General features: G+C 45.9%; 1 protein-coding gene across 1 annotated transcript; it reads left to right on the forward strand.

Annotated features, from left to right (window-relative positions):
- Positions 1 to 36172: 36172 nt before the first annotated feature.
- RYBP (RING1 and YY1 binding protein) lies at positions 36173 to 77725 on the forward strand. The gene is made up of 5 exons (XM_065642733.1): positions 36173 to 36384; positions 37301 to 37426; positions 72545 to 72721; positions 72836 to 72934; positions 77160 to 77725. The coding sequence occupies exons 1-5, from the start codon at positions 36353 to 36355 to the stop codon at positions 77410 to 77412; spliced, it is 687 nt and encodes a 228-aa protein (XP_065498805.1). The 5' UTR covers positions 36173 to 36352; the 3' UTR covers positions 77413 to 77725.
- Positions 77726 to 143336: the final 65611 nt, after the last annotated feature.

Genomic DNA, 143336 nt, shown 5'->3' on the forward strand with positions numbered 1-143336 from the left:
GCCGGCCAGCTGATGGAGGCAGGCCGGCCGTGCCGCGTTTGAACCGGGAGGGAGGTGGGACTGGGATGGAGCTTCAAAGGCTCTGGACTGGTTGCCAAGAAGTTCAAAGTGGCAGCACAAGTCTGAAGCGATCCAGATTTGGATTTTATTTCCAGCCTCATAAGAGTCTTGATATCTTATTTTCAGAGCTGTTGGGATGTTGTAACGGGTTTTGGGGGGGTGTCCCAGCCTGGCTGGCTGCTCAGCTTTGAAACAGGTCGCGTGTTTGCTGCAAACCCCCTCCAGCCAGCAACTGCGAGGAGCTGATGGCTGACCTGGTTCAGCAGCCCCGGGTCCCCCTCGCAGGCCTGGAGGAGAGGGAGGGATGCCATTGCGTGTCAAGTGAAACCATCTGGCAAGAGACGGGCATCCCACGTGGGGCTGTGCGAGCCCGGCCCTGGGCGGTGGGGGCTCCCTGGGGTGGAGGGCAGGGAGAGGAGGACACGAGAGCTGGGCTGTGCTGCATTTCCCAGCCGAGCTGTGCTGCAAGGGGATTGTCTGTTATTTGACTGGCTAGACTGGGCACGCTGTCCTGCCTGGGTTTCCTGTGGCAGGGCCACCACGGAGGGTGATACCTGCCCTAGGCTGAGGTCTGCACCCCTGCCACCCCACCTGTGCAATGGGGTCTGCTGGAAGGGCTTTCCTCTGTTCAGTATTGGTTATCTTTGTCTCATTCTACATTTTACTTTTTTATTTTCTCAGATCCTCTGCATCTTTAAACCAACATCCATTCGGGTGTGGGCAAAGGTTAAGCTACAAAAGCTGCATGTGGCTATCCCAGGTTTCCATCTCCCTGAAACAAAGAGCAAAGGAGATTTCCTGCGTGCACTGGGCCTGGTATAAAGTCCATTGAAGCTGATGATTTTTTTCATTTAACTTAGTGGACTTTGGACCCTGCCCTTTGACACGCATGTCTGAGTGCTGTAGGAAGAGATTGGTGCCCCGTGTGTAAGAGAGGGTTATGCTGGGAAGCCCCTTGCATTTTCCCATCCACAGCATTTATTATTATTTTTTTTATACTGGGCACTTTGTTGTATTAACGTGTACTTATTGGGTAAGTCAGATAAAAGCACATGCAAAATCACTTTCCATATTTCTGAAGTGGAATTGCTCATAGGATCTTTCACAGCATTTGAAAAGGTGTGCTGGCCTGAGTCTGCCCAAGGCATGCGCTTGTGCCGGGCATGATTTTGATCTGTTTGGGTAATTTGTGCCAAGCCAGAAAAGGAGCAAGATCATCATGCACCTTCTGCAGGCTGAATGGTCTTTGGGAGGCTTTAGTTCCCCTGGGACTTCTGTTAATGAAAATTGGCTGCTGGTGGGCAGCACTTTTGAATTTGGCAATTCCTGCACTAAATGCACAAGAAGGTAAAATCTACTGTCAGACCTTCCCCCAGAAATGCTCTCAAGTCCTCAGCTTAAATTCATTTCTCATCAACCAGGTGCTAGAGTGCACATTTCAGTCCTGTTTGTGAGACTTACACCAACTCTTCCAGGTGAGCCCCTGCACACGTACAGAGGAAGATGTCCGAGCACCTGCTCAAGTGCTCTGCTGAGTCACATCTTTACAGCACTTGTGGCTGTAGTACAATATAGTATTTTATTCATTATTTTGTGCAAGACCTGTATGCACCTTGTTGCTCAGTGGTGTTTTGTTTTTGTTTTTGTTTTTGTTTTTTAATCTTTCCAGGCAAACTGTAAATCAATTTCTTTGCCACACTTGTCCTGCAGCCATTTGCTACAACAAACTTCTGTGGTTGAAGGTTTTGTTTGGACACACCATCTTATAAAGAAATCAATTGTGTTTTTGTTTGAAATTGTGCAGAAAGCAACTAGTTGTCCATAGTTCCTAATTTTTGGTTAAGTGGCCATCACCTCCTAATTATAGTTTCTCTTTTTTTTTTTTACTACTGTACCAAATTTACAGCCTAATTACCCTTACCTTGTTTGTTTAATGAAGCTTTTATAATGACTCCTGTGATCGTCATGAAACATTACACCGGGATTTTATTTTTCACTTTATAAACTGTGATTTTATATTAATGTTTCATAACCTCAGGTTTCTAATCATAAAGTCATAAGGAGTTTAATTGATTTGAAACTAGCCATGCCCTGAAGTGTGTACATGTCAGATTGATTCAAATTGATCCAATGTGTTTAAATAAAACTCATGCCAAAATCACATAGCACCTTATGCTACCAGATATTTGCCCAAAGCCCTCCGGTAACTTAATTATGCTGCCATCTCAGTATAATAAATTATTGACTAAGACACGTTTTTATATTATGTGTGTTTGTTGTAGTTTCAGAAGCCAGAGGAATCCCCCAGTCCCACGGGACAGCACAGTCACATCGTGTCAGAGGCAACCGGTGCAAATCTGGCTCCAGTCCCTGCTCCCTGCAGCACTTCCCACGTGTCTGGTGGCATCCTTGTGTTTTCTCACAGCTCACCTTTTTTTTTTTTTTTGGCACTCTGCGGAGCTACTTTTACCATTTAAAGAAAGGAATGGGAGATCAGAGAAGAGAGTATGATGTTGAGGGGCCAAGCTGAAGCTGACACAGCAATGGTGTTGGATATCAAACCGATAGGTCAGCCTGGAAATCCTCTATGTCTAATCTGCCCCGCATGACTTTTGCACGCGGACCTGCAAATTTCTTCAGATCTAATGGGCCCAAGTGGTATCAGATCACAAACATTCAGATCTATCGTGCAGAGAGGCAAAGAGGCTCCGCTAAGGCTGCAGTCCCCAGGTGAGTCCTGCGAGCTATAACCAGAGCTGCCTCCCACGAGATGCTAAATTTGGTATGAGAGATGCAGCAGCTATTCCTGCTGTTGAAAACATCCAAGGAATATCCAAAATCATTGCTGGATCAACCCTCGTGGTGAAAACCCTGCTGAATGGTACGAAACAAAAGGGTAAGGTCCTCAGCAGCTGTGCGAAATGCCTCTGGAAAGTAACATGGGATCCATACAACCCAAGATGCAACTGGCAAAACCAAATGCTTCTTTACCTGAATCTGCCTTAGCAGCTTGGCTTGTATCACCCGGGGGTGTCTCAGTGGGGCCTCCATCCCTCTCAGAGTCATTTATGTACCTAACGAGCCTGATTTACCTGGGTATAACTTTGTGAAGTAAAATGAAGACAGTTTAATCTGGAAAGACGGCAACAAGTTTTTGTCTTTAATTAGACCTCCGTATTACTATTGGATTTTTATTTATTCTGTAGTTGCATTAGATTTTAATAAAATAGTCACATATGTTAGCACAGACATGAGCAGAGACAAAACTGCTGAACAGGCTAACGCACAGCAAAGTTGATTACGGTGACTTGTACCGTGCCTGCTAGAACTAGCAAAGTTGTTATGTTCAGCAGGTTTTTTTCCTTAGAGGCTTGTCCTGATCCTTTTTTCTCACGACATTGCTGGCTGGGTGCCTCTGTCCCACCGAAGCGAAGCCGCCAGGGTTGGTGCCGGGCTGATGAGAGCGCAACTGCTGCAGTAGGTGTGTGTGACGCACTTGCAATGCACAGCTTAGACACGCTGACTTTACTGGCCTCCTCCCCAAGCCCGTGAAACTCCTCATGACTGAAGGGAATAGTTATCTGTTCTTGGGATGGAAGAACTAAAAACTTCAGGTTTTTGTTTTTAACTATCTTGGAATGTTTTATTATATGTTTATGAAAAAAAATTAGCTGAGCTGTGACATGAGTTAATGCAAAGATGCATAAATTAAAAAATAATCAGGTGAATGTTGAGGCCCAGTAAATATTTCCTGACACAACCCTCCCCTTGCAGCTTTCACTGTATGAAGAGCAGAGTGATTTGTCTGCTTCCTAATCGCAGGGGTGAGAGGATCTGCCTGCAGACCTCTTTGTGCCCGAGGTGAAGAGCTTGAGCTTGGCTGTTCCTGCTGCGGTGAGTGATGAGGTGAATCACGCAGAAAAGCATCCTTGGAGTCGTGGGCCTCTGTGGTTTGCCTGAGTCAGCAGAGCAGGGGCAGGCAGCACGGGTGTCGTAGAATGCAAAAACGCTGTTGCCATTTATGCACCTGATTTCCAAGTTTCTGGGTTATTTTCCTGTGCCGCTTCAGGTTTTGTTTTGAATGGTCTTTTTCTATGTAAATGACACTAATTAGCTGAATGAGCCCTCTGCCACACAGACAGGACTTGTGAATTCAAACAAATCAGAAACTGTACCTGGCAGGTGACCTCAGAAAGCCGATGTTCATTTTCTTTTATTTAAATTTTCAGTCTCCTGAGAGCACAGAAGTAAGGGAGGGCTTTGTGCACACAGCAAGTGCCCTGGAGGTGCTGCAGAGCAGTGACCATGTCTTTTGTCTGCACAAGCATCACTTGTGATCTCTGCACACCACTTTGGTCCATGACAGGCAGAGCCAGAATCTTCTCAGCTGAGATTTTTACCCCTGAACTCCGTGAGACCAAAATAGAGAATGTAATTCTCATTTTAAACAGCTCAAATCCCATCTGTTTTCCATAAGCCAATCCAGACTGCTGAGCTAAGGGGCATCTAAACCAGCATCCTATGTCCCATGAGGAACCTTTGTGATTGCTTTCCATGAGAGCTGCAGCCAGATCAGGGCAAGGAGCTGGCACTTCACTGCTAGTTAGAAAGCGCTTTGAGATCCTCAGGTGTCATGAACCTCGAATGTGACTGTCCTCACATCCAACGTGGATCGGCTCGCCATGGCTCTGCTCTGTGCGAGGACAGACATCACAGTTAGCAAACAGAACTGGCCTTATCGGAGCAGTTTGTTTCCTGCAAGAATCTGACCCTGTGCCACACATCTGGAAAGAAGAAACAGATGAATATATTTAATCTGATTTTCATGTTCAGTTTTGCGAACACGCAGAGAGCTGGAGGAAATTGCTCTGCTCTGCCAAAGGTGTTTAAGACAATAGTAAGAAAAGATGCAGGACTGCTGTGGATTTTATTTTTTCATCGCACTGGATTTTGTCTTGCTTTGGAATGTTGCTGTTAAAAGTGTCTGATACTTTTCTAACAGGAGACATCCACGTAAATCTTTGTGTAGATTGTCATCTCTCTGCAGGCCAAACAGAGATATTGTGCATCAATTTCGGGGAGAATCCCCCATGCTTGTGCTACCCATGTCAAGGTAGCCCGCTGTGTTTGTTGTGTAAATCACACACCTCTGCACTGACTTGCTAGTAAAATACTGGAGCTCTAGAAATAATGTGCATTGCTCTCATGAGAATATTTTTTATCAATTGGCCCATAAAAGTTCACCAAAGAATTATGCGAGTACCAATATATCTCTAACATCCTCCCACGGATGATAGCATCTATTTGGTATAGATGAAATTGAATTTTAATTTGTTCTCTTTCACACACAGAGTTTTATTTTCTGGGTGTATATATGATGCTTACATCAAACAATGAGTCTTCTGGGATGTTGGTTATATGCATCACTACTTTTCATTATTTGGTGGCATTGGCCGACAGCAAATATCACGGGCCTTACACTTTATATCTGTGCCCAGCCAGCTCTGTTTGCAGCCTCTTGAATATAGCGTGTCTCGTAATCATTGCTGAATCAATTGGAAAGGACAGATTTCCCTGGGTCGCTGTGGCAGCTGTAAGTCCCCTTAGCACCATCCTCTGCCCGCGCTCTGGACTTACAAGCGCTGCAGGCAGCGGCTGTCTCTCTCTTTATGCACACCACGCAACTTGCACCAACTTCTCCTACCTGAGGACATCTCTGTGCTGCCTTCACGGCTGTGACGGCCCCCGAGCGCTAGCAGTGAAGTCGCCCACGTGAAGCCTGGGCTGCTCTGACAGCAGCCGGGCCGGTTGGCCGATGTGCTGCATCCCTGCAGACGGCAATCCCAACTCTGCCTGCAGCACTGACATGCTGCATCCCTGCGGGCTGCAACCTCAAACCTGCCAGCAACCCTTATGTGCTTTGGGTTGTAGCAAACCCTCTTTGCAGTAGCAATAGGGCAGACCTGGGCTTCGGCCCATGTGGTTTTCTGCATCCCACAGAGGATCCGAGGCTGTTGGAGGTCTTGGGGGGAAATGCCTGTCATTGAGCCAGCTGTTTCTTGGGGTTTGTGTCCCATGGGGCAGCAGCATGTGCTGCCTCCCGTGGGACTTGACAAGTGGATGGGGTTGAAGGCACAAAGGGATGGTGACACCTGTGAGGCTGGCGAGGGTTATCTGCAGAAAAAGGGGTATCGCCCAGCTGGTGCCTGGTCCCCACCGCCCCTCAGCCTCCAGCCATGGGATCCAACCTAAAACCCAGCTGGATCCAAACGCTGGTTTTCCTGCGTGTATATTTAAGCTGCAGTCTCGATAGGCTGTCTATAACAGGGCATTTATAGCTGAACAGTAAATTAAGGCCTCCCTTCTTTCCCACACTGCAGGGAGAGCATCAGGACGCTTGAAAAGGACCCAGCCGTGCTCCTTCGTCCCGGCTCTTGCAGCTGACTCGTGTGAGGACTGGAAGGGGCCAAGCAGGGGTTAGGCGTAATAGCAGCGCGAGGACAGGATGATTTATCCCAAGTCACTGCCAGGCAGAGGGATATCTTTATCTCCGCTGAGCCCCACAGCTGGCTGATAGAGCACAGCTCTTTCTCCCTTGATAAGCATGCAAGCAGCATATATAATTCTTGCAGAGGTTTCCCGCTAACCTAAACAGAGATTCTGCAAACTTTATGTGCTCAGAAGATAAAAGGTAATGAGACTCCATACATTTCCTGGCTGAGCTCCTTTACCAACCTTTCAATTGCTTCCAAAATGCCCTCTTGTAACCTCTCCATTAGAAATAGATTGGAGGTCTTAATTCTCCTCTTATCACAGACAGCACCCAGGGGAAAGAGTCATGTCCTTCCCCTCCTGCTCTGCGGGAGGGATTTGCTTCCCGGTTGGGTTGTAACCCAGAGCAGGTCCTGTGCTTCAGGCTGTAATGCACGCAGATGGGGAGGTGGCAGGGATTTGTGGCAGTTCATATATCTGCACTGATGGAGAAGATTTAAAGAAACCAGAGTGCATTGAAAGCAGACGATTGTACTCCTGAGGTCGGGCTATTACATTTTATTTATCATTTAAAACTAATATGTCTGCTGCCCTTTGAAACCTGCTGAAATCCAGCCCTGCTGGTACTGTCCTTAATTCACAGAAAAGCGCCATTTCTGCTCTTCATTAAACAAAAATGCCATCAGCTTTTTTTTTTGTGGTTCAAAGTTGCTCAGATCTATTTTAAGCTTCCTGATGGTTTTAAACAGTAGCTGGTGCCTGGCGTGCCCACCTTTCATTGCTCCCTGGCTCCCTGGTCAAACTGGTGAACAGAAACACATTGCTTTAGCCTGGTCCTCTGCCGACTCAGAAATCCAGGGTCGGTTCCCAGCCCTGAAGCAGCGATCCCATTTCTAGCACTGAATTCTGTAATTCTTGTTCCCTCTGTTTCTGTAGGTTTCTGCCCGCTCCCCTGCCACAGATGCTCAAAGTATCCACACTGCACATTGCGGCCAGCTGGAGGTCCATGTTGCTGGTGTAGGCTGGGATGTGTTTCGTATAAATGTGACATATTAACCTATCAGGGCTCTAGCGAGGTTGATGTGAGGTGTGCACCCCATTTTGCGGGACTTTCAGCATTAGCAGGCGATCAGCAGTGAGGATGCAGCTGCGCTGCCGTGGGAACGCAAGGGATGTTTCCAGCTTCCTCCCGGGGCTGGGGCTGTCCCTGGGATGGGCATAAAATGAAGCTCCTGAAGTTTCATACGGATTTATCAGGCTGTGCTGCTCAAATGGCCTGAGATTATCTGCCCAAGGCCAGTCTGAGCCTTACTGGTTTTTGCTTACTCAGGAGACTGGCAAATTGGAGCTGCTCCTCCCAAGGCATTGCAGTGCAGCGAGCCAAGTACCAGAATCTCACCAAATGACTATGGATTTTCTAGCAGGGCTTCTGAGTTGTAGGCAAGAGAACCGCTCTTTAGCATGGCCGCATGTTGTGAAGAAGAGAAAATCATCAAAGTGTAATTTAAAGACCCCAGTGTGCCTTACTGACCCCCTGCGTGCTGGGTACTAAGAGATCTTTACTTCTGCAGGCAGCAGCAGGCGTTCGTGTTTTTTCTGCATAACATTGATGGAACACTTTGAGGGCTGTGCAAGCAGAGGAGGCACATGGGGCTTGCTGCTTTATGGGTTTGTGCCACAGGTGATGGTGCACAGGTGGCTGTGGCTGGTGAGCTCCCAGGGCACCAAGGCAGGTGTGTTGCAGCAAGAGGCTTGTGCTGTGCCTGAGAGCCGCCCTCTTTACCTGTGCCTGTGGGTTTTCGGTCACCACTGCTGCTCAGATGCTTTGTGCAGTGAGTTTCACTTTTCAAGGTGCAGCTGATAGTTGCATAACTGCTGCTGCTAAATGACAGAGCCTGTTGCTATAACTACAGTGCTCAAAATTTCAGCCTGTGCTTCCACACGCGCATCTTGCAGGCAGCGCTCCCAGCATGGCAAGATGCAGAAGGGTTTGCTTGGTTTAATATTTATTATATCACTTATGATGAAATTGTATCTTGAAACCAAATTCTGCCAGGTTTGTATCTGTGATTTGGAGACCTCCAGAGAGACTGGATCTCCAATGTTTGGGCTGCCAGGTGTCAGAACCTGGAGGGTGTCCCACAGCCACCATGCTGGCAACCCCAGGGCCTGGCGAGGTGCCTCCTGAGCCGCAGGGCTGTCCTCCAGCAACAGGGCACCAAAGCAATGATCCTCTGGCACTTTGAGAGACGTTTGTGTTGCACCAAGTGCTGCCTCAGTTTCCCCTCTAGCTCTCCAATAAGCTCACGCTTATCCATGGTACAAATACAGCCCTTCTCCCTGAATGGTAAGAGCAGACCTGGCCTTAGTGGACAGTTCTTTCTCTGCTTCTGCCTCCCTTCTGCCTTAGAGTGCAGCCCAAACACGCTGTAAACCCCTGCGCATCCCTGCCACGGCTGCTCCTGCTTGGAGACGTGAGCAATGGGGTCAGACTCCTGTCCGTGCAGCTCCCTCGGGTAGGAGGTGGTTTCCCTTGGCAGGAACATTCCCAGCGATGTCTGATCGTGATGCTCTGGCAGAGGTCCTGTCCGGCATCTTTTGTAGGGCCTGCTCTGGCCCCTCGATCCCAGGTGTAGTCCGGGGGATGTTTTCCAACAGAAAGACACCAGCAGCAGAAGGAAGAAGTCAGTTCTCCCCTGGTGAGTGCTTCAACAGGAGAAATGGCCAAAAGCCACTGTTTCTTCCCACTGGCTTTCTAAGTCGCAACAGTCTGGGGCGAGAGGAGGGGAGCAGCCTGCAAAGTTGCTCCCAGGGCTGCTGCACCCCAAAGCAAGGTCAATGGGCTGCGAGAGGGATCAAAAACCCTCTGCAAAACATGGTCAGGCCAGGTCAGGGCATTTTGGAGCAAGTTTTAGCTGCTTAGCATCGGCTCCTCCTCGCTGCTCCAGCAGGCCCAAGGTGGCTGCTCTGCAGGGCTGGTGGTTTGCAGCTGTTGGTTTGGGAGACTGAAGGTTTCCTGGGCTAAATAAAGCCTCCAAATTAGCCAGCTCTGTAGCTTGAGGAGATCTGCATCCTCTCACTGCCTTGCAGTGAAGATCTGAAGCTAGTAATGACTCTGGCTAATTTAGCTACTGCCCAATTCTAAATAATTACAAGCCCTTTTAGCTTTGTTCCTGCAAAAGCCTTTAAGTGTTTCCTTTGGAAAAGGCTTTGCTCACACTAAATGCAGAGCCTGTGAGCTTCTCGGAGCCTTTCCAGGATAGCATCAAAAGCAGGCTGCCAATAAACCAGGCTGCAACACGTGTGGAAGAGCTGCAGGGTCTGGCGCGGCAGTGCCCAGGGCAGGGAAGGTGCTGGTGGCAGCCAACAACTCCATTTTCCTCCTCTCCTTTACAAGGAGGGAGGGAGGAGGAGGAAAGCACAACATCTTTTGACTGCACCTTGAACTGAGTAATAAAACTGTTCTGAGGGATTCATTTTTGGTGCCTTGGGGCACTGCTCACTGTGGAGTTGAGGGACATAAATTCCTCTCTTTGTAGGCAGGCGAGGCGGCAGCCTGGGGCAGGCTGCTGCCCCGGGCCACCGCTCCGGTCCCGCTCCCGCGTCTGCAGGGTGACCTTCTGCATGCAGGGGCTGTACATCACAGGACTGGGCTGGGGTGTGACCCACCCCTGGAAGAGGCTTTTTATCCTATAGCTGTGCTCGTGGAGGGCCGCTCTTGCGTGCAAAGGTAGGCACTGCGGGTGTACACCCATGCGTTGGGTGCTGTTTGATGTTGTGGAGGTCATGTGGATGCATTTGATAGCTGCACTGCCCCGGAGATGGCAGCAGGAAAGGGTCTCCCTGGGGTGAGGTTTCCTGTGTGGAGCAGAACCTTTCTGGGGCTCCCTGGCGATGGAGATCTGTGTTGCCTCTCTCCTGGCACCAATCCACGCGTTGGGGCAGCTCACACCCACATCAGTCCCGATTTGGCCGGCTGGGGAGGCAAAAAGTCAGCACAGAGCTGGCAATCCCCTCTGGCTCATGCTGGGCATCTCAAGGCTGTGAGCCCTTGTGCAGCCTGGGAAACCAATGGGCAGTGATGCTATTAAAATAAAGACAATTTGTGTGGTGTGGACGAAGGTGGTTTATGGTGACAAGCAGCTACCAGAGCTATGAAATGGGCCCGGCATTGACTTGGTACTGTGCTGCAAGCTGGAGGAAAGTGTGGCAGGGTTATCCAGGGATCAGAAACCCCTTCACAATTTATTAATGGCAAATGTTTGGTATTTATGTCTTAATTGTCTGGTAGACACAATGTTGTGGACAAGAAATGACTTATTTTCTCTCCTTGGCTCTAAAACATGGATGATGACCCCTCCCTCACCTCAAGAAGGGGTATAGCACTGTCAGAAACTGCTGGGGTGCTTTCAAATGCCAGCGTCCAGCCTGGTAAGACGGGGGAGGACCTGCGTATGTTTTCAACATCACAACTTCTGCTACACCACCACTGGCGAGCTGGCAGCTCCGCAGAAGCGGGGAGGTGTGTGCAAGTGCGGCTGTGACACGGAGATGTGTTTGTGAATGTAAAATAGTTATTTAGCAAACCGCCAGAACGGGAGGCTAACTGATGTTAAATGGAGCAGCTGTTGGCTTCTATTTTCCTCCAGCAGCTTATCAGAGATCATTTCTTCAATCAAAGGCACTTAAAAAATCTCTGACAATCAATTCATATTCTACTCTGTGCCAGGGAGAGAAGAAATACTAATAAAAGACCTCCCATGATTGCCTCTGTAATTTCCTTTGTACAAGATAAGTTTAGGTCCCAGTTCGTAAAGTACAACGTAGGACATTAAGTTGTTGTTTTATTCAGAAAAATGCTGCCAGCCCCTAAAAAATTCAATTTTGTGATTCATTAAACCTTTATTCCACGTCTCTATATCACGTTCTTTGAATATATAATCCCAGACAGACTTGATTGGTAAAAAGATAATCCTATTTTTAGCTTGCAAAAACATCTATACAACAGCAAGGAAAACTTTCATAGCAGAATAAGGAAAAGATATAAGATCCTGTGACATTAGGGTAACAAGAAAACACTCATTAAAATGGATGGCTTTATAGAAGCTAACTGGAGCCAAGGAAAAGACTGTACATAAATACACGAATGGCATTTTGTTGTGTTGTTATCCCATATTATTAATGTCCTTGACGTATTTCTTGCAGAAAAAAAAAGTGCATGTTGGGATCTCACAGGGATGAGTGCGGCTGGTGATGTGGTGCAGGAGGAGCGGGGTCCATTCGGGAGGGCAGCTGGAACGTCCGACTGGGCTGTGGGAGGAGAGGCGATGGTCTGTGATGGTCTGCTGCTTGTCTGGGAGTGTGAGGAAGCTCTTCTGCCGGAAGAAATGTAGCGGGGGGACATCCCGAGGGCTTTCGAGGTTAAGACATGACTCTGCAGTGCTGCAGCCCATTTTACCCTTTGGACCACAGTGAGACAGGTTTGTAGTCTTTCTTCTCCTCAAATCTGGGCCCTTCTCTTGAAGAATGAACCAGGGTTTGTAGTTTTATTGCCTTTTCATCTTGGGTAATGTCTTAACAAGAAGGCTGGTTTGTAGCTGACAGCCCCAGAGAGCTGGCAGCAGGCTGCTCAGGATGCTTCAGAGGGCATCTCCCCTCGCTGGTGAAAAAAGCCTATTGGGAAAATGCAAATTCACCAGAGAGCAGGTATCAGGTGAGAGATGGATCTCTGTCCGGGTGTTTGTGCTTATAATACTGTCAATTCGATGCGCTGGCTTGGATTTTGCTCTTTCTCCTAATTGTAAGTAATGGGAAAGCAGATGTTTAGGGCCATATTCATCAAGGCATTTAGGTATCTAACTACCACTGTAGGGTTTAGAAGCCCCAAATGCACATCTTCAACTCCCTCCCTGCAAAATCTCTACAAGGAGGACTTTTTTTTTTTTTTCACACGATGCTACTTCATCAATTAGAGATCAAGCAGATGAGCAGGGAGCCAGGTGTCTGTTGGCAAAACTGCGCCCACAAAGCCTCTGCTGCAGGCAGGCTGCTCTCAGTCCCTGCCCCAGCCACCCCTGGACCTGGCTCCCAAAACCTCCCCAGCTCCTCAGGGCAGGTTTGGGTTTTTACTCTATGATTTGAATTTTTAAACTGAGCAGCATCAGGTGCATGGGCACGAACTCCAGGAGTATATATAGATATGCACATATATAGCTTGGGATCTGCTGGGCTTGTTTGCACTTCTTCAGATTAAATGTGAGAGGTTTAAACAAGACCTGAGGCAGCAGGGACTCCATGGCCACAGCCATTGCCCCCCCAGCTCCCTTCCCGGGTGTCGAGAGAGGCTGGACAGGTAATAAGGGAGATGCTACTGCATCCCCAGTGCTGCAATGCTTTACACTGTGGGGGCACAGGGCCCGGGGGTGCCGCGGTGCCCAGCTTTCCCACCCTGGCTGGGACCTCCCAATAAACCCACAGGATCCCCGTGCACCTATTTCTGCCTCGCTTCTGCCAGTCCTGCTGGGAACAGAGCTGTTTGTGTCTCCTGATTGATGGTGGGCATAAAACTCTCCTACTGAGATGAGTGTGGTTTATTGCTCCGTAATTCATCCCCCGGGAGGAGGTGACTGCCCTGTGCGCTGACCGTGATACCTGGTTGTGGTGATATACAGCTCGAAGGCCACCACATGCCCTGTGGTCCCCAGCTGTGCTCCACAGTGGGATGGGGCTGGTGGCAGGGGGAGAAACCCCTGGGTCTGCAGAAGGGGTTTGGTTCAAGCTGCTCTGTCTGGAGCTCCTCCATGCGCAGTGCCAGCATGTGTATATACACACACATATATATATTTCTGCATCCGAAGACCCTCTCCCCAGTATGCCACTCGAGGTGGGGGCATCCAGAATCCCCATATTAGCTGAAAATTGGCCTCTGGGCCCTGCAAAGGGCAGCAGCCTGTAGGCATCTGCAGTTGTCTCAGGGCAACAGGTAGCAGAGCCAGCTGCCATGCAGCGAGCATCGCATCACCCGCCTCATGCCTGACCTTTATCTGCACAAGGAAGGAGAGCAATAACTCACCAGCGGCATTGCCACCACAGACTTAATTGGTCTCATCTCACGAGCAAAGATAAAGGTCGCTTCATAGCTGAGTTCAGCCAATATGTTCTCCATATGGACAAGAAATGTTGCTTTTGTGTTAGCCATGTGCTGAAGTAGGGCTTTTTTTTTTTTTTCCATGGGGTTTTAAACTTCAATGTAGCTAAGCACCAGTCATTAAAAAATAGCTCCAGCTATGCGAAGAAGTTATGGTATTTATAGGCAGTTAAAAGAACTCACTGCTTCCCATTTAATGCTCCAGTTCAGCAAATCACTTAAGTGCTCCGGTAAATTGCAGCATGTGATGAATCCTCCCCACGTTCAGCAAAGCATTGCAGCACGTGTGCACCTTCCCTTGCTGTGGGAGGGACTTAAGCATGCTCTTAAGAAGTGAAAAGCAATATTTATGGGCTTTGCTCGGGGCTGGGCTGAATCAAGGCCATTTTATTAGTAGAAAATGTAGCGATATTACATCAAAGCAAATGTTATTTATAAAGAGCCATATTCCGTTTTCTGATGACAGGACAATTGTGGGAAGTGATCAAAGAAGGTTTGAAAGTTAAGGCGAAGGCGTTACTTGGGCGGCACATGGGAGAGGACATTCTCTCCCGCTCCAGCTTATCCACTGACTGCTGCTCACAAGCTAATATTGACATGGGCTCTCAAACACCATGCTCGAGGGCACTGCTTGTTTAAATAGTGGTATTTAACATAACAAACACGGTAATCATTGTATCAACACTCATGGCTGGGAGATCTTGCATATCTGAGGAGGGTTTCAGCCCCTGGGAGCTGGCTGCAGGGAGGGCCACTGGTCTTGGCATGGCGATGCTTCGTCACAGGCAAAATGGGTGGCAGGGACAGGGAGAGCATCCTCTGCTGACCCTGCTCTCACAGATCAAGGAGGGGTTGGGGATGGAGGTGCCCAGCAAATCTCCATCCTCCACCACGCTTCTTCAGCAAGCCCTGGCTGAGCAGCTGCAGAGTTATCTAGGGGGGCACGGTGTTTTGGAGCTGGTGGCCGACCCTTGCCCGACGCTGGGCACCAGCAGCACCCTGCCTGTGTGAGGAACACGTCTCCTCTGAGCTGGCCCTGGTGGGAGGGGGCTGGGGGAGTCCTGTGATGCTCACACCCAGTGCAAGCAGCTGTGGGCCATGTCCCCAGATCCTGCTGCCTCTGGGCAAAGCTGAAGCCTGGATTAAAAATCTAAAGTGTGAATTCAAAAGCCAGTCCCAGAGCGAGGAGGGAAGGGACAGGGTGAGGCATGGAGGTGGCACAGGGACGTGGTCCCAGAGCCCTCCATGGAAGGGACATTGCCCAGGGAGCCTCCACCACATGGAACAAGTCCCCAGGCCCAGGTAAGTGGCTCATTTACCTCCCAGGAGGAGGATGGGGAATGCTGGCTAAGAGTTCTCTAAATGCTGCACATTAATAGTATTTGCTCTGCTAATTACCTGTCAAGGTGCCAGGGTCGGGTGGGACAGCATGTGGGAAGGGCTGGGAGAAGGTGAGGAGAGATGCCAGCATGTCTGTGCTGAGGAGCTCCCCTTCAGTGTCCCTGCATGTACATCCAGGGATGGCAAAGCATATTTCTGAAGTCTGAGTGTTGCAAGACCACCCTTGTCTGGCTCTGTCAATCCTTTGCAGCAGCATTTCCTCTGCAAGGTAACTGCTGGTGAGCGCCGGCTTTCATCAAAATGTAAATGCTTGAATAATCTCAGCTGATCTTTTTGCACTCCCCTCTCAGTCTTCCTCCTTCCTGAAAACACAGCTTATCCAAAGAAATTCTGTTGTTATCTAAAGAAATCCTGTTGTTATCCAAAGAAATCCTGTTGTTCTCGAAAGGAGGGATGTCCATGGGAACTCGGCACTGAGGATCAGAGCTGGTGCCAGCGCCGGCCGGCCTGGGGAGGTGAGGCCATGGCAACTGCCTTCCTGCCACGGCGGGCAGCCCGCGGGGACGGCCACCAGTGCCAGCCTGGGATTTACCGGGGTTGAGGTGACATTTGATTGCTTCCTTTGCAGATGGCGGTGAGGCTGTGACCCAAAGGCTCAGGAACATCTCCGGTTCCTGAATTTGCTTCCCTTTGAATGCTCAATGCCAAAAAAAAAAAAAAAGAAGAAAAAAAAAAGTAAGATCCCGAGATGTTTTCGTTTTGCGATGCTGGTGTCACTGCTGCCTGACAGCTCGTAATCATTTGTGTTGGAGGTGGTGGGGGCAGCCCTGCCCAAAACGGATGGCTGGTTGGGCAGACTTGCTTTGGGCTGCCTGGGAGGGGATGTCTACATCCAGGGCCACTCCTCCTTCAGACATCTGTTAAGGCTTTGAGCCCTTGAAATCCATTATTAAAAACTCTCTTTGACTTCAGCAGGAACAAGATTTCATCTTTAGGCTGGGTTTTGAGCAGGGAAGGGATTTCGGCTTGGGGAAGCTGGGTTGGATTAGTCTTTTGTGTATGTGCTTCAAACATCTTTCACATTCACTGTAGCTTTACCTGTGTTGAACCAGGAAATAAATAATGTATATGGGAAGTAGGGTAATGCATTGTGGCACCGACACCCTGGAGATGGCTGAATAATAAATAAAAGCCTCTCTCCTTTTATCAGTGGCTTATGTCCTTGCTGGCTGAGTATCAAGCTGGGCAGCCAGAAGAGCAGTGTAAGGGTGAAGGGAGAGGAGAGAGAAAGGCAGAGGGAGCACAACGGCTCTGCAGAAAAGCCCTTGGGACCCCCTAAGAGCAGCAGGGAGTTGCCAGTGGCACTGCTGGTCTGGATCTAGCCCCTGGGAGCCATGGTGAGCTGCCACCCTCGTCCCCAAACCCTGCTGCCCAGCACCCTTTTGGGGTGCATCCAGAGTGAGCAGTGCCTTACCTGAACGGTGTTTTTGTATAAGGGTTGCTTGTCGTTTTATGTGGCTGTACCACACGCAGGCTCAGCGCACTTGTGTTGGTTCTGGTGAGGATGGGATTTTGTCCTACAAAGCAGCATCCCCCTTGTAGGGGGCTGTGACCTGTTTCCAGGAAAGCGCTGAAACAGGATTTGAGGGGTTTTGTTCATTGCCTGGCATGGCATTCTCACCAAGCCACATCAGAGGCATGCCAGCACCTCCAAAATTTAGAGGGAAGTTCAGCTCAGAGTGACCAGTTCAGAGAAAAGTGTTAAATCCTGACTTCCATCAAGCATGGAGGCACAAACCACAGGAAATGCTGGGAGGGGCTGTGGGGAAGGGGGGAATCTGGGCCTGAGCTGAACCCTGGGAGGAGAATGTGAGTGTGAAGACCCCCAGACCAAGACCCATTTCCACAAAAGCAGGACCCAGCCCGCAGTCCTGGACCATGACTGTGGGAGCTGTGTGCGCATCCCAGCAGCTGCTCAGCTGCTTCAAACAGAGGATGCTTTGGAGCTGAAGTGTTGGCAGCTACAGGCAGCGATTGCTTCTCTCTCTGCTCACCTGTCTCCAAACCTTGTAACTGCAGTGTTCATATTTAGGTTTGTGGCAAAGAAACATGTTTTATACTTAACGTTTATCTCCTCTGAGCAGTGATTGTGGCGGTGGGGGCTGGCAGGGGTCTGGGTCCTCTTGCACCCCTGTGTTCTCTTGGAGGGTTTGGCCTCAGTCGTCTGAGAGATGAAGCAAACAGGACCTTACCCCATGGCTGTCCTTGTGGAAGAAGGTACAGGGGGATGTCAAACCATATCCCAAAGGGGAGAAACATGTGGAGTTTGTCTTCATGAGACCTGCTGAAACCCAGATCAGTCCTGCAAGTCTCTGTGGCCACCGGAGTTAATCAATGCAATTTGTTTGCCTTTGGGGCAGAGGGTATCGATCCCCTTTGTCTCCCTCCCTCCTTGTGTGATGCCAGGTGTCTGAAACATGTCCAAGTTGTGCCGGCGCCAGGCCGAGTGGCAGCTGAATTATAACCTGGGTCAGCTGGTTGCTGTTGGAAATACACAATACACTCCCACCTAAAAGAGGGAGGAAAAAAAAAAAGCCAAACAAAACCCTCCAAGCAGCTGCTCAGCAGCCCAGGCAGCCAGGCCCTCTCTTTGCAGGCTGGCCAGCAAAAAGCGTGGCAGGAACAAAGCCCAGACACCTTTTCTTTGGCACAGGGACCCCCCTCCACAGCGGCTGTTTGCAGGGGCTGTCCCCATGGGGTGCTGTGCCCATGGGAGGTGGCTGTGGCTCCTGGCTGCCGGGCTGCGAGCCATGTCTCTGGGGCAGCTTTCCCTGCTCAGTGGGTGGTGGGGGCTGCAGCACGGCTCTCCTCCTCCTGGCAGCTTTGGTCTGGTCATTAAACAGCTTAATGCAATTCCCCTTCCAGCCTCTCTCTGCAACAGGTACCAGCTCTAAGGAGGAAAACTCAAAAGGCCATGCTCGGTGGCTTGTGAGCTGACTGAGCCTTCACATTCCACCAGCTCCGGCATGACGGATTCCCTGGGATGGGTTGTGCAGTGACCTGGTTTGCTGCTGGCAGGAGAAGGGGTCCGTGGCCCACCTTGTACACATATATTCTCACCAGTGGTCTTCCACCCTGTCCAGCCAGAGGGGGGAGCAGGATGAGGCCACTGGTGCTGGCTCTGTTCGTGTGGGTGCCCTGAGTGCCTGTCTGCAATTTGTGTGGCCAGCCATGTACATATGTATATATGTACATATATATGTACTGTATACTGTGCACGTGCCTGCTGAGGGCACGGAGCTGCAACCGCCTCCCCTCTCTCAGGCTGTCGGATCCAGCATGGCCTGTTTTCCTCTGACAGTTATGATCACGCCAAGTGCTTAAAACATACAGTGCGTGCTAGAAATAATGATCTAAGAACTGGGATTCTAAAATAATAATTATTTGTTGCTTTATTTCTTTTGCACTGAGGTCATTGGGGCTATGGATGGACCAGGCTTTTTGGGGCCATTTCGAGAAGTAAGAGAGGACTCTGTACGTAACACTGACAGTCACACGACTGCTGGAGTTGGAGGTTTTGTACAAGTCAATTACCATTAATTTCCCAATCAGATAATGAGAGATAACGATGTTGGTGCCCTTTCAATGCTAGCAGCATTGATAAGAGCCAGGTCTGGTTGTCCCTCTGGTGCCAGCCAAGCCTGAGTGACCAGAAGGGCTCAGCCTACGTAACTGCAGCTGGAGTTTCCTTTCTGTTTGAGCACAAGGTTGATTTGGCAGCAACCCAAAGCACCCAGAATTTGGGTGTTCTGCATCTCTCAAAACTGGCCAAGGCACCTGCAAAGAGCTTGGAAACTCATCCCTTGAACAGACCAGGTTCAATGGGAGTTGATTGCACACCTCCAGGAGCACAAATGAGCATCGAAGTAGCAAAGCATATTATTCTAGCACAGCCAAAACTGTCAGGAGTGCCCCTGCTAAGGCTGGAGAGGCAGGTTTAATGCCTCTTTTGATACACAGCAGAGGCACTCATGGAAAGCAAGGAACATTCATCAAACACCTGAAGAACACACCTCTGTGTGGCTGATGGGAGCCAGCTGCAAATGGTTATATTTGTGCCCTTGCTGGAGGAGCAGAGAGGGGTTTTCTCTGCTGTAAGTGCTGTATGAGCTGCAAGTAAGTCTGTTTGGATTGGGAGTGCTGGGCTCTGGCCTGTGTCACTTGGGCTGAGCAGCGTGATGGGGTGTTGTGGTGAGTCACTGCTGGATCATGAATAAATGGCCAGAGGAAACTCCATGCTGGCTGGTTCCTGAGCTCCTGCAGGTGGAGAGCAGCTCTCCACAGGCTTTACACCAGGCTGACTCCATCAGTCTGAGTAGCAAGAGAAATCCCAAACCAAGAATGAATTTTCTCTGTAGCAGCTGGGCTGCTTGGGCACATGGCTGTACCCCACACTTACATGCCTCGATGGCTCCTTTTCATTTTCCTGTGGGAAATGGCAGAAAAAGCCCTTCTCCTGTGCCATGAGTCACCGGGGAGCTTATGATTTCCCTGTGCAGCTGGGAACTTCTCTGAGCGGTGCCAGGCATCTCACTCTCAAAGTGTGGCCCTCGGGTACCCGTGCTGTGGTAGACAGGAGATGCACGGCCCTTGGGAGAAGCCTCTCGCAGATGTAGCGATACCAGCCTGATCTGTGCTGCTGGCTGCATTGTCTCTCCAGATGCCTTTGCTGTAAGAGGGTGCGGGGGGACGAGCGCCACAGGACCAGCAGCACCCACGAGTGCTGGGGCCAGTCACCACATTTGTCGTCTTGCTGCTGGGCCAGGCATTGTGTTCCACAGCCGCTCTCTAGATGTGATTTAAAATCCTGCACACATGTTATTGCCATTCACCAAAAGGTATTTCGACAGGGCTCTGTGATCTGCTAATTAGAAACAGTTGCTTAAAATCCACATCTGAAACATGTTGTGGAGTTGAGGTTCAAGGAGTGCAGGTTTGCTGCAGACACTGGATTCCTAAAGAACAATTTCCCACACCTAAATAATGATGTTTTCCATCATGTTACATCCATTAGCTATAGCTTGGCAGTTGCATCCATCATAATATGCTATTTCAGGGAAATAAATGAGTGTATTTCTCTCTGTGAGAACCAAGGCAAGAATATCTCAATGCTGAAATATTGAGCAGGTTTATATAGCTAGACCAAGTGCAGATTATTGCTCTAATATGTTGATTCCACCATTAACATACAGCACAGACTAGTCTGCTCTCTTATAATCCTGTAACTTCACAACTAACATTTTAATAGTTACTACTTATTAAGTTCGCTTTTAAACTATGCAATCAGCCTTCCAGCAATGTTATTAAATAATATAATGAATCTGCCAGAACCAGACTGGCTGTATTTATAGCTGTTCCCAATAGCTGAGGCACTTTTTAGTCTCCTTGTCTTGGGACGGTGTCTGCTTTCCCTTTTGCTTTTTAAAAGCATTTCAATTGAATTTCCTAAGTTCTTCCTCACCCTACGTATTTTGCCAGCAGGTCCCTGATTTTCTGTTTCCAGAACGAGGACTCGGGAAGTGCATTTCAGAAAGAAGAGTGACACAGCTCCAGACACATATGCCTTCCCTGGTTTCCATGTGCCATTGACGGGAAGAACACTGACATTCCCGTCGTACTCTGTCAGTGTCATTTCTGCGTTGCATTGGAGCGGGATGTGCAGCTCCAGTGGGATGAGCCAAGGAGCGGGAGCGGAGGAGCATTTCACGGTACCCTGAGCAGCACCCTCATGTGTGGTCCCTGGGTGCCCATCCTCTCTCATTTTTCCATCTGTAAACTGGAAATGAATGCAGTTCATCGTCCATCTTGTGAGGATTACCAAGCAAGTTGCAGGGCTCGCAGCACGCAGGACACCAGGTAAAAGCTGCATCTTGCCAGTCTGAGGGGCTTCACCCATTGGGGATTGTGGTGGGGTGTCACTCTGCCGTGCTCTGGGACTGACACCCAAAAATGGGTTTACTGGGGGGTGGAGAACCCTGGGGTGATTGATAAACATCATGCAAACTGCAGAGAGTTTGGAAAATGTGCCCGTTAGAGATTTTCAGTGATATAATCACAGGATATTTAAAAAACTTGATTCTCAACAAGCCAAATCAAAGGGAAGTTCCTGAACCTCAGCTACAAAGTGAGACCCCATGCTGTAACAACATGAGCGCTAATCTCAGAGGCTTTAATAGCATACAAGAGCAAAAATGCTCCTGGGACAGCAATAGCAGACACTGCACAAAGCAAGTGAGCAGCAGAGAGAAGTCGGCTCTCGAATCTCTTGCACACCAGGTGCTGATGCAGGAGATGGGAAACACCAACAGCATCTTCTGCTCCCAACTGTGCTTCTCCTATTGATTTCTAAAGCAATAAAATTGGCCTTTATTCAACCACTGCAAAGTTGCAGAAAGCATATTTGATGGATTACACCTATCAAAACTTTTAGTGAGAGGAACAGGTACAATTAATAGGCTGCGTACAGGATCTTCTCTGCAATTTTTTCCTTGACATCATCAGTAATTACATGCACTAAACATGCTGCTGCTGTGCATGGGCTTGTCAATCAAGAGGCAGCTCAGACCTAGAGCATCATAAATTCACTGTCATAAATTTTGCTGCCAGACTGAGGGGGAAGCACTGTCAAAAGGGTATTGAGCGTCTGCAGAGCTTTGCACCCCTCCCCGTGCCCTTGCAGTTGAGGCCGGGGAGACAAATTACCATGGAGCTGTGCCGTACATACTGGCTGAAAACGCCGGCACTTCCAGCTCTCCAGAAGAGCCATCCCACAATTACCATATGTGAGCCTGGCAGTTCCCTCCACTGGAGAGATACAAGGTTATTAAGCAAATATGATTAATGAATAAAAGAACCTCTGGCACGCTGGAACGAGGCTCTGAGGCCCATCGGGCTCCGGGAGGATTCGTCAGCTCGCACTTTGGGAACCGCGTCAGATTTCTGCAGTAATATGATTAACACACAGCATAATGGGCTAAATCCATCCCAAGCGTCCCTTTGGTTAAGCCTGTGCACGGACACCTGGGATGAATTTGACCCTTTTACAGTGGATCCACTTGACAGAGCTATACTGCTGAACTGGAAGAAAGGAGGGTACCAGGTTACTGCTCCAGCTGTGGACGGGTTAGCAAAAAGGATAGAGAGGAGGGATGGATCTGGAAGGGAACAGAGGGATCCAGGGAGGGCTGTGGGGCTGGAGCAGAGGAGTGCTGAGCCTGTGTGCCTGCACTGCTATGCTGTGCCGTGCCCTCCGTCCCCATGGCAGTTGCCCCACCACGGCACCTGTCAGCCAAAGCCATGGGACTCAGCCACACACCCAGCTGTCACAAGCTCCAGAAAACATGGAGCTGCCAGACCTCACCAGCTGGAGGAACAGGAAGGATGGGGAGCGCTGCCTTCCTTATCTGTGGGGCCAGATTGTGAGCAGCTGTAGGCAGATAAAGAGCAATGGAGATTGGCTGGAGGAAGGTGTTTGCTTCCTCTGCAAAGCAAAGTCTCTCTCTTCCTTCCTAGTGTACTCTGGCAGTGGCCGGGCTGCCTTCTGCTCAGGGAATCTTCTCTGCTGCAGGGGTAAAAGCAAGAGGATGGATGATGCAAGAGCAGGAACTTGAGTGACGGACATCAGTCTATTTCAGTTTATTTGTAGACTCCTGTTTTATCTCACCCTGTCGGGGCTGCTGCTGCTTCCTACCTCCCCCTGCCTGGGATGGGCATCCCTGGTTGAATAGCAGCGTTGCCGGGAGCAGCCCAGTACAGGCTGCACAGCGGCAGCCAGGATTAGCCATGGGTTTTGCTCTCGTATTGCAATGCTCTTTCATGGGTAGGCTCCATTTTGCTGTAGTGTCCTGTATGGCATTAATTGCAATACAATATTTCTTACCCATTTCAATAAGCCTTCAACTTCAGGTAAGTTTCATGGTTTTCTGCCATTTTATTAATTCCTAGCAAGTAACTTTGTTTTTCAGCCCTGGACAGTTTCATGTGCGTGTTCATTGTGGTCTCTTACAGTTTGCTTTAGTCTTGTAATTACTGAGTGATCGCAAGGAATCGAGTCATTTAGAGGAACTGCCTAGAGAGGGATTAATCACAACCAGACCTTGTTAAAATCCCGTTGCCACACCAATTCCCCATACTTACAGAACCTGACCACAGTGTGAAAATTGATATTTATGCTGAGGAGTGTCAATGCGCTGCCTGTGCACCATTCCCTGATTTACTGTCCTCTGGTGTTTGGACTCTGGGGCTGCAATGAGACGCACTGCTTGATTTCCAAGCCCTGAAAATGAAAAAACTGCCCACCCGGGCCCTTTGGTGCTGAATATGATCAGCATGTTAACACTGCTAGATTCTGCAGATGATCAGCCTTCAGGCTGAAGTTGCCTGATTTCCTGCAGACCAATTTCTGCAAACTTGTTGAACTGGATGAAAACAGTGGTCTAACAGCCAGATTTTGCGATAAGGATTAAAAGCCTGTTGCTGGGCATGACTTAAATTCACTCCTCTTGGCCCGTGGTGTCCCTCCATCCTGCTGGCTAATGGGAGACAGCCTCGGCACACTGGTGACAGATTTTCAGGAAGGCCAAAATTATTGGGGGAAGTTCTTCTGGAGGCGAGGTGACTTTTCAGGGCTGCTGTGGACTGGTCTTTTCCTCCCCGGGCAGTGCGTGCTGCGGCTGGTTGAAGAGAGCTCCCTTCCTGAGGCCTGGGACAGGTTTCAGAGTTTGTTGAAAATGATAGAAATCTCTCTTAGTTACCAGTATTATGGCACAACAAAATAGAAGTTTTTCGTGATATTCCCTACAGTGGAAAAACTCTGCGAAAAAGTGTCTGTTGGCTTTGAAAGTCACTTGCTTCAATACTCTTAACAGATGCACGGCTGCTCGCATCGCTGTGGCTGGTCTGCGCTTGCAACCCTTTAGCTCCCATGGAGACATACACGTTTTGTTAGGAAGGAGCAAGTTGTCCCGGCTGTGGCCTCTGGGGCACGGGGGGGTGGCAGGTCGTGGAGCGGGAGTCCGATGCCCCACACCTGGACGGGCACAGCCTGCCCAGCCCCACACGGTACGCGAGGCATCGGTGTGACGTTTACACTCTGCAGTGTGCTGTCCTGCAGCTCTGCCGTGCGACGCAGCTGAGGCCTGGGTGGAGCATCTTGCTGAAAATGATGCCAAGGCACGCTCACCAGAGCAGGGGCAATGGGTGCTTAGAATTTTAATGGTTCTGGTTTGACCAATATCAGATCTGTTAACATTGTCTCTGCAATTAGGAAAGACAGGTTTATTTCTGTACCTCGCAGGAGACAAGCTGGAGCTATTATAAAGTTATTAAGATATTATTATAGACAGGTATTAAGTCCCAATGAAGAAGTCGAGTGTTATGAGGGCATATGAAAGAGAAACCTCAGATGTGCACAGGAGAAGTTAGGGGAAGCAATGGTGAGGCATTTGTAGCGGGAAGGGGCTGGTTTAGCTGTGGGACCAACCCAAGCTAGTGAACATAAACCATAAGTCACCTTTGAGCTCTTGACAAGGCGTGTAAACCATTTTCTTCTGCCTGAGAGCTGATTTGTGAGGATTGCTGCAGGGAGATGAGCAAGAGAGCTGGCCCTGCACTGAGGATGTCCTGCTCACCAGATCTCTAAATGCTGTTATGCTCTGTGGCCAAGCTCCGAAACGGGGAAGAACCCACCTGTGATTGCACTTATTATGGGCCTCTGCAGAAATTATGTTGTAGTCTGCAAAGCTGCTGTGTGAACAAGTGTGCAATGCCTGTAAGGTCCAAATTCAACTGGGTGGCTGGAGGAGGGAAGCTCGGCGAGAAGGGAGGACACTAAGTGCAGCTGGCACGTGGAAAGGATGCCTCAAAACCCAGTGTGGGTAGCGTCTTGGATCTACTCAGAGCTTAGAAGCTCTAAACCCAGTGGGATACAGCAGCTGGATCTTTTTCCAGTAATCTGAACATCCACCACAGGGAACAGGGCCAGAGTTGTGACACACGAGCTTGAAACATTAGTCAGAAAGGACAAATGGAATGTGAAAAACCACCAGAAACTCCCAAAGTGGGTCAAATTCCTTGATGCATCTAACAATAGATGTCAGACGGGAAGGGCAGGGTTGGTCTGGTTGCATGCCCTCCTGCGCCTCCTGAAATCTGGGCTCCCCTGAGGGACTGACTCCGTCGTGGTGAAATTCAAAGCAGGCTGCTGAAATTGTGGAAGCCAGAGGCTCCAGCTGTGCCTCCTCCACCCGGGCCTGCCTGGCATAATATTAGCTTCACGCCTGAGTGAGGAGGACTTGGCTTATTAAGCTTGCAAACCTGCCTTGCGCTAGCCCTTGGGTATTTAGGACTGCCGGGTCTCTGGGGCAGGATGCTCTAATGCTACTTTTACACCATGTCTACCGCAACGAGGCCTCCTTAATCGGCTGGTGGTTCCCACCAGCACTGCAAGCAAAGAACAAGCGATGGAGAAAAATCTGCCAGGACCACAGCTACCGTTCAGTGTTGGGACATCGTTAATTCATGTATCGTCTCTCTCCCCAAAGACAAACAAGCCAGGTAGCAAGAACAGGTCTGTGGGGAGGATGCGCAGTAAAATCCAAGCACAAGAAGTGGGGGGACACAGGCAGTCCTGGTCTGCAAGGCATCCCCCCACCAGTCTAGTTTCTCCCCTCTGCTGAGTCCTGAGTTTTCAGTAGCATAAGGGTAACTTGCAGTGATTTTCCCCGCCCCCCCCCCCACCTCTATTTTAAAAATATAGCCCCCCCTTCTTCCCTGCTTTGCTTTAATCACTTTAGAACAACCCTGGAGGAGTGAGACTAAGGTAAATAAATGTGGGAACCAGGGGAGTTCTTGAGCTGTTAAAGTAATCAATATAAATCACAGAGTAACCTTGCCCTGATATCTTCCTTATCACCTCTGAGGCTCTACCTGCCTTTGTCTAACAACAATTTCAGTTAATTAGATAATTAATCTAATTATCTAATTAGGTGGAATTGCTGATAGCTATTCCACCTAATTAGGCCAGTGGCTGTATCTCAGCAGCAGCAGTTCTCTCTTTCTGGCTAACCCTCCACCTTCTGCCATGCCTGAAACCAGGCACTGACACAATTCATGGCTCTTTGTTTGCTTTAACCAAAACCACCTGGAAATGATTTTACATTTTTTACTTGGGCTTCCCTTGAATGAAAGCAGGATGGCCAGTTGGAAAGTAGAAAAGGAAGCTCTCAGCACAAGACTAATTTTTTTAGCAATGAATGCAGTAAGTGCTTCAGTTTTTTATTCCATTTTCCTGGTGTAAGATTAATTTTAGCTCTGAACACAGCAACATGTAATGTTTGAATTGATCCTAGGGAAACGTATTGCTCTGAGGCTGGGGAAACAACGTAAGTAACTTTTTTCCCCCCCTTTATTTGGACAAGTTTAGCTAACTCATGGCTTTGGTGCCAAACACGGTCTCTTCTCCTGCAGAAACGTGGGTTGTTCTCTCACTGCAGCTTTCCCAACCCTTCCTTTGTGCGACGGCACAAGGGAGCTGGCCAGAATTAAAACCAGCCTAAGGCCATCGGTCCCCCTGGCAGCACAGTCCCACTGATTGTCTCTGCAGGGATGCTGTAGCTGGCAGCACCTCAACATTAATTTTTGGACTGCTGTCCCCTCAGGCACTGTAGACACCTTCGGGGCTGCAAAGCTACCATATGGCACTCCTGTTTTGTTTTTTGATTTTTGGTGTTTTTTTTCCCTTAATGCCTAAATGGGATTTAAGGGCATTTTTGTACATTCCAAAACAAATTGGTAGATGTCTGCAAAGCAGGCAGCCAGGCTTGGCCCCTGAGAAAAGGTTGTTGTGCTCACACTTCACACCCAGAGCTCTGCTTTCTCGGGATCCCACCTGATGCATCAGCCTAAGTGCAAGAAAAGTGATTCAACATCTGAGCAGTCAAGAATTGAGACTCTTCCAGTCCAAGGAATGTCTCACGCCATCACTATCTATTGTTGGAGAAACTTTCTGGAGCCCTTCTGACACCTACAGCTATGGAAGGAGGTGCTGGGCTTGGAAATTAGTGATATGTGTTGCGAAGTTCACAGGAATGCTGGCTGGAGTCTAGGGAAGATAAAATAGCCAGGTAGGTTCTACAAGAGCATTTCTGTGATAGACCACCTCTCTCTCCTGGAAACTCTTTCTTCCCATAGTGTTCTCAGGTTAATCTGCTGCAATAGCATCCAGACCTGTGATCTGGTTCTGGGGAGAGTCCTGCTCCTGCCTACATCCTCCGGCATGACTGGGATGATTGGCAACAGATGGATCCATGGCTCTTCGTTTTGCTTTTTTCTCTATTTATAAATATATAACTGAAGCACTATAAAATGTCTCCCTGGGGTGGTTTGATTTTTTTTTTTTTTTTGAAAGTTATATATCATATATATTTTTTTGAACTGCTTGGAGTGAAGTTGTAGCAGCATTCTTATTTTGAAACCCCTGTATTGAGGTGTTTATTACAGCATCGTGAAAATTTACATTTAGCTGAAACTTGGCAAAAGTTCTTTGGCTTGAAGAAAGTTTTCTTTTGAAGGAGTTTACTATTAAGTGTTTAAGGACTTTTTCCCGTTCTCTGTATTTTTCTTTTCAAAAAGCAACACCTTCCAGAACTGGGTTCAGAAACACTGGGCCAGCAAGCACAGAGCTGCAGCCATTCATGCTTTTTTCTGACATCTGTTAAGGGAATGGGAGGAAGGGAATTCAGCTGTACTCTATATGAAAAGAGGCTTTTTTGTTGTTGTTGTTTTCGTGAGACCTGCGAAGCCACACTCCCATCAGATGCTGGTGATCCTAATGCCAGCTGCACAGACCACAGCGTCTCTGATTGCCTGGAACTGGTCCCTTCACACCACCCACAGCCAGCGAAATTTGCTGTACCTGTAAGAAAACTGAGTCTGTGGCAGGCTCGTTGCTGTTCTATGACTATGCTGCGTACTGACTAATGGTATCTCTGGCAGGGGCTGGGATCATGTTGTTACAGGTCCAGTGGTGTAAATGCAGTTACCGATGGTATGGTTTGTGCAAATGGCCTCAATATCAATGACACAGTCTATACTTTGCTTTACATTCACATGCTTTTCTTCTTTTTCAGGTGTGCAGACCCATCTTTTTCAATGTGAGGATGTGCAGATAGACATCTGGTTTATATAACCTGTGCTAGCAAGCTGCACATCCCACAGGACCAGGAGCAAGAGTCACCTACGTGTCTTTTGATGGGCGGAAAGCTGCACTTCATCCCTGCCCTGCATAGAGGACTTGCTACGAGGCAGCAGGAATGTGTGCTCAGAGCACTTGTGGGGAGACTCTTCCACATCCCATATTTCTCCATGCTGGGATGGGTGTGTGAGGAACAGCCTGGGAACTGGTGTCTGGCACTGCTGGGAGATGGCTATTGCTGACCAGTGTTGGGTGCCTGCCTGCCCCGGGGAGCCCAGAGGCATGGCCAACCTCCTCTGCCCCTCTTCAGCCCACAAGCTGTGAGATGGGTCAAGATGAAGATGGGCAGAGCAGACAGACAGATCTCAGGCAGCACATCAGTAGGGCTGGCCCTAATGGCCTGGTGTCTCCGTATGGAGGTGGGCAGACATCCCCAGAGAGAGCCAGGACCCCTCTGCCACCTGAGATGGTTCCTAACCCTGAACCCAAATGGGATTTCTTCTGAGAATCTGGAATACGGTAGACAGGTTGGTGGGTTGGGTTTTTTTTTCCACTTCCAGTTTCGATCAGCAGCCAGAAGTGGAATTACCAAAGTCTTGAGAATGAGCCTGTTTTCTCTGGCTCTATCTTGCAAACTCAGAAAGATTGAAGAGATCTGATAATCACTCTTACCCTTGCTTATTTACCAGTTCAGTATTTCCCTGAGGGGCTTCCCAGTGCCCTACCTGAGACGGCTCTGCTCACCGGACTGTGCCGACTGGCTGTCACCTCCATGCTCGCTAGTATAGATGAAAATAGCATGAGTAATTTTGGTCAAGTCCTTCTGGTGCTTTTTCTATTTTTGCTCTTGCCTTGAAGTTTCCACAACAGAATTGTTCCTGTGCTGTGAAGATACCAACTTATTACCACCATTTGGTATCACAGATATGACAACTTCACTGCAAAATTTAAGATATCTTGCTGGGATACCTGTGGTTGGACAAGTGTGAATTTGGCTCTATCTGTACTGGGGCTTTTCAGTCCCTTCCACCACACATTATTTAGGTGACTGAATTGTAATGACTTGTTGGTTTCCCTTCCTCTTTAGCCCCCTTTGTTAACCTATTTTTTTTCTGGTATTTTATTAGATATTATTTTTTGCTCCCACGTATCATTGCAATGCAGATGTTACACAGATCTACTTACCATTTTCCACTTGCCGTGTTTCATTAGTCTTTTCAGCAGCTTTGTGTCTTTCCTTGTCAGAGGCTTCAGTGTTCTACAAATTGTGTGGAGCTAGAAGATCAAGGTGCTTTTTCTTGGTTGCCAGCATCTAGCACAAAGGAGGAGGCGGCAGATTTGGAGACGTTGCTTGTTTCTATGGATAATAATCAATAAGACCCATTAGGGAGACAACTACATACATCACTAAACTTTGACCTCTGCTCTCCAGAGCAGTCCCAAGATGCCTATTCATATGCTGGTGACATCCAGATTGTGCTATTGCAAAAGCCTCTTTGCTTGGGAAGGGATTACAGTTTTAAATTGCACAGCCTTTGCTATCTGTAGAATACAGTGTGCAGGATGTTCAGCTAGAGCCTCTAGTTTTTGTTGGCTTGCTTATCTACTCAGCTGAGTTTTATATTTAACGCTGTTGCATGCGGAGTTTTTTACGCCTCTCTACCTTTTCAGCCTGTTCTCTACTCCTGTCTGTCTGGCATTGTAAGGGTTTGCAGACCCTGGAGATTCTTGGCACTGACTGTTGCTTGCATATTGCTCCTCATCTTTCAGATCCCTTTTCTACTACGCCGTTCTTCGACAGGCTGTTTCTGATAGAAAGTTTTTGGCTTGTCGTTTGGAGTTCCTGATAGTCGGCATTTGATCACTTGCTAATTCCGTTCTAAAACTATTTTCTAAAGAGCCCATGGAAGAGTATTTATAAATAGTTTATATTAAAAAATAAAACTTTTAAAATACCCCTATTTTGCTGAATAGAGGAAGTTTTAAGTTTCCTCAGATGAAAAACACACATACCAAATGTAGAAGCAAACTGGAAATCCCTGGGTGTTTGAGAAATCTGTTTCCAGGCACAAAAGCTGGATGAAGAATTTTCTCCTTGTACCTCTCCCCTTCCCTTGAGAGAGCATCTACTGAGATCTCTTGGCTGGAAACAAGTCAGACCAGCTTATCTGGTGTGGGTGGGTGAGGAGGGAGAGACAGGACCCTGATGACAGCAGCAGGGTCTGACCTCGGTGGGATCACAGGGGCAGGAGGGACCATGTGAGCTGCGTGATTCCTTCTGTAAGTGATCAAGGTCCATCTTTACGTTGACTGCCTTTGCTCCTCCCATGGTGAGGCTGTTTCTGGTCCTTGCTCCTCTGAAGGTTAGAAACAGATGTCCAGTTTCTAGCCCACATGTCCAGCATAGATCAGTTGTGCTCTTCTTTCTTGTCTGCTAGTTCTTTTATTGCTGCAATGTGCTGCCTCCTTCCCCAGCATATTTTTTAAAGAGTGGTCATATCCCCTCCCAACCTTTGTTGCCCTAGACTGAGCAAGTTGAGTTTGTAGAGACTTCTCTCACAAAATATGCTTTGCATTCCTCTGGCCATCCTGGAAACTCTTCTCCAATGCTTCATATGCTTGTCCCTGCTTGAATGCATTTTTTTTTCTTCAACTGGAGAATGGTAATTCCAACAAGATCTTGCCTGTGCACCCTACAAAGTCATTATGTTTCCCCTTATCTACTTCTTGGTACTTCTTCTGATACTCTCTGCTTGATATTGGCCTTTTCAGAAGCTAAGTCATGCCAGTGGCACACAAACACCTGAGACAGGTCTTCTCCCTCCTGTATGCCATACCAATGAGCTTCTGCTCTGAGTCAGAAACTTCTATTATGAGCACCCAGCTGCCTAAGCCAGTAACACTGTATTTCATCCCATTTCCACTTCGCTCTCTCTCAAAGTTATGCTCTTCTTCCAATGTGACATTCTGCTTCTCATCTTCAGGTTATTAACGCAATCCTTCCTTTTCCTAATGGGGTCACTGAGGAAAATATCAAGTAATGTTCAGCCCAAGGCATTTTTTTGAGGAGCTCTACCAACGATCTCCCAGCTCCGTGGTTCTCCTTGCTTCATCCCTTGCCTACTTTGCCATGCCAGTGCTCCCAGCGCAGCTAAAAATATCGCATCTGACTGTACATCCGAGTCTTTACTGAAGTCTCGAAAATGGCATGCTGTGTGGTAACTGTACCCTATCATTTGTTCCTCTCCCACAATTATCAGTAAAGTCTCTTCGTGTCCCTGTATTCATCCGAGACACTTGTCCATTCAATACCTTTTGCCAGAGCATGCATAAATCTCTGTGGTGCACCAGGGCCATCAATCAGTCAGTTCTGTGTTTACACAATCCCTAGCACAACGCTTTTCCCCAAAAGCTTATGAACTCAGTCTGAGCCCTGTTTTCAAAGATACTGTCAAGTGCTGAGACTTCCAAGAGTAGTTTCCTCCTGACTTCTCACTGGCATCGGCACCTGAAGCTGATGGCAGCTCATGCTGTGCTTTGAAAGCAAGAGGGAGTGCGGTTGGATGGCCACCAGTGTCTCTGGTCAACACATGCTTTCTGGTTTGGTATTCTGGTTTGTGGTGAAGACGTCAAGGTTTCTGAGCATAGGCTCCTGCTTCCCTTGCCAAGGATGTTCTTATGGTATGGCAAACGTTATGCTACTTTGTGTGAAGTCTGCTGGCTTTCACACAGCCTCTTTTTCTTCCACTCCTTGATGTCTTCTCCTCATCCTGGAAAACTAGGGAGGCCAAACACATTTAATTCCCTCAGCACAGCACAGCGAAATGAATCCTGGCTGTTAAGGTGCTCCAGTGTAGCTGGTTCACCATTTCTACCCTCAATTGCTAATTTCCCTTTCCACCCACTTCTACTAAAAGGTGCTAATTGTGTGGTGACACGCAAATTCCCTGCCCCAGAGAGCAGCCGCATCACTTCTGATCCTTTCAGCTCTGGCTAAACTAATAGAGAGACCTGTGTCCTGAGCCTGATTCCAACTCCTGTGTAACAAATTCCTTATTAAATCCACAGAAAAGTCATTTACTAGTGGTTAGACTTCGGGCTGTTCAGGGCAGCAGTCACTTCTGAGAAGTTACGCACATCTGATGCAAAATTACAAAAATGTATATTTACCGCAGTGACCAGCGGGGCTGAGAAGCTCAAGTTAATATTTATATTTGGCATTGAACCCTATGCACAAATACTGACTTTGGCTGTGTGTGCAGAATCCAAATTTATTTTTAAATCCATTTATACCGATGCTCCAGGTGCAGGGAATTATCCCTGTGCTCCTAGCACCCCAGGTTTTGGAGGTCTCACCGTGCTGAAGAGGCTGTTACCAGGGTGCGTAGCTCGGGAGTTGCCTCTGAGCAGCTGCTCCGTGGCAGGTCCTGACTGATGGCTGCTTTTGGGGCTGAAGCAAAGAAGCTGGAGCAGCTGCGGTGCTGCTGGGGTGCAGGACAATTTGGGCAAGGGAGAAGGGGAATGGAGATGCTGAGCTGGTGCAGAGGAGTTACCATGTTCCATCTGTCTCATCCCAACATCTCCATACCTGACGTGAAGGATGTACTGAGGCACAGCCAAAGCTTTGCTGGGCAAAACCATTTGAGCCTGAGCTGCCAGCACAGGCTGTGGCAGCCAGGTTGGCCCAAGAGGTTCATGTCCTGTTCTCCCAGGTGCTGTGAGCGTGCCCATCCTGGTGCCATGTCTCTTGTCATGCCCTGGAAACATCTGCAACCAGTGTCTCTTCACAAGGTTTTTTGTCATTTAAAATGCACATGGTAGGGGAAGGCAAGAGGTGGAAAGCAACGGGTTAACAAGGATCCTCTCGCAGTTGACAGTACTCTCAAGCAAGGAGTTGCACACAGGTGGCACCACCAAGAAAGTGGCATCTTCTGGAGACAAGGGTGGGAATTTCTTCTGCTGAATTTACCACCAACTGAACAGCACCCTGGAGTCTAAAACATCTAGCTGGAATAACTTTGGTTTGAAAACAGGTGCCATAGATTCACATGTGAGCCTAGAAATTTATTCCTTTCACTTTGCAAGTCAAGAGTGCTGGAGTTAATGAGAAGAAGTGCTAAATGACTTGTCTGTGGCTGCCTTGCAAGCATGTGAGAACCCAAACTCCATCAAAAATCCCTACATGCTCAGTGGGGTGCACTGCCCACATCACCTTGGTGAATTTTGAGGCCGGTGGGATAACTCACTTTGCTAACACCACTGTGTGAAAGAAATATGCCACCAAGGCAGTTGTAATTGAGTCTGACTGTATTTTCAGCCCTGATTTCTGCCAATGGCAGAAATTCCTGTCTTGGTGTGTCTGTGTCTGGAAGGATGAACAGGGAAGTGTTGCCTGCAGGATGCAGCATCCCCAAAACTCCAGCCAGATCAACACATGAGCCCACCGGCGGCCACCTCACTTCTCCAGGAACCATCCGTGAAGGTAGAGACACCCAACTGTGGCCTGAAGAGTGTTTAACAAGCTGGAATGATCATCTCCCATTGCATATACGTGACTGAATGAAGTCACGCTGTACTTGGGTTGCCAAGCTTCTAACATGTGACTTTAAAAGTGTTATTTGCTGAGGAAGGAAGGTTTCCAGGGGATGTTTTTGGAAAGAAAACAACTTTTGCTATGAAAAGAAAACAGAAACTCTGAAACTATTTTTTGAGGAGATAAATTGCTTTCTAAAAATGGGCCATAGCTCCTTGGTATTTCCACAATAACTTTGTGCCTGTGGTTGCCGTCGCTCTGTTCAGCATGGTGGTGGGGAGCTAAGGGAGGCAGCTGCAGCAGAAAACAGGACTCAGACCATGCCCGTATCTTCTCCTGAGTTAAAATTTCAGCACTTTCTGCCTTTTTGTACTTCTTCCCATGTTCTCCACTGACCTCGTCCTCAAACGTGGTGTTCTTGTTGTCCCCATAAGCATCATTGCCATGAAGTTCTGGTAGCGATTGCACACCAGGACTCTGTGCTTACTAGTCCCTGTGAGCACTGCTGAGTTATTGTTCCCACACAGATTCCCGAAGCAAACGTTACTGCTGTAATCTAAAAGAGCAAAAATGTTTGGAAAACAGCAGATGCGATGGGAAAATGGCACTTCCTACATGTGATAATTGTGCGACCTTAACTCTGCCCTTGGAGTATGTCTGCTTCTCGCCGTATTGTTCGGGAACTTGTGTGGTGCAGAAAAAAAGTAATTGGAAGTCTTCGTCTGTGCAAATCATGGTTAAAATGGATGGTGGAGGTGTTGGCAAGGGTTAAATTACCTGTGTGGGGGTGGTGGACCTGGGTAAGGTAAGCAGATTAATGCAGCTATTAAGTACACGCAGGTGACTCTGCAAGCACGATTTGACTGTTAAAATGGGCATTGATGGAAGAGAAAAAAACCTCTGTGGCTCATGAGTACAGATGACTTAGGCTTTAAAGTGCTGGAAACGGTTATGCTTTGCTCCTGCCGTGGTAAGAGTGGATCCTGCCTTAAGCCACTTACATTGGCTTGCTTTTTAGGTAGCAAATTTCTCTTTTTATTTTTTTAAATTTTTTTCCCCCCTTGTGTTCAGCCATAGATTAACTTTGACCAGACTGTCTTCACCCTCACCCTGCGGCCCCACTGCCCAGGCAGCCCACAGACATCCCTCCTGCCCTTGCCTGGGCGTGAAGTTTGCTCTTCACTGGGAGCTTGGCTTAGTCGCCACTAAAAGCTGGGAAAGCACAGTGGAAGAATGTCTGCTTTGCAAGGCTTGCGCTTGTGCTCCCAGGAGCAGTTGAACCAACTCCTGTCTTTATCCATTGCTCTTTGCCCCTGTCCATCCCCAGCTGCTCATCGCTCCCATCTCCTCCTGCAGCCGACGCTGAGGAACTGCCCCTGCGTGAAAAGTGGCTCAGCAAAGAGGGCAAGGGCTTCTCCTCTGCACATCGCCGTCCAGCCTGCAACACCAGCATTTCCACAGGCTTGAAGAGGCAGCAGGGAGCAAGGTCGACCTTGGGGCACGACTGCAACTTTTTGGGCAATGTCACTTTTTGTCACCTTGGGAGTTCTGCAGAACCACAGCTTGTGCTTTCAGTGGAGTTGACAGGTCACTGAGGGATTGATGGGAACGTTTCTGGAAGACTAAGGCAGCGCTGCTGAAACACCTTCAGCTCTGAAGGCTAGTGACCTGATCCGGGGCGAAAGGAAAATCACAACGGCGGCAGCCGAGGTATCGGTGAAGGCACAGGGAGCCCGTGCCCGGGGAAAAGGCACGGAGCAAGAGTTTGCTCCCGGCTGCTCAACCCTACGAGGTAACTTCCAGCGCAGCCGCGGCGGGGCGAGGCGCGACCGGCCGAGCGGGCCTACGCGACCCCCTCCCCCGCCGACCGCCGCCGGTACCGACTGCCCCGCCGCCGCCCGGAGCCCGCTCCCGCCCCACGGGCAGCACGGGGCCGCACGGCCGCGCTCTCCCCTGTCGGGCTCCCGCCCGCAGCAGGCCCCGGCGGGGCCGCCGCCTCAGCCCCGCTCCCCCGGGGACGGGCAGGCGACGAGCCCTCTGAGGGGGAAGGGACGGGAAAGGAAGGGGCCACCCGCCACCGCCGGCCGAGAGGAGCCCGCCCCTCGTGGCGGGGTCCCGGCGCGGGGGGGGGGGGCAGCGCCCGCGGCGCTGAGGGGAGGGAGGGAGCCGGCCCGGAGGAGCTCCCGGCCGGGGGCGGGGGCGGGACCCGCCGGGAGGCGGCGCGGCGCGGGGGGCGCTCCCCGCTCTCCTCCCCGCCAGGGCTGACGGCGGGGCCGCCCCCATTGGCCGCGGCGCGGCGGCGAGCTCCGCCCGCCGGAGCGGCGCGGGGAGGGAGAGGAGGAGGAGGAGGAGGAGGAGGAGGGAGGGCGCCGGGCTGCGCTGCTAGTCTGGAGCGGAGCCTGGCAGCGGCAGGAGCGGCAGCGCGGGGGTGAGGAGCAGCCGGAGCCTGCTGGACGGAGGCAGCCCCGTCCCCCTCCCCTCCCCCTCGCCTCTTTCTTTGTGCGCAGGGCAGGGGCGGCCCCGATCCATGGTCATGGGCGACAAGAAGAGCCCGACCAGGTGAGCGGGGGCGCGGGGGGCGCGGGGGCGGGCGGGGAGAGGCACCTAAGATGGAGGGAGCGCGGCAGGGGCCGCCCCTGCCTGCCCCGGCGGGCCCGGCTCGGCGCTGGCGCGGCGGGAGGGGATGGCGGTGGGTAGGCCCCTGGCTGGTAGTTGCTGCGTGTGCTCCGCCGCGGGGGAAGGGGGGGGCGCGGCGGCGAGGGGCTCCTAAGATGGAGGGAGAGCGCGGGGAGGGGGGCGGCGTGCTCGCACCGCCCCGCCAGGTACGCGGGGGGCCGGGGTGGGGGGGGCGCTGCGGGAGGGGAGGGATGGAGGGAGGCTGTTAAGATGGAGGGAGCGTGTAAGGGCACGGGAGGAGGAGTGCCGGTGTCTCCCTGCCTGCCGCCGGTGCCAGGGCTGGTCTGGTGTGAGAGCAGCCATGGCGGCTCCGCTCGCTCGCACTCCCGCTCCGCGCACTCGCTGCTCCCAGACAAAGGGAGGTTTAACAAGGTGGAGGAGGGAACGCGCCTCCCAGCCTTCGAACTCTCCCACCCACCCTCCCACCCTCTCTCCGAGGGAGGGGGGCGGCCCCCGCCGCGGTGCGGGGGGCGCCGGGGGAGGTGGCCGGCTCGGCCCGGCCGGGCTCGGCTCGGCCCGGCTGGGCCCTCCCGCGGCGCGGGGCCGGGGGCGGAGCGCGGCCTCGCCCCGCACCTCTCCGGGCGCCGGACCCGGTAGGTGTTTGTCGGCTGTTCCTGGGCGCGGGAGGAGAGCGGCGGTGAGAGCAGCCGCTTGGTTTCGGGGCTCTGTAACATGGTTTCTTATGTGTGTGTTTTCTTTCTCTCCTCCTCCTCTCCCTCCGCCTTCTCCCGCCGCCTCTCTCCTCCTCCCCAAACACACACGTACACACACGCTTCCCCTCTCCCTCCCCCTCCTCAAGGCCGAAAAGGCAAGCCAAACCTGCAGCCGACGAAGGCTTTTGGGATTGTAGTGTGTGCACCTTCAGGAACAGCGCCGAAGCCTTCAAGTGCAGCATCTGCGATGTCAGGAAAGGCACCTCCACAAGGTACGTCCGCACCTTTCGGCACGGCTTCTGCTTCGTGCTGGGCTGCACCGACTTGTTGATTTTTTTTTTTGTTTGGTTTGTTTTGTTTTGTTTTGTTCTTGCTGGGATATTAGCTGGTTGTACCCTGTTCCCTTCCGTGGAGTCCCTTCTGTTTCTATTCAAAAGCTTGTGGATTTTATAAATTCTATTTTAAGGGCTTAATCAGAGCTGGAAGACACGTTTCTTTTTGTTGTGCTGTGCTTTTTTTGTCGCTGATGTATGAAGGGCCTCTGGAGATCCATAAGTAGCCAGAAATGTTTTGACTATGGTTTGGAGCAGATGATTTTTCTGTGTTTTAGGTGGAGATTTACCTGTGCTTTCTACAGGAAGAGAAATGATTGAGAATTAGGGAGCGAGGAAGGAAATGGCTGAAACTAAAGATGCCAGAACAACAGCTCCATTCCTGAGATGTTGATCTCTCTGTGTCTGTTGTCATCCGAAAGGAATCGGCTTTGTGCTCAGTGTGGGAATGGTGCAGCTTGCTGAAAGCTGTCAGATCTCTCTGATTGCCTTGTGCTGAGTAACTGTGGAAGTCCTTGAGATGGTGAAGCTGACATACAGTAGTTAATTTGATCTCAAAAAAAACCCCTAAAAACTTGTGCTCTCCCAGTTAATGGATTCAGAAAGTTTATCCTGGAAATATAAGCTGTCGCTAAAGCAAGCATGTGGTGCTTTGCCTTTTCTGTCTTTTTCTGATGTTCTACCATGTTGACTTCTGATTTTGTTCGTATTGTACCTCCTAATTTGAGTTGCTCTGCTCTGCCAAGGAACTAGTCCGTAAGATTGCCATTGTGAAAGGCATCTTTTTCCTCCTTTGAATGAAGCAGTGCATTGCGATGCTCTCATCAGCAGGCTGTTTGCATGACTTGGCTGTCTTGACTTGATTGACAAAGGAGGTGAAAGCGTGTTCGGTTGGTTATTGTTCACGCTGTGCTTTAGACAATGTGAAGTGCCTACATTTTTAATGGGGAGCATGCTTTTGGGCCATTGAAACTGAGTTACAGCAGCAGGGTGCTGTGATACTTCACTGTGTGTTCCACAATGCACGTTGGTTACAAGTATCTCTGTGCTTTTAACAAAACATACAGAGGTCTTGAACTTAAAACAATTTTAAATAGCATAGTTATAGCATTGAGTGAGCTCGAGCTTTCGGGACAGTCATGTTCTGTATGCACATAGAGTTTTCACTGGTTTTATTCGATCTTGTTTTCTTGTGCAACTAAACTTCCAGAGTACACTTGATTTCTGTGCTTTTCTGTTTCCTTGGCTTCCCCATTGGCTCAGGTGAAACACGTTGATCCTGCAGTTGCCTGGTGTTTAGCTGTGCTACTACAGTGCGTAGCCTTGTAGTCACCGCCAATTCTCACAGTGTCACATCAAGCATGTGCACGGGTGTTTGCAGGAGCGTCTTAATGGGATGCAGGAGCTCATATGGGTTGGATCTTGTGTCAGACTTGATCATTTTCGTTTGGCCGCCATCCTGATGTTCATTTTGAGAGCAGCAGCTTTTTCTCACATGCCCTTACTTTTATTTGTAAAGATAATTTTCAAACTGTTGGTTGAGGTAGCAGGATGTTTTGCCTTTTAAGGGACCCTTAAGAGGGATAGCACTTGATATTTCAGGTTAAGAGCTGTAGCCTTACTTGCAGATCTGATCCTCGGGTCTGGAATATTGTACTTCTGTTTAGCTTTTAATGGACTCTTATGAATGGCTTCTAATTTTAATTCATTTAATTCATCAGCTTTCTATTCATTTTTGCTGCTTTTTAAATTGCTTTTGTTTGTAGAATTTGAGAAAGTATTTAAAATATTCAATGAACCATTATGTCTTCTTGCATATTTATATCATTTATGAATAAATATTACCGAAAGCAGGAGTGATTGAATGCCATGAGTGAGCGTCGTATGTTGAGAAGACCTGGAAGGTCAGAGTTCTTTGTTGTGGTATTGCTTTGAGTGTTACAGTATGTGACGTATGAGTCAACGCTGGGGAAATTCTGAAGAATGTTTAAAATAAATGACTGATGTAACAAGACTTAATGAGTTATGATTGATAATTTATGACTTGAAATATAAGGTGTCTGATGAGCTTGACTTTTAAGTTGCAATTTGACAAGTTGATGACACTTTTCCACATTTAAAACTGCCTTGCTTCATTAAGGCTTACTTCAATAACACTTATTGGAAATTTATCAAACTCACTTTTTAAAAAAACAAAGTAGTGAAAGGCAGACATCGCATACGTGGTGAGGTAGCTGGCTTTCATGAAATTATGATGTGCAATTACAGTATGCCCAGTTTTTTTTATTAGATTTGGTATGACCTATTGCCTGCCCCCCCCTCCACTGTGAAGCCAGTTATTTGCTGTAGAATTTACTTTGGCTGATAACTATACTCTGATTTGAGAACTAGTTAGGATGTTAGCTAATTCTCACTGTGTGTATGTTTTTTTCAGACTCCATATAACCTGTTGGTGTGTGGGAGGGGTGGCTGGCAGCAGTCAGAAGTTTTACTTTCTCAGATCCAACTATCCCCTTTCCCTAGGATCTCATAAAAGGAGTTTCACACACAGTGAGTTTTAGAGTTGATGTGGCAAATCAAAATATCTGTAGATGCTAAACAGTTAAATTACACCTGAATGCTTTTGCAAGGGGCCGTTTACAAATATTTCAGTTGCACTTTTAAATAAAAATGAGGTCAAATCCACCTCAAGAGAATTGGGAGTTGTCATGCAAAGATCACATTAAACCTGTAGTTCTTACTTGAATACTGGATTTGTTATAGTATGCCACTAATTCCTTTTCCTCAAGTTTGTTCTTGCTATTTTATGGTTAAGCTTTATTATGCTCTATTTAGGCAAGTATGTTGAGTTTTTCTACTGTTTTTCTTCTGTGAGGATCATGGCAAAGATATAAACTATGTTCGACGCAACATTCAGTTGGGCGAGACAGTGATTTAACTGGCTAGCCTGGAAGTGAGCAACGGTAATGTGTTTGCTGGGGTGTACGATACTTTTTTTCTTTTCGGAGGTTTTCGTATTGGTGTAACGTTGCAGGGAGCTGGTGCTGGCCACCACCTCCACCTGTGTCCTGTGGTTCTTGTGGTTTGCTCTGGTGTAGCCCCACCAGCACCTGCACACAGGAGAAGCCTTGAATTAAAACTTTTGCTTGGAAGTTTGCTCCACAGACACGTGTTCCCTTCCAATATCCATTACTTCTTCAAACATGGAAAGAAAGTTTACTTTGGATTTCCTAGGAATGTGAGGGTAGAATTTGGCCTTGTATTTCCCGTTACGGGGGCTGTGCGTTCCTGTTTGAGGGTAGGCAATGGCTCCCTGTTTCCATTTGTTTTTCTTAGTGGTATTCTTGCTCCTCTTCACCTTTGTTTGTCTGATGCTTTACATATGTTGTGTTCCTGTACACCTCTTCTTGTAGCTTCCTCTCTCCTCCCAGGCATGGCCATGCGGTGTTTCTGTGTGGGATTGCTATCAGACATCATTGTGAAGGAGAATATTTCCCTCCCCACACTCTGATTTCCCAGAGGTAGTTACTATTTTCTGTAGCTTTCCTTTTGGATAAACAAACAAGTGGTGCAATATGGTAGAGCTTCTCTGTTGATAATTTTTCTCTAACTTTAGGATTGGTGCTTTTCTTGTCTGAACTTCGCGTCCTCTGTCATGAATGCACCTTGATTACAGAGAAGTGCACTAAAAAAGCCAGTGGAAGATGTGAGAGCAACAACTGGATGTCTGACATGAAAATTAACAAAGCAATGGGACTTCTTAGTACAAAATGAACAAGTTGTAGTCTATATAAGCATTTCTGTTGTATTCGTTGCTAATACCTGCATGCCTGAAGTGCATGGTTTGGAGTTTGCATCAGGTCATTTGAACTTACGTTTCATTGTGGAGTGCTCAAGGAGTCCATGTCAGTAGTACTTTGCTCTTGCCATCCTTATTTTTGTAGGGGAGGCCGAGCTGAAACTATTAATAGTAATTTCAATATGAATTTTCTCTTGTGTGGAACAGGTGTCTCGGATAGATACTGGCCTTTGTTCCCTTTCAGTTCTCCAGAAATTCCTTTGCATGTTCACAGGATCTAAGCTAGCACCTTGTAGGATGTAAACTACTGTCCACGACACCATTGAAAAGTATTCTCTTCTGCATGCGAGCTGGGCTGACCAGAATAGACACCAGATAGTCCTGCTATTCCTGGAATGAGGAATCAGGCTCATGATCTTGACCTCCATACAACTAATACATGCCCTGCTTATTTGCCATGTATTTGCAGGACTGTTCTTCTAAAAATGCTTGCTTTGGTGTGGAAATGTGGTGTAGGTTGGAAGCAAAGTGGTTTCATTCAGCTCTTTCAAGCTAAATAGCTTCTATCTGCATTAAGGTGGGTTTTATTTAGCATCATAGCTGGCCTTTAATTGGGTTATTTTCTATAAAAAAATGGAGTATGTGACTCATCTAGAAAAAGCTGTTGTGGACAGAACATTGTTGCCTTTACTCTGGAATAATTTGTTTTACTAATTGGCCCGTTAGATATATGGTTAAATGGTCTCTATTCTCCCGTTGATTGCTGAAGTTAAATGGCAGTTGGATCAGGTGGAGCAGAGCGTAGTCTGTTCCAGCCCAGAGTGGTGCCAGTGCTTCATGGAGCCATCCAAGTCCTGAGGATCTGTCCCCTTCGGTGCTGCTTGGTTCGTAATGAGAGCAGCGTAACTCTGCCTTGATAGTTCTGGGTGCTGGAATGCACAATACCTATTTGCAAAACGTTTGCCCACATGGAGGAAGTTCTTCAGACCTCTGTTGTCTCATACTTTGTTTACCAGCATTGTCTAAAAAATAATTAGCTGTTACTTTCTGAATTTGTAAGTGAAGGAGTACTTTTGCTAGGTCTGGCAAACCCGCCAGGGCATGGGAGCTAAGGACAGGAGGAGCCTTTTGCAAACATAGCATTTTACAAGCAATGCTCATGGTTCACAGCCAGCCCCAAATTCTGGGGCTGTGGTTTGATAAGCTGTTTGACTTCATGACTCGTATTGCTGAATCCCAAGTGCCTCAGCCATGTGGCTTGGGGTATTTATCCATTATAATCTGACCACTGGTGCAGATTCACACTACACTTATTTTTTTAACTAGCCTAGAATTAGTCTGTGAGACCTCATCTGAGCAGATGAAGCTGTTCAGCTTCAGATCAGCTATTATCTGTTTGAAAGAAATAAGAGTTGTGTCCTAATTTGCTCTTTGCTAGTGTTTGGCTCTGGCATTGATGATCTCATTACCATCACCGCAGGATTTCTCTTGGATTTCAGCACCTCTGAGAAATCGTTCTTAGTGGGGAGGATACTCAGTATTGACATGCAGCACCTTGGCAATACCACTTTGCTACGGCTCTCAAATTTGGGTCCCTGAAATGCAGTAAGTGACAAACACAGTAGGTAGTGTAGTGGCTGCTGTGGCTCTTTGCTTCTACCAGTTTTTGTTCCTGAAGGTCCTGTTAATGAATAATAGCGATACCTGTTGCAGTGTTTCTTTATTAGGAAAAAAAAAAAAAAAAGATATTTTTGTTAAAACGAATAGCAAAATCTTTAGTGTAGTTAAGGTGCATTATAATTTTTGTGTGGATTACCTGTTTGGGTTAAATGATTGTGTGTGGTAGTGTTTACTATCAATCTTTGATTTCTGTTGAAGATGGTATAAAGATCTAATAGATAGATTAACATGCCCAGTGTTGCAGTCTGTCACTGATAATATGCAGTGTGGATATTATTCATTTTTCTCTTCCTCCATAGACTGCTTTTTTGGGAGATGGAAATCTAAATCAAAGTATGTATGTGTGTGTAGGAGGAGAGGGCACGTAACTTTATTGCTGTAAACAGACATTGTGTCCACTGGGATACTGGCCCTCGCTCTCGGCAGATCCTCGTGGGGTACTGGTAGGCAGAGGAATGCTGAGCAACTTTCTCTGCGTGCCTTTCTTAATTGCCCTGGTTGTTTCATGTTCCCGTCAGCTGGCTGCGGAGGGGCTGCTGCATTTGCACGAGTGGCGTATGTATGTGCACACTGATAAGGGTTCATCTAATAAGCGCAACCTTGTATGACCTGGAAATAGAAAGGTGTGTGGTGTTGACCAGAGCAGTAGCTGAGAGGAGGGAGGTGGTGGATGCGAAGTGCGGTTGGTTCCCTGTGGACACCCTCAGCTCCTGCGGGATCTTGGCTGACTGTCCTGTGCTGTCTGTTAACGTTCCCCAGCAGCTCCTAGTGCTGTGGAGCTATTTTGGCTGAACTGTGAGGTCCCTGGAAGCAACATATGGGATCCAAGAGCAATGAGGGATGAAGGTTGAGCAGGCAACATGCTGTGGGCAGAAGGGATTATTTTGGCTGGCCACATCCAGCTTTTATGCTATAGCGGAGATACCCCTTCTGTAACTGCAGGCTGATGGTGAATTGGATGTCACTTGCACTTTGCTGCAAGAGCCCTTTGCGTTTGCAACATGAATTAAATAGCTTTGCTGTAGGTTCCTCGCTGCAGTGCTTCTCCTTTTCTTCTGGTCCGTTGGGCTTGAATGAGCAGACAGAACCTTCCAGGGTTCCTCAGTGAGAAGCACAGAAGTTCACAGCACTTTTGGTGAGTCCTGCTGGTGTGCAGGAATATGGCAGCGGGGTGAGAGATGTGGTTGCAGCATGCTCCTGTGTCAGGCGAAGGATGTGCTTTGCTTGGCCTTTATTATGTACATTTCTCCTTGTCTGCGTAATTCTTCTCACGAGGAAACCCACTGACCTATTTTTCAGGATTTTGGGTGGTTCTGTAGGTTAGTGGGTTCCAGTCGCACAATGTAGGTCACTCACAAGGTGTGCTGGAGTTTCGTAATGCGTAGCTCTGACCTGAAATAAGATTCTTACAAACTCTCTGTGGCTGTGTCTTGCAGCCGTACATTGTCTTTCTTTGCACTGGCTGCCTTCATTACAAGGTAAAAGGAGAAATCTGGGTATTTCCAGAGGAAAGGGGTCTTACAGGACAGTTTGTGAGGATTTATTTAAAGTGTGAATGTTTCAGACAGGTAAAGGCAAATTATCATTATTGCCATGTCATGTTTATTAAGGACATGGCAAAAAAGCAAACCACTAATACTGAGTAACTCGTACATGCTACCCTAAGCAGATGTCCAGGGTTACACAGTATGACAGAAATAATGTGGAAATACCTCCATTACATTTATGTAAGTTCCTTTTACAGCTGACACATGCTAAATACATTGATTGTCTCTTTGTGCGGGCAGATTTTCTTTGTATCAACCAGAGCTCCTTTCACGCTTTTTTTGTTGCATCTGGAGGTACAAGCAAATCCTGAACGTTGCTCTTCCCATAAACCAGCTATTAATTAGGAGCGTGTTCTGTGTAGCACAGTGCTAATTGGTACATCAACAAATTCCCTGCCTGTTAAACATTGAAAAGATTGTAATTCTGACTGGCTCAAATATAAATGAGAGGGAAAAGTACCACTTCTCCTTGCTGGCCTGGTGGGTTTTGTTTGAGCGTTCAGTAACTCGGTATCTTCGATCAGGTGAATCTCAGCTCCTTTCTTGATAAAACAAAACTGACTGGCTAAAACTGGGCATTGTTTTAATAGTATTTTATTATTGAAGTGCTGCCTGTGTTTCTGAAAGTTCAAGTACACCCACAGCCGATCTTCTGTTAAGTAATACTGGAAATGCACAACAAAGAGGTTGTAGGGATCTAAAGTGTGGATTGTGAAAGCTGGAGACCTGGTTTTGAACCCTATGTGATCTTGTTTGAGACACTGGCCTGGGATTGTGGAGTAACCCCTATGCAACAAGGATCATAATACTAAAAATCTGTAATTATGTTCTTTACTGCAGACGTCTTGTAATAGCCAAATTGGTTTTAACCTTTTGACTGATAAACACTTTGAAGCATACATTTTATGGCAATTTGCTGAGAGCTGAGAAGTTCCATATTTAAATAAGCACAGTGTATGTTTTATGTCAGTTGCTATATGGAGGTGCAAACTTCCAGAAACTATTTACAGCTTACATAGAAATATGTTCAAGAGTTCTAGAAACCTTAGTTTGAGCATCTTATCAGATTGGTTGTCTTTAAATAAAATGGAAGCAAAACAAGTCAGTTTGGGATTCTGTTTAGGGCTAAACAAGGAATAAATGTTTAGACGTGTTTTCTCAAGCAGATTGTTCTCCGGGATTCAGAATTATGATGTATTGCTTGTAACACGCAGAGGTGCTAAGTGAGAAAAAATATCCTGCCTGAGATAAAGCTCCCTTCTTCAGATTTATTTTGTTGACTAGACAGAGGTGAGACTGATCACAATCTGAAATATTTTTCCTGAACAAAATTATTTTTGTGCACATGGAACTACATCTGGGTAATTCATTTGCAACTTAACATGGTCAAACTGGGGAGATGGAGGAGGTCATAGTATAAGGACGTAGTGGCTTCAATGTTGTTGTAAAGTTGACCAGGACGCTGCCTGATGGGTGGTGAGCGTGGGTTACCCCCTGCAGCCCAGTCCCAAAAGGACAGCATTTTTTAAATCATAGGGGTAGTTCTTAATTGAATAGGATTGCTCCTTTTTTTTTTTTTTTTCCTTAGTCTATTTGCTAAATACATGGAAGGATTCGTATTTTCTTCTATTTGCAGATATCAATGGGGATAGCGTGATGTTAGTGTGATTTGAGACTGGGTAAGAGGCTAGAATTCACCCAACTCAGGTTGTTGGAAATGTGTGTTTCTGCTGAAACACTTGGCTCTAATTATATATCTTGGAGCTCTTAATCTGAAAGTGCTTTCAACTGTTTTTTTCGGAAGCAGTACTGAGCACTTTCTCCTGAGATGCGATTTCAATAAGAGAGGCCATACATTGATGGACGATGGCCCTGTGATGGAGTCAATCAGCCAGTGCAGTCATTTGTCTCCTGGGGATGCAGGGCAGAGCACATCATTAGCAGCAGGAGGGGAGGCTTTCCTCTCAAATGCTAATAGGGCCGGGGAGCGCGGGTTGGTGCCTCTTGGCTGCTGTTGCTCAGTTATTACAGGTGCCTGATGGAGAAACAAAACCGTTTTCATTTGTTATCTGTAACAGGCATGGGTGTGGACCAGTTTAACAAAAATATTGAATAAACTCTAGGAATGTTTCCAATTCAGCATCATTTCAGCAATTTTTAAACCTGTATCACATAAAACTGCTTGTTGTAAGAATGGTGGATTATTTGGGGAAAATTGTGTGTTTTTTTGGTTTTACCTACAAGTTGCTTGACTTGTGTAGGAAAGACCAGCAACTGCCCGATGCCAACATGGGATTTGAAGGATGGTATGTCTTAATCGGAGGAGAGGCATTAAAGGTGAATCCAGTAGGTCGTAGAAGTTACTCTAATAAGCGGCTGACGGTGCTGGGTTTTTGTCAAAGTGAAAGATGAAGCCTGCAGTAGCGATGGTAGGTGGCTCATCTGAGGGACGGCTGGGCCATGTGTAGTTGTGTGGTGCCCGTGAGGAGTTAGCTGGATGGCAGCTTGGTGTGCTCCGGGTGATGGACATCCTCTGGCTCTGCCCAGAGAGGACAAGTTAACCTGCAAGCGGCTGTTCCGCCATGGCCGCTTTGCTCCTTTCAGGGTTCTTACCTCTCGGCGGAACTGGTGTAGTGGCGGTTCCATCGCGACCAGGCGTGGGCAGGAGCACTCCTCTTGGGGGATACAGGGCTGCAAACTCGCATAAACAGTGTCTTGGTGTCCAGAGATGGTTAATTCCCATGCGACACGCAAGGGAATTACAGGTGTTGGCAGGCAAGTGTTGCTCTGGATGGCTGGTGGGTTTTTTTCTGTACTTGCCAGTGCTGCGAGCGGGGACACAGCAGCTGGGGCACTGCTTCTTGTGGGGGCTCCCCCCCTCTTTTAACTCACTGTGAATCTGGACAGTTAGGTAACTTGTGCATAGATTTACCTGTCTGTAAAGCAAATGTAGTAAGGAGTCCCTACCACATATGGCTTATAGGAAGTTAATTTTTAGAAAATGCTTTGAAATCCTGAAATGTCTTCTCAAAAACTGCATGTGAAGTCAGACTTAAAAAACAATGTTTCTTTTCCTTTCTCTGAACTGTATAGATAATTGTTTAAAAGTAAGTGCAAGGGCAGCAAGAAAGCAAATGATACAGCTGCTGGAACAGCATGGTGGGTTGGTGTTGTACAGTTCATTTCAGCATTGTGTGCAGTGATGTCTTTGCTCGTAAAGCACGGAGGGAATGGCACAGCTATCTGCTGTGGTACTGAAGGCATGGGATTGTTAGAGTTGCACAATTTTATATGTGGGTTAGCAGAGTAAGGAACATGCTTAATCATGGGTGTGGGAATACAGTACTCTGGCAAGAATTAAGAGTAATTAATTAGAAGTACTCGCTACCGAATGTGACTCAAATTAGTTGTAAGTTGCTTAACTTCTGAGGTCAAAAAGATGTAACGCATCTGAGACCAGCATTACTAGTATCCTTGGGACTGCAGGGGTATCCACAGGGACGGTCTGTGCTACCAGAGCTCAAACTCAAATTCTGAGGTTTATTAAAAGGCTTATTGACAGTGACAGTTTTGCAGCAAGCTGGGACCAGGCATTTGCATTCAGAAGTTCAGACCTATGAGGGGTTTGTTAAAGCTCCTGGATTACATCGGCTGGGAACGTGCAAGTGTGTGCTGGGATGCACTATTATTCAATTAACATTCAAAGAAGCGATGGTGAATCTTTCTGATAAACAAAAGCTTCCCTGTCTGTATGAAGAGGATGACATTTTTTCCAATTACAAATTAGCCCATTGATACAAAAATCAACAACAAACAGGGCAGTGGAACATCGTGCCTGTGTGTCACCCACCTAACCTGCAAATGTATGAGAGATCATACCTTCATGTTCAGCACATGAATTTATAAAGATGTAAAATGTGAGGACAGTCCCACTGGTTGTGCTTGGAAGAGGCCTAACTTGTACCAACGGTCAGGCATGCTGAGCAAGGCATGGAAAATGGTCCATAATAAGGTACCTGTTACAATTCTTTGCCAATTCTCAGGGTTTTTCCTAATGTGTGTAGAAGGTGAGGGATAACACCTAGCAGTAGTTTGTTTTGATTTCCGTCTCTAGTTTCTCCCCTCTTGCCATTTTTTTTTTGTATCATAAGCCAGACTGACTTTTCCACTGGCACTCTGAATTCAAAGCGATGAAATTGTACAGCAATGTACTACACTTACTTGTTTTTAAAAGCTTGTTAGAAGCATGAGTGGCTTTTTTTTCTTCTTTTTTTTTTAACACAGAGGCATATAGCATAAGGAACAGGTTTACTTAGTCACAGGTTTGGAAATATGGACGCTATGCTAAGAAATTAGTGTAATAGCAGTTGGTTGCTTTATTTCGGAGTGTGCTAGCATTTGCAATTCCATCTTGGTTCGACAGGTGGTTGCTGCTTGTGGAGAACGTGACCTTTTGCTCTTTGCATTGATTTTTCTGAATCATGTCCAGAGGCTGCAGAAGTCAGTGCAGCACGTTGTTGTCGGCTGCACGGCCTGGGTCAGGTCTCCGGGACTGATGCATTGAGAAGAAAGGGAATAAGTTAACGTGAAACTTAACGTGGTTATCTTTTGTCATCTGGCTTTGCTCTAAGACTGTTTTCCTTCTAGGGAGTTGTTTGTAATAGATAAAAAATAATTGAGAAATAAGTTGCGTTCTATAAAGCCTGAAGTGAGACTTGGGAGAACTCGGTCTGTGTAAGCAGAGGAGAGGACTCCTCAGACTGCTTGTTGCTCTCAGTCGTCCTGGAGCCTGTAGTTTGAACAGGGGCTGAGACTTACAAAACTGAAGGGTTTTTTTTTTTTTTTTTTTTTTTTGGAGTGTTTTAGATGGTGATGAAACATTTTCTTATTTTTAAGCAGAAAGAAACAAAATATCCAGAATGTCCAATATATTCGTCTGTTTAAAGTTCAGTCTTTCTACTGCCAGCTGTATAAAATTCTTGCTTTTGATGTTAGTGTACAAATAGGCTAGTCCTTGTATACCCATGTGCTCACTTGGATCAAAAAGATGATATTCCTTCCCCATGGAGCTGTATCCATGCCTTTGCTCATATAGCTGACAGATCATTAGTAAGATGGATCGATTATCAGTGACTTTCTGCTTTTCCTCCTGCTCTAGTTCAGAGTATTATTGTTAGCAGCTTTTAAAGTAAGGCTCCTCCTGGAAGAATTTCTGGCTCAAGGCAGAAATTGTTTTCTTACCAGTTTTGAACTACTGGGACTATTGTGTTTTTTGAAATCCTATTCTTCGCTTCACAAAACTTCTACAAGTGTGTCTTGAATCATGCATAGCCTGAAGAATATCCTAGGGGTAGGGAGACATAAATAATTGTTTAATTGGGCTGCTCTGCTGTGAAGTGTATATCATGTTGAGTTTACGGAAAGGACTGATTTTATTTAGTGTTTTACTGTAACAATCCTAAGCTGAGTGTTTATCTTAGTAAAATTTAATGTGGTGTTAAGCAAGATGTGCAAATGTGTTTTGACTCAAGCTTTTAGTTTGTGAATAAAAATGTTGCAGATCTCTCACCTGTCAAATGTTTGGTAATCATGTTAACTGAAGTCTTACAAGGAAGAGTCTCAGAAGTAAAACAACATCCTATTGGAAGGAAAAAATCTTTGTGATTAACACAAATGGTTAATAACTGTTTTTAAATTTAATTAGATTTATGAAAAAAGATGTCTTCAGTGGTTGTTAGCAGAGATGGCAAAAATCCGAGTAATATATCAACATTGTTTTAATTAAAAATGCATTGATAGTCTCCTAAAAATGCACTTTTGACATCCAGCTTGTAGGCTTAAAATGAATGTAAAACTTTGCTTTTTATACACCAGGAAAATATGCTCTTGTGCTCAAAACATGCAGCAAAAGAAATCCCATGAAAATCAATTAGAATAATAGAGTACAGCCATTGCAAAATATCATTACAATAGTTAAGTAATTATCCCACTGCCTGACTTAGCAAGAGGGATAAATAATGCATGTAGAGTTGGGTTGGAGCTTGCAAGGGAGGTGGATGCTGCAGCGTGGGTGGGCAGGGCGCAGGCCAAGGCGGGGGTCTGCTGGGTCTGCTGCCTGATGGCTGAAACCTTTCAGTGCCTGCCATAATGAAGATGCCAAAGAGACACAATTTTCTGTGTTTTTTCTTACAATTTCGAGATGGCCTTTGGGAAGAAAACTTCCTTTGTGGTGTTAGCACAGCTTGACTCCAGCTGCTTCTCAGAGCTGCCCAGCTCATCCCAGATGGGTGGGTGTTGGGCTCTGGGGTGCCAGCACTGCCGGCATTTTTGGGGTCACATCTCAGAGCAGGCGCCCAGCGGGGGCCAGGTCTGCTGCCAGAAAGGTGGAAAACCCTCGGGATGGCACCGCATCAGGGTGCTCATCGTGGTGCCTTGCTGCCTCACCTGGTCCACTGCTCTTTGTATTTCACCCGCACTCTGTTTTACTGCTGTAGGTCTGGGCTGCTCCTCTTCTGCCGTTCATTGGGCTGAGAGAGTTACTTAGTGCCTTAACACAAGGCTTGGAGTCTCATCAGCAGCATGTCCCAGCCCCTGACCAAGCTCTGAGTCTGGTCAGCAGGAATAGTGGCTGTTTTTTCAGCGGACAGATGAGAGGGTTGATTTTTCCTTCTTTTCAGCTAGAACCGAATACTCTGAATCTGTCAGTTGCTGTCAAGAGGATTGTACTTTGGATTAGTAAGCCACTGGAAGCAGTTTGAATCATTGCAGTTAAAAGCACGCTGAACAGCAGTGTAATTAATAGTTATATAATGTCATCAACAAGCTTGGGAAACTAGAATGTAATGAGGAAAGAAGTACAGCCCCATGCAATCCCTGCATTGTCTACAGACTACCGTGCAGTTAGAGGACGATGTGTTTCTTCCCAGAGCTGTCATGGTCATGGCAGGTTTGTTGCTGTTGTGTTGGTTCCATCATGAGAGGTGCAGAAACACCTTTCTGGGCCTTTTCCCTTCTCCTCCTTTTTCTCTGGTATCTTTAGCATCAGGACAGGATCAAACCAAGAACCCTGCTCACCTTAGGCTTGTTGGAGCTATTCTTCTGTGATTGCAGAAATCTTCAATTACTGTGTAATTTCGGATGCTGCATGCAATAGCTCTTCTGCTCCTGAGAGTAACATGCGTTTTCGTTGGTGTGTTTTTGAATGGAAATTTTGAGAAAATTGTGCAATACCTTCATGTTATACAGTACTAGTAAAACTCTGTCAGCCCTTTACTGTGTGTGTTTTCAGGGAAGCCGAAACAGTTACTGAAATTTCTAAAGTAGTCGCTATTTTGTGACAAGCTTGAACCTGTCTGGAAAAGCCCTGTATTTCAGCAAGGCAGCAGATGAGACACTGTGCCCGAGACCTCCTGTCTTGTAGGTGTTGAACTGGGGGTGTGATGCTTCCAACTTGTTTGTATTAACTCCTGTGAATATCTTAAGCACATAAAGATGGTGATCAAAATTCTGGGGTGTTGCTTTTATTCTGGATGAGTTTGATAGAAGATTACCATAATTATTATTTTCCCTTGGCTGACTGGATGCTTCAGTTGTCTTAAAACATTATACCCTACTCCAACATTTAAATATTTTTTTTCTCTTAGTTGTCAAAGGGAGAATTGTACCAGTACATAACTTGGTATTTCTGTCCTTATCAAACTTATTGATTGATGATTAATTAGAAGGTAATTCTTATCTAAAAAGTAACTTTACATTAAAATGTGGTACTGCTAACCAAATATAAGACTGCCTGCCCTCCAGTTTTGTATCTACATTGTATCTACATTACATTGCTTCCCTGAGTGTCACTTTATTCAATATTCAATGCTATTGACCTTGTATAATTAAGAAAAAAGTTTGCTGTTCTAAGGAGATAGAGTTTATGTTTGCACTGTGGCTGATTGGCTCGGATGTGACAGTGTAATTTCACATCCGTAGTCTCGGGCAGGATGGATGCTGCCTTTGCAAAACTGGACACCCCTCTGTCCTGCTCCCTGATAACCTGGTGAAAGTCTCCCAGGACTCCAAGATCTGAAATTTGAAAAGAACCACTTCAACTTTCAGTGAAAATGAACTTAAGCTAATATGGGTTTCTTCTACTTACTGAACCCCCTTTTCACTCTCAGCCTATTTACAGTGCAAATCCAAGGCTGCAGTTGTGCAGCAGGTGGGGGTTTGAGGTGGCAGGAGCAAGGGCTTGGTGCCCGTGGGCTCTCCTTCCAGAGCAGGGTTGGTGTCAGTGTTGGCTGTGGAGAGCTGGAGCACACCAGGACCACTGGCACTGTGTGGAGATCGGAGAAACACCAGTGGAGAGGGAAGGCCAAATCATAAAAGCAACAAAAATTAAGGAGATGCAAAATTTTTTCAGATCTGTGAAAGTTACTTGTGAAAATTAGAAGGTAGGGGGCTGGTGGGCACTGGGGTCTGTTCGCCAAATGCTTTGCTCTTTTATTTTTCTCTGTGCTCTCACTTAGACTTCCTTTTTTACTTCTGTGTTTGCTCTCCATGAGTTACTTGGACCATTTGTCGCTCAAAGTACATAACTTCTTCACCGTATGAGGGCTGCTTGGTTTTTAAACATCTTCATGATGATAACTCAGTTGCATGGTGGTGTAGTGGGCTTTTTTCTTAGGGTAGGTTTTCCACTTAAGCGCCTCTACTACTACATCTGTGCTGGCAAAGTACTCCAGGCTGAAGATAGCTAAGGAGTTGAAGTTGCCTTTTTTTTTTTTTTTTTTAGCTGGTATCAACTTCTTTAGAGATGGTACTGTGGTGATAAATTGTGTATTTTGCCAGGTGGTCTTTTGTTGATACACAGTGGGGCACTGTTCCTGATGGGATCTTTGGGTGCTGGTGTGATGTCAGTAATTATCAGGAAGATTTGAGGTAGCACACTGTTTTTACAGGCTCTTTGCTTTTGAAGCCAAATCTGCAGCCTTGAAAATCTTTGGGAGTTTGTAATCTTTCACCCTACAAGGGTATTATTTGTTTGGGAAATTGCATAATACTTGTTATGCAAGCAGTCTCTTCAAGCACTGTGTAAAGTGTATTATAGAAAAAAGTGTAATTTAAAAAAAAAATCATGCGGCAAGTGGTACGAAAAAACCACACAACTGAGATTTTCTTAATGAAGAGAAGTTTTAATGAAGGTTATCTTCTATTTATAACAGAGGTAAGGCAGAACTGAATGCAGCTTCAACAAATGTTCACACCTGTTTCCACAAAGAAATTGAATTCCAACTATGCATCTGATTCTGAGAAATGGTGGTTGAGCGGACAGACTGTGTTGTGGATAAAATCAACATAGGTCTATTAAATTGATTTTTTTTTTTTTCCTGGAATATTTCTAGTAAACAACATCTTATGTGAAATCTATCCATACCTTGCTTTACAACATCTAATTTAAGGATTTACTGCTTATACTAAGTTTTAGGTCCTTTTTCACATGTCTGCGCATGTCCTAAAATAACTAATTTTGTAGACATCTCTCCTTTTCCTCTGCATGCTGGTGCCTGGTCTGATTTTTGAGTTTTCCTGAGAATGTGGTTTTAAAAAAGCAGGAGTTGATACAATGGAGTGTTGCTGAGGTTGTAGGAGACACTGGAGTCCTTCAGACCTGCGCCTGTAGGCAGGACTGGTGAGGTTCGGACTTCACTGCGTTAAAATGCAGCGTGTCTGCTTCCCGACATCGGAGACCTTCCAGGTTTTACATTCAGGTTTTAGCTGCCTTGAATATATCTGTTTAGTTGAGAAAGGGTTGTCTTGTGTAGTATGTCTGAGTGGAAGAGTTATTGACTTGAACAAAAGAGACTTAAAATGAAGCTATTAATTGTCACAGCTGGTGACTTTTTTTTTTCTGTGCGTTGCTGCCAACTGAGAGCATTTTAAACTCTCATCTGAGGTATGAGAAGACCTGTACTTCTTATCTGCACCTCCCAGAGTAAGGGAAGCAGTCACTCAATTATTCTCTATAATTAGTGCACTTCAGCGGGTAGGCAGGTGTTAGTTATTCAGTCTCTTTCATTGTCTCTTACTTTTCCAGGGGTGTTTGCCTACCAGTCTTTTGCCATTGCCTGTGTACTGAGGCATCGGGAATGATCTTTACCTGCTCAGACCTGGATGATGGATGGGCTGCTCCCAAGAGTTGTGAAAAGGGGGGGAAGTTCGGATGGAGATGAAAATCTGTCCAGCTGATGTAAAAATATCTTACCCGGGTTGAAAGAATTTGAGAAGCGCTGTGTTTACAATGATACATGAAGTATTTAGAATAACTTGTCCAGTTTTGCATGGTTGCCCTGAAAGCAGGCTTGCAAGTCTGAGGGTCAGTTTTTTTAAACTACATGGAATTGGTTTAGACTAAGCTTATATCTTCCTGTAGAAATTGTAGAACTTAAACCAGCAGACCATCCCAGCCCTAGTACTGCTGTTGCTGCTGCTGCTTTCTGTAAAGTGCAGTTATAGGTATTGCAGCATCCAAAAGGTTTGCTCATCACCAAGCACTTGCAACCCAGGCAGGCTGTTTGTGCATCTCTGTACAGTGTGGAGGGCATGTGCATACAGGGCCGAAATAGTTTAACTTCACAGAGAACTTTGCTGATATGTAAAATTCTGGAAAAAACCCTTAGACTCTATGTTAGGTGAATGATTTTCTCCCGTGAATGGGTCAGAGGGGCATAAGTGACCCAAAGTTCTTGCTGATATAAAAACCCCTGAGATACAAAAGAGGAGTTTGTTGCTAGAACCTGTCTTCTACAAGTGGCGGATGAGTGTGCCTGTGAGGCTGCTGTGGTCATTGTTTTTGAGGCAGTGAAGAAATTACTTGTGAAAGGCTGGGGACCTAGTTTTGCAGGGGGCACCGTGTGTGGGCTGCTGCTCGTTAACAGCTTCATTAGACTTGATGATTCAAGGTTCTTTTTATAAGCTTGTTATCAGGTATTTTATGTCGCTACATGTCCGTTATGGAAATGGTAGCCTTTAAGAGACAACATCTGTTTAATTTAAAAATTCGCTTTTTTTTTTTCCTGAGAAACACCACCTCTTGGTGACTTTTTATCAAATACCGTGATGGGAGTCTCTTTTGGTGGAACTCTTGTTTCAGCTGCTACTGTAAGGACCTTTACTCAAGAGGAAGGGGGCCTGTTGGAGCAGGGTGGTGATGGCAGAGCACTCGTCAGGATAAGGTGTATCTGCACACGTGTGGCTGTAGAATAATTCCTGATGATGCTGAAGGTGGAGCAGTGCAGGATCTATGTGCCCTTCTGCCAGTGCGATTCCCGCTTCAGTCTGTGCTGCATCCTCGACCATCAAGTCCTCACTGCTATTTTTGCCCTGTGTGACAATTCAAAATGTGAAAATTTACTTTGCTGCGTAAACACAGCCGTGAAGGTGGAGTGCAGCTCAGCCAGCTGGTGGGACCGCTCACCTGGGCTCTGGCTGGGGCCACCACCTGCACTCAGCCTCTGCTGTGGTCACTGTGGGGCTCTGGAGTCCTGTCGTGATGTCCCATGGGTTAGACCCCAGCACTGCTACTGTTGGCCATGTTACAGTGTCACAAGTAGCACAATGTTTTATATACGTTGCAATCATGTTTCTTTTTTTTTTTCTGCTGGCTAGGTGTGCCTGAAATTAGGAGAACTGTAGACCTGGATTTACACCTTAATGCAAGCACACTGTTCCTAAAGGAAGTAGGGCGGTACTTGTGCTCTGTCAAAATGCTGGATTCCTGAGGAAGTCCCTGTAGATGAGCTCTACCATTGATGTCCAAATGAGCATGCTTGTTTGCAAAGGGCATTCGGTATCCAGGTTTCCTGCTGCAAATGTACATTTAAAAGGTTCATGTTGCTACTCTTCAGCCCCGATCCCTCAGTAAGTCAGTCCTTTGCCTGTGTAAGGTAAAAGTTGTTCACTTGAAGTTATGGAATTGGTATCACTGAGGTTAAACTTCAGTGTAGGAGGGATTGTCTGAAAAACCACCAAAGTGCATTTTTCTGTAAGCAGAGAAGTCTAATGCTACCCAAGCGCTTGGTGACTGTACCAGCATCTCCAGGGAAGGAGCAGAGACTTCTCTTCCAACTTGGGCTCGTGTGTTGTTTTTTTTTTAAACAGTTGTGGAAGTAGCATTTAAGCTACATTGACCTTAGACTTTGTAACTCATTGTCTTTCCCCTCTTTGCCTTCACTACCTTCTTTCAGCTTGATATGACACTTGGAAAAAATGCGGTGGTTTGGTGTGTGTGTGTTTTTTGTGGTAGTGTTGGTTTTTTTGATTGTTTTGTTTTTGTTTTTTTTTTCTTCTCCAAAAGCTCTGGGGTGGTCTCCTAGCTTTTCCTTCAGAAATGACTCGAAGCTTCTTCCACGTTCAGAAGGATGTAGCTACCTGCATTTTGAAGAGCAGCGTGGAGCAGCTGCGGGGGATGAGGTCTGCTTGTTGGTTTTGGATGAAGCCACTTGCCCTGCTCTGCCCTGGCTGCCACCAGGAGAGCAAAGAAACTGAATAAACAGGGAAACTGTGAAATAAACAGAAACAAACCCAAACCTAGCCCCTCCCTTGGGGTGTGGGCTTGAGTCTGTGAGGCGGCTGTTTCACAATTAGACTTTCTTTTGTTAAAAGGCACGTAAAAACTGTTCTGCTTTTGTTTTTGTGCCATAATGATTTGTTACCATGCATCTTTCTGTGTTATTTGATTGCTTTTGGTTGCTTCTGCGGAAACTTATTTGAAAAGTGAGCAGTTGTGTTATTGCAGCATTAAGGTGGTTGCCTCAACCTTTGCCTTCTTTCCATACCCTCAAGTTTTCTAGCAGAAGTGACTGTTTTCAAGTAGCGAACTTCAGCCTACACATTTTTCTCCAGTTGCCATTCAGTCTTCAAGGACGTTAAATAGACTTTTGGGGTTCCAGGGCAGACTGCAAATACTCATGCTGGGGCTTCAGCACTTACAACCTTCTTTGCCCCTCTTCTTTGTGAGCACTGGAGCTACCGCTGCACCAGCATCAACCTGGCTGCTGTTGTGGCTGTGTCGAGAGCTGCTGAGGGGAACGGGTGGGTTTGAAAAGCTGGTGGCAGGAACAGGACAGGGCTGTCTCGTGTGGGTGCTGTGGATGGTCATGGAGCTTTTGCAGTGGTTTGAATCCTGGCACTTGATGCTGTTACTGCAAGTGACCCTGGAGATTACTGAAAGAGGTGATGATGAGCAAATATTTTCTGTTGTTGGTTTTTTTTTCCCCCCTCTAGATGGTTAGTGTGTGCGTAATTGCTCACAAAGTTACGCCAGCCCCGAAAGCTCTGTCTCTCTTCACTCCCCAGTTTTGGTGCAGAGCGAGGGTATGAGCTCCTTAGGAAGTGTTTGCTCAATGATGTCCACGCTGTTTTCTGCAATGCGTTTGAGTAAAAACAAGGTTCTGTTTTTAGCTTGCTTTAACTTGGAAATTCTGGTGATAAGCAATTAGCTGCACAAATCCAGGAAGAAATTAGAGGAAGCAACATAAAATAGTAGAATCTCACTGAGTCACTTTTGCAAATCTTTAGAAACAAGTGATTTCTCTAATCTAGTAGATGTATATCGCCAGTGTGGCGTGGTCCTGGTGCTTAGAAGACCTTCATTTATTTTTTTTCTGCTATAGTCATCCTCAAGCAAGCAAATTGCTGTTTGTCAGTTTCCCCATAGTTAAACAGAGATAAACCTAACCCAGGGGTGTCTTGATAAATGCACCCGAGACTGAGGCGCCTGGACGTTGGTTGTCTGAGGGCTGAATGATACACTTAAGCCAGAACCAAACCCAGTGCAGTTGGACTGCTTAGTAGTGCTTTAAAAGACTTTAGTTGTTCTGTTATTCGGTTTGCCATTATGAAATAATGTGTTTATTAGCAGAAGAACAGGTTTATAATATGTTGTCTAAAAATCCATGTGTTTAGTTATGTAATTGGTAATACGTCTCTTTCTGTGCACAGATGATAATTCACAAAAAATCTGTAACATGACATCAGATATAAAGTAGAAAATCTTGGTGTGTATGGACAATGTGATATTTGAAGATGTCGTAGAGGATGTGCCCATGTGTCGTGCTTGAGCTTTCTCTTGTAATTTGTTGAACAGAAGAAGTGAAACTTCAGCTGTATTTTGCGTATTCTCTTCTTCCATTTCCAAGTAAGATCTCTGTCGGCTTCTGTATTTCATTCATCTACAAACTAGTTTCGCTTTCGTTACACTTTTTAGTTAAGCATGATGTTAGATTTGCATTTATTTGATATTTGCATGCCGTGTGGTATTTCCTTTTGTATATTCACCCTTAAAGAATTTACAGTGGGATTTACAGGGCTGATGTGTTGCCTCACGCTTGAAAATATCTCAGTGTATCTTTTATGTAGAAAAAATGCCCAAGCCTTATCTCTTTCTGCACTGACTAAATGCCAGGCATAGCTACAGTTTAATTGTGACCTCTTAAACTGGTGACTGACAACTGACTTGGTCACAACTCATTTTTGAGCCCGTATCTCTGATTTTTTGTTGTCATTATTTAGTTAACAAAAGGTGCGTTATGGTGAGGGGGGGAAGTTACTCAAATCCAGAATCTTGATGCTCAGATTTTGAGTCATTGTAAGACAACAATCAAGTGAGGATGGATGTTTTGTGCGAGAAAGCCCTGTGTTGATTCTTCAGCCTTTGGTTACAGGATTGTGCTGAATGTTGTTGCTCTCACCTTGCATATTTGCCTCTCAGAAAGCAAGTCGTAGCAGATGCTGGAAAGTGTAATAGCTGGAAGTTTTGGAAGCTGTCTGCCGTTGCTATGTGGATGCCGCTGGGTCCACTTCATCCTGAGACTCTGCAGATGACATAGTGCATTAGGCTGACAAACCCACACGTGCTGCGGGTCAGGCAGGCTGCCAAGCGCTCAGCCAGTGGGGAGAAAAGGCATTAGGAATCCCAATAATCTGCACATCGCTCTCCGTGTGCTGCTCGGTCAGTGGAGACCGAGCGAGCGAGCTGTGGAGAGATTGTGGGTATTAAGTGGGATGGGTAATGAAAGGCTATGCTGGTGCTGATGTGAGACTCTTTAAATGGAAAATGACTTTAAATGATGGTGCCAGAGTGGTTGCAGTGATTTGCAGCTGGCACAGGTTCACAGTGTAACTGGTAGTTTTCGGTGAGACTAACCACTTCTTTAGGATGAAGTACCAGAATTGTTTTGAAGAATTAAGAAAAACAACAACAAACCACACACACATACAAACCCCCACAAAAAACACTTTTAACTGAATTTGCTTGCTTTGCCTTCTTGGGGCTTGTGCCAGAATGATGGCAATTCAGGATTTTGGTTGCGTGTGTGTGTGTGTCTACCTGTGTACAAGTAAATACAAGCCATGTTGAGTGTATGCAAAACAGTAGTCATCAGGATGATAATAGTCTTAGGACACTGGAGAATACAATAAAATGAACATTTTAGGTTCAAGCTTATCTTATCTGGGAACTTTCTTTAAAAATAATAGTTTTGTCTGGACAAGTCATTATCATTGTTTTCTGCAGATCAGATGTTTGCTGGCAGAGGACTTGGAAATGCTTCTGTTGTTTTAATTAATTATTCCTGGCTTTTTGTTATGTAGAATAGTGCTCTTCACTAGTTTTGTTTATAAAGGTAGTTGAGTTTCCCTGTCCTACAACGTGCTATGCACGGGTAGGTAACTCACACTGATACTCCAAGTAGGGAACCAACAGTTGCCTAAGAGATTTCTTCTGAAGCTTTTCAGTTAGGGGGAGGAAGAGCTGCTGAACTGAGTATTATACTATTGTTTCCTGGCAAATTTTGAAACCATCTGGGTCAGTTCCTCACGCCCAGGAGCAATAATTCTGAAAGCAAAAGTTTCTGTGCTCTTGGGCCGTCGTGTTCCCATGGTGCTGGAACAGCAGCTGTCTGCTATGGCAGCCGGACTTCTCCGGCTTTCCCTGGCAGCAGCGTGTGTGCGCAGGTCTGCCGTGTGTTGTGCCACCTGGATGGAGCCGAGCACCCCAAAATATCACTTGTGTGTCTGCGTTCAGTTACCAGATTGCATTGGGAGGAAACAGTGCGGGGGGAAAGAGCTCCTCTAAGCACATGGTGGCCTTTTGAAAATGCCTGCCTCATCATCCTTCAGAGTGTCTTATTTGTTGTTGCGGTCAGAAAAGCACACTGATTCATTGCACACTAAGGTTTGCTCTTAAACCATTGACAGTGACTATTTCACCACAGATTGTGCTGGGACAGAGGTGTGAGTGAGTACATGGGGTACCACTGACTGGTACCAGTGGGTCCCAGCTCCCTGGGCTGCAGCCTCTGAAATTCCAGAGTTGCTGCGGGCTGGAGCTTTGTCGGCAAAGCTGCGTTCCTGGTTGTTCAAGGGCTCTTGAGATATCATTTCATATGAAAGGAAATACTATCATTCTTTTTTTTTTTTTTTTTTTTTTTTTAAAGGAGGTTTTGCTTGCTGGAAAAACTCTATTTCTCTCATTTAGGTAAAGCCTGCAGTATCTGATGTAGCTGAATTAAAATTACTGCCTTGCTCAATTGACTGCTGCTTTTTTTTTTTTTTTTTTTTAATGGCATCCCTAGAGATTTAGGGCCTATCGAAACTATTCAGCATCTGTTGTAGAATTGGTAGTTTCTCATTTTGCTTGAATGTGAACTTAGCCCGATGATAGAGAAATCTTTTTTTTTTAAGTGTACAGTGTTCCAGTGTCATGCAAGCACAGTGAAATTTTACTCTGATAAACCAGCACATCCCTGCATTGCCAGGGGACTCTGCAAAAAGAGTCACTCAGAAGTTTCTTCATTGTTTTTAAGCAAAGCTATCGTGCCTCTCTGTATGGAGGTTAGGTATTGGGATTACCTGCATTTCTCAAAGAGTAAGTACTATGCAAATTTAAGCATTATACTTAAGTGCCTGGAGACCCCTTTATGTAGTTCTTGCTAGTGACCATCGCTCACGCATTTGAGGCTGTTTCAGTCCTGCTGGTACTGGTCTTAGGATGGTATTTGGAAGGGTAGACAGCAGTTGCATAAAAGAACTCTTGATCTCTCTGTGTCAGAGCTGAGTTTAAAACTTGGATTTTAAGTTTTAAAATGTCAATCTCCAAATTTATAGAAGTTCACCTCGTTTCAGAGTTAAATTTTACACCTTCCATTTGCTAATAAAAGTTATGGATGTTGGAAATATTGTCAAAATACAAATTCTGGACCAATGATGTTGGTGTGCAGCTTCACAATATTAAAATCTCATGCAACTCCAGCTATACAACAGGTGGGGTTTTAGACCCATGATTTAAATGTTGATTTGTGGTGGATGTTGATTAGACTACCTTTTATCTTAAACCCAAAAAACAAAAAAAACCCCACCCAAACAACAACAAAAAACAAAACCAAAAAACCCAAACTACAAAAAAACCCAACAAACAAAACCGCACCAAAACCAAACAGTGACAGTTATCTTCGGAAATGGTATTGTATATGATGCTACGTTATAAGATGTATGTCTGATACATATTCAAATGTGGAGATGCTTGAGTATGTTTAAAGTGGGAGTGCTCTTATAACTTATCTTGCTAGAAATGTATGGGTTATTCTTTGTGCTTACCCTATAGCACACTTTTAAGAATAATCCTTTTGGAAATGTATTTTCCTTGTTTTATTACAAACTTTTGGGGAGGGGGGATCAACTTCAGAATTTAGCTGATGTCTCTTTCTTGGTAGGGAGCACATTTTACCAGCATTTCTCCTTCTTCTTGCTTGTTTTCCAAGTTTGGTCTCTCTCCTGCTGTGATTTTGAAGTGTGAAAGTTTAAGTGTCCCAGAATCTGGAGGCAGATGCTCCCAGATGGGACATGTCAAACCGGATTAAAGGATGGTGTATACATGACAATTTCCATTTCTGCTCGAGATTTCAGTGTCTGAAATGGAAATATATATATTAACAGCAGTGATAAAACACTTTCATAACACCAAGTCCTGCTATTCCTAGTTTTCAGCTTTAGCTATGGTTGCTAAAACTATTATTTTTCCTCAGATTTTCATTATTGAATTCATAATACAGAAATTATAAGCAGTTGCTTTGGGGAATCTACATGCTAGATTTTCATCAGGCTCATTTACACCCCATGCTGCCAACTGCACCTTGTTACTCAACAGGAAGTTTTGAGCCTGTTCACTTTCCTCAGGATTATATGTAGCTTAATAAACAGCCAAATAGGAAGAAGTATTTAAGTAATTGGTTTTGTTGTAAATCTGAGTATTTTATTATACACATCGTGGTTACTGCCAGCTTTATGAACTGTTTTCAAATTTTTGCTAGTGAGAGCAGCTTATTTTTGACAGGCAAGTAAAATCACCTTAGTTTTATCATCGTTCTGGTGGTAGTAGGCAAGTAAATTTTGTGCTGAGATCAGTGAATTTTCCATAACAATTTTGTAAGTCTTTGTAAATCATGGAACATTTGGTATTTTGCCATTTTGCAGTACGATGTGTCTGTAGAAGAAAATACCAGAAGCGGCTGCACAACAAGCTTTACCTTTTTGGTATACAGCCTGCTGAATTACGGATATGAATTTTCAGTGATGCATTAACCTGAAGCTCTGAGTGGATCAGCGAATGGGTCAATAGCATGATGACAGTGACTGCAATCAGTTTCTAGAAATGAAGCTTTTGCAGCACTTGCAACATAAGACTAAAATTATTGGTAACCAAAGAAATTCACATACCTCAGAAAAAATGACTTCGTAATCTCAAGACCATCTTTTCAAGGTCAAGCTTGGTGTGATCTTCACATTTATGGTTGCATCTCATTTTTGTAAACACTTGGTTGTGGAGTTTGTACATATTAGCACAGTTTTTCTGCTGCTGTAGAACTTCTATTCATTTATTGCATTTGTGGGGAAGGAGGCAATGCTTTTTCCTGAACGCTTAGCTGTGGACCTAACTGCTTCTGGTGGTAAGAGAATGCTTAGGCAGAAAGCAAGAAGCGGAGTTGTAAAGCTGTTCAACTGGAATTTAGGGTGATGTTGCAATTGGGCATTGATGCTATTGTAATCTGTTCCATATTGCAAATTTTGTTTTAAGCAGGAGCGATGTATTGTGCTCTCTTTTTTTTCTTAATTTCTCATTTTTTTTAATGGGCCATTAAAATCTTGGTGGAAAATTATTTTTTTATGTAAAGTAGTGGAAAAGCTGTGAATGTGGCTATGTACTTTTGTCTTAAACTTTACATATAGTCATGAATCAGAAGTATCTTTATAATATTTAAGCGTAATGAAGTTGTGATCATTTAGACGGATCTTCTTTCAAACAAGATAAAATGTGCTTAGAATGTGGGAAGTTTGGTGTTTCACCAATTCTGTACTCATTTTACATTTTTTTTAGAAGTGTGTTGTACTCCTTATTTAAGGAAATGTGCTTTTTAATGAAAGCAGAAAAAGGTAATTTAGACTTTTCCTCAAAATTCTAGTCCTTAAAAGATGTTCCTATTGGAAATAATTCCAGCAAGGGAACGCAGGCACAACTTCAGCGGTGTACGCAGTGCTTCGGCACTGCCTTGCCATGGTGTGTAAATGTGGATATATACGTATGTATATGTACCCAGAAGCTCCTGCGGTACCTGCCAGTGGGAGCATGTGGGTGAGCACCGTACCCCGAGAGCAGCCCTGGGGCTGGAGCCCCAGCGAGGGAGCCCAGACGGCCGGGATCCGTCCCCATTGTCCGGGATCTGTCCCCGTCGTCGGAGCGGGTCTGTGCTAGGGATCCGGACTAGGCAGGGAAAGCAACTTCAGGGTGAGCATCTGCTCGGCAGCCTCAGGGCTGTCACTGGTGCTCGTTATTTGCTGCCGATCAGATAGGAAATTATCTCGTGTTGCAGCTTAGGTGCTACAGATGAGAGGATGAGTGAGACTGCCAGCGCCGCGTGAGCTGCCAGGCGGGCTCTTACTCCAAAAGGAGAAACAGACTCTTTCTTCCAGAACTTCAGCATGACTTTTGTTTTGCCTCCTGCAGACGTAGTAAGTTAAATTTTACAGTATTAGTGGTTAAGCAAACCTCAGGCTCTCTTCCAGTTACTGATAGTCGGCATCGTTATTCACTGTCACTGCTATTTTCTCCTCTATGCTCTGGTGTCAAAAACCCTGAAGAACAACTTGTGTTTAACTCTTTCTTGTGCCATCTCGTGATTTCAAATTAAACAGCTGCAAAGGGGGAGAGTTGTTGCTCTGGAGAAGCGCTGTTTTGCGGGAGACCTTGTAGAGATGGCTCTTTATTCTCCAGAGTGTACAGGAGCTTGTTTGCTGCTGTCTTACACTACTCGGTATCATCAGCCCTCCACAGAGGCGTTTCAGAATAAACCTGTAGTCCAAAACATGTGCACCATAGAATGTTAGACATCTTTTTTTGAATTATTTTCATACGGGTGTGTGGTAAAGAGGTCAGTAAGGTGAGCAGAGCCCAGGAGACTGGGTGGAGAAGGCACAAGTTTATGAGCAATCTCAGGCTCAGTACTTTTTAACCAGAAAGCCCAGTCTGTGATTTATCAGTTTCCCTTGGCTGGGAGGTGAGGAAGAGGTTTTGTGCAAGTTCTGTATAGTTGTAAAAATGCAAACAGTGGTGCTTCTCCATGGAAAATTTTCCAACAAATTCCTAAATTGCCGCGTTCTCCAGCTTGAGGCTTTTCCTGGCAGCCAACTGGGTCCTAAGTCCAGCAACGTAAGGAGCACCATGTAAAATGTTTTTAATTTAATTTGCTCTGAGATAAATGGTACTGATCTGCTTTTATGTTTGGATTCGTGGTAGTGCCTATGTGACCAATTACAAGAAATGTTACTTGTAGTTTTCAGTTCTGTATTCTATTAGAATGGGTGTTTTGAGAACTGACGTCACTACTCAGCTTCAGCGTGGCAAAATTCTGGTCAAACTGTTTCCAAAAACATCCTGTGGCCCTGACATCAGACTATTTTGTAATGGGATTGTATGAAATAATACACATTTTTAAAAACCTGAAGAAGTATTGAAAAACCTATTACACTATGCTGTTTGAGCAGTCATACCAAAATAGTTTCATAAATCAATTCTGGAATTTGCTTAGTACTGGATTTGCAATTTTTAGGGTATTTTTCACTAAAAAAATCAGAAATGCGAGCTGCAGAATCTGTGCAGTGGTAACTCTGGGAATAAAACTCTTTGATTTATATGCTTTGATTTGTAAATATGCCCAAGTAATTAAAAATAAGCAATGCTAAGGCTCCTGTAACAATTAAGAATTGAGTATTCTTTTTACAGGCATAGATTAAAGAGCTTCAGGTACTCTGTAGTGGCACAGGGGCAGTGACTAGCTGATATCCAGCAAACAGTAGTGCCTGTTGCGCTCTGTGAAGAGAAGTGGCAGCTTGCACGTCATTTAATAAGTTTGCATTCTTAATTAAAAAAGAGAGAGAAGGGGAAAAAAAAAGTCAGAGAAAAGCCGGGTTTCGCCCTAAAAAGCAGGAGCTGGCAGCTTTTTGAGATGATTAAATAGTAACTACTGCTAATAATTTTGAACTTCTTAAAGTTTAAAAACGTAAGTACTGTGGGAGGTATTCAAACTGTGAGAAATGACCTGAGGTCTAAAAACTTCTGGTGGACAAACATGAAGTTTTAAAATATTCTTCTGAAATCTGAACAGCTCAAGGTTGTTTGTCATGGCCAGGAATAGTTATCGCCAAGCTGAAGCTCCTTTATCTCTGCGTTGCTGATTCCTGGCTCTTCTGAGGAGATGGGAGACAACGGGCTGGATGGTCAAGAGGATGTTGAACAGTTTGTCAGAGGCTTTCTGAAGGTGTTTGTACGTTTTTAAATGTACTTAGTTTATTTTGTGGAGAACAGGCTTTTTTGTTTGTGTGAAGCTGTTACTTTCTTTCATGTTTTTCCAAAATGTTCATACTTGACACGCAGAGTCTTTCAAATATGTTGTTGTCCCCTTCTGTATAAGATTAGTAGCAAATGTTGTTTTCTTCAGCTGAAAGATAACCCTGTCCTGCTGACGATGCCATGAAAAAGCAAAACCTGCACCCCAACAGTAGATGTTCCTTAGATTAACTTATATGTTTTTTAAACATCCGTATTCTAGATAAAAGCACAGCATTAGCACATCAGTGTTAAAGGAAAATTCTGTTCTTTCAACAAAATAGGGCTCAATTACATACTTCTTGCTGTTTGCCCTTCCAGTCCTTTTTCACTGTTTCTGTTGTTGCCTTGTTGTCTTATATTGCATGGACAACTTCTCAGATAAATGTATACAGTTTCCATACTACTTTGCAGTTGTACAGTAAGGACAGTTTGTCCATTTGTCCTTTTTCTTGTTGCTAAAAAGGACCATGTGGTCATTACAAATTAGCTGAAAAATATGCGTACAAGAACGAGTGCTTACCCTGTCACGTTTATGGCTTAATTTCTCCAAAGCTTTGGTTCTTCTGGATGTAAAAAAAAAAAATCTCTTAAAGATATGTTAATTTTTTTCTAATGTGTTCATGAGTTAGTTTCTCACCTTGCTTGACATTACTGCTCAGAAGAGCACTTATTGTATTATTGTTGGCACTAATTGTTTTATAAACACTGCCATGAATGCTTTTAGTCTTTTCTTTGAGCAAAGTCATATTCATGTGTGACTAGGATTATTAAAATAATCACGTATTTCCCACTGTACAGTGTATGAAACACATTTCTCAAAGAAAGATCAAGCTGCGCAGAGGTCTGCCGCTATCGCCGCTTGCATCAAAGCCAGAACAGCATGAAATTATCCAAATCCTCGGTACTTCACGTTACATGAGGCTTTTGACTCTGAAATCCCACTTGATGCCACTTTCATTCTTCTGATAACATAGTTGTAGGAAAGTAAGAGCAGTTGTAATTAGATCCACGTTTCTGGGGATTGCCGAGTCCCTCAAGGTCTGTATGAGCTGCTGTGGGTATAAACCATCCGCTATCTCTGCTCCGCGGTCTCTGCAGGGGGTGGTTGACTTGCCTTTTCCCAAGGTGGTGGGACCAAAGAAATCCCAAACAGATACAGAAATTAGAGTCGTATGAAAAATATTGTGCAACTCATCCTCTTATATCCCTGTAGAAATCCAGGTCTGAGTAACTACCATGTGTTGGATGTGCGGTGTGATATGTGCTGCTCTGCTCCTCAGCACTGTTGCAGGGTTTAGGAGAGGAGCAGAATTCCTGAATGGCAGTGCTCTGGATTTGGTCCTGAGACAGGTTTCGAAGGGAAGCTTTGAAATTCAGAAGAAAATGCAGGTAGTGAAGAACTGCGAGATACTTGCCAGCACCTTAAAAGTACAACTTTTTTCTGATTTCAAGAGCACAGTAACGTACTTGGTGAGCCCTTCGTGAGAGGTCTTGCATTCCATTTTCTGTGAGCCAGCCATTCTACTGTCATTTAGTACAACAGTCTGATGTAGTATTTACAGGTATAACGTTTCTGTGTGGGTCTGTTATTAAAAAAGTATTTGTATGCAACATTTACAGTAGTTGCTGGTAAAGACTGAGGTACCAAAACCACGCTCAGAACAAACAAATGTATTTCAGCCTTTTCATGCATCTGTATGTCCTTTCTGCAAAGATCATGAGTTGTTGCGCAAATATCTGCTCCTGTGATGTAAACTGCAGTTTAATGTGAAAAAATTTATTTGGCTGAACATAACTTTGAAAGCACAGTTTAATTTGTTTTATTTGCTGTCAATTTTAGATGGGGAGAAGACAATCCTCTTCATGTTGAAAAAATAAAAAAGATAATGATCGTTTACTTGTCACATCAGTGTTGGACCATGGTGGTTGAGTCTTTAGCCAGACTGTTGCTTAAATTAGGGGAAAATTGTCCAAGCAAAGCATAACCTTATCTTAACGTTCAGGTAGAAGGAAAGGTGCCTGTTTCAGACATTTACATTGAAAAGTTCTTTTTATAACGTTCTTCTGTTGGTGTTGCCATGTTCTCTGTTTTTGAAAGCACTCACCTGATACTAAATGCAGAGCAAGTGTCAGTAATGGTGGCCACCAAGGTGTGATAACACATTTTGATTTTCAGGGCCATAGCAAGGAGGAGATTGAAGCAAAGTCTCTTGCAGCAGAAGATGAGCCAGTAGAGCTGGTGTCCTGCAAGAGGAGGCCGAGCACCACGGCCCAGCATTTGGTGTCTGCTCAGGAATTCAAGAACCAAGCGTAGTACTAAATCTTGCATCACTTCAGATAATTTTCTGGAAGCTGAAGCTTGTTAGCTGTGGTTTGTGTATATGTTGTTAGTTTAAACCTTCTACTAAATGACAATATAGTTCTTTAAGTGTGAGTACTGGTTAGAAAGCTTGGAAGAGGCAGAGCTGGGGGTTGATTTTGTCACTTAAATGTATTCTTTGTTTCTATTAATTGTTTTAATGTTACAGAAATCAAGCTCACGAGTGGATTTGGGGTAAAAACAGTTAATACTTGTTTCAGAGGCTGTTTATTCTTACAAAAAAATTAGAAGGGGCTACAAGTTTCTGTTCAGGATATCCTGCTTGAATGATAACTTATATTTTTTAAAAATGGTGTATATGGATTGAAGCATTCTCTTTGGAGACTGCAAAAAAAAAGGGATGGGGCAGCTGGAACAAAATTGATGGCAGGGAGGCTCAGACACATTATAGTGTTCAAAAACAGAAAAAGAAAGGATCCTTCAGTTCCTACAACTTCAGAGTCTGCGGTAGAAATCAGAGCACGTTAAATGGTTGCAGCAGAGTGGGACTGAGGCTTGTTTCTCTCCGCTGATACTTTTTTCCCTTTCCTTGTTCAAACTCTGAAAGGGAAGACGACTAGTATCCGCTGCAAAGTGTTATTGAATTGATACTTCTCCTTATTTCTAGAAGACAATGCAAGCTTACCTGCTGCCACAGCTGGAGGAGAATTTGCAGCACTCACAAAGAGGTGACTGCTGTGACAAGCAGGGTGACTGGGATACAGCACCGATGGCTGTAGAGGCAGGAACGGCGTTGGAGTGATGGTTGGTGCTAGATTAGATCAGCATTAGCCCTTGAAGTGTGTTTTTGGTAGGCAGGGAAACTTGGAGCAAGTTTTGGATATTGCAGCTATTTTACTCGTTTGTGGTTACTATGGTTATAGTTTGCTGTGGTTAAAAACACGCTACTCTACTTGCTTTGCTTGGCTTTTTTTGTAAAGGGCTTGTAACCAGCGTGTCCTGCCTGTAGTGGCAGCGTGGGCCTTATTTGAAGGATTTTATTACTCCTATTAGTAGTAGTATTAGTATGCCAGTTGCTCAGCTTAACTGTTTTTTAACTTTCCTAAGCTTGCTGCTAGTGTGAGTGACCAAATTAGGAATTGGAAAGCTTTGGGGTATTTGCACTACTTTTTTGGGAAAAAAAAAAAAATTAAAAAAAATCTGTTTTTCCAGTGCAGCACATCTTGAAACATGCTTGGTGTTGACCGAAGGCACAGCAGCTTTCTGTTCTCCTTGCTTTCAGTTTTGGGTTTGCCATTACCAGCAAGCCATCATTGTAAATAGAAATATGCAAAGACGGATTTTGGAGGACTTGTGCTCGTTCTGTCAGTGGCTGGCCAGAAAATGATAAACCTTAATAAATGTAGTGTGCTGTCACAGACACAGATAAGGAGCGGGAGAGCGCGGGGTGACGTGTCTCTACAGGAGCACTTTAAGGCTGACTGGTCTTTTTTGGATTCCAGCCTTCTCTAGGGAAATGCAGCATGAGTTATTTATTTTTTTTCTTGTTTTTTAAATTTTACTTTAGTTGAAGTTTCCATTTTAAAATTTGTGTCTTCGTTCAAGCAGTGCAGTACTCCTGCAACAGCATCGGTAGCTGCGGATGTTGCACATAAGACATGGAAATAACATCACAAACAGGATTGTGTGGAGTAGAAAAAACTTTGAAGGTGCTCTCAGATTCTTGAATTGGGATTTCCCATGAATGACTCGGGTTTCTGACTTAGCTGGTTGTGTAAACAGCAAATAACTGTAAGTCTGGGCATAAGTGGCAGCTTCAAGCAGTGAGGTTAATCATGTATGATCATGCAGGGAGATGGTATCTGCCCTTTCTTTGAAGATTTCTTGACACTTTATCTCTCCTTTTTTTTTTTGAGTAGGTGGTTAGCAGGTTGCTTGACACAAGCTACTGTTGTTATCTCTTAGTGTGGTTGCATCCATCTGAAAATCTTTTCCACGTAACCAAAACACTTTTTCTTATGGGTTTATTCTCAGTCACACAGACAGAAATTGCTGTATATAGGATTTTAAATGCACAGATGCTAAGTATCTTCACCGTTCTGTGGAACAGGTTAGTGCTTGATCTGATTTCAGCATCAGTTATTTAAGGCTGAAGACCAGATCATCTTTGACTCAGAAATGTATGCAGATTGTAGCATAAAACAAGTTTTAGTTTCTGTGTTGGGTGAAAAATCCAAATGCCAGTGGCATTGAGACAAGGCAGGGGCCTGATAACAACCTGTTGCATAGACTTTATGGTAAGCTGTGGTAGTGAAATGAAATATTTAGGTATATCTGGCTTCAGCAAGAGCATCCTTTTACCATTATACAGGAAACCAGTGCTGAGACAGGCTTATTAGATACTTGGATTTTCCTGTGAGAGGGAGTAGAACTTTTTCTGGGTGTTCCATTGTCTGCATAATCTCTAAATGCAGATGTTACATGTGAGCAATTAGTGGTTTGTAGTGTTGTTTTTCTTTTTTTTTTTTTTTTCCTCCTTAAAAACACGTGAAACCACTAAGTAGCTTCTTAAAGTCACTCTCGGTGTGTGTAGTAAAAACTGCGTTCAGGTACAGAGCTCTGCAGCAGAAAACCTTGGGCTTTTGTGTTCCAGTTATGGGCTTAATGATAATTGTGTGCTGTGTTCACTGGCGATCTGTTGTAGACTGATCTATGCAGAAAATTTGAATCATATTTATGACATTTATGAACAGGCATGAACAACTGTTGCAATTAGTATTCAGCTCATAATGGACTACTAATGGGGCTGATAACGTTTTTCCTCCCCTTCCCCTAAGCTGTATGGACACAGGGAGCATAGATCTTTCTGGCATGTTGAAGGTGCCAAATCGATCGCAAAGAGTCAGAGTATTCAGAGTATAAACTACTTTGTGATATGCCAGGCCAGGAGGAAGAAGTTTGAGTTGTTAAGGTGAGAGGAGATGAGTGTTTGGATGAGCAGTGCAGAAGAGATGAAGGAACAAATTTCTGAGACTCTGAGGACCAGTAACCAAGGTACCAGTTACATGCCAAGCTAATTTTTTTTTTTTAATAAATCATAATTTGAAATGGAAATAGTCTTCGAATGACAGTTTTCTTGTGTATTATGTCCGAGCACCGTTGGGGACTGCAGACAATTGTGCGCAGTCGGTGTGTCGGAGGCTGGCACGGCCGCTGCCCCATGAATGCCCGCTTGTCTTCTGCGCTCCTGCCAGGGAGCTGCAGTCCCGGCCCTCGGGACAAAGGCGTCTCAGTTACCTTCTCATGTTGTTTGTTCAAGGTTTGCTGCTTCAGGGAACCAGAAGCTCATTTGAAAAATTAAATTGAAAGATAAGGAGGAGATGATGTTTATCAGGAAACTTACTTTTATCACTCTTTCAGTCCCTTCTCTCAATGTGTAGCCACAGTGTGTGGCTGGCAACTTCTTGAAAGCTGCTTTTTTGCTATTGTCCCCCCCAAAATTGGCTGTGATCTCGTGACATGGGTGGAAGAAAGGGACCATTACGCTTAAGAATGTTAGATGAGATTAAAAACTGATGAAACAGCAGTTTGACTTATTTCTTGATTTTAAAATTTCTATCTTGTTTGATAGCAGTGGTAGTACTTCACATTAAATAAGGATGTCCATTTGGTTCTTTATAAGTGGAGTATTCTTCCCTGGTTGCTGAAATAAATCTTTATACTGCTTTTGGTGAAGTCATTTTACTGCGTAAAATTGACTGTTGATCTCTTTTTATTGTCGTTATAGAAAACCTAGAATAAACTCTCAGTTGGTGGCACAACAAGTTGCTCAGCAATATGCAACCCCACCACCGCCTAAGAAAGAGAAGAAGGAGAAAGTGGAAAAGCAAGACAAAGAAAAACCTGACAAAGAGAAAGAAATCAGTCCAAGTGTTACAAAGAAGAACACTAACAAGAAGACTAAGTAAGTTTGAAGGATACACTGTTAAATGTGGAGTGATTTCAGTAGCACTGTGCATCGATTAATTGTGCAGTTGATCTAACATTATGTTCTTTGTCTTCCCTCCAATTCTTGCAGACCAAAGTTGGATATTGCGAAAGATCCTCCTAGTGAAGCGAACAGTATACAGTCTGGGAATACTACAACAAAGACCAGCGACTCAAATCACACTTCAAGGTAACTTTATACTAAAGTGAAGCTCTCAGTATCTGAGAGCTGTGTTAAACAGCAGACACATTTTTGGACGGACAGAGGCAGGATACAGTCTAAGCCCCAGGGTCTGCCAGCGTTAGTATGGCAAGACCATCGGTGACTTCTCCATGTACAACACTCAAACACTCTGCTGGTGAGGGCTGATTCAAGCATTGGAAATATTTGTTCTATTGTCCACTCAAATTTCATTTCTCTGCTAAAATAATCATATTGTTGATTGGACAGTAATGGTTCTAGCTGTTAAACACAGTGGAGGAAAAAAATAACCAGCTATTGCAGTGGCCTTTATCAAATTTTTATCATCACTTGATAGCCATAACAAAGGTTGCTTTTTTACTTCCTTATCCGTAATTCAGTCACTGTAATAGTCAAGATAATTTTCCAAGTATATGGGAATTAAAAGACTGCATGAACAGATTTGCTAGAATCTTGCTATCAATAAAAACCATGAATGATTGGTTTCATATTTGTTTAAGTTTCAAATGAATAGCTGTCTATGGAAAGAGGCTTATTCCTAGTCATGCCTATACTGATACACCATGCCTGTTTTATTTAAATGGTGCCTTGTTCTCTATTTCTTAAATAAAAAATTCAGCATCAAAGTACACGTTTTATATTATGGAACTTAGGGCTACAAGAGGTGGCATTCAACTTCACGATTTGCCTATGTCGGCTACATAAGAATTGCTTCGCTTTAAAAAATGTTCTGTAATAGGTATTTTATAACGAAGCCACGTGAACTGAAGAAATATTAGTTAGCTGCTAACAGCTGCCAAGCACGCGGGCAATACGCTTTGCAGTGCTGTTGGCATTTAGATTGGCTAGATGTCACTGTGCAGAAAACACTTGTCTTGGAAGTTTTTTTTAAATAATGGCTTGAAAACACTTAATAGAGAGAATATCCTTTACACAGTAACTCACCTGCATGAAGTGAGGGCTTTGTGAGACTTGCTGTGCTAGAAGACGTAAGCTGTTTGTGGGGACTGCTGCTTACGCTTCCTCAGGCCCCAAAGGTCTCATTGTCCGTTCCTGATTTGATTATAGAAATATAACTTTATTGCAGTGATGTTTTTTTTTTCAGGCCTGTTCTTTTTGAAACAGTTGTTATTTTGAGGCTTAGGATGTGGGGGACTTGATGCACTTGACTAATGAGGTAACGTTAAATTGATAGATTATGTCAAATATTTTTTTTTACTCCTCAAAGGAGTCACTCTGTCTACTGCAGAGTCTTGTAGTCTATGTTTTGCGGCAAGCTTTTGTCATTCCTAACTAATCCTTAATATTATCAGTTCTGGCTGGATACCTTTAAGGGGATACATCAACTCCTTCAGTTATTAAACTGTCTTAAGTGTTTAGTTTACTGGAACTTTACTTGCAGTTCACTGCCCTCAGGAGTGCTGTCAAGTGCCTTTTTAAAGGATCTGATTTTTACAGAGTCACAAGTTATCTGTTCAAGTTTGGGTTTTTTTTTCATGCACAGGTTTCTTAACTGTTTTTTGTAAATAGTCTTTTAAGGATCTCTGTGGATTTTTGAAGAACATCGAACTTCTTGGATAGCATGCCTGTTTCTGAGAAAATATCTTGGTTTGTTCCACATCTTCCTGTGCGCTTTCAGATTGATTGTTTTGAAACACATTTCTTATTTGGCCATAAACCTTTTCAGCTATAAACATGAAGCATCAGGCTGTTTAATATTGCAAAATAAGGTGAATAGGCCAGTCCCTTTGCCTTCTGTAGGAGCAAAAATTGTGTGCATGTGCTGAAGAGATTGTCTGGAGGTTTCCATCTGTGCTTAATCAGCTCTTTGCACAGGGGAGACCCCAAAAACACCCTACAGGAAGGGTTGGAGGGCACAGTTTTAAAACTGACATTGAGAAGGTGTTTGTGAGCGGGACTGGTGAGAAATCCTGCACTTCAGCCCTGCTTCCCCGTCCTGCCATGGGACTTTGTTGTGACATTTAAAGATGCTTGGGCAGTTCCATTCAGGCTCTTGATGTGTGGCTTAACTCAAAGGTTGCTGGTAGCGGGAGCTTTTCTGGGGAGAACTTAATGCAGTTTAGGCCATACGAGCTCCTTTTTTTTTTTTTTTAAAAAAAAAAAAAAAAAAATCCGTCCCCCCCTGCTTCCCATCTGCTAAATATGACTATCAGTGCTGGCTTTTGACAAGCAATACCAGGAGCTGCATGTTCAACCCTGTAGAAAGGTGGAGGCAGTTCCGGTATCTGGGCCAGCTTTTTTTTTTTTTTTGACTGTTTCTGAGTAGAAATGACCCAGGCAAATTACAGGAAGAACTGGGTTTCCTAGAGGAACTTGGGGCTTAGGGAGGAAAATCCGTACACGTACTATGCTTCCGGGAACACTTGCTGCTTTGTTTGCTGCCGAGGCTCTGGGGGGAGCCTTCATCTGCTGAGATGCTATCTGAAAGCCGACGGAAACCCCAAAACTTGCTGAGCTAGCTGGCCTTTCTTCTTACCCACGAACAAGGTGACATCATTTAATCTAGCCTGCGGTTACGCGTTGAATTTGCAAACTCCTGCAAGCGCGTATGTACAACGCGTACACGTGGGCCTGTGTCTCACTGCTGCGGGAATTTGCTACGCGCAGCTACGGGTTTGAGAAGGCTGGTCACTAAGGGACGATTTCAAGTAGCAGGTTTTAGTGATGGTTATCCCCATGCAGCAGTATTTTAATCATATTTTCTATCTATTAGAAATGCTTCTCCTATGGTACTTGTCAAAAGTTGAAACGGTTTCCTAGGTTAGATATGAAAATGCTATTTTTGGTGCAGTAACTTCATTTTTGTTAAGGAAATTTGCAGAAATACGATTACTTTGTTTTTGAGGCTGTACATCTGTCCTTAATACCTTTTTCTATTCTATCTAGTTCTAGAATATCACTTGGATAACTACTACTTAGGGACTTTCCCTTTTGTTAACGTAGCACTGCAAGCCATTGAGTATGCATGGCTTAATTTCCTCTGTTTTGTTTTGGCTGCATTAGCCTAGTGCGCTGCAGACAAGGAGGAAAGGCAGATTGGTTCAAAAGCTGGAGCTTGATCCCGAAGGAAACTAACCTTCTCTCCATCCCTTGGAATAATACAGTTCTCAGCAAGCTGCTTTTTACTGATGTATAAAGACTCTCCTTTTTAATTTCCCCATTGGGAATATTCCGCTGCTTAAGCCTGACCCTTAATTAGGAGCAAAAGCTGTAAATTGCAGCAGTCACTGCAGCTGACTGGGAATTTGCTGGTAGCTGGAGGAGTGTCCAGGGTTTGTTGGATCAGAGCTTTGGACCAGTCCATGAAATGCACGTGAATTGTCAGCTTCCTAGAGTCTAGACCCTTATTAGCTTCATTACTAATTGAATGATAGCACAGCGTGCAAATTACTGAGATAATCCTGAGCTATAAATACCAGTGTGTTCTTTTCTGGTGGTTGTGCTTTTTTTCTTTTTTTTCTTTTTTCCTCTTCTCCTTTCCCCTAACTAAAAGCGCTAGCTGCAAGAAATACCATTGTACATTCTGGATTTTATTTACCATAGCCTCAGTTCCAGAGGGAACATTTTGAGTGATTTTATACATTGGCTGATCGGGCATCTGATTTGTATAAGCTCAAAGCAGTTGAAAGAGAAGCCAAGTTGTCCCAATGCCTGTGTCGTTTGCAGCTGTAGAGTTCCAATATGGGAATGAAAGAGCTGTGGTCAAATGCTTTCATGTGGTTTTGTATTGCAGAGTCACAGCCTTGTCTCATAACATCAGGGCGCATGATGAGATGGTGAATTTAGATAAGAGGACTCTTTCATCTGCCCCTTGGGGAAGAGATCCTTCAGTCTGTCTGGCTCCTGTCCGCTTGGCTCTGCTGTAGCGTCCTCCTTTCTGGCAGAGCTGGATGAGGGATAAGTCTGCAGCAGACAGCCTTTGCAGAGCTCTGCAAGACGGGTCTTTCCTCTAGGGCTGAGCCTGGTGCTGCAGCCCTCGCAGCCCGGGATGTCGCAGGGAGCAGAAGGTCAAACCCTCGTGCTCTGCTGTGCAGCACTCACTGCTGCCCAGGTTCTCCTCCCAGTTACTGCCCTTTGCGCAGCCGAGCAGAGGACAAGTCACGCTGAGTTGGTTGTCAGATGCGTTTTCTATAAACTCTTCCTTTCTCTTTTATTTTCATCTTTTTAATAAATGTTTTCTCATTTATTTTAGACCCAGACTGAAAAATGTGGACAGAAGTACTGCGCAGCAGCTGGCAGTCACAGTGGGAAATGTCACAGTAATTATCACAGACTTTAAAGAAAAGACTCGCTCCTCTTCCACGTCGTCTTCTACAGTGACCTCCAGTGCAGGATCAGAACAACAGAATCAGAGCAGCTCGGGCTCTGAGAGCACAGACAAGGGCTCGTCCCGTTCCTCCACGCCAAAGGGGGACATGTCGGCAGTCAACGACGAATCTTTCTGAAAATTGCACATGGAGTTGTGGAAACTATGAATCAGGGTATGAAATTCAAACACTCCACCTGCCCATGCTGTTCAAATCCTGGAGAGCCTCTTCTGTGCTTGAACACACACTTTCTCGGACATCGACCTCTTACTGATGCAACCAGGATAACTTCTGCTTGCTGTGGGCATCTGGCCACCAAGGAATTTCTCACCCTAACGATTACTCTTGACACTTTTATGTATTCCATTGTTTTATATGATTTTCCTAACAATCATTTATAATTGGATGTGCTCCTGAATCTACTTTTTTATAATATCTGCTGTGCACAATTTTCCATGAACATTACAACTTTTTGTTTTGGGTAGGGAGTGGGTGGGGAGGGAAGGGGGCTTTATTTATTGCATTCACAAACTCCATCCTCTTTCAACATATCCTTTTTAAGTTCAGTTCTTCTTCCAGTTATACTGTGTACTATCAGTTTTGATATAAATTATATATAAATATATATATAAATAAATATATATAAAGGGTTATTTGAAACCAATACATGGAAACGCTGGTGCTTGAAACACTGTGAAGTGAAAAAAAATTATAATTGAACAGTTCAAGATCTGGGACAGTCCCCTTCTGTGAAAGTACTGAAACTGAAATGGAACTGGTCTTAGGTGAAAAGTGTTCCTGAAGGTTTGAACCTGGATGGGACCTGTTCTCTCTATTCCTTCCCCGTTTCTTCCCTAAGCAATGGCTAAAAAGTACTGGACACACTGTTTTGATTTTTTTTTTTTTTTTTTTTTTTTAATGGCTTGGGATCTGAAATGAGAAAAGATTGCTCCAGGTAGCTTGTGTTCCCGTTAGGCGACTCAGATGTGCAAGTTCGTGCCCGGCTGGAGCGTAAGCATTCACAACCAGACTGGTGTTGGCGTGCCACAGATTTTGGCAACGCGAGCATCACTATGTTGTGCAAAGCCAATCCCATGGATGTTTGATGCTCTTAGGTTTAGTGAATTTTGTCCACCTGCATCAGCGACCGACGTAACATGAGAGCTGGAGTGGTTTGCTCTGGGCTGGGAGGCAGCAGGGGCTGGAGGGGCGGGAGTGGGTTGTGGAAACAAGCTGATGTGGGTCAGGCATTGTCAGCCCCTTCCGTCTGTCCTGTCCACGCTGTGGGAGTGGCTCTTGTCCTTCAAGTCCATCCCTATTCCAAGAGTGGTTTCTGAACAGCATCTTGTCCAGTGACGACATTGGGTTTTTCAGCATTTGGACTCTTGTTGGTCTTCTGCTGTGGGAGCAAAAATAGGGAAAAGCTTTCATGCTGGCAAGTGAGCAACATGTATGGCTCATGCTCATGACCAGCATCTCCTTCATTCTTGCTCTAAAGCTATTCAGACTGTAATTTCTTTTTCTGACCTGTTAGTGTTGCTTTACAGTTTACCTTCCATGCATTATCCTGCTAAAACACTAGGCTGAAGAGGTGAAACAAACTTTTTTTTTTTTAAAACAGCAAAGCAAATAACCAAACCCCCAAACCTCTTTCGCTTTTCATCTTTATTTAGTGGCCCCAGGGTGCTTTACGGTAATTTAGGGCACAGAGGCTGTGGCTTCGTTTGACATCAAATGTGTAATTTCTGGGGATGATGAAAGAGGGCCACATTTTGACAACTTTGTGCCAGCATGTTATATTGTGAGTTATTTGCTTAGCAAGAGTAGTTTCTCTTTCTGGAGGCAACTGATTTAAGATTTCTTTTAAAATCTGTGTGGTTTTGAGTAGCAAACATGGGTTCCTTTCACACTGGTGACAGAAATGTGTGCGTAAGGGATCTGGTAGGACCCCTGCTCGAAGGTATGTGCAGTGGCAGTGCCTTTGTAGCAGTGGTTTTATTCTGAATACGTTAACATGGGCACCCCGACTTAATTCTGCTTCTATTCACAGTATAGGCTGTCTTTACCTTTTTAAGCATTTTTAAAGTATTTATTAAAGAACCAAAGGAAACCAGATGCTTCCGATGAGCATCGAGACAATTTATTATACATAGTTTTAAATACTATGAATTTCTCAATCCACATTTTAACATTAGTGGGATATTGCAAAGACATTCCTTTTCCAGTTTTTACTATTCCTTTAAGGGTCTCAGGGAGGGTAAACTGGTCAGCCATATTTATTTATTTTACTGAAATGTATTGGAATAATTTTTTAAGAGAGATTTTTTGAAGATGCCCCTGAACTTGTATATTTTGCACTGCTTTATAAACGATCCGTTATCAATTAGGCTTGTGTGCATCTCGGCCGTGATCCAGCGAAGAGCGTGCGCGAGTGGCGAGTCCCTCTGGCTTCAGCGGGGCGAGTTCTGGTGCTTCAAGTCAAACCACGTGCTCACCTTCTTCGTTGAATCCGGGAATTTGTGCAAAAAAAGCATGGTGTGTACCAGGAAATCGCTTCTTTTTCAAGTGAAAATGGACTTGGCGATCCATTTTCCATGGCTGTTAACCAGCTACTCATGGCTACTGGTAAAGTCGGTAACATCTTTCTCTTTGGGCATGCCTCCTCGATAAAGTAGCTTGCTATAAATAAGTGGGAAAATTTCTTTGGAACAAGTGACCTGTAATTCTGCATTCAGTAGAAATTGCTAGCTAAGCATTGACCCTCCCCAGCCTCGTCTGTAGCTGCTATGGTCTGGATTTGAAGGATAGCATTTGCTTTTATGCTTAATTTCTGAAGTTGGCATCACCACGGCACATGTCTACAGGTGGGATTCCCTCCGTGCCGTGTTTGTGGTTTATCACGCTGTTGGTGGGGAGCATGTTTAAGAACCAAACCAAAACACTAGTGTAGGGGAAGGACCAGATTCGTGGTGTTCAGTGGCACAGAAAGCAGGTAAGTAAAGCACAGTGTTACGTTTGCAAAAGTTTCAACTCTCACACAGACACACACACACACACAGACACCAACACAGCTTGCCTGACTTGCTCAGTTTGATGTAGTTCTGCAAAGGAAAAATGACAACGTTTTACACCACCAGGCTATTTATTTTAATTGGAACACTTTGCTTGTTTCAAATTGGACAGATCGAAAATTTGGCAGCAGCTTCCGTGAGTTTATTTCCACTGAGATGTTTTCTCCTGCCTTACCAAGATCATTCTCAGTCTACTTTTTTAAGCTCTACCGTAAACTTAAATTATTGAAAATTTATTAATTGCTGACTATATAATAACCTTTGCTTGTATGTAACCGAATGGTTTTAAGAGCCAACATTTAGAGTATGACAATGGAGCTGAACAGTTTTTAATGCGCAAGCAGTTCTGTTCTTGTGTATGACTTGTAACCTTAATTTACTGTGTAAAGATGGTTACATTATTTCCTTAGCTTTGTTTGTTGGAGACAAATATAGAATGCTTGTTTAAGTATGTCAAAACATAATCTTATCTTGTGGATTTTTATGTTAATGTATTATACGAGCTATATTTTTCATTTGCCCAGAAAGACAGCTTGTATAACGCTTTTGAAAGTTTTTCTGCTCTGTAAAGTCTTTAGAGCCGACAGTCCTGTTAGGTTTGTTTTAATCTTCATGCTAAAGTGTCAATGGTGGTTTTGTGAACTGGTCAGAAATTCACAGGTCTTAAATGTTTTCGGGAAATTTATATTGGACACTGCTCTTTGTCTAGCAAATAAAAGATGTTAATATATTCCTGTTACTGGCATGTGCACGACTGTTATTAGAAGCCACTTTATCATTTTCCTGCTTTAAATAGAAATGTCTATTTATGAATTCTGCTTGTAGTTTTTTCACAAATAAAATAGTAAAATTTAATTAAATCTGAAAGCTCTCTTTTTTGGGAGATGCCAGTTCTCAGAAGCAGCGGAGAGTCCTGTTGTTGACTCCGTTAGTCTGTACTGTCTACGAGCCGCTACTTGAGCACCCCACTTCTGCAAACACATGGGTACACACATAGAAAACTCCAGTCAAGCGAGTAAATCCAGTTTGTTCCCTGGGACTAATGACGTATGTAAAGTTAGTGGCAGATGTGTCTGCAGAATTTGGGTTCTGGTCCTTGGAAATAATAATTCTTCCCATTTCTGTAGCTGCAGAAGTGGCGAGGCTTAGTGCAGATGATTTTAGTGAGAGCCCCTGGGAGTTCCTTCAGCTGTCTTGTGCTAACAAACTCCCACGAGTAAAATTAATAACATTTAATTGAGAGCCTAATCGTATTTTTGTAGTGTCAAAACAGTGGTATTTTGCAAGCAGTATTTTGGTCCTCTGCCTAGGAAACAAGGTAATGTGAATTACTGTGCTCTTTCCAGTTCATATTTTTTTTTCCCCCACCCGATGCAGGAAATGTGTGACAAAACTGTTCAAATCGAAGTTGAAATTTGAAAACGAAGCAATATGCAAAGGAAAAAAATGTTACTCCAGAGCTTTTTCTCAGGAATATGAGGACAGTTCCTTAAACTAAAAACCATTTGGATATTTTTGCATATGCAGGGGGGAAGCGTGTGTTACAACTAGAGGTTGCTTAAAGAAAACCACTGTGCAAACAGACTCTCGAATGCTTTTAACCTCTGTTGGAAATTATTCAAAATCCCTCATGCCAAGAATAAGAAGAAACAGGAAAGGTAGCGGTTGTTCTACAGGCGTGAAAAGGACTTGCTTGGCACGCTGGACGAGTAGAGAACCACTCCTTGCCTCGAAGTGTATGGACCTCATCCTCAACCTGCAACTGGCCAAAGGTTCTGAACCAGCTGCTGGGCAAAGCAGCAAGAGCTGCGGGGAGCGAAGGAGGTGGGCTTCGTATTCATCAGCACCCACCAACGTCATCAGCAGGTGGAGGCTCAGACAGAGCCAGCGACTGATTTCCACGGCAATGCTGGTGAGCGCCAAACCTGCCTGCTCACCGCTTCAGGTAGCGGGATTTCGGATGAGTGGCCTGGCAATCCCTTGCCATGGAGCCGTGTGAGCTGAGAGCCGCATTCAATGCTGGAGCTGTGGTGTTGACCCCGCTGCGGGGGGAGGAGGGTGAAGGCTGCAGGATACGGGCACCTGAGGCTGCTTCAAGGTATGTACCGGACTTAGGTGTTGTGTTGAAAGGGTTGTGTTTGTTACCTATAGGGAGCGCAGAGGGAGATGAGGATGGGGAAATCTTGTTCATGGCTCCTTATGGTTTTGTAAACTTATTTCTGGGCCAAACAGGCAATTCTTTAAAGACCTGTAAGTGTTGCAAAAATCAGCACCCACTTGTGTAACGGGGAGAGCAAAGAAAAGCCTCTCGTCTGTAAGGCTCATGTGTCAGCTAATTTTTTAAATTATTTTTATTTAAATCTGAACATACCTCCTTCACACAGGAGTTTGGAGGCAATTAAAAGGAGAAGACACTAACACCGTGTGGTTTGGAAGAGCTTTAGGAACCTACGGCAGGGTTGAGCGTGTTCCTCACCCACCAGACAAACACCTTCATGGTGATTAGACGTACATGTCCGGCAGCATTTTATTGCCTTAATTCACCAGGGGGGCTGAAGCAAAAACTCTGCAGAAGGCAGGAGGGATGTGACGAACGGCTGTGCTGGTCCAGCTGTATCTCACGGAAACGCGATGCCGAGTGCTTTGTTGAGTCAGCGAAGTGTCTGAGACAGGACTTGTGTTTGGATCCCAACTGCGGGCAAACTCCTGCCCATCTCACAGAAGCAGCTACATCAAGAAGAAATTGCATTTGCAATTGCAGAGCTACAGCTAGTCTTTCCTTGTTTGCATGACCAACAGGAAACAACCCCCCAAAAGCTGGCTGGAAAACTGCATTTCACTTGTTGGAGGAGAGGAGTATGAAGATGATGAGCTGCTGCACTTGTGGTTTTGAGCGCGTGTCTCTCTAGGGTGTCAATGTTTGGCTTTAGGCAATTGTTCTGCCTTGCAGCAGGTTTGATGGACTCCTGCAGCTCCCTTTAGTCAGTTGCTTAAATGTAAACTGGAATCTACAATGTTTCAAAGGGAACAGAGCTGTGAAACTTCACCTGTAATTCACAAACCGAAAAGCTAAAAAAAAAAAAAAAAAATCCACCAAAACCCCTAGTATATAGGTCTCACCACAGGAATTCTTGTCTGTTACAGACCTTTTTTCTTCTTTTTCTCTGTGCTTCTTCCACTTTGTCCCCCAAAAGAAGCTAACTACACAAGCGTGGTGGACATTGCATTTAATGCATCTGCTATTTGCTATTTTCTTCAATCCCCTCCCAGTGCTCCCCAGCAGTCTGGGTTTCGTGGGGCAGACACTGTGGCTGTGCAGACTCTCGAGCACAGAGCCTGAATACGGCTCGAAGCCTTTCAAAGGGAGGACTGGGGATCACAGCAGAACCAGCATGTCCTGATGGCCTGTGGAAAACCAGCAGGAGGATCTGGAAGGAAGAGGGAGAACAGCTGCAGCTGGCAACACCTGGATTCCTTCATGGCTTTTTGTAGTTGTGATAAGGACAGGGAAATGTCAGGTCTTTGTGCCTTTTTCTCAGTTGTTTCTTTCTGGAATATTTACGTGCAGAAGTCTTGCTCATCTTTTTGCTCTTGCTGTCAGTAGGTGCAGTGAGGTTTGTTTGCTGTTTTCTGCCTTATGATGGTTGGTTGTTTGTTGTTTGCACAGGGCCCTTTTCCAGCCAGGGTTGAGGCTAATGCTGATGCCAGCTGAACCCGTGCAATAGGAAGACATCAGAAACTTCTGCAGTGTTTTCTCATTGTTTATTTAGGTGTCTTTGCAAAGAAAAAACTGAATGCAGAAATCACCAGTGACTAAAGGCTGTTTCAGACATCCCTAATCAAAGCATTTCAAGCCACACCAGTGCAATTATCAACTTGCAAAACTCTCCTATGGCATAACATGGAAGCCTGTGACAGTGAAGAGCATTACTACTGAACTCTGGTCTTCACCTAATATTAATAGTGAAGCTGGAAAATAGTGTCTTCTGCAGCCAGGTCTGGTTGTACTGCAAATCTCGCAGTGACTGCCTGAAGTCCCCTGTTGCTCCTCGAACGGGGGTCACTCCTTGCAGAGCAGTGAATGATCTGGCAGCCCTGGCTGTGCAGGACACACAGAAGGCACGAGCCAGTTATGCTTCCTACACGAGGAATCAAGAAATAAATACCTCTTTGTTTGTTCTCTTCTAAGTCTCCATACAAAAAAAAAGAGGAAATTGCTCGTCACTGTGACTATTATTTCCAGGATCCTGAACTTTTCATTACCTTCTGTAATTTCTGATTCTTTCCAACTTCTTTTTTTGCAGCATTATGAGTTGTCAAAACTGTTCTGAAGTACTTGAGAGGCCATTCTAACAGACACATTGCGTCTTCTCCCAAACTGTTCTGAGGAGGCCTTAAAAACCGCTCAGTAACTAGGAAGTTCCAGTATGAGAATCCCTGTTGCTTGGCCTCCCCTGCTTTGGCAATCCTCATCCTCCTTCCTCCTCCAGCAGGTGAGGCAGAGGCGTTCAAAGCCTGTTATGCCGGTAGCCATTCACTTAAATACCGTGAAACTCCCAGTGTAATACACATTTGATAACAGCACATCAAAAGCTTTTAGGAAGTATTAATTGGCCACAGCTACTGGAGCTGGCTGGAGTTGGAAGGAGGAGGTCTGAAGTGTTTAAGTTGCTCTCAAGTGTTGGAAAAAAACAAGTTTGGGAGCTGAATTTGGGTACGAAATATCCCTGTGAGCAGAAGGAAGCTGGCATGCTGCAGGAACAGCACGTGGTTGCCCAGGTAAGAACAACGGGAATGAATAAAGCTGATTTTTGTTCCTCCTCAAGCTGTGCTGTTGGGGCTGTGTGATTCGTGTTGCCTGCGAGGTTTGGTGTGAAGTTGGCAGGAGGAGTTCTCTGTGTTTGTGTATTTTAAAGCTCAGATTACTGTAGAGAACCAGGAGAAACACAGATTTTAGTTCTGCCTTCACCCACAAATTAATACCTATCTAATACATATAATCTATAATATATAACCTTATACATAAATATGTTAGATTTTATATAGGTTGTAGAAATATTCTACGTGACAGGCTGAGGATACAGTGAAGTTTAAAAGCATGATTTATAAAAAGTTGTCTCCAACAGGCGTTTACTCTCATTGACTCTCTTGAGGAACTGCCAGCATAAACCCAAGTATAAATAGGGCCAACGATCCCTCCCACCCCTTTTAGGTGGTTGTTACTTTCTTCCTTTGCGAATTGACTCCCGCAGCAAGTAGGCTGGCTGTCTCTGTTCAGATGCTTTACTTCCCAATGGGGTTTATAAAAGTAAGATGAAGAAAGGGCAAGAAAAAAAAAACCCTTTTTCCATTAAACTCATCTATTTCTGATCCAAGAAAGAAAAAATTAGGGAGTGGCAGGAGGAACCTTGTTAGGGCTTGAGGCTGATGTTACACTTTGGGAGGATAAATGTATTTATACATACAATTTTTTTCCCAGCTTTGAAGAGATGTCCATCAACCCCAAGCCTCTCAACAGCTGTTGAAAGAGGCTTGTGGAGCCTGGATGGAGAAGCCGCCCCACAGCTGGGGGAAACCCATGAGCAAGGGAGCAACCAACTTGCATCTTTCAACTTTTCTCACATGCACATGTTCCCATTGTTCATTCACAGAAAGGAGAATCCTCTGCAACCTCCAAATCTCTCTGCACAGCCCTGGAGAGGCTGAAGCTTTTGCTGAGGGTTGGGGCTGCATCCAGACTTTAACAAGCCTGATACTAGAGAGCCCAGAAAAAGCCTGGCAGCCTCCCTGCAACCCCAGGTTTTATGCTTGCTACCAGGAGATAGAGGGGATGGAAGTGTGTTTAGCTGCTCCTATTGTTCTCCTTATTCAGCCAAAGTTGTGTTGGTGTGAAGTTAAGGAAGGAAAATGTGGACTGGAGTTGCGGAAATGCTCCCTGGAAAAGGAATATGGTGATTCCTGGGGGGCCGAATTGTTGCTGCAGCGCGGGGCGTGATGGGTGTGTGACAGCTGCTGAGAGGGATCTGCTCGGGAGTCACCGCAGCACAATGGCACCGGGAGAAGGGAGTGACGGGAAACTTCCCTGGCTGCAAACGCTCCCGAATTATGATGACACTGGGAGGGGGAGAAATCCTGTGGGGAAGCAGGAGAGGCGGGTGTGCAGTGAGGCTGTCGGGGGGGCCGGCTTTTGGGAGTTGCGTGGGCTGGCGGCTCTGACTCAGCCCCGGCTGCTGTCTGTGGTGGCTGCCTCCACCTTCGCGCTGCTCCTGGGAGGCTCTGCCATCCCCTTGGCCTTTGCAGCGGGAGCCGGGCATCTTCTGAAGCAGCGGGAGAGGAGCCGGAATCCAGCAGCTTCATGCTGCCGTGTCACTCTGGCAATCACAGAGCAGGCTCGGGGAGATGACCTCAGTGGCCACCCCTTGCTAACACATTTGCCAACCTGTACACTTGTTTCCTGCACCAGTTCGTCTCACCAAGCAGGTTCTACTATGCTTTTGGGCCCTCATGGGCCCATCCGTCCTCTTGTAAGTCCTATTAGAGATGCCAATCATCATTTTCCTTCTGTGCGAAGTTATAAATCCTGCAGATTTATATGCTAAAAGGCTTAATCTATCAAAAGATTGAGTTAAAAGTTATGAGTTAGAACAACTGGGAGGTGACTCTGTGATTCCCCTGCCCGTGGGGCAGCTGGGGGATGAGCAGGCTGCGGTACCTGCTGTGCCCCACGCAAAGCTGGGGGGTCGGGACCGGCGGGGCAGCGTGCTGGGTGGAGATGAGAGCAGCGACGAGCTGATACGTGCTCTTGTAGAGGTGGTGATTCCCTGTGCTGGGTGTAGTGGGCTCACCCTGCTCTGCCTGTCAGCCAAACAGCGGAAACCAGTGAAAACCAGCAGGTGAGTGGTCCCTTTCCACCCCAAATCCCTACACTGGCTCAGGAGCAGGAGCTGGAAGGATCAGGACATGGAGCCCTTAGACCTCTGGTCTCCTGTCTGAAACCAGGAGAAGATGAACCACCATCACTTCTAGTCTCCAGGAGGAGCTTGTAATGAGCCAATTGAGTTATTCTTGCTGATGTGCTGGCTGTTGTATTTTACATGTGGTTAGCAGTTAGGTCTCTGTGCAGGAAGGGGGTCTGCTCCTTGCCCTGCTGGACAACAGGAGATGTTTTCCCAACAGCAGATTAACAGCTTATTTGCAGTAAATTTACAACTCTTCTGATGCTTAACAGGTTCTCCTGGAAGCTGGGTTTGCCAAAAGTGTGTTGGCATTCCTGAAACCTAGAATAGTGGAGCTCAAATATCACTGGATTTAAGCGAGATTATTTTTTTTTTCCTCATCTTTACCCAGAACTAACAACAATACTCTTAACGTCTGGAGTAGGGTAAATGGTGGGGAGTTTTTACCTTAACCTCTGCATTCGGAGGGTTTCCAAGTCACTGGCAAAGATGGAGGGCATGTGTTCCTGCAGGGATGGTGACTTGGGAGCCTGGAGCGGGTGACACCTCTGTGAATCCCCCCCGGAGCGCAAGGTGAGCAGGAGAGGCTGCCTATCAGCTCCATCCACCCCCGGGTTGTCACGAGCATTTGGATCTTGAGATGCTCCTGCTCGAGGCTTTCACAAGCTGCGTTTTGTGATTTTGGCCAGTGCAAGTAACACCACTTGGGACTCTTACAACTGTGTTGTCCGGGGAGGAGGGGGAGGCAGAGCTCAGCCTGCCAGCTCTGTGTGCACGTAACTGTGCTATTAAATGGATTAAAAAATAAATAAATATAATAAACAGTGGTGCTCTTACCTCAGGCTGTGCATTAAGAGTGTGATTTAGTGCAGGGAGGACTATAAAGGCAGTTGATAAATCTTTCGTGCAGCACAAATAAAATCTCTTATGGGGGGAGAAAGAGCCCTGGATAATGGGAGAAGGAGGGAACAGCCTTTGCCCCCTCGTCTAATTAGGCTGTCCAGGAGAAGTTAATACAAAATAATAGATCTGGAAAGCCCAAATCTTCACCGCCTTAGGAAGGACTTCATCCCATTAAATTATGAGGCTAAGACCTCATTCAACAATACTTTGCAGGAGATCAACTGGCAGCACTATTCACGGCTGCTAAGGGCTCCGTCTCCAGCTCTGTGTGGTTATGGTACCTTCTGAAGAGCTCACTCCTATTCCTGTTGAATGCTGCTATTTTTATCCTCCTTAAATTCTAGAGGGTATTTCCAAGTGGGAAGCAGAGCAGAGAATAGCAGATCTTAACTCTACTCGATGTAGCAATTTCTATAAGGAGGAGGGAGAAATGTTTGAAATAACTTATATCTATTTTTAACACCACCAGTGTGGTAGCAAAGCACCTGGAGGTGCCTGCAGCCCCTGTCACCCTGTGGGTGATGGGATGCGGGGGGTCACTGCTGGTTCTTTTTCCCGTGGGGTTCACAGGCTCCTGCCTCTGCTTGGAGCCACAGGTACCCAGGGACGTCTCTGAGGGGCCTCAGGGGAAGGACAATGCTGGCAGGGGGAAAATGGGGGGAGTGTCTGGTTGACTCACCCCTCAAGCCCAGGAGCCCCCTCTTGTCTCACCCTTCCTGGGGCCCCACTTGCCTTTGCAGTATGATGGGGAGTGCTTTGATCCTTTCCCCATATGGGAGACAGAAGCACAGAGGGACTTAATTAGGTGCAATTACCTCACCCGCCACAGCCAGAACTCATGGAATATTTGGCGTAAGGTCAAACAGAAAATCTATGGCCCACCAGGGCCAAAATTGTGGGTGTCACAGGGGATGCATTAGCCCTTTTGCTCTCTCCCATTGAGCTGCAAAGGGCTCAAAGCCTTTTAGCATAACACCCCAAAAAGCCTGGAGAGCTCAGGGGTGGGTGCTACTGCCCCCCGGATTGCTGTTGGAACTGTGTGGTGAGGGGAACAGATTGGACGGAGAGTGAGATGGGATGGACCTAGTGGGGAAACACAGCCTGGGACTGCGCATTGTGTGAGGGGACAAATAGGGACCAGGATCTGTGAGACCCCATTTTGGTTTGTGAACATAGCCATGCAGGTTTGGATGCTTGACAGGGCTTTTATCTTGGGCTGACTCCCTTTTGCAGCCTTGGCTTTTGCTTCTGTACATGCCCAGGTTCTCTGAAGCTGCGGAGCACAGTATTGGCATATGCAGCTTAGTCTTGTGCTGGGCAGAAGCATCCCACTTCACTTGAACATGAAATATAAATCGGAGATCAAGTGAATTATTGTGTCATGCTGCTGCTCAGGCAATAGGGAGTCTTTAAATCAATCAGCCCCCAAATAAATAAATAAACGTGCAGCAGACATGCTGGAGTGCATGTCTGATTCCTATCAGAGGCTGTAATTCAAATCAGACGCTTGCAGTTTCTCTGCTTTCCAGTCTGTGTTACCTGGGCTGCTGAAGTCGCATGAGAGAGAAAGCAAATTTTTTCCCCAGCTTTCGTTATTGTTGCCAAAGAAACCATTTCATTTGGTTGCCATGTGTGCAGCAAATCTAGTTCAATCCATCTGGATGTTGAGGGCTGAAGGAAACAAGATTTGGGGAAGGAGGTCTGCAGAGCGCAACCACCTTGATACTCACAGTGCTGACTGCACGATGGGGCCAGGAGCTGGAGGAGGAAGGGTGGGAGCTGCTCCTTGGCAGAGGCTTGTAGAGTCCTGGCCAGCTTTGTGTGTTCGACCTGCGCGAACATCCGCGGGGTGGCACAGATGCCCAGGTGAGCTGAGGCTGAAGGAGCTGCTCATCCCTCGCAATCCTCCCTCAGGGAACAGCACTGCTGCTGTGAGAGCCTGGCTGGAAGAGAACTCCAGCCTCCGGCATTTAAAAGACTTTACTAGTTTTCCTTTCAGCCCGTGGCAGCGCTTGGAAGAGAAACGTTGGAAGTGTTTGATCTTTCCAGGCTGTCGTCTCCCTCCCGCAGGCACCGGGCTCTGGAGCGCAGCTCCCTGGGGTCTGTGTCTGCTCCATCGTCCTGCTCGCTCCTTGTCTGGGGTGGGGGGGCATCACTGGCACTCAATGTCCCCTCAGTGGGGACAGGGTTGGGTGCTCTGGGTTACTGGCCCTATTGCTGCCCAGCCCCGGGTATGGCTCCAACACACCCACCGAGAATTTGGGCAGCCGCGCCTGAGCCAGGGGGTCAGCTGAAAGCTGTGGAGGGCTGGGGTGACACAGGCTGTCCTAGATGGGGAGAACAGCGGCTGTGTGGCTGGCCATGCCAGGAAGGTGGTGGTTGGGTTTAGTCCCTTTTCCAGGGCAGTTTGAGTCACTCACAGGCGGGCCTGGGCCCCTCTCACCAGTTGCTGAGGCTGGAGGTGCACCGCATATTTGGACTTTACCAACACTTTGCTTGCAGCTGCAGTGCTCTGCCCTTGTGTGTGCTCACGAGTGCCAGTGCTTTATGGAGATAAACCAGCACTGACACTGATACAAAGTCACCGGCATGGCAGGGCTCTTCTTTGCACCATTTCGGCTGTCCTGAACAGATCTGGTACTATCACTTCAAACCGATATTATTTCACTGAATCAGGTCCTCCTCTTCCTTGAGTTACTCCAGGAATGCGTTGAGACCAAACCTTGGACTGGTGAAGCTGGTGTTTTCCTGACATCTTGCAACAGAAGACAAAGCAATTGCAACACTGGGGATTCAGCTGGGTTTCCAAAGCTTTAGCCCTGAGGGAGTACAGAACTGATGTATGAGTAAGTTGGTTTTTTTTTCTTCATCTTCTAAAGCTCTGCTTGTGACCCCAAAATAATAAAGGTCTATCAGTTAAATCCCCTCAGCACACAATCCTGTGCCTTTCTGAGTTAACACAATCCCTATAACAAGCAGGTATGCTGATATAAGTGGTCACGCTGGTTGTACACGTTGCTTACCCAGCCAGACCGTAGCAGGTCCACCTCTCAGGCCTGCACCCTATTTTGGCGTGTTCCTCTTGCCACAGTGCATCCCAGCCCTGGACGGTGGTGCAAATCCTTCTTCACAAATCATTGACCCAATAGGTCATAAAACTTCCTTTATGGTCTGTCAAGACAAGCTAGGTTCTTTACGTGCACCCTAAGCACAGTAAAACTTTTATGGTGTTTTTAATAACAAGAGCTACTGCATGTGAACAGCAACTAATTTTTAAAACCTTGGTATTTCAGCTGAGATGGGGTTTTTTCCCCCTGTGTTGGAAAAACACTTAGGTCAGTGCTTTCAGAAGTCAGTGTCTCCAGGCTAGCCTCTTTGCCCTGTGGTGATCTAACTTCTGTAAATAACGAGCATCCTCTGAAAGAAACTTCTGAAAACCAGGCTGCCTTTCTGGTAGCATCTGCACAAATGGAGAAGTTGAACTTCAGGTTAATATTTTTTAAATACTTGGACTTTAAGCTGCATTGTGACATTATGGCTTTAAGAAAACAAAATTCTTGTTCGGTTGCCAAATTCTCTTAAAGGGTTAGCAAGTGTTTATTTAGTAAAAGAATTGGTGTAAGGTGAACTAAAACACCTTCCCTATTCAAGAACCTGGGTGCAGAAGGGAGCTAAGGTTGTGCCAGGATGCAGGAGCACATCACCACCCATTGCTATCGGTTTGCACCGAGCAGAGGGGAGTCCACATCGCTGCTAGTTTATGCTAACTCATTAAGAAGCTGTAACTCAATCTCAGATCTAAGCCTCCCATTTAACCCTCCCAGCTCATCCCCTTGTAACCCGCAGGGAGCCGGTTGCAGGTCTGAAGCTTCCATCCCCAGGTCGTACTTTCTGGCTGCATTTTGAGTGTTGAGGTGAAACAATGTGCCATAAAGCGACTCTTCCAGTCAGCTTCTTGCTCCACTTTCCCAGCCCTGCCTTGGACTGCCAAGAGGAAAAGGGGAATAATGAGGAGCTGAAAGCAACATGGCAAGGTCTGAGTTACTCTCCAGCAAAACTACCTCCCCTCCTGTCCCCACAGCCCTGCCTAACCCTCTGGTGTTACCAGCAAACCCAGCTGGTTATGTGGGGTGTCCTTCTGCCACTCCAGGGCTGGCTCCAGCTCTGTGCCAAGAAGCAAGGACGCAAAACGAGCCCTTGGTAATTAACGCATCCCTAATCCCAGCTGCTGCTTCATGCGGTGACATCCGAAGGGAGGATGGTGAGGGGTGTGGAGGGGCCACATGCCATCCCGGGCATGCCTTCGTTAGGGGATTAACAGTATTTATTTAAGAGACTCCAGTCTGCTGACCACTACAGTCATGACTTTGGTCCTCCAAAGTCGCTGCTGCAGCCACGTGTGCCAGAACCTACCTCTGCCCGACCCCAGGCAGCTGAGGCCCAGCCTTTGCAAAACAGGGGTGATTTTTCCTGCTGCTCTGGGAAATGTGCTGCTTTTACTGCTTCCTTCGGCTCTGGTGTGCATGGGTCCACTCCAGGTACAGCCAATGGGATTTGCTGATCTGAACAAGGGAATTGTTTTTGTCATTGTTGTTGGGTTTTGTGTGTGTGGTTTTTATTTTTTTTTCTTCCTTTCTCCTAGGAAAATGACATTCTTCTCTGAGCTCTGCCAAGTCTAATCTGTCTTGGCTTTACATCTGGCACGGGCAGCCCTCAGACAAGATGCGATGGATGCTGTCCCCATGCCCTTTAATTACCTGGCAGGAATGACTGTGCCCTAAATCCACACTGCACCAGCCAGGGGTTGTTACTTCTCTCACCTGCAATGGAGCCTCAGCAATTTCATTGCTTCTCTTTACTTGTGTGCACCAAGTTAGAGCCTTTTCCTATCTGGACCTGGGCTTGCTTGGAGTTGTACTCCTCCATGGCTGGAGTACTGGGGTCCACACATACCCCAGCCAGTGACAGGGACGTGTGGTCTGTAGTCCCATGCAAGCCTGGGTCTCTGCTCACTGGAGCTCTCAGCTATCAGTGCTATTTGTGCATGAAAAGCAGATTAGCTTTAGGCACAAGGGTGTGAATCGATCCTGAGACAGTCAGTACTGATTTTCCAGCCCTGACAGCAGCAGGGAACAGAAGGCAATAGGGTCCCTGCTGTTTGGGTTTGATTTAGAGCAATCTTACCACATTTTCGTAGATCATCTGGTTTGGTTTTGCCCTTTTTCAAATTTTTTAAATCCTCTCTTCCAGAAGCATGCAAACATGAAGCAGGGAAACTCTTCCTTTCTAGGGTCTGTCCCCAGACAAAGGAGATGGGGCAGCTCAGGGATGGTGGGTGCTACATCACAGCCAAAGCCAGGACCTGGGGTGCTGGGATGGAGAGGATGCTTCTGGTCCCAGTCCCAGCTAGGAGGGGACATGCTTCTGGGTGCTTGACTGCGTACAGTGGGGCCTCCCAGGAGAGCAGCTGAAGGGCTGGAGCTAGCGGAGCCACTCCAGTTTTGTGCAGGATTTGGGCTTTTTTTCCCCCTAGCGGAAATGGTGTTGATGCTGGAGCAGCGGCGAAGCAAAGGCTGCGAATGCTCAGGGGACCTGCAGGGAGGAACTGTTGCTGTCGATCTGTTAATTAAGATTAATGTGCTAGCTGATAAGGATGACTCTGCGCCAATTGCTATTATAAGCCAAGATCCTGCAAGGCAGCAAGCAGCACATTCCTGCTTCCTCAGCAGTTGGAGGCCTCTCTTGTTCAGCCGGAGGGTTGGAGCAGAAAACGAGGTGCTGTGCAGCTCCCCCAATGCTTGACCACTGTGTGGGCATGCTTGCTCTGCTGGTGGGATGCATGAGAGCTTGCTCGTACGCTGTCTTGGCAAACAAAAACATTTTAGCTTTTCAGATGGTGTTAAGGCAGTTTTTGCATGTTCTCCTCCTAGGTATTGGTGTCAGAATTTCTCAACCCAAAAAAGGCATGAAATGAGGTACGTTATTTAAAAATACACATCTGTTTTCCTGCCTTCTCAGCTGGGGTCTCTGAGGAAGCTGGATTTCAGAGCGCAGGCTGCCTGGTGCCCTTCCGTGGCCACTGCTGGCCGCTGCCTGCTCCAGCCCAGCCCAGGAGGAACCTGGTGAATCAAAGTCTCTGCAGTCCCTGGGGGGATCAAAAACACCAGCAGTGCCACTGAAACCAGGACAGCTTGCACCCCTGCAGGTAAGCACGTGCTCAAGGCTTCGGTGCATCGCAACTTGCCGAGGAGTTCATTTTAGTGTCCTTTACTCCCTTCTCTGCCTCAACAGCTCTCTTACTGATGTTCCGTCTCTGTGTCTGGTAGCAGCTGAATTCAAGGGTGAAATTTTATGTACTCCCCGGCCAGCTTGATCTAAAGCAAGTAGGTTTGCCAAAGCCTCGAAGTTCAATTTTTTGGATAGTCTCATTTTATTAGCAAAAAGTAAAATTCCAAGGAGTGCTCCCCAAATCCCAGCTGGAATCCCACTGACTCGGTCCCCTCCTACTTTCTTCCCTTCCAGCCCTGACTTCTCCTGCAGCTGCTTTCATTTCCCTGCTGCTCCTGGCAAAGGCCTCTGGCACCGGTGCTAATCAGTATGTGCTAATTAACCTGTAGCATCTCCCAGTGCCTGCCAGCAGTGTGGGGGACAGGGGCATGGTGACTGTCCTGCCACACTGCCATGAGACACAGTGCTGGTGCAGCCAGGTGACGATGATCGGCGTTTGGGGACCAGCATCACAACGGCACAACAAAAATGGGGCTGAACAAAAAAATTGTTCAAATAACTCTACTCTTGGGGCAGGAAAAGATATTTCCTTGCCAGGAATGCAATTCACTTTACATCAAAAGTGGACATTCTTTTTTTTTTTTTTTTAACCTTAGGATGAGGATTTTGGAGCCTCTGTTATCCCATATTTTTTTTCTCCTCGTGAGTACTGCTCAATGGCCCTGCCAGCATCCCCATCCCACCCCACTCCCAAGCTCCATCAGTTTCAAAATGGAGCCAAAGTCCTTTTGACCTGCGAGACTGGCGTCATATTTAGTATGAGCATGCACAAGTCACATATGCAGAATTAGATAACCTTATCACTGCATCCTGCACAGATCAGTAACTCGCTATGACTGTCAGTTTCTTTCAGCCAGACATAATTGCCTAGCAACATTGCGGCATCTCTCTGGATGCAGCCTAATTCGGTTTCTGGTCATCCAGAACAAAACTTCACGCAGGCATCTGGCAAACGGAGCAACGGACAGGCTGTGGTGGACTGCTGGAGCTTCAGGCATGATGAGTATTTCAGCAAAATCTATGCTTGTGGCTGATTTTGAGGTCTTTATGATGAGTCTGAGTACAAAATTCAGATGAGGGGGCTCTGCATCATCCTGTCTCCCAGTCCTGCCCAACTCTGGGTACCACTTGCCCAAGCTGCAGCTGAGCATTCAAAGCAATAACCCAGGCTGCTGGTGAGGGTGTCTGGCCTTGTGCATTCCAGCTGAACCTCAGAAATGGCAGATCCACAGTGTGTGGGTATGGGGCTTTGTGGGCAACCCTTAGTGCTGCACATGGCTGGTCCCTCCTCTGCTCCTCTTGCTTTCATCCTTGTTTTCTGGTAAAAGGGAAGGGAAAAAGTGATGATGGTTGTGATGGAAAAGATATGAGGATTGGGGAGAAGAGTGATATTTCTGCAGCCCTAGAGAACAGAATTTACAGATCAAAAATCTGAAAAATTTGGCAGTTTTTGATGGCCAGTAGACTCTTTTGCAATCCCAGCAGTGAAAGGATGTAAACTGTATCTGCTGTTATATCTATAGGTGACAGCGATGCCCAATAACATGCTTGGCATTGGGAACAGTTTTAGTGGAAGGTTTGAGTAGCACTGTCTTTTAGTGCAAAGCTTTGGCTTGGCAGGATAGGTTATGAAACCTTAATCCTGACATTTACTAACCGGTGAGTGTTTGGCTTCAGGATCTTAATATTGGACTTCACCTGCGCTTCCTATGCAGATTCTACACAGAAAAAGCAGTAAGTCTTTTTGAAATAAATGCGATGCTGATGCTCATGTAAAAACGATTTATAGGAGGTGGCGTGCTCCAACTGGCAATGCAGGAATAGAAAATGGAGCGTGATGCAGGGATGGATGTAGGACCTGGGGTCATAGTTTGCTGCAGTGCCATCGCTGTACCCTGTGTGGCAGCTCCTGCGGTGGGAGGGTGGCTGCGGGAAATGGGCTGTCTCATCCTGCAGGTTGCCGTGTTTCTCTTAACAATGCTCAGCATTGTCCAGGTCCCTGGGGATCAGCTGGAGTTAAAAGTGTTCAGTGCCTTCCAGTGCTCAGGCTGGGCATGTTAAAGTTGAAATATAAGCAGTTTCCATGTGGATGGGTGAAAGGCTTTTGCTATTGCTGTTGAGCTCAGTGACTCCACCTGGGACTGGCTCGTGCCACAGACTTGGCTCGTGATTTGAAATCTCCCCAGAGGTGTCCAGGTCCCAGGCTTGGAGCCAGCCCTCCCACCCAGAACCAGCTGCAGATCTGAATTTAAACCTAGACTTAAAATTTTGGGATGCAATGACTGTGAGATTTCCTTTAGGCTCATCTCAAACTGAAACCTTCAACCAAAATTTCATCCAGCCAGTGCCAGAGAACTCAGGGAGCTTTGTGCCATCCCCTCTGTCTGAGCTCTCCCATCCCCTCCCCTCCCAGCAGCGGCTCCAGGGCTGATCCCTCACGCGTGGAAACCTCCAGCACCGGCTCATTCTCTGGAGCTCAGCAAGAGAGGGCTTTCCTCACACACTGCTCTGCACGGGGGCAGGTGATGCTCTTGGCACCTGGGGTTTTTACCCTGCCCTGGCTGCTCACAGAGGGTTTCGGAGAACAACGGGCCAGTTTCAGCTCTCACCATTACAACCTCACATTCAAGAATTACTACTACTATTATTTCCAAGGAAACAGGGACTCACACTCATATCTTTTATGTGATTTCTCACATCCGGAGGTTTTCACGTGACTTTGCTGCCTATTTTTAGCTCCTCAAACATCTCTGCCAGGATGAAAGCTTTAAAGAAAACCCACCCTTGCAATGGATGAAACGGGCATTTGCTTTAATGGTAAATTTGTGACTGTGAGCACCAAATCCCTACATTTCAGCAGCCTGAGGAAAGCAAGCACAAACCCAAAGCTGCAGTTAACCCTTTCCTTGTTTGCTGGTACCCTAACTCCTTCAAACAGCAATGACTTGTCGTGAAACAGAACCATTTCTAGACACAGATCCACCTACAAGTCATTTAAAAACCTCCTACCTCAATTTTGCAGGTAAAATGTTAGTCTGGCAGGAATTGTCGGGGGGGTTTCCCCTCCACCTGCTCCTTGGCTGGTTTGTGGGAAGAAAGAAGCCAGCGTGGCTGCTCCCCTTGCACCGTGCACCTCGGGGTGAGACGGGAGGGCATGGGGCCCGTCGGGTTCTTGTGGGCTCGGGGTGACCCAGCAATGGGTTCTGCCCCAGCCCTGTTGCCGTGGGGAGGGGAAAGCCGAGCGGGAGCGCTCCTGTTTGTTTGGTCCTCTCTCTGCAGAGCACATACCTCTAAGTGGAAATTCATTTCTTCCTCAGCATCTGTATTTGAAAAAGCAGTCATAAATAACACAGAGTTGTACCCAGCTATTAGAGCGAGAGGAAAAATTGTTTGCATTTTCACAAGCTTTTATTTCCATTTTTGTCCAAATTTCAGCATTGTTAGCACTTGCCGACCTGCCTCATCAATTATAGCTATTTCTAGCGCATGTGTTTCAGTAATTGGCATTGAAATGTCAGGACAGCTAGTTGGAGCTTTCTGGGTACAGAACCCTTAGCCATGCCTCTCACTGATTACAAGCTATAGTATTTAGTAACTGCCTGACCATTTTCTGCCTCTGGCTTTAGCATCAGAGCTGTGGGGCCATCCAAGCTGTCGGGGTAATGGTAGGAGCCTGTTCCCAGTGATGAGGAGGGAGACACAGAGATGTTCAGCAATACAAGAGGCAGGTAGGTTGGGGTTGTTGGGCTGCAAGAAGGATAAGCTGAGAGCTGGAACAAGCTGCTGCTGGATGAGCAATTGGGGCTGCTCTGGCAGCGGGAGGTGGAGAATTTATAGGTCTCCTTGGTATTTGCTTTTCTTTTAAATGCTGGTCTCCAGGGCACAGGCTCTTTTGTCAGGCAGCTCTGCAGAAAGCACTAAAATCTGTGGCAGAGCAAGGTTTAGACCTGCCTGTCTTCAGCATCTCATTAACAGAGCTGCAATTAAGGGCTGTGGTTAGACGTGGTCGGGGCAGGTCTCTGCTGAGTGTTCCTTCTGTAGAATTGCCTTTCTGTTTGGGTAATCAGGAGAGCAGAGGCCTCTGCCTTCATCTGGGGAGGTCCCTGTGGCACCCCCTGCTCCATGTCCCTGGCCTGGGGCTGGTCCCTTGCAGGAAAGGGGCAGCTCTAAGCACTGCTGGGTGCTGCAGATGTGTTTATCTTTCCGTACTAAAGCTACAAAGCTGTGGAGACCTCATGGCCACATGTCACACGCTCCCCTGCCAAAGGTACAGAGCTAATTGAGACATGACAGCCTGCAAAAGCAAACTGCTCCTCAGCGCCTGTTGGAGAAAGTGGAGCTGATTAACAGATGCAAAACCTGTTGCCTCAATTAAGAGCATCACAAACGAGCAGAGGAGGTTCATCCCACCTGTGGTTTCGCTGAGCTGGGAGCTCCTACGTGCAAAGAGGGAATTTGGGCAAATACCTGACAAAGCCCTGGACTTTTTGGTGGCTGGATGCTGGAGAAGTGTGGGATGGCTGGTTCTTGAGGAAGCCTCTGTTGGGCACCAAAGGGCTGCAGAGGCACTGGCTGAAGCAGGCAAGTGATTCGGGACAACTGTCAGGTGATTCAGGAGAGAAAAATGAGAGGCTGATGGGAGAGCAAGCCTGAACGCCAAGAGAAATGGTGGACTTCTCATGTCTGAGATAAATTGAATGAGAAGAAAATGAGAAGAAAACCTTGCTGAGCTGGATGAAATGTGTACCCCTTAACAGGGCAGTGCTGGCACTGCATAGAGCCCGCTTCTCCCTTCAGGAACATGAAAAAGAAACTAACAAAAAGCTCCCAACGTTTTGAAATGATGTAAGGTTATAATTCTCCAAAAGTCATCTGATCCACAGGGAAATGTGCAGCGGGATCCTGTGCCGGCTGCCATTTCCCATCAGGTACCAGCCAGTGAGCACAGCAGCTACCCAGTGTGTACTGGTGCCGTGCCAGCAGCGTGCGATAGGGGTGACATCCCGGGGATAAACAATTCCTATTATTGCCTTCATTTTCAGACAGTCCCCCGAGGCCCCTGCGCAGCTCCAGCAGCAGCTGCAGCCCCAGCAGCGCGGTGGCCGAGGTGCACAGGCCTTCTCACCACACTCCTGCCCGGCTCTGCTTGCTCATGCTCGTGGTGCTTGCAAGGGCTCTTAACCTGATCTTGCTCTTAAAATCTATACATGTTTTAGGAGAGCGCTGAGGCTACTCCACAGAGGCCCTACAATGAACAAGCCTGATGCCATAGTCCCCTGGGCTGAGAGATGGCATTTTCTGTGGACGGACCTTCTGGAGGTGTTTCATGTGGCGCCTCCTTTGCCAGGAGTGCAACAGATGGGCTAATCCTCTACTTTAAATTTACAGTCAGGTGAGCAGAGATAGGCAGTAAAATACCATGGCATGCTGCGGTGTTGCATATTGCGGCCATAAGAAACATATGTGATGCTCTGTGTTTAATCTTTCCCCCTGTTATTTGCCTCCATCCCCCATCTCATCTTTCCTTTTGCAGGGGAAGGTAGAGCTGTGCCCCACAAGCATCTTTCTCACCCGTTGGAATAAAAGAGCAGGTAAAGCTGGCTCCTGGCACTGTGCTCTCTGTGTACGAACAGAAGATCTGTGGTGACCTGGCCCTTCTCAGGCCAGGCCATGGGAGTGCTGCCCACTCACCCGCTGCCTGCCAGCCTGTGCTGTGGGTCAGGCTCCAGGCTGCACCCTCCCTGCGGCTGCAAGCTCTCCTTTATGCTTTCTGGCACTGATTGTCGTGTTTTCCCCATTGCTGGCCATGGAAAGATGGGTCACCAAATGTGAAATCCTGCGTGCAGCCCCCTAACTGCTCATCTGCAAGAAGCAGCAGAAGGCATGGCAGAGTTTGGGCTTGTTACCTTTAGCATAGGTAGAAAATGGTTTGGGGCTTAAATTATCCTTACGGTGGTCAGATTTCATAAATATCTAGTCGTGCCTACAACTAATGTGAATTAATTTTTGCAGGACAAATCCTTTACGAAGGTAGGAGCTGCCTTGGCTTCCTAGAAATAGAGATGCTTTGTGCACAACCGTGGATGCAGAAATCCTGAATTTCAGATCCCTGCCCACCTCTGGGAGACCTCGTGGTGGGTTCATACACCTCCCTGCTATTCAGTTTAAACTGATGGGAGCGTATAGGTCAGCTGGTCTGGGTCTCTCTGCCAGACAGCACCGTCCCTGAGTTGCCACTCACACGTGACTGTGATGCCAACATCTGCCAGTCTCCATGGGCAGCAGCGGCTGCTCCCATGGGAGCTCTGGGCTCAGAACACGCTCTGCATGAGCAGCTCGGGGCACAGGGCTGAGTTCCCCGCCGCAGGGACCGCCCCACATCTGGGGGATGCTGAGAGCTCAGAGACGTATCAAGTGATCTGAGACGTTTAATTCTATTACTCACAAGCTCTGAATAGCTGCTTTAGACACCCTTGACCTTCTGCTGCAGAACAGATCAAAGCAGATCTCTCTGTAGCGATATGCTTTATCTGATTCAAAGGGGAAGCATCCAATGAAGTGCTTGTTTTGAAAACATTATTTTAAGTTGTGCCCTATTAAATTGTTGACATGTTGCCCTCTGGCTATTTGGCATTAGTTATACTCAAAAGCTATCTACAACGTTAATCTAATTTCGCCTTTCCTCATCTTTATTCCTTGATCTTCATATTGCAATGTTTAACGAATCTGTTCAAGGCTGAAATTGTTTCAAGACAGAGTTTGATAGGCTGGTGGAGAGGACTGCAGAGCCACACAGGACCTGTGTCTTGGGTCCCACCTGTTGGGATTCAGAGCAGCTTGGAGGGAGAGAGGGACCTAGTTTATCTAAGCTTTGCTCCTTCCTTCCATGGATTCAGGCTCCTCCTCATCATGAGCTGCACCAGGAGGAGTTTGGGGGTTGTACCATTGATAGATATTTGACTTTGGGGGTTAGTTTTCATGCCCCCTCTCTTTGAAGAGCTGCAGAGGGCTGCAGCGAGAGCAGGTGCTGGGGAACCAGTGGGTGCAGCCGGACCGGCAAGGACAGCTCCATCCCCGTCCCAGCTCAGGCTGGGCCTCAGGCTCTGTGGATGGTTGGTTGATTTGCTCTTCTCCATAGCTTGCACTGCAGTCCTTGTTGTTGGATCACCTGCACATTTCAACAAGTTCCCTGACGCTTCAGAGTTCAGGGGTGCCCTTCACCCCTCCTGAGCCCTCCCAGTCCTATGCTTCAACGATATTTTGCTGGACTTCTTCTGAAGGAACCATTTCTTCAGCAGCGATTGGATCCCAGTTGCCATCTAGTTTGGTGCAAATGCTTTGAGCCATCAGCAGAGAGAAAGATACTGGTGCCTTTCAGCCTCCAAACTACCAGTCTGGAGGGAAGGTCTTCTGCTGCTCCAAGCTACTCTGTGCCTTGGAGTGTTTATATTGTGTATCGAGTTGTATTTATTCTGTGCTCTTTTGTGATAAGTCACAGGTTTTGGTGGGGGATTCAGGAAGCACAAGGTTTGCTGTGCTGGAAGCGCACTCCCGCCCGCTCCCTTGTTGGATGCTCTCGCTCTTCATTTGCGTTGCAGTAGTGTCTGGATTGGAACCAGCTGAAAAAATGTATTCACAAAGCTCCCAGTGAAAAAAAGGTTTGATTTTAAAAGTGTTTCATTTTGAAAAGAGGAAGAAAGCCTAAACAATCAGCATTGTTTAAATTTTCCATCACTATCTTTTTTATGCAGTACCAGTTTTTTTCCCGTGCTTACCAAAGCCCCAGCTTTCAGCAGCAATATGTGGCTCCTGGGAGCCAGTGTTCATTAGGAGAGCATGGAAAAACTCCACAGAAGGGGACCAGAGGTTTACAAAATGGAAACAAGACTTTTAATAAAATCTTTTTCCGAGTTTGTACTCCTTTCCGGTGGGGTTATAGCAGATCTCCTTTGTGCTAGTCTCTGAACGAGCAGAACGTGCAGCAAGTCATCATCTCCTAAGAGCTTCACCCGATAGTATCTGCACATGGAATTCTCCAAACGACAACTCGCCGACCCCATCAGTCCCTTCGAGAGCTTTAGACAAGGATCCTAGCAATTTTCCTGAGAGTGAAATGTACATTTATACTTTCTGTTGCTAGTAAACTGTCATGTGCATTAAAAAAAATATATAGCTTGCGACAAGATAAGAAGACTCAACTTTTTGAAAAATCTTTCTATGATTTGAGGAGCTGAAAGAAACCCCAACAAACTGGACGTGTTTAGCACCATCTCATCTCTTTCTGGTATAAAAGCAATTGAAAACATAGATATAATTTAAAGGATTTGCAAAGCCAACCTTATGCTAGAGAGGCTATTTTACATTATTTTTATAATGAACTTTGGTAGATATACTGTTGCACCAGGAACCTAAATAAATGTTCATGGTTTATCTCTTTTCTGCCTCCAGTACATTGACTTTGGCTAAACAGCTAAATTTATCAGTGCAATGACAGCTATAAAAATGAAAGAAACAAACTATAAAATGTACAGTGAAACTGAGTATTCCTTTAGGTAAGTGGGTACATATGCAGTTCGTAATTCTGGGGTGGGGGTACTGTCTACCTTTATTGTACATAAACAATATCATTCACAGTCATAGTCCAGATTTACAAAGGTTTATAAGACCTGAAAGCGATAGATAAGCATTTAGTAGGATTTGCAGAAAAGCCTAAGTGACGTTCTTGGCTCCTCCTGACTTTGAGCAGGAGTTGAGTACCTTTCGTAAGTCTCACTAAATTAATACCTTCACGTCTAGAGGTCTAAATACTTTTTAAAAATCTAACAGATTGCTCTATTATCATATAAATCAAAATCTGATAGCCTGAAGGATGGGAAAAATGTTTTCTAAGTGGGGAATCGGGACCCTGTCATTAAGGTAACAATTCTACAAACACCTTTAATGTAAGTACATAAGAAAAGTCATTTTATTGTATACCAAAAGCAAAGTGTATCTTGTAAGTGGGTGAAGCCGGTGTTTGAATCTCGGTCGACAGACTCGTATGTCTATTCTCTAACTGAGAGACCAGCCTGCAAATAAATACGCAAGCACAGCACCAAAGCTGCTTGTGAAACTCACTCCTCCCTGTCTGGAGAGGACAATCATTGAGAGGTAAGTTTAAATGGAATCCTGGGTGAGCCTGCCTTTCTGTTGGGAAAGAACAACATGAGGCTAACTATAACTCTGCTTTTTTTAAAGATAAAATCCTTCAGCTGATGTAAAGGGAAAAATGATGCTGCAGAGACAAGAATGAAGATCAGATCCAAAACTCACAAACCAGCAAAAAGACCCCAGAAGAAAGCATAAGGAGCTGGATCCCAAAGGAGCTATTAACATGATGGTTTAGATAGGCTCCAGATCCACAGGTCTCTCTACGCAGCAGAGTGCCAGAAAGAAAAAAGGTACATAGCAAAGATCATTCCTCACTCCTTATGCTCTGCCTAATTCTGTAATGGTCCATGGTGAATGGCCCATCGCCCTGCTCTTGAAGTGCTGGCACTGGCTGTGTTTGAACATCATTTGCTCTTGTCTGGCAGTTCCTATACCTGCAGATTTGGAGGGTGCCTGTTATGGGTTTTGCTGGGGCCCATCCACATACCAGGGAGCAGAGCAGAGTTCAGGCTCTTGCAGGGCTGTGCAAGAAGCCAAATGCGTGGGTTTTTTTGAAAAAAGGAATGGTGGTAGAGTGCCTGGTTGATTTAGAAGTAAATCTTAGGAGGCGAGAGCAGAGTGCAGCTCTTTACATTTAGTTTTAAAACTAATTGATTTCTTTCCCCGAGCACACAGACCTGCCTTTATTTTGAGCCCGTAAAGAAAAGTTCCCTGAAAGTCACTGGAGACAAATAATCCTTCAGGAGTCACTGCTGACATGGAATTATATTTTCAGTCATTTTTCAGTTGTATGCGTCTCCATCCTGTCACATTAGTTTGCTAACACTTCCAATGCAACAATGAGACAAACAGAGCATTGTGCTGATCCAAGCCAAACATTCATCTCTGCTTGGCATTGGTTCAACAGGCCTGTCAAAACTCCTTGTGAGCTGGCCAAAGCTCATTAACAGTGGTTAGATGCATATTTAGCATGGAAAAGAGCTTTACCCAGGGCTCTGAGTAATGTGGAGACTGAGCAGGCAGGAAAGAGGGATGGTAAGAAGCAGAGAGGAGGATATATTCCCTGCAAAGTGTTTGTACCCAACGTTGGAATAAAAGGAAAATGTAGGTATCTATTGAGGGAATATATTTCAAGACAGTACTTTGTACAGAATAGAATTGAACTGTAAAATCCCTGGGCCTAATGCCAACCTTAGATCTGTCTCAGAAGAGGCATTGATGTTATCGCTCCTCGATGTGCACGAACTTATAAGGTTGGTCTCCCTGGAATGGGAGCAGATCTGCTGACTCAAGCTTTCCTTCTCAGCCAACGCCTGGTGGGTTTGGAGAGGTTTGGCCAGAAACTTCTCTCACTCGCACATTGACTTCACTGCAGTCGATGTCAGGATCTGATTTTTGGGAGTCTAGCACGAGCCCATGCAAAGCAGCCTGGGGTGCTGGCAGGAGGCTGGCTCAGCCCTCCGCAATCTGGCATACCTGTTACAGCTGCTGAGCCATTTCATCAAGGGTGATTTAATTACAGAGCCTGAATGTTTGTGTTGCCTTCTGGTGTTGAGCTGATGTTCAGGAAAGAATGACAAGGGTATGAGTGACATTTTCCAGCTCATCCAAGATATTCCTGTGCTTTCTGGACTGTCTAGTTTCAGTACCTCTTTGCAGTAGTCTGTTCCATCTGCAGGAATGCTGCTGATTTGCAAAGGCAAATGGTCAAATATTAAAGAAATTGACCTCCAAACATGTATACATGAGATAGGAGAAATCCTTCCTTATTTCATGTATCCATGCTTATATACCGGTGTCCCAATAATTCTGAATTTCCTAAATTCATGTCTAAAACTCCCAGCACTGTTCCAGTAAGTATTGACTCTTGGACAAGGAACAATGAAAGACAAAAAACCTACATGCTGCAGAAGAAAAAGAGAAAAACTATTGACACTTAAGAAAGCTTTTTGTCTGTCTACACTGAGAAGGTTCAATATGAAGGCAAATAATTAAGTTGCTGGAAATGAGAAAACCTTTAAAAAAGATTATGAAAGAAGCCATTCACAGACTAATTAACAGACTGCTTGAAGCAAATGTTAACAATTAACTGATTGAGTATTTCAAGGTGTGGTTCATTTTAAACCTAGCACCTCTGATTGCTTACTTAATTTAACACTTGCATGCTTGCAAACAATTGCTCTGTTCTTTCAACTTGTTTTCTTTCTCCACCTCCTTTTTGCTCTGTGAGTTCTTGAGAGTCCTTAGAAGGGGTCTTTAAATTTAGAGTGATGCTTACCCTGATATGTGCAAGCAATGAAGGGTCATCCAGGACTGAGGTGTCTGTGCCAGGATCTGCCTTTGCCAAGGTGAGCATCTACTGAGATCTCTTTGGAAGATGCTGAATGGTTATTACTGCTGGGTTTTGTCGTAACTGTCAATCGATTATCATTTGTTGAGCTTCAGTGTCTGTGATTTTAAAATGGAAAGTACGTATGCTTGAAAGTGTACAGAACTACCAGAACCGAGGTGAACTCTGTGAAAACTGAAGGAGTTCAATCTTCCTTATCTATTTAAGTAAAGAGCTTAATGAGCATATCTGGGGGCTTGGTAATCTCCTGGATAAATGTGATGACTTCTGATGGATGGGAGGGAAAGCCAGGCTTGGGTGAAAGGGAAGATGAGGTGGTCATTTCAGCCTGGGTGTTAGTGATCATTCCTGTGACTGATCTGCTCATGGATGTGGTAGCTAGTCCGTCTGTCTGTTGAGCTCATTGCTTCAAGTCTGGCTGGGAATGGATATATGGCTGTAGGTGAGTATGGTGAGGTAAAGATGTGATTCTTTTTTTTACATGGAATCATATCAGACCTGAGTGTGAAGGAGATCTCCTGAAAGTCATCTAGTCCAACCATCCTCAAGGCAGAACTTCAAACTTGCAGCTCTAGTCTTGCAGTCTTCTTCTTGTAAAGTCCCTTTTCTGCTGAGGGATAAGATCTTGTCTTGTCCCAAGTTTGGGGGAGTTAACAGGCTGTAATGTTTCATTTCCACAATCTGGAGACATGAGAGTTGAGAAGACATCCAGAGCAGGATTTGCTTTATCTCTCTGGCCTTTGAGTGACTTATTTTCTCACTATGAGAGAGCACTGTTTTCTTTGCATGTAGTTACCTGACACACTTACCTGACACTTAATCACTGCTGGCCCGTGTTTGCTGTTTTGCTGGGTGTGCTCTACAAAAAGTGCCTTGGGGGTAGCAGTATTTGGCAAGGGTACAAACCCTGCTGAGCTTGGGTTTATGAAATGCTTTCTTGCCCCCACTTCTCAAGGGCTTATTATAGAAGGACTCCGGGCTCAATTAGACTGTAAAAGCTGCCTGACACTATGATTTATGGGATCTTAAAAGTGAGTGCTGCTTATCAGCTGCTGAGCATAGGAGGGGCCCCATGTCTCAGGGCTGTGCCTGCATGATGGAGTGAGGCTCCGCGGTGAGGGTGGCTTGGGAATTCAGCTATGGGGATGGTCCGTGCACCTGAGGAGCTGGACTGTGCAGAGCAAGGGTGCAGCCACTGATAGGTGGCACATGACACTTCTGCTGCCAGCCCAACCATAAGGGAAGGATTTGCAGAGGTGTTCAGCTCCAGAACACCATGTTCCAGAGCTAAGGACGTGCTCCTCGGAAGTATTTTTCCATCCGCAACGTTTGGGAGTTTCTTCATTTAAAAAGTCTCTGCATTGTCTGGAGTGACTGGAAAAGCATGGACCCCAAAAATCCTAATTCTGGTGTGTTTTAATTTTTCTCTAGCTGACAGAACACCTGAAACATGTCCCTTCTCAAAGCTGAGCCTTGACATTGAAATCTGGTCAGAAACTGGCTCGCTTAATTTTTCTTTTTAAGCAACATTTTCAGACCAGTTATTTCCCTGAAATCATCAGCATCTCTGTTGCCCCTTTCCAGCATTTGCAGAAGCTGCAACCAGGGCTCAGTCACAGCCGGCACAGTGGGATACACAAGTCGCAGCTTGTTGAGAGCTGCGCCTGTACTCCTGCCTGTCCCTGGCCTGCAGCTCGCTCCTCCGGACATCCTTCTGGCTGCGTGGTCAGAGGGAGGTGATGTTCTTGCCATGATTCACAGTATTTCCACCCCAGCTTCCCCAGCCCAGACCGGGTTTCTCAGCCTGTGGGGAGGCAGGGAGGTGTTTGACCTCTCTGTAGTTAGATGCTTTTGTGACAAGCCTATTCTTAACAGCTCCAGGTTCAAGGTTGCTCTTAAATGTATTATAAATGATTTTTTTTTTCCCCTTGGCTTTCAAGCATTTTAGTGTGCTATGAAAGAAATACCTGGTGGCTGAATACTGTTCTTCCACAGTAGATGCCATAGCATGGAGCTGCTGGCTCTGGCGCAACATCTGTTAAGAATCTAGTGATTATGGCTAACAGGATTTTTCACCTTAAATGAGGTTTCTATTAACTAATCTACATCTGCATAGTTTTGTTTGTGGTCCTCCAGGTGATGAGGGAAAATGTAGCTGTGAGGCTTTGATCTCCAGTGCACCCTTATCCCAAACCACTGCTGAGAAGCCTAATTTTACAAGATGCAAAGTAAAACCTCGGTTCAAGTAGCGCTTAGATTTGTAAGTAGACTTAGATTTGTAGTTAAAATAACAAAATATAAAGAATACCGAAAGGTAAGGTTCCAACACTGTTAGCTTGGTCGTGTCGCATATCCTGTGTATTTTTTATGATATGAACCCTAATATACACATTTTACCAAACCCCTCTGGTTTTAATATTGAGTTGCTCGTAAAAATGCTTTCCACAAGATGTGAGCAACCCACAGCCTGGCTGATGGGGGAGTGCTGAGCTGGTGGCTGCCGCACTGGGCTGAGCTGAGCATCCCTGGCCCTGCATGGTCATGGTGGTGGCCCTGACCCTTCCCATGTCCCGTGTGAGATGGGGCTCCAGCAGCTCCTTTTAGGAAGCCCCTGGCACTTGCTGAGCCAGACACTCCCTCCTTAGAGCATGCAGATTCACTTCTGCAGATATCTGTGGGTAGATGCTATCTTGCTCCGATGCCTTCTTTCCACCTCTCCACCTGCCTAAAAAAGTGCATCAGAATTGGCTTGGTTTGGTATTCCAACCTTTTGTCTTCACCGTTTTGCAATTCTAAACCACTAAAACTATGTCACGTAACACTATGGTGTGGAACACAAAGCCCTTGCCCCAAAGAATTTTAAATGTCTCCAAAATGGAGTGCTTAATCCAATAGTTTATAATCAAAGTACAGATTCATTTTTCTATATATGTATGTATGTTTTCATAGGGGAATGGTAAACAGGATAAAGGGAACCTCAGGTGGTAACTGAAGTTAGTGTACTAGAGGAGCAGGAAGATGTGGCCCCAGACAGACACAAGGGGAAGGGAGTACTGGCAGGTGACAAAGGGAGAAAAAAGTAGGTGATACTGGGAACAGTCTGATCATTGGGACTGTAGTGGACAGTTGCAGAATAAAACAATGAGATATAAAACAGCACAAAACTTTTTCTCTGGCAATAAGATTTGTATTGGGGAAAGGGAACAGCAATAAAAACTTTTTAAGAGTTACTATGAAACTTAAGAGTTTCTTAAAATATATTACCTAGTCCTTCAAAGAGACTGACTTGATTTTATTTTTATTTTTTTAATAATGCAATAATCAATAATACATTAAATCTCCATTCCATTACAAATCCTTTTGCACAGTAACAACAGAGTAAAAATCTCCGGTGGTACATTAGGAAACGTAATTTGAACTCAAACTTGGATGGAGTATGCTTTATTCCAGAGCTAGCAAGACTAACTGCCCAGACCTTTTCATTTTACAGGCTGCACATTTGACAAAGCCCTGTCTGAAAAACCACAGCCTGTGAATGTTATCCAGCTCTCTTTGATTTAGCCCTACAATAAGTGCTAAGAAATCAGTGCCTGTAAATTAATTTTCAAAGCCTTTCCAGCCTCTGAAGCTATATGAACTGCATTTTGCTGCCAGCAGGCACAGTTTGGCCAGTTCTGGGGATGTCAAGGGGCTGCAGGTGCCCTGCAGGACAGTGGGGTCAGACCATTGATTTGGTGTGGCCAGAAAGCACAGCACTGCAGGGTCCAGCTTGAGGGCCCCAGGGATCCCTGCGCATCTTTAAAATCCAGTGTCTTTCTTCACTGGCTTCTTGCCTCCCCCTGCCCTATTCCCCAGAGGGAACTGGACCTGCTTCCATGTACTGGAGCCGCTCTCGCCACTGCCCTGGGTGTCCTGTGAAACCTGAACTTGAGGTTTCTGCCCACACAGGGATGGCTCAGTGAGAGCAGGAACAGTGAAGGAGAGTCACCTCCTCCCTCAGCACAGGCTTAGTGGGACACTGAGGGGAAAATGTGCTTTCTGCTCTGCAGGCTGTCTCCAGGAGACTTTTCTGTAGCGATTATCACAGGGGCATCTAGCGAGCATGCCTGCTGGTGTGGAACGCGCTATCTCTTCTGGAAGTAGAAAATTTCCCTCTCTCATGTTGTCTGACTTGCAACTCTCCTGAGTATTAAGATTAGCTCAAAAAGAAGTGTTTGTGAAGGAAAATTTAAGTGCAAAACTGCTTACTTGGTAAAATGCATAAATAGTGCAGAAGAGGGAGGGAACGTACTTCTGGACCTTGAGCTTCTGACATACGATGATGCTGAAGCACATGTGTGTGATGTTTCTTCCACTGACATCTTAAAAATGCCAAGTCAGCACAGGCCAGGATGCAGATAAGCGTGGGGCTAATGCATGCTTGCACGGGGAAGCGTAGCTGGAAACAATACGGTCAACAAAGCAGAGCAGATGGATGGTATTGCCAGCAGGTACTTCTCCAGCAAAGTTCCTGTTTACCTGGGGTTTTGCTGCTTAGCCCTTGACACAGGGTTCATTCTCAGGGCTGGGTGACAGGAGTCACCCAGTCCTGGGCTGGGACATCTGTCCTGTAACCAGGCTGCTTCTAGTATCTGCAGCACCTCATTTAAACCTCACCTGGCTTAGCTTCACATCAGCACCTGGTGCTCTCGATGTCTCCTATCAATGGCATAAGACATGGAGTGATCCTCCTTCAACGGTGTGTCTACAACACCTTGCACAAAGTCCTGAATGCCTGCTCCAGAACCAACCACACAACTGAGAATATTGTGTTCTCCCGGATGCAGAGGTTGACAAGTCCCATTATATATCCAATGTTTTATTAATCACCAGAGTAAACAAGCACATAAAACCTACAGAGCTTGTTGTTAGGAAGGCACATTGCTGCTGCCTGAAGGCTGGGATAATTTACACTTCTTTCTTTTCAGGTACTGTGATTTCCTGCAACTCTGCAAGATTTAAAAGCCTTTGGAAAATGTCATGTGTACTTGTCTGTGCCCATGTGTGTGCGGACTCCAAGCCCAGATTATTTGAAGCACCTTATCTAGTGGGTCACCGTGGTATACGTGTTGAAGGAGAAGCTGGAGTTAACATCTGTCCCGCTGTGACGCAAGGTTTTCCTGTGGAAGTGCATCCAGTGAAGCACAGAGCACAGAATCCCTGCTCCTATTGAAGTCAATGAAAGTTTTGCCACTGACCTTGATGGATCCAGGCTTTCGCTCTGCAACTATACAGTAGCTGATCCAGCCCTTTTGTCCATCAATCTTTTGGAAGTGAGCTCTGCTATAAATCACTCCTTGAAAGAGAAGAATGGACACGACCTCAAAGTCTCCCCTTATGGCATGGTCCCGTGGAGGCTGGTCATGGCCAGGAGCTCCTTTTTGTGGGCCACGCGGCCTCTGATAGACCAAAGTGCTCAGCATCAAGTCACAGTGGTTTTCAGCCATCAGCAAGAAATGGGAATTTATGGATCAGTTTTTGCTGTCCGTTCTGACCAGCTGGTCTGTACATAAATTGAGGCACTGCTCAACAACATGACACTTTACTCTACAAACCTGTTAAAAAAAAAAAATAGCTTAATAGATCTGTTAGAGCAATAGCCACATGCTGTCTGCAAGTGCAGAGGACGTGGCAGGTTATGGAGTGAGGTTTGAAGCAACCCACTGGCTCACACTGAGCAACGAGCAACTTGTGGGAGTTTTCAAGCAGCTCTTGCTCATTGATTTAGTCGAAGTCTTGTTCATAAAATGGATGTGGCATTCAGACAAGATGCTGCCTCTGCCCTGAGGATTTGTTTGGTGCCACCTGGTCTGAAGGGAAACCCATGGAGGGCAGCTCAGAGTGCATCTGCCCCAGAGTTATTCCGGAGCAGCGGAGGATGCAGACCCCATATGACACTGGCTGCAGGGTACAGCTGCAGCCCAACCTACCGGGCAAGGGTCATCTTTGCAAAATCCTGTCTAGATAGTGATTTGTATTACGGAGGAAATGGAGAAAGGACCTCAGCGGTAGCGCAGGCCATTCCCACTTTGCAAGGGTCTTTCTCCAGCTCTCACAACATCCTTGGGGCTGTTGGAGCTTTTTTTTGCCCCCTTGTGAGCCCCCCTGCTGACTTGCGGGCCTCTCGCTGGCAATTTGGGCAGAATCTGCTTTGTTAGGTGGCCGCCTGCTGCCCCCTTTCCCCTTTCCCCTTTCCCCTTTCCGCTTTCCCTCCTTTCTTCTTCTCCCCCTACTCCTTTCTCATTTCTTTAAAAGCTTTATTGCAAAGCAGTAAGTCATTTCCCACCTCCATGTCTCTCCATTCTCAGACCCCTCTCCTAAGTCACTGGGGTTTTTTAATCTATATATTTAAGTAGACTCAAACAATATTTACCAGTTCTCATCTTATAAACAGATTGTTATGAAAGTCAGGGGTTAAAAATGTTAGTTTCGAGTTCCTTTACTGTCTATTTTTTTTCTAGGGGTTTTGTGCTGCTGCATGTGATGACTGAGAGAGAAGATGGATGCTCAAATCCTGGTCACCCCTGTCAGGAGCCAGACAGTGCTCAGACAGAGCTACTTAAACAATCCAACTTTGCACAGCAGCTCAAATGCTTGTACACTCACTTTACATCTCCAGAAGCTCAGGCACTGCAGCTCGGTGAACCCAGGAACATGTGCCACCTCCTTATGCACAAACAATGCGCATTTTGCTCCCAGCTGCTCCCATCCGCAAATGCCTTCTCTTTAGAAGCTGGTAATGGGTTAAATGAATCACTTTGGTCAGCCTGGGGTCCAGAGCTGCAGAACCACTTGCTCTGCTAGCACCTGCATTAGGTGCCTGGGCTGTAGGATGGAGCAGGACCGTGCTTGGCACCCAGCAGAAATGCGTCATCTCAGGGAATGAGGCAGAGCTACAGCAGGGCCTTGTGACAATGAGAAGGCGAAACCCAACAGAATTGGGGCTGAGAGGTACCCTCTCTCAAGGGCCTCCCTTGGCTTGGTCACAGACCTGATGTTTGTAGACCATCTGGAGCTTTGTGAGATCCTCCCATGTGTCTCCTGCTCACCAAGGTGACCCACCAATCTCTGTGCTGTGGGCAGGGAAGAGCCTTGCTTTAATAAGGTTATGTGTTAATTTGAGTGGAATAAATGGGCCAATGGAGTGAAAAATTGAGTGTGTCTCTGTGGCAGTGCAAAACAGTGACATGAGGTCCAGGCAACGGTCCTAAGAGTTTTGCTTGTCTCTTCCCGGAATAGCGACTGCCATTATAAACAATTTGCTCCTTTCATTAAAGCTTCAGTAAAAAGAAAATTGACTTAAAAATTTCAGATATAAAGTATATTGGAGGAGAAGTTAGCTGGAGAAAGAGCTTTTCCAGAAGCACCCTTTTTGAGTAGCCCTTCAAATGGCATTAACTGTCAAACTCACCTAGGGCCTGTGTTATCAAAGTCCTGTATTGTATCATTTGAGACATAACAGTACAAACCTCCAGAATCAGCAAGGAAGAATTAAAATGGGCAATGCATTTTCCACCTCTCTCTCTTTCCAGCTCGGAAAGCCGTTAGCAGACCAGAGGCACTGTTGTTATTCCATGCGTGATGAGGTCCAATTGCAGACACAGGAACGATGCTCTAGTCTCCCCTTCATTTGCAGGCATGGCTTTGGTGTAGGTTTTGGGTGCTTTTATATAGATATTGATCTTTTTTCCTGGGCTAATTCAGTATGCTTCCCATTTTTCATCCTTTTAAAGCCATTTTCTGTATCAGTCTAAGGGCCATTCTTGCTGCTGTGGACAGCGCAGAGAACCTGTGCAGCGGGAGACAAGCTCCTCCTGGGAAATCTCTGCTGACTTCAGATAGACCTTAATTTATTTGATAAAGGCAAAACTGTAAACAACCTAATCTCCCCCTCTGGCCTCTAAAGTCCTTCTAATTATTAGCACTAGAAGGAAGCTGAGTTAGATTCCTACTCCACCAAGCTGGAGGGATTATGGATATTTCCAGTTCTCTCATTTTTTAACAATAAGATGTTTGGATGTATTCTGGTAACAAACAATAAATTCTAGCTTTTTGCTGGATGCTCTTAATTTGCTGGGTCCATGAGCACCACAAACTCTTTTTATGCTTTGTAGAAGCGTGTCCTAGATCAGGGTTTTTCAGTTTACCATTTTCATGGTATCTTGGGGAAAATAAAGGATGCAAAGAAGGTATGCAGATAAACTCTGGTTTTTTGTGCCCTCTTATTCCTCTTGTTCGTTCCTCCCAGGTAAAGAGTTCTCTTCTTTTCCCCAGCCTCTTTTTATCTCAGAAGCTGTAACATTCACGACTGGAAAAAAAAAAAAATTAAAAAAAGGTAAATGTAAGAGGTAAATCTCCAAAGTCTGGAGACTACAGAGCTGCTGAATGAGACAGAGCTGTGTGAAGGTAATTGCAGGGGGATGAAGGACGTCTGTGTCCTCATTGCAGGACATGATTATTGGGTACATGCTTTTTATATTTTATGACACTCTATGATATTCACAGTGTGTTTTGGTAGTCAGCTGGAGCTGCAGGGTCTATACAAACCAGCTGTGTGTATTTAGGGAATTCATTTATCTGGACCCTTGGGCCTGTGTTTTTTCCCCGATACGAAAGGCAAAAGGCACATTTCCCCTTGTAGCTGCAGCCAAGCTCTTTTGATTGCTTTTAGCCATGTCTCCAAAGCTGCCAGGTACTTGTAAAATTAGCCTTGGATTTGCATTCCAGATAGCAGATGTATCTTTTTAAATGTGACTGTGGCAAATCAGAGGGTCTTAAGCAACCATATCACTCAGGTATGGACAATTTTACCCCACTCCTGTGCAAAATATTCCTTCCTCATTCAGTATTTGCACAGACTTCCCCCCTGTGCCATTCTCTCCTCAGCTGCCTAAGCAAATTGCTGCTATTTTATTTCATTTTTCTCATTTGTGCCTTCCCTCCTTCCCTTAGGTCCACTTCGCATTTCTTCCTAAATAACTATAACTGTATTTTAACAGTGTATTTCATGTCATTGCATTGCTTCGATCTTAAGATGATTTCCTCATCATTTCAGCATACCTGAAAATAAATATTTTTACATCCCAGTCAGCCCAGCTCGCCCTTGCTCTGCCATGGGCAGGGGCCAAAGCCAGGTCCTCTGGTGCCGGTGCCAGCCTTGACTCTGCCCACTCCAGCAGGCAGCCATCTACTGGCTGCAGCACTGAGTGCCTTCCAAGGTGCTGGACCATCACCATATTTTGAAGATCTGAGGCTCAAGTGTTCAGGGGCCAAAGGGAGCAGCCTGTGCCCTGGCAGGGAGAACGGGCATCACTGTGGGGATGGAGTTACCAGAGCTGTCCTTGTCTCCAGGCTGGCTGGCTGGTGACTTCTAACCAAGTCCTTTGCTGGTGGAGAAGGGGAGGGAGAAAAGCATTTTCATCTAACAGTCCCAACCTATAACTCTTTTATTTAAAATAGCAGTAGATTTCCTTTCCCTACCCCCTTCCAATGCAGAGTTCAGGGATGCTGACAGAAGCTAATGCATTTTCTGGAAAAGACTAAAGAAGATGTGCTCCTTCCATGGCTTTCCTTTGGTCTGCTTGATGGATGTATGAGAGACACACCATCTCCACATCCAGCACAGAGGAGGGTGAGAAAGCATGATTTTTTTGCCCCTGTCGCCTCTTCCCCAGCACTCATGGCTGGAGATGCTGGTAGCTGAGCTCTAAAAACCGTGCCCAAACCCCTCTTTTACCTGGAAATGGGTTCAGTGCGAAGGCGGCAGCAGTGCATGGATATCAAGAGAAGTTTTGGAGGCCAGGAGATGAGATGATGAGTTCCGGGGTGTCCTCTTACTTCCACCTGAGGAAGACCCCGTGCTTGCCCGCATGGATTGCTGTGACCCCTGAGCAAAGCCCGCCTGGGCCATTGGCAGCTGTGCTAGATGTGTCTGTGCTCCCCTTGGTCCCCTCTTGCATAAGGACAGGCTGTGGACCTGTGACACCTGCCACCATCTCCTGAGCCGCCTCAGCGTCCTGCTCAGGGGCTCACAGGCAGATTTGGAAGCTGGTGACACTTTTTTTTTTTGATCCAAAACTGAGCTCTCTAGTTGGCAATTTCCTTCCTCACCAGAATTTGCTGTGGTCTGGGCTATTTCTTGGCACCAGCTGAGAGGGTCAGGGCACTTCCAACAGTCTCTGTCTCTTCTCTTTTAGGTGGGCTTTTAGCATTTTAGCTACTTTCTTTGTGAACTTTTCTAGATTAACTCTGCTGGAGGTTGTTGGAGCTACTGGAGGTGATGGATGCTTTGTGGGTCCTAGACCAAGTCCCTGTTAGTTGGCTGTATGCCCTGGGAAGAAATGTGGTCAGATAACAGGGTGCTCCAGTAACAGGGTGCTTCCTGCAGCCCTGGGTACCCAGCATTTAAAATGGGGCTGTCTCCCTTGCAGACATAGCTGCCTCTTAGGAAGGCGACTGCAAGAGACCATGAATCCTCCTTCTCACTGCAAACTCAGAACCTGAATGTTTAATATCTTGCATTAAGGTAATATATATGTATTTTTTCATATGCTGCCAACCCCTGGTTGCAAAGTTAGAGGATGACAGACCAGTGGAGGCTGAAGTGTTTTAGGAAGGCTGACAGATAGCAGCTATAGGCACTGGTACCAAGCCTGGTTTAGGTTTAGTGAAACAGCCTGCCTGGGACCAAATGACCCCATAAAACCCAAAAGAAAGATTCCCATCAGCTTCAATAGGTTTTTTTGCCTTAGCCCAATGTGGAAAGGCTCCCACTGACTCCAGCGGGGTCTGGATGAGGTCCAGCAGAGCCCTCTTCTTCCTCGTGCCCTCCTCTCCTTCTGCCTGGCACAGCGGGACCTCCCCAGGCTCTCCTGCCCCAGGGCAGGTGCTCTGGTTTGTGTCTGGAAAAGCTGCTCACACCAGGGAAGATGTGACTTGCCCAGCCCATGGAGGAGGAGGAAAGGATACCTGTGTATGCGGAGCATTTCACACATACTCAAAGTTAAATCTTTAAAAAATAAATTTAAAAAAATTATCTTTAAACACCCCAGTCCCAGCATCCTTGTGCTTAGACTTGAGGCCAGCTTGAGGCTGCCTCCTGTCTCTGTATGAAGGGTTCAGACTGGAGAATGTGGACACTTCACAGGTGATGTTAAGCACAGTTAACTTCTGTGCCCATCTTTGCTGGTCCCTTCAGGAGACGCGTTTGCCTGGAGCAGCTGGAAATCGAATGTTTCCCAGTATGTAACTTATTTCAGTGCTGTTCCAAAGGCTGCTGGAATGCAAAAGACTTCCAGAGTATTTTAATAAATATAAAAATTTAAAACAAGTGTAGACATGCTAGTTCCTGCCAATTCTCCTTCATTTCTCATTCAGGGTGTGTACTGCATTACTTCTTTCTTAAAGTACCAGCTGAAGAAAGAGTGAGGCAAGGCTGTAACAATGCAGGGAGAAAAAACATCGCTGCCCTGCTCCTGATTTCTCCCCAACCTCTCTGAATACCTCGTCCCGTGCTACTCCATCCTGCTCGGAGCAACCGGCCAAGTTTTCCCACAGGAAGTGCCTTAGGAACGAGATTTTTCATATGGAGTGTGTTTGTTTCTCTGATCGCTCAGGAATATAATGGCCAAGTCAATCACTTCTCAGAGAGGGCTCATTCCAGCCGGTGGAGACAAGGAGCTGGGCAGTGGAGGGCAGGCTGTGCGCGGCGGGGTGCGTGGCACGGGAAACTTGCTCTTTCTTTGCTGCTGTGCTGCTCCATTCTCTCGCCTGATGCTGATGGAGGACAGGTCAGGGCAGCTGGCGGGGTGCCCCCAGCTGAGCGCCGGGTGGCAGCGCCTGCGGGGATGGAGGATGCTTGGCCACATGCCTGTAGCTTCTGTCACCAGTGCTGCCGTGGCTGGATCCCAGTGGCCACCCTGGGGATGTGTGCCACCCGGTGTGATGGCAAGCAGGGCTGGGGAGCCCATCCAACGCCTCCCTTGCCGCACATCTGCTCCTTCCTGCTCCCTCCTTGCTTCCCAACCCACTACAAGGCTCAGTGCTTTGCCTGGCCCCTGAAATCGCTGTGAAATGAGGGCAACGCTAATTAGTGCAATTAGTCCTTTGGCCTCTCCCTGATGGGAAACGAAGGCAGTGGTAGTCCTCCCGAAGCCCGGAGGAGCTGTGCCCGGGTCTGCTGGGATATGTGCAGCAGAGACGTGCTGGCACCTCCCTGTGCCTGTCGAGCTGACCTGAGGTTAAGCAGGTCTCTTAATCCATTTTGTAAAGATAAATTTGTTGCCCGTGTCCCTCCCTGTTATGGGATTATGGGTTTCTCGCCTTGCTGGTGTCTTGCCAGCCCCAGGACAGTTTGTGGGTTCTCTCGCCTGGAAGTGGGATGAGGCAGCAGGAACATCTCAGAGCCAGAAGTTAATCCAGCTCCACGCGACCAAAAACTTATGCTCTATAGCCACAGAAATTAGCTTTTTTTCTCCCACATTTCAAAGTTAATCCTACCCAGAGTTGGTTCAACACAGTCTAGCCTCCCTGGTATCTATAGGCATGGAAACTCAGCCATTTGGACATTTCTGGCTGTGAATCCTGCCCTTAGCAAACACACTTGATGCTGATACAAGGTCTCTTGGCTGCCTGTGCTCATACCCATCTGCTGCAGTGGCACTGTGCCCATGAGCAAGATGCTCTGCTATATTCGCCGCAGCATAGGTGCCAAGCAGACCAGATGTTTTCAGCAGGAAAGTGAAATGAGGAGGCAGGGTCCTTTTTTAAAACTCCTGACACTCTCGGCAGTGTCACAGGGCAGAAGCGTGTGGAGGCACCTCGCCTGTTCCTGGCCAGCGTGCCCCCACTCCCCAAATGTGTTTGCTAAGCCAGCCCTGTGCCTGCTGCCTGCGGAGGGACAGCCACCTGCTGCTCACAGCAAACTGCCTTGTCTGCCTGCAGTGACCAGAGGCAGGAGGGCCTCATCCTCTGCCAGCCTGCCCTCGGGGACAGCCAGGAGGGACAGCGGATGACGGTGCTGGTGTGGGTACCGGTGCTAGTACGGATACCGGTGCCAGGCTCTGGCAAAGCCGAGGTGAGGAGCGTGTGACGACGCTTGCGGCTGGATTTTGCATTTTGGCATCTCTCCGCAGCCCGTGAGCCAGCGCTTGCTCAGACTTCAGACAAGTCCCAGGAGAGACAGCAAATAAGATGTTATTTTCCTCCCTGGCTAAGCAGTAATTTTCTGCCAGCCCACGCGAGCGGGGAATTGCAGTGCTTAATCGCAACCCCTTATCCCCTTGGTGGTGCCACTCAGCCCTAGGGGGGCAGGCAGTGCAGGCAGCACGGGCAGCAGGGCAGGAGCAGGCGGGGCAGAGCCCGGGAGATGGCTACAAACCACCCGGCAGGGAAAGAAGGATGCTCTCATCTGAAGGCTCCTCTAGCAGATGGGCTGCACCAGGCTGTGCCTTTTGGGGCAAAACACTGCCTGTTGCTGGCTGGGTGGGTGCAGACGGGCAGGGCAGGGTGAGCCCCAGCGCCCCCAGGACCAGGGGGCACAGGGCAGGTTTGTGCCCTGTCACGGGCAGCACAGGCAGCGACCTCCCCAAAGCTGGAGGAGAAATGAGTGGGAGTGCCTGGTGCCTGGTTATTCTGAGGAACCTGAAGGTTTTTTTAAGCAAGGGGTGGGGGGAAAAAGCATCAGTAGCAGTTGTGAGTGTTTTGGGAAACAATTCGTTGGTATCTGTTCTTGCCAGCAAGAGAAAAATCAACCCTATAGGATTACAGCCTGCTTAAATCTGGGAATAAAGGATGTTTGAAATTCCTCTCTATTAACAAAACCCCTGGAGTTTTTTCTTGATATTGTCAGGGAGATGTTAAGGTTGGGGATACCCACCCTGTGTGTATGCTGGCTCCCCTGTCAGATGGTGGAGCTGAAAGAAATGTGTATGCTGGAGGTTTTTCCCAGTGCTGAGAGAGCTGAATAAAACAAATCCCAGGTAAGACAAAGAGTGGGCATCTATAGTGATGCCACTCTGCCTAAGAAGAATTGTGACTCTTCAGGGTTACTTACTGAGAAAATAGAAAAATTGCATTTAAAACACAAAGCAAGCAAAAAGTTTGAGTAATTCTTGCAAAAATCTGGTGGTTCTATATTTATTGTTCTGATTGACTTAAAAACTAAACTGCATCTGTGTTATTCTAATTAAGCAGCTCAGTGCTTCTGTGTTGGCATAGTGAGCATCTTGTCATGAAGTCGAGCTCTGGAAAATAGTTTGAAGGCTCCTGAGACCAAAACCTGTATTTTTATTGCTGTTGGCTGCTGATGTTTGTGGAAGTTGGAACAATGACCTGATAATTTGCCAATCACCATGAAACATGCACTGTTAAACTTCTCTTCTGGGTCTCCTATGTGAAATCTCAGTTGTTTTAGACACTTTGTGAAATACAACTGAGCTTTCTAAATTTATGGGGAGTTGTGACGGACCTGCGAAACTGATGCTGCTGACTTTCAAACAGATGAAGCTGTCTTTTTCAGTCTAGAAAACTGAACTCCTTGCTTTTTGTAATAGCTAGTGTTTCAACTTAGGAGGACTAAGTTTGCTGAGCCAACTTCAGAGCTTGCAGCATTTGTTTGTTTTTAAGTAGAGCTGGCCAGAAAACAAAGATCTTGTAATACTACTGTAGTGAGGTCTTGAGTTTCCTTACCTTTAATTTTGAAACCTTGGTAACATTTTTTTGGAATTAAAAACTGTTGAGAGACAGAAATTAATCTACTCTGATCAACAAATGCCTACGGAAGAGCCATCACGTGCTGCTGCTGCTGGAGATCCTCGTCAGAAAGCCTGCTCATCTGAGTTGATGCGGTTCCCCCAAAATAAGCTGGTTTCAACAGTTCTTATGACGTATTTCCTTCTTTTTTTTTTTTTTCTTTGAAATCCAACCTGTACGAGGGACCAGAGAGGTTTCTGACCTGCCCGAAGCAGACAAGTCCTTGTGTTGCCCATTCCCAGTGCAGGGAGGCTGGAACGAGGCTAAGGGCGAGAGACTGACTCCTCTTGGCAAAATTACTAACAAGCAGGTACAGCTATCTAAGCCTCGAGGTACAATTAATGAGATTAAAGTTCCCTGGTCGCTCTCTCTTGCTCTCTTCCCATCGACTTCCACTTGAACTCCCCTTCCAAGCCGCCAACATTGCTGGAGGCTCTGGGGATGCCCACGGGAGCCCCGCAGGGATGGAGGGATGGCTGTGCCCCGCAGCACTCACGGGTGACAGTGTGGGACCACAGGGTGCCTGCAGGCAGGTCACTTGCTGCAGTAGGGCCCCTCTTTCCCAGCGGGACGCCACCATGTCCCAGAGACACAGAGCACCCAGCCTGGGAGGGGAGCAGGGTTTTGGGCACGGCCACAGCCCCAGGGTGAGGCGTGGAGGCACTTCAGCACTGAGCTACCTGCCCTCTTGCCTGTGCCTGGTTTCATCAGAAGTTGGTGTGTTTGAGCAGAGAGAATGACTTAATTTTTTTTTTCTTTTCTCCACCACTTAACCTCTGGATCCACCCCTCCTCGAGGATTTGGCTCCTCGCTTCTCCATTGAGACACTGTGATGAAGCTGCTGACCAGTTTCTGGGACCTTTCCCATGTCTTCCAGCATAGCCTGGGGAAGATCCCTGTCAGCAGAGATGCTGTTCGTGCTTCCAGTCCACGTGGTGCTAATGCCCAGGTGGATGGCCAAGGGAAGCCCTAGCAGCATGGGGTGATTTGCCCTGCAGAGTGGTGCCAGGGCTGGGGGAGCAGCTGTCACCCCGCCTGGCACTGGTATGGACAGTGCTGGCAGCCCAGGAGCAGAGGAGAAAGGAGAGTGTCCTTGTGTTGGAGGGGACTTGCTTAATGTGGCAAGTGAAAGAGAAGGAGCAATGAAAGAGAAATCAGTCAAACACTTATCCCTCCTGCAGACGAGCGGACAGGCTGCTTCTGGGCAATTCCCACTCTTCCTCTGCCAGGGGCTGCTCTCAGATGAGACTTTCCAACCCATTCTTCCCCCCCGGCTGCCCCAGGCAGGGCAGAATTTGTCGTAGTCTGCTGCGAAGCCACCGGCAGGGCAGAACTTGTCATAGTCTGCTGCGAAGCCACCTGCCCTCGCCCCAACAGCCCATCCCTGCGGTGTGCAGGCAGCACCAATCTGAGGGTCCCTTTGCCCATCAGACCCAGGGGGTGTCCCCAGCAAGTCGGTCCATAAACCCTTTAGGAAATCTGGGCTCTGTGCAGCACCCAGTGCCATGAGGATTGAGCCCCCGGCATGTTAAATCATTGGGAGTGGTAGGAAAAACCTGAATGCAACCGCAGCAGCTGCCTGCCAGGTTCCTGCCCGCTGCCCTGGCAGCCCGCCTGGCACTGCGGGGTCTCTGCCGGCAGCCAGGCTGTGCTGGCACCGCAGGGACCTGCCATCACTCGCTCCAGACCTGAAGCCAGCCGGGTGTTGCAGAGATCCCCCAGCAGCAATCGCTCTCCTCCAGCATCCCCGTACCCAGAGACGCCCAAACTGCGGCCGGGCTGCCCCTGCGCCGCTGGAGGAAAAGCCAACATTGAAGGGTATTTTTAACATCACCTTGGTAAAATGTAAAGGCTAAAAATCTCTTGGCAGACAAAGAGCTATTCTTCTCTTTCTGATGAAGAAACTATTTCCTTGTACATCTGGTTCATATTTTTCTTTAGGTTTCTGCCAGAAACAATTCTGAAAACAAAACGCAGAGCCGAGCAGAGCAAATGTATACATTCCTGAAGGATTCCTTCACCACTCCTCTCCGACCCCAACCTACCAGTCCTCCATAAAAACACACTTTTTTTTCTATTTTTCATTTCTTTTTAATTAGTTTTCTTTTTGAAATGTGAAAACATATGGCCTGATTAACTCTGGAACACTGCTGCCTGCATTGTATAAAATGATCTACATTTAGAAAATAATTACAGTGAATAGGAAGAGAAAAATAATCCATTGCAGAAAATGTTTTTTCTTCTTAATTGTTTAAGTCTATTATCTCTCCAGTCAGATTTGTCTGGAAAGCTTTATTAATGACTGTGTGACATGAGCCTCATGTTGGGACCTTGCGGCTCAGAGATGTTGCATTTTTCTTCAAAATCCAGGTTTCGGACTAGAAAAGGGGAAGCAGCAGTGAGCAGGTTTTGAGGCTGCATTCAGTTGCGTGCACCCTGCTTTGGTCTGCTGCTGCTGAATGTATGTGGGCAAATGGCCAGGGTGGCTTTGTGTTTGTAAAGCTCCGTGTGTAGGGCTGTGACAAAAAAAAAGAAGAAAAAAAAAAAGAAAAGAAAAAAAAAAAGAAAAGAAAAAAAAAAAAGGAAAGTGATATCCCAATCCTGGTCTACCTAAGCCCCAGTAATTGGGAGGGCGGGGACGGAAAGGTCACGGGTGGCTGCCTGTGCCACCTGCGAGATGGATGGATGGATGTCACCCCCAGTGTTGTCATAGCACCACACTCCTGCTCCTGTGTCTGCTGCTGAGGAAGCGCGGCAGCTGAAAGCCATTGGCTTTACCTAATTGGGAACAGAGACGATGTGTTAAGAAAGAAATGTGTAGCCCCAAATTATTTATGTTCCCAGCGGGAGCAGCACGTTTGCTGCTTTACAGTCAGCCTCTGCTTCCTCACCAACGTATCCAGGTGATCCCTGAGCTAGAAGACAGCTCATTTTGCAGGCAACACTATGGAAATATTTGCAAACATTTTATCGAGAAGGTTTGTGTTGTTGCTGTTTCCTCCTTTATGCAGAGAAAAAAATATGGGCGGGAGTAGGATTCCCTCTACTCCTTCCACAAATATCTCTAAGCTTTTCATTTGCAGCTTGGTGAGGCTGCAGTTTCAGATGAGAAGAGGGTGAGTGGCAGTGACAGGGAGATGACCTGCAAACCACTGTTTCTTGACTTGCTTTTTTAACCCAACAGAGATGTTCATTCCAATGCCTGTGCAAGTGCAGGGAGTGCCCTTTGCAGCAGAAAAGGGGTGGCTCTGGCTGTGGTGAGGAGGACACCTCTGCTTGGACACTGTGTAAGCTGCCACGGGGGCTGCGAGGGGAGGGATGCAGCTTCTGCAGCGCTATAAACCAGAGCCCGCTGCCTCCCCTGCAGAGAGCTACTTGCTTTCACTCCAATAATTGCTGCTTGCTTGGAACTGCTCCTGCTAAAAGACCAAAATGACTGATTACAAAAATTGGAAAGGATTAAAATCTCTAAAACAACGCAAAGGGAAGAAAATAGATGAGCTAGCAAGGGAATGGGCTTATCACTTCTTGAGCAAACAAACAAGTGAAAGCTAATTTTCTGAGCCAGCAAATGAATGATTAATGAACCAACCCGCGATTAACCCTTCATCACAAGCTCCCCTGCTCCTGGTAGCTTCTTTGCATGGCTATTGCTCTGTTTCGCATTGGAATAAAGACACAGTTTGATGGTCATAAATCTGCTGCTCAGATTGTATTTCAAAGGGCTTTGATATAACAGGTATATCTGAGGAAGAAAGAAATCATGGTTTAAAGATGTTCCAGATGTACAATATTTGGGATGTGGTGTTGTTTCAAGAGCCACCTGTTTGTGTATCTCTCCCAGCATGGCAATAAACTAAACTCCTTGACATAGGAACAACATATTTTAAAATATGAACTTATCTTTTTACTGCATTTTGTTAAATGATTAATTTGACTTCTATTAACTTAAAATGAGCTCATTAAAAGATTTCTTTTTTCTTTGAAAGCACTGCTCATTATACTATCATTTTAAGTAATTAAATCAGAATAAATGGCTCTGTGAAGCTATTTTAATGTAACATCTAATTATATCTGACCTAGACGCTGAACTATAATCATTAACTACATGAACTGTGTAATGTTCTGCAGACTCTTTAATCATTTATACAGGCTGAATTCAGCTGTGTGGAGTTGTAAGCTGAAGCCGTTAGATGCCATGCACCTGTGGTGGGTGTGGGACAGCTGATGGGATTTTGCTTGTGGGGCTGTTTCCAGCTCCTGGGGAGTTTCCCTGCAGACTTGTGCTGGTTGCAGGCTCGGTTTGAGCTGGCTGGGGTCGCTTCTCTGTTGTTGTGTGCACACGGACCGAGCATGTGTGTCATGAGCTCATGTTTGAGGTTTTCTTCTGTTGAATGTTCTAATCGAGGTAACATACTTACACTACATTTATTTAAACTGTGACTTTTATATTTTCATGCGAGTGGCCAGGCTCAGTTACAAGAAGCTTTGACTTCGCTGTGTGAAATTGTACACGTGCTGTTTGCCTTCTATGGAGGGTCAGTCTGTGCTTCCATTTTAAACAATTTTTTCTAATCTGTTTGCATCTAGCTTCCAGACTAATGTTCTCTGAAAGACTCCTTCAAGTTAGATGTACTCCAGAAAAGAAGTTTTTCTGAGGAAGGAAAAATTGGCTTGCAGGAGTTTTAATCTTTCCCTAACTCAAAAGAGGAGCTGGATGATAGTACTGCAATAGATGGTCCACCCATCTTCTGCGCAATGCTGATGGGCTGGGTGCCTTGTGGCAAGAGAACAGAAGTACCATGTTGTAGCATATCCAAAAATTGATGGTGCCACCTATTGGTGGAAAACTGCAGATTATAACGTGATTAATGTGGATTATTATGCCCTCTGTTTATCATTCCCCGGCTGACGGGTGGGCCAAACCAGTTTTACTGTTAGTTTTAATATCAGTTACTGTTGGCAAACATGGTTTGCATTCCTTGTGTATCTTGGGTGTGATTTGCAAACAAGAGAGTTTGCTGCGGGCAGGCGGCTGCCGGTGGACACATGTAGCCCCGGGGATGTGTGTGCAAGAGGGCAGATAGGCAGAGCTGCTCCCTGAGAGCACGAGAGGGCAGGCCTAAAGCCAGGCTTGTGTAAATGGTGCTACTGGATGCGTCAATAAATCTGTTCAGCTTTGGATAAATGTTGGGTATTCCTATAGCCACTGACCATGGTCGAGATGTGGAAGGAGAGGTAGTGTGTGGTATGTAACTTGTGGGTGGTGATGCAGGGCTGCTTTGGGGACCTCCTTGTTCCAGCTGGAGCCCCACACGCTGGACACAGAGCTGGATAATTTCACCAAGTGAAGGAACATGGGTACAGATGCAAAGGTTTTGTGATATTGTCTTTGCTACGTGGATTTTTCCAACCTTGGGGGATTTTCCAGCCTTGCAAAGGAGAGCTGAATCCGTGCCTAGAGTCCTGCTTCCTTCTGCCTTGTAGCAGGAGACCTTTAGCCAAGCCCTGATAGGCAACAAAAAGCCCTGCTGGCCTCCTGCCTGTTATGCTTAAGCAGTTTTATAGCTGTCATATAGAACAGCCCTATATTAGTATCAGGTTTAATACTCCCGGGAAACATCCAGCCACAGTACTGACATCATGGACTAAAGGCTCCAAAGGTTCACTTGCTTAAGTGGCTATTTGTAATAGAGTCTTTTAATAAAATCTCATTAAAGGAGAGCTCCTGCCCAAGCCCGGTTCCTGAGATTGCTGGAACAGAGCACCAAAGGCCAGTCTCACAAGCTGCTTCAAGAGGCGAAGGGGAGAAAATGGGCCCCTGCAAGGACCTGGTTAGGGCTGGAGAGAAGTGCCTGGCACTTGTCCATGCTGCTCTTGTCCAGACCCAGAGGAGTAAAAGGGCTTTGTAGAAAGCAGAGAAGAGGATGAGTGGTGCAGGGGGAACGGGCAAGAGATGCTCCCGGCTCAGACTCATCTCCGGTTTTCCCTCCCCACCACAAGCTCCTAAATGCTGATTACTTTAGCTCCTAAGCAAATAGCAGAGAATTCAGGTTGCTCCTGAGGTAAGATGCTGGGAGGCTGGTGTTCCTTGGACTTATTTTACGTTTTCTTTCACAGTTTGGCTGAACCTTTTTTTACTGTGTGCTTGAAGAATTTTCTGTCACAGTTTGGCTGAAACTTTTTTTACCATGTGCTTGAAGAATAATCTGAATTCTGGGGAAGAGTTTTCTAAATGCTTGTCTCCTCTGTAATTTTTCTGTCATGCCATAGAGAGGAGCTGCTTGAAAGACTTCAGCAAAGAAATTATTCTCTACTTCAAGGGTGTTTTTTGTTGTTTTTCCTTTTTAAATACCTAAAAAATTATTCTTTGGTGTGAAAATTATATGCACTTAGAGATATGCTAACATGAAAATGATTGGAGAAACGCTGAACATGGAGAACAGCTCTCTTCCAGGCATTCTCCTTCACCACCCGCATCTCTGACAAACTCAGTCCCGTCCTTCAGTACACAGGTCTCCATTTAAATCCATGTTAAATGTAAATAATAGTAAAAACTACTCCTCTTTTAAATAGGTTCGAAAGCAGATCCTTTGTATTTGTATTGGTGGAATTTTTTTCTTCCTTGTTTTCCACGTGAAGGATGTTATGCCCATTCTGTGGTTTTGCCAGAAAGGTGGTGCTGAGGTTCCTGCTCAGGAGGTGCTTAAGGACCAGCAGCAATTTCCTGGACTGGACTTGGGCTGCGTACCCATCCCAAAGCCATCACTGACCATGGCAGAGCTAAAGCTTCTCAGAGGATCCTCCTGATCCTTAGTGTTAGAAGTGGTCCCAAAGTTCTCCTGCTTTACTTTTTGCACAGATTAAAAACTTGCTGCTGGATGAATGGGAACTGCCTGCGCCGGCCGCTGATTTTGAGGGGCTACAGCATATTCCCGTGTCTGTTTGCTTTCAGAGATGTTTTGCCTGTAGTTCTCTACACATGCAAAATGAGATAAGCTGAGGAAAAAGGGATGGTTGTAGAGTAGCAGCCAGGATTGTATCTTCGTGTTTTCTTCCGTTGCTGGCTTCAAAAGCAGAATTTGGAGTCAACAAAGGCAGAGCTGGTATCGTCACAGCTAAGGACGATTTTGTTTATAGCAAATGCCCTGCTGCGTGCCTGGTGTGCTAATGGAGATAGGAAGAGCTCTTACAGAAAGCCTGAGAAGTGGGAGACGCATTTTGTCTGTGAAGCAGGATGATGGCCACCAAGTGCTAAGGTTTAATGTGCCTCTGCTGTAACACTCCACTCCTTCAGTGTCCTGACTGCTCGTGGTTAGTTCCTTGTGACAGCAGTCCTGGCGGCATTGCCAGCCGATGTCAGGGCAGCAGGCTTTTGTGCAGTGGAGTGATGCTCGGTGCTAATAACACAGAAATTAAGCAACAGCAGTTTCTGTCCAGAGACACGGGGGTAAACTTAAAACTTCCAGTGAGCAGCTTCTGCCTGTGCTCACAAGCTGAAACAGGCAGGGCAGGCAGACTTTCGGTGATTAGCTCTAATTCCCTCACTGGGGAACAGCCTGAATTTCCTTATTAGTGGTTTTCCAGGTGGCATGCTTGATAGATGATACAGCTTCAGGCTGTTAGCATAAGGCAGTGGCTGCTGTCACAGCCCTAGCTCATGTTGCGATCTCTCTGTGTTCCTGGTGTGCCTCTTCCCTGGCTCATCCCATGGGGAGCCCTCCTGCACCCCAGTGCCTTCCCGAGGTGCCCTTCCCCTGTGCGGGGGGTGACCAGCAGCCTCCAGCACACCCCAGTTTCCTGGAAATCCTTGTCCTTGCATTGTCTTTCCCCTGCTGTCCAGGTCTAGGGGAAGGAGAAAATGCTCTTCTCGTGTCTGTCTTTTCCTGCTTCTTTCTCCAAATGGCCACCTATTACAGCACAGGTAGTCATGCTGGGGAAAACCCCTCAAAATCAGCTTGATATATTGAGCTTCCAACTGTTATACAGAGCAGCTCCAAATCCGTAGGTTGCATTAATCAATTCAAACAACTTTGATTTCAAGGGTTGCCAGAGATTGCAGACAAATTCCATCAAAACTTGCAAATCCCATATCATGTCTGTTGCCTTTACTCATGTATTATTTGATTCCAGATCTTTTCTGATTGAGAGAAGCATTAAAAATACCTATGAAATTTAAAATATACATTACATGAGGCGTAGTACACCTAAGAAAATCTGAACATAAGACACAGGTGTGCACATGCACCCATCACGCCTATTCAAAGGAAAGCAGCTACTGAGTACTGTAGGATTGGTGACTGATGATCAGAGTTACGTCACGCATTCGTCCGAGCCCAGGAAAAGCTGACATCCAGTATTTTGCGGTGGAGACACTCTTCACACCTGGTTTCCGTTGGAAACTTGCTCCATGCTTGTTTTGTTTCTGGCAGAAGCACAGTGGGCACTCTGTTTGCTCGAGCCCTGGTCCTGCAGTACAGTTCAGATCCTTAGCCTGCAGCTTGGGTTTTGGTTTGCCTCAGTGTTAAACAGATCATTTAGTCTAAAACTTGCATGGAAATCTGAGGGCTTGGGTAGAGGCAAAAAATCTATACTTTTGGTCCTAAATTCAAATCACTTGTAGGCACATGGGCAACATTTTAACCTTGCCAATGAGCAGAGGCAGACAAGCAGGTGAATTTTCTCTGCTAGCCAGGTCGCCTTTAATGGGCTGGGCCTATTTGAATGGGGAGGTGGTGAATAACATACTAATGTAAGGCACTGGAAAAACAAGCCCTATCTACGAAGGCTTGTATTCAATAAATCAGTTATAACAAGCTCTGGCTTTCCACTAAATATGCCAAATAATGAAGCATGCTTGGACAGGATCATATAAGTAATTTTGAAAGTTTAGTTTTTGTTGTTCCGTGTAAGCAGTTTCGATCCTAGGACACTTGGGTTTCACCTGGGAATGGAGATATTCTGGCTCTAGGGAGGCTGTTACAGGAAATATATTTTAAATATCTAAGATGTGTGTGTTGTGAGTGTATTTAGAACTGTAAGTACTCGGGACCTGGTGCCTGTGCAGCAAGTAATCAAAATAAATAAATGTAAATGTCCAGAAAAACAAAAGGAACATTAAATAGATAATACCTTCTTTGCTGAGAAACAGCAAAGTTTCAGAGTCCATAAATAAAACCTCCTAATCTAATAAATGTCCCGGAGATAACCAGAAAAAATACTGAAATGGTCACTTGGTTGTAAGGGAGAATATTTCACTTTTGCCTCACAAAAGGACTTGAAGCCTCTGCAGTTGAGTTGATTCATAGCCCTTTGTAATGTTCCAGTTATCCCCAATTGCAGCAGGTTTCATGCAGCAAGTGCTACAGTATGTCAATGCCTTGTTAATATTTTAAGGAGAACAGAGAACAACCAGATCGTAGTTTGCTGATGTTTTTTCTTTCTTCCTTTTTTTTTTTTCTTTCTTGTTTTTCAGGAAACAGGCTACTGATAAGAGCAGAAGCCTGGACAGAAATGACTGCTTGATGTGCAAATCGCCTGAGAAGATGCAACTTCATTTGAACTCCCCAGGAAGAGAAGAACCACGAGGTGAGTCATGGCCTGGCAGCGCGGGTGGCGAGTGGACGGTCTGAACACATGCCAAGACAGAGCAAACAATACAAGCTCCCGTGGGGCTCCAACTAAAATGCTGGGCCAAACTGGTGTAAGCTGCTCGTGTTTTTGCCGCTCAGTGAGGTTCTGATATGTGCAGAAAAATTGGCAAGGTTTGGTCTGAGCATCCCTTTTGTCTTGGGAGTTTCTCCTCATCTTTCTGCTTTAACCAACACAACCTTCATTCCTGTATTTCATGCACCAAAAGAAAAAAAAAAAAATCCTTGAAGTGTGCTGGGACAGACAATAACTGCCTGCTTCCACTCAGATTGTGCCTGGAGGGTCAGGTATACTCCTCTCCCTTTGCAGTTTCCCTCTTGCTCAGCATCCTTTCTGCTCACAGACGGCCATGTCTGATACCAGCATCGGCCTGGACAAGGTGCCCAGCTCTATGAATGAGAAACGTGGATGATGCTCATGTGCTCATTCATCCAAAATCTACCAGAAGCCCTGTGGGCTGGATGCTGGTGGGGAGGAAAGATGTGTGGGGTGTTTTGTTTTGTTTGGGTTTTTTTTGTATGCTCAGCTGAAGAAAAGAAGGCTAAATTTGGTCTATGGTTTGTGCTGTCATCCATGAGGATATCATCTCAGGATTCTGTATCTGTGCTGGCCCTAGTCTTTATCCAGAGAAGGATGGATCTTGGTGTCTTTAGAGGAGGATGTGTTTGGGCTGTCTGAAGAGCAGCCTGCTGTGTACATCTACTGCCTTCTCCCATTGCTGACTTAGCCATTGGTGTGCTATAAAGGCTGTGCCTCCTGCTGCTGCCTCTGTGCTTCTTTCCGGACACAACTCACCCAAGAACGTGCTTGCCTGCGTAATTAAAGGGGGGAAAACAGCAGAAAGGGGTGTACGGTGTGTAGCAGGAACAAGGATGTGTTGTGTACCTACGGGTGTTTTCTGCCTCTCACAGGGGGAAGGAGCCCTTTGGGGACAGAGGGAGGTGGCTGGCAAGGGGCTGGCTCGGCAGAGCTCCCCAGCGTGATGGGGACCTGCAGCAGACCGGGCTCTGCCGCCTCGCTGTGCATACTGCTGGGTTTCAAAGCTGTCTGTGTTTAACGTTCACGCTGTGCTCTCAAGTTAGCCGTGTCTGAACTGAAGATACTCCTCAGAAGTGTATATTAAGCAACATAAAAAGCCAAAACACGCTGCTCAGGCATGTACTTCGACAGATCCTCTGGCCATGTATAGCATAACATACAGCAGTAAAAAAAAAAAAGACCCACAGCCTTGGCTGATTTTCTCCCTTTACTATGAGCATATTTTGTGCCATAAGCGATAGGGACGGCGCAGCTGAGATGAGCTTGTGCAGACACTGACCTGCAGCTGCTCTACGTGAACACACAAACTTCCATTAACCCCTCCTGATTGCCGTGTGTCAACAGCAGATACACGGCTCAGGCCATCCCTTATGCTTGGCAGAACTAAATGGGGACCTTGGAGGAAGGGTATGGTTGGATCATAAATTACAGGCTAGAGAGGTAAAGTTACAGATCCTTTTTTTCCTTATAGCTAGAAGTGTCGATTATCTTATTTGTAGTTATTTTGAACTTATTATTGTAGAAGTGACACAAGCTCTCTCTACGCATTCTGCGTTTCTCTAAGTAGTGGTCAAGAGAAGGACAACGCATACCTGTGTAAATGCAATTTAACAGTGTTTTAGAATATTGTTGTTGACTTAGGTTTTTTATTTGTGTTTTTGATGTGGTTTTTGGGGTGGTTTTTTTAATATACAGTGGAAGAAAGTCCTTAAAGTCCTTTTTTTAAAATTTTTTCTTGAAGAACTAAAACATACAAACAAAATTATGTTATTTCAGACCAGCAATGATTTTTCAGGGCTGTTTGTTAAGTTAAATCTCGATCAAACATTGCTGTGGGGAGTTTGGGAGCAGGGCACCTGGAAAAGGTATTGGTGTGGAGACTAGCTGAGATAAGTGAGAAATCATGAGGTGTTGGCTTTGGCAGGGCTGTCCTGTGCTCTGCAAGGCTTTTCAGAGCTTGTATTTCCATTTTATTTTGAGGAGCCTGTCACTGGGTGAATACCTTAAACCCAGAGATACCGTTTCACGGGCAGCCTGTTGTCAGGGCTACAAATAGTTGCAGATGTCCACGTGTGAGGAATTCTCAGTAAACAACCAGAGATTTTTAGGCAGAGGACTTTAGGAGTGTCACATCCCATTATTGGACACTTGTCACCTTCTGCTGGTGCAGTTGTACAGATATCACCCCGTCAGCTGTTGCTGGCTGGAGCTGGGGCAGTTTATGGTAAGCGTGTGACCAGCCAGCTTCATGCATGCTCGCACGGGAAGGTGGGACTGCCTTTCTGCACGGCACCCATCTCTGCAGTGCTGGGATCAGCATCAAATGCAGGTTTCACGTCCGGTTGCAGCACCTCATGTGCCACAACAGTGTCTGGAGGGCCCCCACAAGGAGAAACACCAGCCAGCATCATGTCTCGCTGCACAGCCACCCCTCCACATGTGCAGCTGCCAGCGGGCTCGGCAATAGGAGGTACCCGACCTGGCTTGATCTTCTGCCTCCTGCCAAAGGGCCCCTTCCCCCTTCACACGTCATGCTGAATCCTGCGTTTAGCTCTTTGCTTTCTCGGTCTTTCAGTGTAGAAGTGGTAACATCTGGTGAAGCACCAAAAGGGGAATAGCACTTGTAGGAGATCATCAAGAAAAAGATGAAACTCCAAATCTACCAAGTAGGAATCTGCATTTAATTCCCTTATTTCAAATGGTGTTTTCTGAGTAGATGATAATCAGTGGGCCTTTACCATTTAATTAAAGGGCTTTATAAAGCAAATGATGTGGAGAATATGCAGCCCAGGAGATCAGTGAGTAGGAAATGTTTGTTGATGTCCGGGCTTGCTTTAATCTGGGCTGACAGTCTGCCTTGGTGGGAGTAAATGGGGGAGGAAAGTCCATTCCCAGGAAACAACTTGAGCCCTTTCTCCAGCTGGTCTAGTGGGGAGAAGGGAGTTTGGAAGGTGAAAAGTGGGTAAGATACTATACCATCATTTAACTGGGAAAGATTCAACCAGTACTGGAAAATGTGATGCAGTCATGCTGCTCCTGCCAGTACAGTGGAATCAAAGTTGTTTCGTCTTCAAATATTAATGTGTTACCTCCAGATGACACTTCAGAAATGTCCACTGATGCTCTTCAGGTTTCTTTAAAATCAATGCCAGCTTTGCCACTACCTTCCATAAGAAAAAGATGATATTCCAAGATCGCTGATTAAAGAACTTTTCAGTAGTAGTACTGCAAAATGAGAACTTTTTTTTTTTTAGAGCTGTAATTATTGGAAGACTTGAACTTGGATTTGAGGAGGCTTCTTTGGTGATGCTTCTCTTTCTGCATTTGAAAAGCTTAGCACTGACTAATTCTGAGCTTGCTTATCATAGTGCCTATTACAATTTCTGCGGTCTTTCTCCAAAGAGGCTCAGCCCCTTGGATTATGAGTCTTCCTCAGTATAATTTTAACTTTTTAAACTTCCAGCATCCCTGCCAACCTTTTACCTGGGAAATGGTCTAGGTCCGGAGATGAAACTGAGAAAAGGAGAGCCTGCATACAGGAAGACAGACCTTAGTAAGAGGAAAGCTTTATCTCCTAGAGCGAAACCACATTATCTAGCTTCAATCTTCAGTCCATGTTTGGGACCTAGATGAATACAGCAGTGCTAGTAATTAGTGTGTACTGAACAAGGAGGATTGTTTGACACTAAGCTTTTACATTATTTCAGGAAGCGTGTCTGGACTCTCAGCATGTATGTGATCAGATCCATATGAGGACATGGATATCAAATTCCCCAGCTCCCTGCAAAAATGTTGTGATTAATCATGCTGAGACTTGCAATTAGACCGAATAAAAACAGCATGTTAAAGAAGCAAAGAAGGAGGTGATGTGAATGTTATTAACAAGCAGGAGTTTTTGGCTTTGTACTGTTTTTCAGCAAAACTTGCTTGAAATGTGTCAAACAAATAGAACCGAGATAAATGTAAAATCAGCTGGCTGCACGTTACCCATGAGGATTTGAAATGAGTGTTGGAAAGAGGAAGAAAGATCATAATTACCCAGAGGAAAAGGGCTAAATCTATAGAGTGAAATAGTTATTAGTGTTAATTGTGGCCATCATTGCACAGATGCAGAACGCAATGCCAGGCGAGGTTTTTTCATGCACGCCATACTGGAGGATGGTTGATGGGATGAGGATGGACATTTACATCCTCCTTAAAGCAGATGGGTCCATCAGACTCCTTCCAAATGCACATCCCTGGTAGAGGGGAGGTGTACAGGGATGTGGGAGGTGAGGAGAGAGTGAACTGTCAGCTACCAGTACAGCATTGTATTTGCAAAAAAAAATCCCAAATTTAGCTTGTCCTGTATTCATCTGCTCTTCTGGAGCTCTTCCATCAGCAGAACGATACATCACTGATTATGATCTACTGTAACTTAATTAAGCTATTGTACAACACCTCTCTGAGACTTACTTAGACTTTGACAGCAACACTTAAACTGACTTTCTCTGCCTCTTCTTCTGTTGATCATAATCCTTGTATTGGGTGGTTTTTATGTTGGTTCTTTCCAGCGTGTTTTATGGCTATACAGCTTTCCTTATCTGTTTTTTGTGCTGTGTGCTTGTAGAGATTTATGGGCTGAAGTATTAGATGCAGAACAGGAAAGGGAGAAACAGAGCTAAAGCCATTAAAATCCTGGAATCCAAGCACTGAAGGAATTAAGTCTCTTAAAGAAATGAGAGGAAAACCTGAACTAGGACCTGTATATGAAATCCCTGTGCTCTGGCCTCTGAAAAAGAGCAGGCTGGGACTGCCATCCATGTACTGCAGCTCAGGCTGAAGAAATTCAGGGCCTGACGGTAGGGGACCATGCAAGAGCCGCTCACTGTCTGCTGGCAGTTACTGGCTCTACATGTACTTGTAGAGTGTGGTTTTGAAGGGTGCAATTAAGAATTTAAAACCTGAACTCCTGTACAGCACAGGCTGAAGGACCTGATGGACCTGGTGATACTCACACCATGGTGGCTGGTCAGAGAGCCTGGGGTGGTCCCTGCTGCTATGCAGTGGGGATCTGTTAGCAAGTGGTACCTCACCTCTTGCTTGTGCTCAGATGGCCTTGGGTGGGGGAAGTAGAGCATCGCACACCACGGCTGGCAATCTCCTCCATGGACTGTCCAGTATCTCCATGCTGTAGAGCCAAGTGGGTCCCTGGAATCCTCTTCCCTTGTGAAGTGCACAGCAGTGTGGAATACGACCAGGCATCTCCAGATGCTGCAGATGGATAAGCTGGAATTTAGGGGATGTGTTACTGTTGTGGGTGAGTAGGTGCTGAAAACTGAAGGAACTCTCCCTGTGGGCCCAGACTCATCACCTTGTATTGCGTTTTACAAGGCTGAAGTTCTGTCTTGGATAAAAAGTTTAGGCTTAACTTGCCTTGTCCACTGGTATGGAGTACTGCTGGCTGACAAAAGTAACTGCCTCTAACTGGGCACTTGCAGAGGAATGAACCCACTCTGATGTTCGAGGACAAGCTGTGCTGCTGCCCTGGCACCCTCAGTTGTTGTTCAGGGCTGGCTCTTGGGAAACTCCTTGTCTGCTTTTATATCCTCTTTGCCTCAGCCACGTAAATGGCTTCCTCCTGCTCCCTCGGTCTCAAGGTCAGGTCAGCTCTTCTTGGTCTAATGGTGTTTTTGTCATATTTATTAGGTGTTTGAGTACATCTTACCACTCAGCCTTTGAAGCTCTTCTCTCCCATGCCTGACTCTACTTTATTCATCTGCATGGTTATTGGTGGTATTTGAGTATTATGTGGATTTGAATGGTGTAGTTATTAATTTAGGCTTTGGACTTTTTTATAGGGCTTTAAAAATAAACTTGGACATTGCAGAACATTGAAGTAAGCAAGGTCTGAGTACGCTGGCTCGTGACCCATTCCCAGCCAGACTGAGCTGGCAAAAATCTTTTAACTACAGAGAACAAGTCATCTGTACTGGTGCCCTGCCATAAAAACAAAGGGCTCTTGCCTACAAGCTATAAAGCCTAGGTTTTACAATTTCTAGCTGAAGCAGGCCAACAATTTTCATTCTCTTTATTGCAGTTATTCAAAATTCCTGCAACTCCTCACTACTCAGCATTTTGTTGCAGTTATCATATCCTGTACTGCTGATCTGAGCCACTGCTGCTCTTCATGTCCTCTGACTCAGTCCATGCTGTGCTCTGGTGTTTATCTTGGTGATGGGACTGACTTTACCCAACTTGTCAAGTGTCCCCCATGTTTGCTTACCAATGTTTCCTCTTTATGCTTGGGTGCAGCCACTTAGCTGGTTAAATATCTCCAAAATGTTCATTATACGTAAAACAACGTTAATGTAGAGCAGATGCCTAAGTGCATCTTAGAGAAAATTGCTCATGATTGTAGACCTGTCATCGCTCCACTCACAGGCATGTTTTTTCTTGCTCATGTGCTGACCACCTGTAGCTGGTGGTAACATGCTGAGGACTTCCACCTCCAAAGTCCAGCCTCTGTCTTTGTGCTTAATGTCGTGGGATTTCTTCCTATGACCTGGAGCCCCACATGTGCATGGAGATCACACAGACCCATCTCCCTGAATTTTTTTGTCTGAATGCCAGGACAAACCTGAGTGACTCCTTTCTGTCTAAGAAACCTGTTATGACAAGGTTTTGTCAGCTGTGTCTGCAGTAATGTTTGCTGGCCGCCTCAGTGACTCTCCTCTAAAAAGAGCTGATCTACAGTGCATTGGCTGACCTGTCTCTCAACCCCCACAGATTCAAGAAATGTATAAGTTCTTGCGTGGTCCTTAGCTTTATACCTATTCCTCGAAATTCAGCTCCTAAAATGGTCCTTCCTTGCCAGTGCAGCTCTGAGGATCTCTGGCATACATGAGATTTCACCCAGTGTCAAGGAACAGCCTTCAAGGAAGGTGAGAAGCAACAGGGTACCCAACATCATAGCATGGCAATAGCTTTTCTAAAGACGCAGGTAGGAGTCCAGGCCCTACAGGGCCAGAAGCAAATGAGAGATATTGAGAGCTGCTTTTTACAAAATGAGTTGGCTTTTATTTATTCTTGTAGTTGCTCTAAGTCAAGGGGAAGGCCTTGAGTTTTTAATCAATATATTGGTTTTCTGCACTGCCCTGAGCAGACCTGCAAGGAGAGCAGGATGCTCTCTCTGTGCTGCGCTGCTCAGCTCTCTGTACTGATGGCTCTGATGTTGCAGCAAAGATTAGATTGTGGATTATTTTATGAAGAAGGCAAAGGAAGTAGCCTTTATGTGGAAACACCTCTTCCCACTATCTTGTTGGTATACATCAAATTTTGGGGAAAATTGGATGCAAAATAAAAGTTTTGGAACTCTTGGGGTCTATTCTGGTGGAGACTCCATGTCAGAGTTAGGGGTTTGTTTTGTATAAGCATACATTTGAGTGTGGTGTCTCTCGCCTGGAAATCATCTGCAGATAAAACTCTTGGCCACCCATGGCTTTTGTCCTGAAGGGCTCTGTCTGCAACAAGCTGTATCCAACACCAAGAAGAGAGGGAGCAGATTTGCAGCTGAGCTCCTGTCTGGAGGCTGTGAGGGCACTGCCTGGGGTGAGGGGGTGACTGAGTAGTCTGGCTGTGTTGAACAGAAAGTGCAAGATGAAGAGACCACCACCTGTACCTTCATACATTCAAATCTCGCTGTCTGTCTTACAGCTGAGCACAGGTTTTGACTGGGTGCGTGTGGTTTAATTTACCTCTGTTGAACCAGCTTGTTCAACAAAACTTTTAGTTAGATTTTTGCCAGCTCAGTGCTTTACGTGGATGATGTGGTTTGCAATTCAGGGCGTTTATTTCCTATGTTAACCATAAATAGTGGAGCGTCCCAATATCTCAGAAAAGTGTTAATATCACGGGATGTGTGTCAGTGCTGTTTTCTTAGATGCTTCTTTCTGTCTGCTAGCTGACCTGGGATTTAAAGTGTGTGAAGTTCAAGTAAAGCTGAGCTTTTGCCATGGAAGCAGCAGCACACGGCTGTCCCAGTCCTGTGTCCAGCAGGACCTGGGCACTGTGAGCTAATTAGGACTCTTAGCCTGGCTCCCTGTGCCTCTCTGGCAGCTTGTGGAGGGTTGACCTGATACTGCCTCTCTATGCACATAAATCTGGTCTTTCCATTTAAATCTGTGACCTTCTGCTGGGACTACTTTAAAGGAGCCCATGAAAGGCAGCTTAGTGAAGCAAACCCATTGTTGGGAGTCCAGTCTCTGATGGTCTGTACCTCTACTGGGAAAATTATAAGTGCCCACAAAATTTTAAAAAAAAAAGTCAAACCCCACATGTAGGCTGCATAGCTTCATTCTTCTAAATTCACATGTGATAAATTTGGCTCCCTCAGCCAAGTCAGCGTGGATTTGGGATATGTTTAGAATCATCTTTACTCAAAGAAACACTGGTACTCTTATTTCAGGCAGAACCTGTATCATTCCCTCCTCTGCAGTCTTCTGATGCAGTACTCTGCCTGTTATTGCAATCCCTTAGTCACGGTACCATCTCCTCTGCTAGGAAGTGTCAAATGAGATTTGAATGCAGTGAATTAAAAATACAATTGGAAATTAAGCCAGGAGCACTTCCTACCCATGAAGGAGGTTCTGCTGGATCAACCTGTGGCTGGGTTATCTCCCCAGCTCTGAGCTGCTGCACTTTGTCAGCACCACTCTCCAAGCCTCTTCTATGCACTAATTTGCAGCCCTGTTGGCTACATCTTTGAACACACCATCTCACGTGGTCAGAGAACCCACACCAGCCTTGATTTTTTTCCGCTGACCCATCATATGGGAGAAATTTAGGTTGGTTCAAGTGGATGTTGTTTATTTATTCTGTGCCTTGGCCATTGGAGTCTGCTAGTGCTGTGGTGTGAAATACAGTAAAATAAATAAATGTACTAATTGCTGCTTCTTTACATTGGAAACAATTCTTACTTATACAAACATCTCAATAGGTGTAGAAAGGAGATGCATAAGGGCTCGGTCAGGCAAATCAGCTGTCTGTTTTAATGAACCATTAACACTGGTCTGTTTTAAATAAAATTAAAAACAAAGCAAACCCCACAACAAAACCAGCAACAACAAAAAAAACATACACAGAACCCAGATCAAGTTGTCACATTGGGTCATATTGGGTAAAGCTCATGATGTTCGTCCTATTACAAGTACAGGAGTGTTGGTGAAATAGTGTGTATAGAAATGGAGGAAAAGCCAAGTGAGGCAGAGTTAAATCAAGTTTATGCTGTGAAGGAACTCACACCCGCTAGAATTGTATGCGTGGCTGTAACCACGTTCCACTGCAGCATGTGAGCCAAAAAATCAACACAAAAAGAAATGATGGGGGAAATGCTAATCACTATCTTTCCTTTCATATAAATGTGTTAATGGTTTTGTAAGTGTTTCCAAAAATGCATATGTGGGATTAAAATAGAAACCACGGCCAAGTTTAAAATGAACTCTTGGATGGGGAACAGACAGTAGTGTGTATCTTGGTGATACCATTCTCTCCCAGGCACTGGGAAACATGCAGATGCATGGCTAGGACAGCACGATGCGGATGGCGAAGTGTTTGTGTTGGGAGCTTTCTGTTGGCTGTTTGGGGAGCTTGGTCATGCTGGAATGTGGGAACAGTGTTCCACACAAGCGAAAGGTACCACGTACTGAAGCATGCAAAGGTTGCCATGGAAATCAGGAGTTGTGACTGAAATTGGAGGAAAAACATGAATGATCTGAAAAAACATGATTTGTTATGGCTTCCTACCCTCTGCTATGCAAAATCCCAGCCCAGATACTTTAGTTCCTTGCTGGCAAGATGCTTGTAGGTGCTACTGCTGCAGCGCCACAGAAAAGCAGGCACGTACTTGTACCTACACTTGTGGGGTGCGTGTAACTCATGTCTCCATTGCAGCTCTTGGCTCTGGCCCATTGGCCAGATGAAAATTGTAACTGGGACACCCTACAGTAGTGTCCAGGGCATGGAAATTGTAGCTGGGAAGCTTCTGATACCAGTTGGAGAAGGGTGTGACAAACTTTGGGCAACAAAGTTCCCAAATTATTTATGAGTTGCCCACCTGGAGGGCTGCTTCAGGCTTGTTCCTGGGGAACAGAGCAAATCAGGAGACAGGAGAAGAATGCTGGGGATGGTCTCTGTAAGCTGCTGGTGGAGGATGCCCCGATGTGCAGCCTGGGGCCTGGGAGGGGGATATAGCGTACTGGAGAATGGGGGGGCACCACTCCTGTTCCCACCACCTGCAGAGTTTGGGGACCCACACCCATGGCAAGCTGGCAAGACTGAGGAATTGGCTCCAAAACAGATCAGATGGAAGCCATGCTTAAACGAGTGTAACGATGTATGGAAGTAAAATGTTATTTTGGAACCATAAGTTTAAATATATATAACAGTAACGAAGGCAGGAGGTCTGCATTGGAAATGCCAGCACGCTTACTGCTTCCAAGGTTTTATTTTAAAGTCAGGATACTGGAAATGCTGTTCAGCATCTTTCCAATGAGCTGAAATGCCTCCTGGAAGCGCTAAGGCCATGTTTATTAAGAAACAGTATGGTAGGTCCGGTTGGAGGCTATTTGGGAGCTACTGACAGCTAAAGGGGTTTTATCTTCGGTAGCTCAGTGGTTTAACTCTGTGCAAAGCCACCCAAAGGACAAAGCCTATGGCTTGCACCAAGCCTGTAGTTCAGCAGAGACATATTGTGCTATAGGGAAGGAAAAGCAAATTTAAATTTAATGCTGCTTCTCGAGTCAGTGATCCTGTTGTACATTTTATTTTGTTCTTTTTTAAAAAAACAACCAATGCTGTAGCTGCCAAGGCGTTGCTCCTCCTGGCAGAAGGAAAGGGCCAGTATGCAACCAGAGGATTTGATGTGTGGGCAGCAGGGAGAGCCGGGGCAGAGATGCCCCGGGAGCCTGGCAGCAGGTTGTACCCAGAGGCAGGGGCAGAGGGTGGCAATGCTGCATCCTTGCAGATAGCTTTGCATTCCAGAGGGACAAGCAGGCTGCTCACTCATCAGCGATAATGGGAGCAAAAGCTCTGGGAGAACCGATGGAACCTGCAGTTTTCCCACTGTGGGTTGCATGGGGTCAGCCTCATCTCTCGTGGTGCCCTGGGACAGGAGCGTGTCCTGATTTTGATCTGTTCTGGGGCTGTGTTGCTATCCCTGGCTCTGTGGGGCGTCGTGCCAGCCCCACTCAGCCCCTCACTGTAGTGCTGCAGCAAGAGTGTGGTGACAGCAGGTGACCTCATGCATTGGCACAGAGGTTTTACTGGGTAGGATGTGGCTATGGGGATGGATCCAGTACCCCCACTATGAGACTGGGGTATTTTTGGCATCAGTGTGATTAACTTTCTACTGTTGACCTCTACCTGTGAGCATATAAACCAGAGCTGTCCATTTGCTACAGGTCTCAAAGCATCATCTTACAAGGAGAAAAGAATTTTCTTTCATAATCCATGAGTCCTATTCAGCAATGGGCTGCTATCTCCCTCCTGCTGCCAATAGACCTCTAAGTGAACAAACAAATGTCTGGAAATATAGGCAATTTAGCTCGGAAGAGATATCATCAGTGCAGTTCAGAGGTTAATGGGCACGGAGGATTTATAACAAACCAGGCCTATAAAAAAAGAAGGGGGAAAAAAAGAAAGAAGAAAAAAAGAAAAAAGAGGGGGTAGTAATCTACTTGACATCTATTGTTCTTTGTATAACAGCTCATCTGTATTCTATCTGGTTGAGGGTATTACAAAGACAATTTAAAAACATGTGTGTGAGCGCACACACACACATATACATATATGTGCACATATAAAATGAAATATAATGAGGGAAAAAGCCCCTGTAAGTTTGAACCAACAACAGCAACCCATATATCTTTATTTGCTGCCAACATCCAAGCACTGAACTCTCAAGGAGCTTGGAACTCTGCCATCATCTGTCCGTGTCTGATCTCTTTGGTAAATACGACGGCTGCCAAGAATGAGGCAAACGAAAAGCACTTGCAGATTAGAAAGAAACACATGGCAGCCACTGACCTGCTGAAATCATAAAATACATCATGAAGTAAGAAAAGAGGGGAAACAAATCATCCTCTCAGGGACTGCCCATCTGCTCGCATAAAGCCGCAATCATTATTGCAAATAAATACATTCAGACTGGAGAAGTCTGGGAATAATTTGAGGGGGGTGGGTACCTTTTTTTTTTTTTTCCTTTGGAACCCTCTAGAAATTTTCCTACATAAACAAAGTGAGATCATTGACCAGAAATAGATATCTATCAATTGTACCCTTTTTAATTATGTAAGGAGCAAGTCTTTATAGGTATAATTAAGAAAATAAATTACTTCTAAGACAGGATGGGGCCATAGTGTTGGAAATGAACCCCAATGAAAATTGCAGGTCCATGTTTTTCCAATGAAGGATGGATGAAGCGGTATTTACTTCATCTGAAAAGCTCTGCAGTGTGAATAGTAGCTGTGTTTTTGCTATGAAACAAAGGGACAGAGGGAGAATGGCTTACATTCCATAACTCTATACACATCTTGCTTTGCCTTTTTTTCCTTGGTGTTCTATAGGGATTTTCCCAGATATGAGATTCAATGTAAAGACCCAACTTGGTTTTGTTGTGCTTTTTTGTTTATTCATTTTGGGTTTGGTATAGTTGTGTGGTTTGTTTTGTTTTGGAGGATTTTTTAGACTTGCAGATTAAATTGACTCTTTGGAGCCTTCTAAGGGGCCTGATATAGTACATGCTGTCTACCTAGACTTCAGTAAAGCGTTTGACACTGTTTCTCACAGCATTCTGGATAAACTGGCTGCTCATGGCTTGGATGAGTG

The sequence above is a fragment of the Caloenas nicobarica genome, chromosome 11 (assembly GCF_036013445.1).
Source record: "Caloenas nicobarica isolate bCalNic1 chromosome 11, bCalNic1.hap1, whole genome shotgun sequence".
Taxonomy (NCBI): Eukaryota; Metazoa; Chordata; class Aves; order Columbiformes; family Columbidae; genus Caloenas; species Caloenas nicobarica.

Coding starts and splice junctions, on each gene's coding strand:
- RYBP (XM_065642733.1), top strand. CDS start 36,353: ATGGTCATGGGCGACAAGAAGAGCCCGACCAG. Junction 36,385..37,300: donor GACAAGAAGAGCCCGACCAG/GTGAGCGGGGGC, acceptor CCCCTCCTCAAG/GCCGAAAAGGCAAGCCAAAC. Junction 72,935..77,159: donor GACTCAAATCACACTTCAAG/GTAACTTTATAC, acceptor CATTTATTTTAG/ACCCAGACTGAAAAATGTGG.